Below are 144,179 nucleotides of genomic sequence, written 5' to 3' on the forward strand. Positions count from 1 at the left end.
AGACAATGCAGTGCCACACAGAAGTGCTACTGAAGGCTTAGCTGCAAAATATTATATAGGACTTATACCAGGAAAGCTGAGCAGTCCTTCTGACTTAAACACAGCTGCACTGTTTCCTGGATGGAGTTACAAACTAGGGAACGAGGAGGAATACGATTGTCTGCAGACTTCAGCAGGCAGGATACAGCCTAACACAAGCCTCCAAGGCCGCATTCCACCCAAAACCAACACTTCAAGACGTTCTACACCAAGCCCCTTCAATGCATCCCTTGTTGACCGAAGAACGCCAAATTCCGGAGTAGGAGGGGGTCAGTCCCTTCTGTTTGTTGCTCTAGTTGTGCTAAAAGAGTTCAGGGCCTGGTGTCTAAATCAGAACCAGAACACCTCTGTCCATTGTTATTCCTAGTGACGGCACAACAAATCGCCCAACCGTGCTGCCAAGATTTTGTCCAAATGGAGGTAAACAATTGCTTTACCCGAAGGCTCCTCGGCGAAGATTAATATGTTTGTTGAAGGGTGAATTTGTTTCATGTCGGCCCCGATAATGCTATCCAGAGGGGAGAAGGTAATGTTTCTATTCATCGCCCAGAATAAGAGCGTGGTGATCCAGCAGGGTGAGAAATCAAAGCCAAATGTCTAATTCCACATTTATGAAGAAGAATCGGCAAACGTTTACCTGTAAAAATACCGACAGCTCGTAATCTGGACATCTCAGCAAGATGATAGGTGACACCACAGTTCTGTAGACCCTGGGACACTGTCCCATCTACTCCCATCTACTTCCTGCTTAGAAGGCCTTGAACCAGCATGCAACCAGTGAAGAATGATGGGGGGATATAACAGAAGATAGATAGATAGATAGATAGATAGATAGATAGATAGATAGATAGATAGATAGATAGATAGATAGATAGATAGATAGATACAGTTGAACCTCGGATTACGAGCATAATCAATACCAGGAGTATGCTCTTAATCCAAAGTACTCGCATATCAAAGTGAGTTTTCCCATTGAAGTCAATAGAAACTAAAATAATTAGTTCCGCATTGACTTCAATGGGATGCAATACAGAATGCGGCCAGAGGTGGGGGGGGCGCCAGAGAGCACCGAAAACGTCCGAAAAGGCCAGAGGACACTTCGGCTCGTTTCCTGCGCCCCCGTACCTCAGGCCAAATTAGGTACTGCAGGCCAATGTTCGGCTTTTCTCGGGTCCTGCGCCCCTGTACCTCAGGCCAAATGAGGTACTGCAGGCCTATTTTAGGCTCTGCTCGGCTTCTGCACCCCCGTACCTCAGGCCAAATGAGGTACTGCAGGCCAATGTTCGGCTTTTCTCGGGTCCTGCACCCCCGTACCTCAGGCCAAATGAGGTACTGCAGGCCATGCTCCCCGTTCAGCTTTTCTCGGGTCCTGCGCCCCCCATACCTCAGGCCAAATGAGGTACTACAGGCCAATGTTCGGCTTTTCTCTGCTCCTGCACCCCCGTACCTCAGGCCAAATGAGGTACTGCAGGCCAATGTTCGGCTTTTCTCGGGTCCTATGCCCCCATACCTCAGGCCAAATGAGGTACTGCAGGCAAATGTTCGGCTTTTCTCGGCTCCTATGCCCCCATACCTCAGGCCAAATGAGGTACTGCAGGCCTATTTTCGGCTCCGCTCGGCTTCTGCGCCCCCGTACCTCAGGCCAAATGAGGTACTGCAGGCCAATGTTCGGCTTTTCTCTACTCCTGCGCCCCCATACCTCAGGCCAAATGAGGTACTGCAGGCCTATTTTCGGCTCTGCTCGGCTTCTGCGTCCCCGTACCTCAGGCCAAATGAGGTACTGCAGGCCTATTTAGCTTGAATTCTGCTCGTTTTGCGAGTCAACACTCGCAAACCTAGTCAGAATTGAAAAAAAAAAGTTGCTTGTAAATCAAAACGCTCTCAAACCAAGTTACTCTTAAGAGAAACGCCGAACATTGGCCTGCAGTACCTCATTTGGCCTGAGGTACGGGGGCACAGAAGCCAAGCAGAGCCGAAAATATGCCTGCAGTACCTCATTTGGCCTGAGGTATGGGGGCGCAGAGAAAAGTCAAACATTGGCCTGCAGTACCTAATTTGGCCTGAGGTACAGGGATGCAGGAAACAAGCCTTTTCAGACTTTTTTGCCGCTCTCTGGCGCCCCCCAACCTCTGGCAGCATTCGGTATTGCATCCCATTGAAGTCAATGCGGAACAAATTATTTTAGTTTCCATTGACTTCAATGGGGAAACCTCGCTTTGATATGCGAGTACTTTGGATTACGAGCGTTCTCCTGGAACGGATTATGCTCGTAATCCGAGGTTCAACTGTAGTTTCATGTTTGTTGGCCAACAAGTCGTTGCCGTTTGTATGCAATACAAGTTCCTGGCCAACGCCCTTCGGACAAAAGTCCTACGCTTTGTCTGATGAAAATCTGATTGTGTGTATGAGGCTTAGAAGTAAATCTCAGGATAATATATGCAGACATGAGCAAGCAGCTATAACATTATTCAAACAGGTTTTTTTATTTTTCTGTTTCTCTTTTTTTTGGATACCGTCCCTTTAAGTTGTAGAAAGTCTGGTGATTGGTCTCCCTCAGCAGACGACAGAGAGAATACACATAGATGGAAAGTATTTAGGATGCTACTCGAGAAGCCTTCGATAATAAACATTAACGTCATTCGTGGAAAAAGATTGACAGGAAAATAAAAGGAAATCTCTTTAGGCTTCAAAGCGTACGGATTTACATTTTTGCCCTGCGGTCAGATGTCCTACCCAACAACGTGCAGAATTTCCACTACTTCACCCACGTCACAGGTCTATGGCTCGCCGCAAAGTCATTCTACCGGGAAGGCGGCGCAACCATTAAACGTGAACTACACTTACCCTCTCTTTCCCCCGGAAAAAAAATATATATATTTGCTCATATATTTTATTTAAAGTTTATTCTGATGAGCGAGTAGCTGGGGGAACCAGGGAAGGCAATATGGTTCCCCCCCTACTCCCTCATTAACAAGTCCCTCTGCTTTCCTATTAAAAACTGACCACACTACGCAGGAGAACACAGCGTGGTTAGTTCTCTAGCTATGATGGGAACTCTGTGTGCTCTCCTCCAATGATCAGACTTGTCCTGACACGCCTCCGCTGCACAGCCAATCACTGCGAAGCTCAGTGTGCTGCTGTTTCTCCTCCCCCAGCTCTTATGTAGCTGAGAACAGAGGGAATGTGATTACTTATAAAAAAGGGGGGGGGGGAAAGGTACCGTATTTATCGGGGTAAAGCGCGCACCGGCGTGTAGCGCGCACCCCGAACATAGAAGGGAATTTTAAGGAAAAAAAATAAATACTTACAGTTTGAATGCCTCTCGTCGGTGTCTTGCCCGGCGGCCTTGTCCGGTGCGGCGTCCGTCTGCGGCCTTGGTGGTGTCCTTCCCGCTTCTCCCGCGCTGTCTCTGAGCGCCGCCGCCGACATATACCGAGCGCAGTACACTCGGGTACACTCGGCCAGGCTCGGCCACGCTCGGCTCCTCTCGCATAAAGGCTAGGAGGCGGAACAGGGCGTGACCGCGTGCGGAGCCGAGCGTGGCCGAGCTTAGCCAAGTGTACCCGAGTGTACTGTGCTCGGTATATGTCGGCGGCAGCGCTCAGACAGCGGGGATTGGCGTATAACGCGCACCCCTGATTTTAAGGCGGGAAAAAGTGTGCGTTATACGCCAATAAATACGGTGTTTATAATATAATTTTATATCTCTACAAAAATGTTTTGCCTTTCATTTCTGTTTTAAACTGAATGGGTTGTTTTACAAGGTGATCGTTTACAAATCACTTTAATAAATGAAATCCTCATTAAACCACTTGAGACCCGCGCTGTAGACGAAAGACGTCCACAGCGCGGCTCTCAACTGTGCATTCCCCGCGCGCGCCGCAGGGGGCGCGCAGCGGGGGAAACACTGTGCCCGGCGCATCGCTGAGATGCCGATGCGCGTGCCTGGCGGCTGCGATGTCCGCCAGGTCCCCGCGATCGGCGGTGACAGCAGGGACGTGGAGCTCTGTGTGTAAACACAAAGCTCCACGTCCTGTCAGGGAGAGAGGAGACCGATGCCGTGTCCCTTTTAAATAGGGACGCAACATCGGTCACCTCCCCCAGTCAGTCCCCTCCCCCCCACAGTTAGAACACACCCAGGGAATACATTTAACCCCTTCCTCACCCCCTAGTGTTAACCCCTTCCCTGCCAGTCACATTTATACAGTAATTAGTGCATTTGTATAGCACTGATCGCTGTATAAATGCGAATGGTCCCAAAATTGTGTCAAAAGTGTCCGATACGTCCGCCGCAATATCGCAGGCCTGACAAAAAAAAATCGCAGATCGCCACCATTACTAGTAAAAAAAGAAAAAGAAAAAAAATTGGAGGCGCTATAACTTTTGCGCAAAACCAAGCAATATACGCTTATTGTGATTTTTTTTAACAAAAATATGTAGAAGAAAATGTATCGGCCTAAACCAGGAAAAAGTGTGCAGAGGTGGTGGAGAGGAGAGGGCCAGAGAAGTGGAAAGTTGAATGAGGTCCAACTGGAGCCTGGATTAAGCATGGCTATGTAACAATTTGCATTAAGGATGATTCATGGCTGCAACTTTCCAGTAAGCCTGACGGAGCGCCGTGGCCCCGCGCTGTTTTCACTGTAACATCGCCGCGCTCGCCATGTTTACATGAGAGTCGGCCCACATAACGTGTGTGCGGGCAGGAGCTGTGCGCTGTGGGTTCCGGGTGAAATTTGTCACTGCCCGAATAATGTTAATATTTAGAGGCCTGTTTAAGAAAAAGGAAAACGCTTGGTGCTGGATGTGACACGGGCTTAAAGGGGAAGTCCACATGACACTGATACTTTAGCGTTTGGTAGATCCTGAAGAGGTAAACTACATGAGAGTTTCTCTATCTCTCTCTGACTCTAGTGGTAAGATCTCTGCACTGATTTCACAGGTCTGTAAATCTGCTGTGCCCATTATGAAGGAAATATCACCTTCGTGGGAGGGGCAGAGACTAACTACTGCAGTGAAATCTCACCATTGTGGGAGGGGCAGAGACGCAAACTACTGCGGGAAATCTCACCATAGTGGGAGGGGCAGAGACACAAACTACTTCAGGGAAATATCATCATTGTGGGAGGGGCAGAGACACAAACTACTTCAGGGAAATATCATCATTGTGGGAGGGGCAGAGACACAAACTACTGCAGGAAATCTCAGCAATGTGGGAGGGGCAGAGACACAAACTACTGCAGGAAATCTCACCATAGTCACCATAGTGGGAGGGGCAGAGACACAAACTACTGCAGAGAAATCTCAACATTGTGGGAGGGGCAGAGACACAAACGACTGCAGGAAAGCTAAGGATTGTGGGAGGGGCAGAGACACAAATTACTGCAGGAAATCTCAGCAATGTGGGAGGGGCAGAGACACAAATTACTGCAGGGAAATCTCACTAACGTGGAAGGGGCAGAGACACATTACTGTATAAAAAGCTCACCATTACTACAGCTGGCGGGGTATTGTGATGTTTTCATGTACAGCACCCTGCCACCAGCTATGATCTGCCTGCAGTGCACAGAGATACATCGATGACACCACTTGGTCTAAAATGAGGTATGTAATAAAAACAGAAAAGTTTTATTGTCATTACTTTGTTGGGGGAGAGAGGAACCAGGGATAGCAAAATATAAGCAGATTAAACTTCAGCTTTAACAGACCAAAAGAGGCCAAATGAGAAATGTTCATTGTTGGGGTGTACATGCCCTTTAAGAACACTGGCGCAATGAAAAATGTAAAGACAAACACAAGAATCAAAATACAACAAGCACATATCCCTTCCATCACCTCGCCCCCAGATTGTACACGCTCTATACAATTTCTTTATAGGAGATTTTACGGATTGGGGGGGGGGGGGGGTTAAGATCTATTTTACAGTAAAGTGAGGGTTGTACTGTGTATAAAAAAAAATAATAATTTTCCTTTTCTCCATAATATTTCAGAAATCAGACAAAATAGTTCTTATCCTGTTCCCTGTTCTCTGTGTTTCTGGACAGCCTGTAACCGACCTGTTTACTGAACCGTCTGCATGCGCGCCCCTCTCTGTATTTGCAGGAACAGGGTCATTTTAAACTAAAACTCCATCTTCCAGCCAGCAGCAAGAAAAGCCAAATCAAATAGCTGAGAGCAGAGCTGCTTCCAAACACGTGTGAGTAGAGGGAGCATCCATCTGCTACACGTGAGACCTGTCAAACCTCATCTAAGCGTGTTCCTGCGCTCATTCCAAGGAGGGACACTGCTCTGGGACTAAAGAGGGGGGGCGCTCTCTGTCCCAGTGGCAGCAGCATGAATAATGGAGCAAGTCAGCTGCAGCGGAAAACACCCTTTTTAATTGTGTTCTATTAGTGTTTCTTTGTGTTACATTGTATTACATAAGTTACATTTTATCTTTATAATCACCTGTATTTAATCTTTAGAAGTATCTTTTATATTTGTTTATTTGATATTTAGATAATTAGCCAGATTCAGAGAGAGTTATCAGTAGATACGCCGTCGTAACTCTGAATCTGCGCTGCGTAAATTTAAGCGTATGCTCAAACTGAGATACGCTTAAATGTTGCTAAGATACGACCGGCGTAAGTCTCCTACGCCGTCGTATCTTAACTGCATATTTACGCTGGCCGCTAGGGGCGTGTATGTTGATTTACGCCTAGATTATGTAAATCAGTGAGATACGCCTATTCACGAACGTACGCCCGGCCATTGCAGTAAAGATACGCCGTTTACCTAAGCCGTTTTCAGGCCTAAATATATATTCCACCAAAAAGATGGAGCAGCCAATGTTAAGTATGGACGTCGGGGGAGCTGCGGTGGCTCAACGCGATTGGCACTGCGCTGACAAGCCTATCACCTCTGCAGCTAGGGGTTCGGATCCTGGTCTCGGCTACATGTGAATTGAGTTTGGTGGTCTCAGCCCGGCTCCCGGTGGGTGTGCTATGCGAGGTAAGCCTGCGCTTAGTACGCCCACCCGCCTCCCACAAAAACCACCACACCTACACACGCACTCGAAATTGGGTTAACATGCACGCACTTTGACCACGCGGTCTCTAAAAAGAGAGGCGAAGGACTAACGGGGCTGGTTGAGCGGGCAAATCCTCTCACTCCCTTATAGGGAGTCCCTCTGCCCCGTTGCGCTTCAAAGCGGAGCAGGTAGGGCGGGCTGTGTGGGAGAACCCCCTCACACACCCGCCATTGCCACCCGGGGCATGGAGAAAGGTGGCAGATTGCCTCTGGGGGAGGCCTGCCTACTCCCAACTCCTACAGTCCGGCTCCTCTCTCGAGTACACGCACAAAAATACACTTTAAAAAAAAAAAATTATAAAAAAAAAAAAAAGTATGGACGTCGGACATTTTTTACGTCGTTTGCGTAAGTCGTCCGTGAATGGGGCTGGGCGTAATTTACGTTCACGTCGAAACCAATAAGTCTTTGCGGCGTAATTTGGAGCATGCGCACTGGGATATGTCCACGGACGGCGCATGCGCCGTTCGTAAAAAACGTCAATCACGTCGGGTCACGATTCATTAGCATAAAACACGCCCACCTCTTCACAATTTGAATTAGGCACGCTTAGGCCGGCACATTTACGCTACGCTGCCGTAACTTAGGACGCAAGTGCTTTGTGAATACAGCACTTGCTTCTCTAACTTACGGCGGCGTAGCGTATATGAGATATACGCTACGCCTGCCTAACATTAGGCTCATCTACCTGAATCCAGCTAAATGTATATAATCGCTTTAGTGTCGGTTCACACAGGGGCAACCCGACTTACATCGCGACTTTGCAAGGCGACTTAAGCGCAGCCTCAACGCAACTTGGAGCAACTTACAACTTACAGGTACCCGCTTCCCCTTTCCAAATGTGGCAGCAGAAGGAGGGGGAGACAGACATATAGAATATAGAATGCAATTAGCATCCCTGCTTCAGATAAACTTTCGTAGCCTTACATAAAAATGATTGGCAGCCCCATCAGACTTGGCTTTCATTAATAGAGGATCAGCAAAACACAATTACTACGCACCATCCTAATCTGTGCAAATAAGACTGTCTCCATGTACATATATCCATACAAACTCTATAGAGAAATCAGGATACAGCACCGCATCGATTTACATGTGGACTAGAGTTCCCCTTTAATGTTGTTCTGCACAGACCTCAGCTGTCGCCCTCGGCGTTGGGCTTCCGGTCCGCACTGACGGTTCCGCACTGACACTTCACAGCACAAACACTGGAAACAATTATCTAGTAGCGATCCCTCAACCCGGCTGGAAAATCCGGCACAGTCTGCTGGCTGCACAATGAGGAAAATTCACCTAATATGACATGCAGTATGAAGAACAGTCACTTCCAAATGTTTGATTCTGGATTTTATTTTTGTCAATTTAATTATATAGTAGAAGCTCTTTTTCCTAAAGTTTTCAGGGATTTTTATGAACTACATGCTGACCATAATAAGTAAAGTCTGTCCTCAGTTATGGTGGATGTTGCCTATTTATTGTTGTCTTCATCTAAAACAGATTCTCTCGCCGAGTTAAAAATTTAAAAAAATGTCTCCTGCAAAAGAAAAGGGTTTATAGTTATCACCCATCCTGCTGTTTCTCTCTCTCTCTGTCTCTTTCTTTCCTTCTTTCCACTCACTCTTTCTCTCTCCTCTCCCCCTTCTCTCTCTCTCTCCCTCCCTCCATCTCTCTCCCTGCATCTCTCGCTCTCTCTCCCCCTCCCTCCATCTCTCTCTCCCTCCCTCCATCTCTCGCTCTCTCCCTCCCTCCATCTCTCTCTCCCTCCCTCCATCTCTCGCTCTCTCCCTCCCTCCATCTCTCTCTCCCCCTCCCTCCATCTCTCTCTCCCCCTCCCTCCATCTCTCGCTCTCTCCCTCCCTCCATCTCTCTCTCCCCCTCCCTCCATCTCTCGCTCTCTCTCCCCCTCCCTCCATCTCTCTCTCCCTCCCTCCATCTCTCCCTCCCTCCATCTCTCTCTCCCCCTCCCTCCATCTCTCGCTTTCTCCCTCCCTCCATCTCTCGCTCTCTCCCTCCCTCCATCTCTCTCTCTCCCTCCCTCCATCTCTCTCTCTCCCTCCCTCCATCTCTCTCTCTCTCTCCCTCCCTCCCTCCATCTCTCTCTCTCTCCCTCCCTCCATCTCTCGCTCTCTCTCTCTCCCTCCCTCCATCTCTCTCTCTCTCTCCCTCCATCTCTCTCTCTCTCTCCCTCCATCTCTCTCTCCCTCCCTCCATCTCTCGCTCTCTCCCTCCCTCCATCTCTCTCTCCCCCTCCCTCCATCTCTCGCTCTCTCTCCCCCTCCCTCCATCTCTCTCTCCCTCCCTCCATCTCTCGCTCTCTCCCTCCCTCCATCTCTCTCTCTCTCTCTCTCTCTCTCTCTCCCTCCCTCCCTCCCTCCCTCCATCTCTCTCCTTCCATCTCTCTCTCTCTCCCTCCCTCCATCTCTCTCTCTCTCCTTCCATCTCTCTCTCCCTCCATCTCTTGCTCTCTCTCCCCCTCCCTCCATCTCTCTCTCTCTCTCTCTCTCTCTCTCTCTCTCTCTCCCTCCCTCCCTCCCTCCATCTCTCTCTCTCTCCTTCCACCTCTCTCTCCATTTCTCTCTCTCCATCCCTCTCTCTCCATCTATCCCCCCCCCCCACTCTCTCTCTCCCCCTCCCCATCTCTCTCTGTTCTCTTTCTCTCTATCTTCCTCCTCCTCTCTCCCTCATCTCTCTCTCTCTCTTCTCTCGCTCTTCCTTTCTCTTTCTCTCTCACTCACACTCTTTCTTTAACTCACTCTTATTCTCTCTCTCTCCATCTCTCACAAACACACACTTTCTCTCTCTCTCTCACTTTCTTTCTCTCCACCTTTATCTCTCTCTCTCTCTCTCTCTCTCTCTCACACACACAAAGGTGTGTCAAACTTTGCTCTCTCTCTCTCTCTCTCTCTGGACTCTATGGTTCCATCCGCCTGGCCCCTATGCCACTACAGGACACAGGAAACCCATGGGGAAACCTGAGAACCGGCTCGGCAGCTTTCCCCCCCTACACACGGATGGTTTTCCTGGCAGGAAAACTGCCATGAGAACTTTGGCCGGGAACAAGGCCGCTGGGAATCGCAGCAGGAAAAAAGAGAACATGTTCTAATTTTTCCCACCGGGATTCCCGGGGGGGTTTTCCTGTCGGGAAAACTGCCATGGAGCGTACACACGGACATTTCCCCAGCCAAAAGCTCTCATGGCAGTTTGCCCGTCGGGAAAGCTGGTCGTGTGTATGAGGCATTAGCCATTTCAGTCCAGGAGAGGAGCCGGTACAATTGTGCAAGTCTGAAGGGAAGGCCGGAGGTCGGCTTGTAAAGGTGAGATTTTCCTTAAAGGGTTTGTAAAATAATTTTTTTTTTTTTTTTTATCTTAATAGCTTCCTAATGCAGTGCTGTTTTCATGTCCTCATTGTTCGTTTTTGCTCTCAAGTTGCTGTAATTCTTCTCTGATCTCCACACTTCCTGGTTGTCTGTTTCCTGATAACCACAGTACTGGGAGCTTTCTCTCTGTGGTCACTAATCAAGGAGGTGTGATTACTGTGCGTCTAAAACACCTCAGCACCAATCAGTTTTGTTTTCCAAACCATCACTGCCCTGTATTGGCTCTGTACAGCAGAGGCAGGAAACAACATGCAAAAACAAAACTAGAAACTACAGGTACATAATATGATTGATTTTTATCTAGTTTTAATCGTTTTTAAAAGGAATCAGTTAACTATTAAGGGCCAGATCCACGTACATCGGCGCATGTTTACGTCCGGCGTAGCGTATCTCAGATACACTACGCCGCCGTAACTTACAGCGTATTTCCCGTATCCACAAAGAATTAGCGCCGTAAGTTACGACGGCGTAGTGTAAATGTGTCGGCGTAAGGGCGCGCAATTCAAATCACTAAGTTGTGGGCGTGTTTTATGTTAATACATCTTGACCCGACGTAAATGACGTTTTTTTTTTAACGGCGCATGCGCCGTCCGTGGGGGTATCCCAGTGCGCATGCTCCAAATTAACCCGCAACAATTCAATGCTTTTGACGTGAACGTAATTCTACGCAAAGCCCTATTCGCGACCGTTTCACGCAAACTACGTAAACTACGCAAAATTCAACACTGGCCCGACGTCCATACTTAACATTGAGTACGCCTCATATAGCAGGGGTAACTTTACGCCGAAAAAAGCCTTACGGAAACGACGTAAAAAAATGCGCCGGCCGGACGTACGTTTGTGGATTGGCGTATCTAGCTAATTTGCATACTCAACGCGGAAATCGATGGAAGCACCACCTAGCGTCCAGCGTAAATATGCACCTTAGATCCGACGGCGTACTAAGACGTACGTCAGTCGGATCTAGCCCAGCTTCAGGCGTATCTTGTTTTGTGGATACAAAACAAAGATACGCCGGAGCAACCTAGAAGTTACGCGGCGTATCAATAGATATGCCAGCGTAACTTCTTTGTGGATCTGGGCCTATGTCTCTATACCCTGTAAACAGTCATTTCAGCAAAAACATTTTTTTTATTTACAACTCCTTTAACATTAAGGGGAATTCTTCTCACTTCCTGTTGGGTCTCAAGAACAGGAAGTAAAAAAATCTCCCTAGTAGGACAATAAACTCTCCTACAGGACTGGAATAAAGGTTTTGGTGGCATACTTTATTGTTTTTTCTGCTATAACATGAGCTGTTTCCTCGTTTTATGAGATGCCATAGGAAGATCTCTGAAAACTATCTGACAACATAGGCGCGCTCCCGGCCACGTGACTTGTACTGACATCTCTGGCTGGAAACAGTTTATATTTTCTCTCTGCTGAAGTCAGGGTCAGGACAGCTGGATTACGGAGGATGAACGCAGAATAAAAATGACTTATCGGGGGTCTCCTGGGCGGTAAAGCGATACTTTTGTTTTTCTATCAGCCGCATGGAAAGTTCCCGCAGATCTGTCTCCAGTCGGGGGCGCATTTTTCACCATACCTGTCAGTTTGGGAATCTTTGGAAGGTGCGGACGTGCTGCTGGTGGAAATCAGCCGGCATAATGAGCCTCCGCGCCGCGAGAGCGCAAGATTCACGGCACAAGACATTAAAGCTGGACTGTTACTTGTGAGGTGGGCGCACGGAACACGCCAACGCTTGTGGTTGGAGGGCATCCCGCGGGTTTCGTCTAGTACCAGCCGCTGGGTGACATCATTAATTCTGGCCGGGGAGAATTTATTTATAGCGATGTGTTGGCAGTGAAGGGTGTCAGCCTTGAACTCCAGTTTCCATTCAAAAAAATCTGCACTAACAGCGCCAATCTCATTACATAAATTATCATTTTATATTCATGAATTCCGAAGGGGGGCCATGACATGAGTGCTCAATGCTGGCCAGAGCCAGACTTGCGTTTCCAGAGTCAAAAGCAAAAAAAAAAGAAACGAAAGTGCCCCCAAATCTGAAGTACATCCTACCACCTGGTCCACCCCATACTAAAACCTGACCTCCGGCCTTCTCTTCAGTCTTGCACAGTTGTTCGGGTTGCCATCTGTCCAGGATTGACCCGCACAGTTCGGGTTTTGAATCATGTGTCCGGGTTTCTGTCCACCTGAAACCCGGACACATTATTCAGACCAGGCCAGGGACGGACTGACAACTCAAGGGGCCCCTGGGCAATAGGAGATTATGGGGCCCCCAGGCTATAGGAGATTATGGGACACCCAGGCAATAGATTATGGGGCCACACAGTATACACACACATACAGTATACATACACAGTATACACACAGACACACAGTATACATACACACAGACACACACACACACAGTATACATACACACAGACACACACACACACACACACACACACACAGTATACATACACACAGACACACACACACAGTATACATACACACAGACACACACACACACAGTATACATACACACAGACACACACACATAGTATACATACACACAGACACACACACACAGTATACATACACACAGACACACACACACACACACACACACAGTATACATACACACAGACACACACACACACAGTATACATACACACAGACACACACACACACACACAGTATACATACACACAGACACACACACAGTATACATACACACAGACACACACACACAGTATACATACACACACACACAGTATACAGACACACACAGTATACATACACACAGAATACACATACAGACACTGAAAAGGTACAGGAGAGGCGGGGCAGCTATGATCTTGGGATGTTTTTAAAAACACAGATTTTTACATACTGTCCCTGTTTTTTCGGAAGCTGGCAACCCTGATGGGGCCCCCCAGTGGCATGGGGCCCTCGGGCAGGGCCCAAGTGCCCGAATATTACCTTAATGCATCCTATGCATTAAGGTAAAAAAACATCTGACAGCACGGCTTACCTGACCGTTCGAAAGTCCCGGGCGCGTGCTTGTCATCATGTTCGGTTCCCAGCCTGGCCGTTGATTGGCTGGGCTGGGCGGATTGATAGCAGCGCAGCCAATCACAGCGGATGACGCAGCGCGCCGGGGGGCGGGGCCGAGTGATACAGTCGGCGGCTATGGCCGCTGCTGTATCACGGGAGCGTGCTCGCAAAAGCTTTCCACCATGCGAGCTCGAAGGTAGAAAGCTTTTGCGAGGAGGAGCCGAGACAGCCGCCGAGGGACCCCAGAAGACACGGATCCGGGTCACTCTGTGCAAAACAAGCTGTACAGTGGAGGTAATTATAACATGTTTGTTATTTAAAAAAAAAAAAAATTGTGCCTTTAGTGTCCCTTTAATGTGTGTGTAAAGGCAGGTGTCCCAATACTTTTGGTAATATAATATATATATATATAATTATAATAAGACTCTTTTTCTCCTACCCCGTATCTTGTGCCTCACTCAAAGTCCCCCAAAAAAACTCTCTTATTTCCAATTTAGGGATGGAGGAGGTGCAACCAATCATGCACGTCATTTAAAGTCCCATTACCCTCTTGCTTTCTATAATAAGCCTCAGTCTAGAACCCCCTTATATTTTGGGGAAAAAAACTGCAGATTTATCTTTCAGAGCGGACCTTCATTTCCAAAGCGACTCCATCTTCACCTCTCCACCACCAGAAGTTGCAGTAATGACGCAAATAAATAAAGCGCGGAAAGTCTCGCCAAACTTTAACCAGAAACATCTCAGAGAGTTCCTCCCCAGGACTCTCCTCCAGATATTCCGATCAAGAAAACGTCTATCTGTTCATTTCTGGTGTAAACTGCGTTTACTGAAATGGAAGACGCGTGGCGGAGCTCCGAGGCCGAGCCTGAAAATCGACTCTTCAATATCTGTTTCCATTCGTCTTGCTTCGCTGACATTGATTCATAGCATGTTGTGTTTAATGGATTTCATTTATAAGAAGGAAAACAAGTAAGCCGGACAGGCGGATGATAGGTGATGGGCTCACTCACGGGCTGTTTTGCTGAACGTCACTCGAGGATAAATGAAAACACGTCTTATGTTTAACCACTTCCATACCGGGCATTTTCACCCCCTTCCTGCCCAGGCCAATTTTTAGTTTTCAGCGCTGTCGCACTTTGAATGACAATTGCGCAGTCGTGCGACGTGGCTCCCAAACAAAATTGACGCCCTTTTTTTCCCACAAATAGAGCTTTCTTTTGGTGGTATTTGATCACCTCTGCGGTTTTTATTTTTTGCGCTATAAACAAAAGAAGAGCGACAATTTTGAAAAAAACACAATGGCCCGGATTCACAAAGCACTTACGCCGACGTATCTCGAGATACGCCGTGTAAGTGTAACTATGCGCCGTCGTATCTATGCGCCGTGCCCACAAGCTGAGATACGCCTAAAAATAGGCTTCCTACGACCGACGTAACTTGCCTACGCCGTCGTATCGTGGGCGCATATTTACGCTGGGCGCATTTGCCGCTCCCATTGATTTTTTATGCAAATGAGGGAGATACGCCGATTCGCGAACGTACTTGCGCGCGGCGCATAATATACGCGGTTTGCGTAAGTCGTACGTCCGGCGTAAAGTTATTCCCCATATATGAGGCGCAACCCATGTAAAGGTATGGACCAGGGAACTCAAGCCGTCGTATTTTACGTTGTTTACGTTGGACGTAAATATGGCTGGGCGTAGGTTACGTTCACGTCACAGGCATTGAGCCGGCGTATCTTAGGGCGTAAATTCGACGTTAGGCGCGTCATTTACGTGGGGTCACGATTCATTTCAATACAACACGCCCCCTACCAGCCTACTTTGAATTAGGCGGGCTTACGCCGGCCAATTTACGCTACGCCGCCGCAACTTACGGAGCAAGTGCTTTGTGAATACTGCACTTGCCTGTCTAAGTTGCGGAGGCGTAGCGTAAATAGGATACGCTATGCCCGCACAAAGATACGCCCTCCTACGTGAATCTGGCCCCAGTCCCTTACTTGGAACCCCCAAACATTATATATATTTTTCAGACACTCTAGAGAATAAAATGGTGTTTTTTATTTTTTATTTGGTGCTTTATATTTATATTTATTTTTCATTTTTGTATGTATTACTTTGTTGTTTTGTAGATGTATATGTTAATATATATATTTTTTTATATATATATAATTTTTTGTATATATGGTTTCTATTATGTCTGTTTTTTTCTGTTTGTTTTTGTAGAATTTGCTATGGTCGTACCCTCCGGATATACCCCTGATGAAGGGAATATTCATGTGTCCCGAAACGCGTTCCTGTTCCAACATGACTGCGCACCAGGACACAAAGCAAGGTCCATAAAGACATGGATGAGTGAGCTTGGGGTGGAGGAACTTGACTGGCCTGCCCTCAACCCGATAGAACCCCTTTTGAATAATTTAGCACGGAGACTGTGAGCCAGGCCTTCTCGTCCAACATAAGTGCCTGGCCTCACAAAAGCGCTTCTGGAAGAATGGTCAAACATTCCCATAGACACACTCCTAAACCTTGTTTGACGGCCTTCCCAGAAGAGTTGAAGCTGTTATAGCTGCAAAGGGCGGGGCCAACTCAATATTGAACCCTACGGACTATTAGGGTTTATGTGCGTGTAAAGGCGGGTGTCCCAATACTTTTGGCAATATAATGTATTATATGGTATAATATGCATTGTATAATAAAAAAGAACAATCAAAAATAAAACACCAGTTTAAAAAAAGACAAATAAAAGTGACCCAAAGGCATTCTAGCTTCCCTTAAAATCGCTGGAAAATTAATTTCGAGGAAGAATGTAAATTGCAGTCATTCATCATCTTTTAAATGAATATTTGTGAAGATTCGGAGGCACGCAGCCCATGTTCCATGAGACCTCTGCCATATCGCATCTTTCACAACCTTCCTACTGAGTAATTACGCAGATCGTGTTTTGGCCGCACACGCCGCTATCTTCTTATGCTGTCCAGGATCCCGGGGCCACCAAACGGATCTGCTTTCTATAAACTTCATCATGACATCTGCACCTGAGAGCTGACAACGGGAGCTGACGGGGACTTGGATGAGAACCCGGAAGGTTTCTACATAGCAAAATATGGGACCGTTCTGCAATCCTGACAGACGGACAAATGGTGAAATTCAGCGAGGTCAACACAGGAGAGCTCTGGGCTCCAGGAAACACAAAATGCAACAGAGACATTAAAGGAGGATTCATGATGAACTCCCAACAGTACAAAGATTCATTTTACCTACTCCCCAAGCAAAAGTCATGGCATTTATTATGGGTCAGGTCAACAGAATCCTGTCTATTTATTACCTTGCACCAGTAATGTCATGAGAATGCAGCCTATCCATTCACTAAAGAGCGATGACATCACTGAGAATGTAGCCTATCCATTCACTAGAGAGCGGTCACATCACTGATAATGTAGCCTATCCATTCACTAGAGAGCGGTGACATCACTGAGAATGCATGAAGAAAAAAACCTAATTTGGTGTGCATCAAGCGTAAGGTGATAATACGGATGCACCGGTATTAAATGTGCCACCGCCCCGAAATTGTAGAATTGAACTAAGGACTAGTGAGTTGGGCTTTGAAGGCACACGATACAGAAGTTGTAGAAAACTAGAAAAATTTATTATAAATATAGAAATATCATAGAAACCGTTATAAATAAAAAATCACAAAGTGAAGTTCAATTGACAACTGGTTTACCACACACGGTTCACATACATTGTATAGTTCTAACATAAAAAGCTTAAAATAAAAAGCATAATTATAAAAAACGTTATATCACAAGTGACCGGATGGTTGTCCAGAGGACTAGGAGGATTTGCTCGACATGTTGCGCGCTTATGGAATTAGCGCTTCCTCAGGAGCATAGATATTTCATTAAGGGGTATCCCGCGTTGGTGGTAATCAACGAACGGTCTTTTATTGGCCTATCACTGGTTGTAATTCACAAGGAAATTGTTTCAACCAGATAGGAGAATATAATCATAAAGAAAAGTGTCAATTGAACTTCACTTTGTGATTTTTTATTTATAACGGTTTCTATGATATTTCTATATTTATAATAAATTTTTCTAGTTTTCTACAACTTCTGTATCGTGTGCCTTCAAAGCCCAACTCACTAGTCCTTAGTTCATCACTGAGAATGCAGCCTATCCATTCACTAGAGAGCGGTGACATCACTGAGAATGCAGCCTATCCATTCACTAGAGACCAGTGACATCACTGAGAATGCAGCCTATCCATTCACTAGAGAGTGGTGACATCACTGAGAATGCAGCCTATCCATTCACTAGAGACCGGTGACATCACTGAGAATGCAGCCTATCCATTCACTAGAGACCGGTGACATCACTGAGAATACAGCCTATCCATTCACTAGAGAGCGGTGACATCACTGAGAATGTAGCCTATCCATTCATTAGAGACCGGTGACATCACTGAGAATGTAGCCTATCCATTCATTAGAGACCGGTGACATCACTGAGAATGCAGACTATCCATTCACTAGAGACCGGTGACATCACTGAGAATGCAGCCTATCCATTCACTAGAGACCGGTGACATCACTGAGAATGTAGCCTATCCGTTCACTAAAGAGCGATGACATCACTGAGAATGCAGCCTATCCATTCACTAAAGAGCGATGACATCACTGAGAATGCAGCCTATCCATTCACTAGAGACCAGTGACATCACTGAGAATGCAGCCTATCGCTTCACTAGAGAGCGGTGACATCACTGAGAATACAGCCTATCCATTCATTAGAGACCGGTGACATCACTAAGAATGCAGCCTATCCATTTACTAGAGACCGGTGACATCACTGAGAATGCAGCCTATCCATTCACTAAAGAGCAATGACATCACTGAGAATGCAGCCTATGGCTTCACTAGAGAGCGGTGACATCACTGAGAATACAGCCTATCCATTCATTAGAGACCGGTGACATCACTAAGAATGCAGCCTATCCATTTACTAGAGACCGGTGACATCACTGAGAATGTAGCCTATCCATTCATTAGAGACCGGTGACATCACTAAGAATGCAGCCTATCCATTCACTAGAGACCGGTGACATCACTAAGAATGCAGCCTATCCATTCACTAGAGACCGGTGACATCACTGAGAATCCAGCCTATCCATTCACTAGAGACCAGTGACATCACTGAGAATGCAGCCTATCCATTCACTAGAGACCGGTGACATCACTGAGAATGCAGCCTATCCATTCACTAGAGAGCGGTGACATCACTGAGAATGCAGCCTATTCATTCACTAGAGACCGGTGACATCACTGAGAATGCAGCCTATCCATTCACTAGAGAGCAGTGACATCACTGAGAATGCAACCTATCCATTCACTAGAGACCGGTGAGATCACTGAGAATGCAGCCTATCCATTCACTAGAGAGCAGTGACATCACTGAGAATCCAGCCTATCCATTCACTAGAGAGCAGTGACATCACTAAGAATCCAGCCTATCCATTCACTAGAGACCGGTGACATCACTGAGAATGCAGCCTATCCATTCACTAGAGACCGGTGACATCACTGAGAATCCAGCCTATCCATTCACTAGAGACCAGTGACATTACTGAGAATACAGCCTATCCATTCACTAGAGACCGGTGACATCACTGAGAATGCAGCCTATCCATTCACTAGAGACCGGTGACATCACTGAGAATGTAGCCTATCCGTTCACTAAAGAGCGATGACATCACTGAGAATGCAGCCTATCCATTCACTAAAGAGCGATGACATCACTGAGAATGCAGCCTATCCATTCACTAGAGACCAGTGACATCACTGAGAATGCAGCCTATCGCTTCACTAGAGAGCGGTGACATCACTGAGAATACAGCCTATCCATTCATTAGAGACCGGTGACATCACTAAGAATGCAGCCTATCCATTTGCTAGAGACCGGTGACATCACTGAGAATGCAGCCTATCCATTCACTAAAGAGCAATGACATCACTGAGAATGCAGCCTATGGCTTCACTAGAGAGCGGTGACATCACTGAGAATACAGCCTATCCATTCATTAGAGACCGGTGACATCACTAAGAATGCAGCCTATCCATTTACTAGAGACCGGTGACATCACTGAGAATGTAGCCTATCCATTCATTAGAGACCGGTGACATCACTAAGAATGCAGCCTATCCATTCACTAGAGACCGGTGACATCACTAAGAATGCAGCCTATCCATTCACTAGAGACCGGTGACATCACTGAGAATCCAGCCTATCCATTCACTAGAGACCAGTGACATCACTGAGAATGCAGCCTATCCATTCACTAGAGACCGGTGACATCACTGAGAATGCAGCCTATCCATTCACTAGAGACCGGTGACATCACTGAGAATACAGCCTATCCATTCATTAGAGACCTTTGACATCACTGAGAATGCAGCCTATCCATTCACTAGAGAGCGGTGACATCACTGAGAATGCAGCCTATTCATTCACTAGAGACCGGTGACATCACTGAGAATGCAGCCTATCCATTCACTAGAGAGCAGTGACATCACTGAGAATGCAACCTATCCATTCACTAGAGACCGGTGAGATCACTGAGAATGCAGCCTATCCACTCACTAGAGAGCGGTGACATCACTGAGTATGCAGCCTATCCCTTCACTAGAGACTGGTGACATCACTGAGAATACAGCCTATCCATTCACTAGAGACCAGTGACATCACTGAGAATGTAGCCTAACCATTCACTAGAGACCGGTGACATCACTGAGAATGCCGCCTATCCATTCACTAGAGACCAGTGACATCACTGAGAATGTAGCCTAACCATTCACTAGAGACCGGTGACATCACTGAGAATGCCGCCTATCCATTCACTAGAGACCGGTGACATCACTGAGAATACAGCCTATCCATTCACTGTGTACATTCTTTCTTCTCTCTCGGAAGACATCAAGTATAAGAGTTAAAGAAGAAATACCAGGGCAGCACATCTATACATTTTATCCATCTGACAAATTGCAGCATAGAGTGGGCAAATCCTATTGGTGCAGAAGCGATATTTGGCCAATCCTCTTATGGGAAATATTGGCTCCCCCCCGCCCCCCCCCCCCCCCCCCACCCCCCCCCCGTAGCCAACGTCCTCGCAGGTTCCTCCTGCACATTACACGGCCGGGCACAGAAAAACACGACTCAATGTGAAGAATGAAAGGAAAGGGCGGAACTTTCGCATGCCTGGCCAGCAAAGGGATTAACGTTATTGTCGAAATATCCCTAGAGCGCTCACTCCCCTGTGCAGCTGTGCCTGGTGCGGAGAACAGGATATTGGTGGCATTGTAGGAGGAATGCGATATTTTAAATTATTCAAGAATCCAGCGGCCTGGGATCCTTATCAGGAGTACAGCTCGCTGCTGGATGTAGAAAAATGCGACCAAGTGACGGGCAGAGACAGGAAAAAAAACGTTTTATAGTGAACCTGGTAGACGATAGAAGGATGGCACGGAAGGGTGAACCTTGGTATAAAAAATGTTTATTATACAACCCCAATTCCAAAAAAGTTGGGACGCTTTGCATAATCTGCACAAAAACAGAATGCAATTGGGCTAGATTCAGGTAGAATGGCGTAACTTTGTGCGGGCGTAACGTATCCTATTTACGCCTCCGCAACTTTTACAGGCAAGTGCCGTATTCCCAAAAAAAGTTGCAGCGGCATAGCGTAAATAGGCCGGCGTAAGCCCGCCTAATTCAAATTGTGAAGAGGTGGGCGTGTGTTATGTAAATCAGGCTTGACCCAACGTGATTGATGTTTTTCCCGAACGGCGCATGTGCCGTCCGTGGAATTTCCCAGTGTGTATTGCTCTAAAGTACGACGCAAGGACATCATTGGTTTCGACGTGAACGTAAATGACGTCCAGCACCATTCACGGACGACTTACGCAAACAACGTAACTTTTTTAAATTTCGACGCGGGAACGACAGCCATACTTAACATTGGTACGCCGCACTTACGCCACCACATAGGGGTAACTATACGCCGGGAAAAGCCTAACGTAAACGGCGTAACTGTACTGCGTCGGCCAGGCGTACGTTCGTGAATTCGCGTATCTAGCTGATACACGCCCCTAGCGGCCAGCGTAAATATGCAGTTACGATCCGACGGCGTAAGAGACTTACGCCTGTCGGATCTGATAGATATCTATGCGTAACTGATTCTAAGAATCAGGCGCATAGATACGACCGGCCGGACTCAGAGATACGACGGCGTATCTGGAGATACGCCGTCGTATCTCCACTGAGAATCTGGCCAAATGATCGCAAATCTCATAAATCCATATTTTATTCACAAAAGAAAAGAAAAAACATATCAAATATTTAAAATATTGAAAATTAACACATTTTTCATCAGTGCACATGTCTAAAAAATATCTATACCTGGAATGCTTCCATAACAAAAAAAATCGAAATACTGTAAAAGGTTTGTATTTGATGAATAATGGGCAACAGTGGCGGTGCGTCCATAGTGGGTGCAGGAGCGCCGCCCCCTCTCTCTCCTGCACCGTCACTGAAGTCAACAATACATAGATTCATGCATTGCATGAATCTGTGAATTGTCACTGGCACCGCTGCCGCCCACTATTCAGATGGCCAGCCCCCTGGTGAGCGCCGGCCATCTGAATAACATCAGTTGGTTGGCTTTCCGATTACAGCCTGTTGGCTCTAATCGGCTTCCAAATAGTTAACCAGGGGACGCACAGGGTGTGCGTTCCCTGGTTAACACTGACACACGTCTCAGCCAATCAGGTTCACCGGCTCTGGTTACCTGATTGGTAACCAGATTGGGCTGAAGCGACATCGAGGGTGGGAGAAGACATCGAGGGATCGTGGAGGGAGGATGGCTGACCAGAGAAAGGTAAGTGCTGGGCGGGGGGCAATCTGGTGGCATTTTACGGGAAAAACTGGCGTTTTTTGAGGGGGCAAACTGGTGGCAATTGATGGGCACAGTGGCGACAATTAATGGCATGTCACAGTGGTGACAATTGATGGGCACAGTGGGGACAATTGATAGCATGACACAGTGGCAACAATTGATGTGTAGAGTGGCGACAATTGATGGCACAGTGGCTGCATTTTATAGCAATGCACAGTGGCGACAATTAATGGGCACAGTGGCGACAATTGATGGGCACAGTGGCTGCGTTTGATGGCATGGCACAGTGGCGACAATTGATGGGCACAGTGGCTGCAATTGATGGGCACAGTGGCTGCGTTTGATGGCATGGCACAGTGGCGACAATTGATGGGCACAGTGGCGACAATTGATGGCACAGTGGCAACAATTGATGTCATGGCACAGTGGCGACAATTGATGGGCACAGTGGTTGCGTTTGATGGCATGGCACAGTGAAGACAATTGATGGGCACAGTGGTGACAATTGATGGCACAGTGGCTGCGTTTGATGGCATGGCACAGTGGCGACAATTGATGGCATGGCACAGTGTTGACAATTGATGGCACTGTGGCGACAATTGATGGGCACAGTGGCTGCGTTTGATGGGCACAGTGGCTGTGTTTGATGGGCACAGTAGCTGCGTTTGATGGGCACAGTGAGGCTGCAATTGATGTGGTTTTTTTTTCCGTTTGTTTGCGCCCCCCCAAAAAATTTTGAGCACCAGCCGCCACTGATGGGCAATTTTATCTTTAGATCCATTGTGAGCCATGCAGCATCTTCTAACTGACAATTAATCTTGTGCGGGTATTTTTAGGGCTCACAGCTCTCCTGCCATCATCACACAGCAAATCTCAGCGTCACACACAGTTGTTTCATTGCGTTCCCTCGTCTGCTTTGATGCTGGAAACGCTGACAGGTATTTGGAGAAATTCGATTTTTTAACAGATTCTTTTTATTGAGTATTTTGCAATGCAAGAGAAATGAAAGTTATGCAATTATTTATCCATATTGTCACGCCAGCACTGCTCTCCACATCTGGAGGAATTCCCACCTCTGGGTAAGAAGGCGGAGAAGGATCAGCGCCACTTGCTGCACATCTAAAGGGGTGCTGCTGAGGGTGCAATGTTCACAGATCAAACGTAAGAAAAAACGAATAGCTAGATTAAGGTAGATGTGTGCATCTTTGAGGCGGCGTAGCGTATCGTATTCACGCTACATCGCCGTAAGTCAGAGAGGCAAGTGCTGTATTCACAAAGCACTTGCCTCCTAAGTTACGGCGGCGTAGCGTGAATGGGCCGGCGTAAGCGCGCCTAATTCAAAAAAGGATGAGGGGGGCGTGTTTTATGTAAATTACTTGTGACCCGACGTGATTGACGTTACGAACAGCGCATGCGCCGTCCGTGGACATATCCCAGTGTGCATTGCTCCAAAGTACGCCGCAAGGACGTATTGGTTTCGACGTGAACGTAAATTACGTCCAGCCCCATTCACGGACGATTTACGCAAACAACGTAAAATTTTCAAATTTCGACGCGGGAACGACGGCCATACTTAACATTGACTAGGCCAGCTATTTGTTCGACTAACTTTACGCCGGAAAAAGCCGTACGTAAACGACGTAAAAAAATGCGCCGGGCGCACATACGTTTCTGAATCGGCGTATCTAGTCATTTACTTATTCTACGCCGAACTCAACGGAAGCGCCAGCTAGCGGCCAGCGTAAATATGCACCCTAAGATACGACGGCGTAGGAGACTTACGCCGCTCGTATCTTAGCCTAATTTAAGCGTATCTGTTCTTCCTTCACATGTCATGGAGCCTCCTGGATTGATGCCGCAGTAGTCCCTAAGAGGCAGGGCCGGGGCAAGGGGTGGGCAGGAAGGGTGGCTGCCCTGGGCACTATGGTTTCAGGAGCGGGAAAGAATGGTTCCAGGAGCGGGAAATTTGGGGAGGTGTGCTATGATTGTTGATTTGGGGGGATTTGTGTTGGGAGGGGAAGGTTTACCTGTGCTCAAATCCCAATAACTTGTACATGTTCATCTTTTCTCTGTTGTAGAGGGGGTTTATAATGTTGCATGAGTGATCAATTGTTGCTGAGGGAATCTGTTGTTGCTACTTGCTAGGGTGGGGTATATTGTTGCTGGAATGGGACTCTGTTATTGCAGGAGGGATCTAGTGTGCCTGAGATGGGAGTCTATTGTTGCTGGGTGGATCTGTTATTTCTGGGGGGATCTAGTGTGCCTGGCATGGGGGTCTATTTTTGCTGGGGGATCTATTATTGCTGGGTGGATCTGTTATTTCTGGGGGGATCTAGTGTGCCTGGCATGGGGGTCTATTTTTGCTGGGGGATCTATTATTGCTTGGTAGATCTGTTATTGCTGGAGGAATCTAGGGTGCCTGAGATGGGGGTCTATTGTTGCTGGGATGGGAGTCTATTGTTGCTGGGTGGATCTGTTATTGCTGGGGGGATCTAGTGTGTCTGGGATGGGAGTCTATTGTTGCTTGGTAGATCTGTTATTGCTGGGGGAATCTAGTGTGTCTGAGATGGGAGTCTATTGTTGCTGGATGGATCTGTTATTGCTGGGGGTATCTAGTGCGCCTGTGATGGGATCTTTTGATGGGGGGGGGTCCTTGGAGAAGGGTAGAGGGTGGAGACAAGGGACGATACTTGGAGGTGGGTAGGGGGGTGGAGACAAGGGACGATACTTGGAGGTGGGTAGGGGGTGGAGACAATGGACGATACTTGGAGGTGGCAAGGGGGTGGAAAAAAGGGACGCTACTTGGAGGTGGTAGGGGGTGGAGACAAGGGACAATACTTGGAGGTGGGTAGGGGGTGGAGACAAGGGAAGATACTTGGAGGTGGGTAGGGGGTGGAGAAAAGTGAAGATACTTGAAGGTGGGTATGGGGTGGAGACAAGGGATGATACTTGGAGGTGGGTAGGGGGTGGACACAAGGGACGATACTTGGAGGTGGGCGGAGACAAGGGACGATACTTGGAGGTGGGTGGGTGGTGGAGACAAGGGACGATACTTGGAGGTGGGTAGGGAGTGGAGATAAGGGACGATGCTTGGAGGTAGGTAGGGGGGTGTGAACAATGGGGGATACTTGGAGGTGTGTAGGGGGTGGAGACAAGGGATGATACTTGGAGGTGGGTAGGAGTGGAGACAAGGGACGGTACTTGAAGGTGGGTAGGGGGTGTAGACGAGAAACAACACTTGTAGATGGGTAGGGGGGTGGAGACAAGGGACGGTACTTGGAGGTGGTCAGGGGGTGGAGACAAGGGACAATACTTGGAGGTGGGTAGGGGGTGGAGACAAGGGACGATACTTGAAGGTGGGTAGGGGGTGGAGACAAGGGACGATACTTGGAGGCGGGTAGGAGTTGGAGAAAAGGGAAGATACTTGAAGGTGGGTAGGGGGTGGAGACAAGGGACGATACTTAAGGGGTGAAGACAAGGGACTATACTTGGAGGTGGGTAGGGGGTGGAGACAAAGGAACGACACTTGGAGGTGGTAGGGGGTGGAGACAAGGGACGATACATGGAGGTGGGTAGGTGGTGGAGACAAGGGACGATACTTGGAGGTGGGTAGGGGGTGGAGACAAGGGACTATACTTGGAGGTGGGTAGGGGGTGGAGACAAGGAACAGTACTTGGAGGTGGGGAGGGGGTGGAGACAAGGGACGATACTTAGAGGTGGATAGGGGGTGGAGACAAGGGACGATACTTGGAGGTGGGTAGGGATGGAGACAAGGGACGATACTTGAAGGTGGGTAGGGGGTGGAGACAAGGGACGGTACTTGGAGGTGGGTAGGGATGGAGACAAGGGACGATACTTGGAGGTGGGTAGGGGGTGGAGACAAGGGATGATACTTGGAGGTGGGTAGGGGGGTGGAGACAACGGACGGTACTTGGAGGTGGGTAGGGATGGAGACAAGGGACAATACTTGGAGGTGGGTAGGGGGTGGAGACAAGGGACAGTACTTGGAGGTGGGAAGGGGGTGGAGACAAGGGACAGTACTTGGAGGTGGGTAGGGGGTGGAGACAAGGGACAATACTTGGGGGTGGGTAGGGTGTGGAGACAAAGGACGATACTTGGAGGTGGGTAGGGTGTGGAGACAAGGGACGATACTTGGAGATGAGGAGGGGGTGGAGACAAGGGACGGTACTTGGAGGTGGGTAGGGGGTGGAGACAAGGGACAATACTTGGGGGTGGGTAGGGTGTGGAGACAAAGGACGATACTTGGAGGTGGGTAGGGGGTGGAGACAAGGGATGATACTTGGAGGTGAGGAGGGGGTGGAGACAAGGGACGGTACTTGGAGGTGGGTAGGGGGTGGAGACAAGGGACGATACTTGGAGGTGGGTAGAGGGTGGAGGCAAGGGACAATACTTGGAGGTGGGTAGGGGGTGGAGACAAGGGAAGATACTTGGAGGTGGGTAGGGGGTGGAGACAAGGGACGGTACTTGGAGGTGGGTAGGGGGTGGAGACAAGGGACGATACTTGGAGGTGGGTAGGGGGTGGAGACAAGGGACAATACTTGGAGGTGGGCAGGGGGTGGAGACAAGGGACGGTACTTGGAGGTGGGTAGGGGTGGAGACAAGGGACGGTACTTGGAGGTGGGCAGGGGGTGGAGACAAGGGACGGTACTTGGAGGTGGGTAGGGATGGAGACAAGGGACGGTACTTGGAGGTGGGTAGGGGTGGAGACAAGGGACGATACTTGGAGGTGGGTAGGGGGTGAAGACAAGGGACGATACTTGGAGGTGGGTAGGGGGTGGAGACAAGGGACGGTACTTGGAGGTGGGTAGGGGGTGGAGACAAGGGACGATACTTGGAGGTGGGTAGGGGGTGGAGACAAGGGACAATACTTGGAGGTGGGCAGGGGGTGGAGACAAGGGACGGTACTTGGAGGTGGGTAGGGGTGGAGACAAGGGACGGTACTTGGAGGTGGGCAGGGGGTGGAGACAAGGGACGGTACTTGGAGGTGGGTAGGGATGGAGACAAGGGACGATACTTGGAGGTGGGTAGGGGGTGAAGACAAGGGACGATACTTGGAGGTGGGTAGGGGGTGGAGACAAGGGACGGTACTTGGAGGTGGGTAGGGGTGGAGACAAGGGACGATACTTGGAGGTGGGCAGGGGGTGGAGACAAGGGACAATACTTGGAGGTGTGAAGGGGGTGGAGACAAGGGACGATACTTGGAGGTGGGCAGGGGGTGAAGACAAGGGACGATACTTGGAGGTGGGTAGGGGGTGGAGACAAGGGACGATACTTGGAGGTGGGTAGGGGGTGGAGACAAGGGACGGTACTTGGAGGTGGGTAGGGGTTGGAGACAAGGGACGATACTTGGAGGTGGGTAGGGGGTGGAGACAAGGGACGATACTTGGAGGTGGGTAGGGGGTGGAGACAAGGGACGGTACTTGGAGGTGGGTAGGGGGTGGAGACAAGGGACGATACTTGGAGGTGGGTAGGGGGTGGAGACAAGGGACGGTACTTGGAGGTGGGTAGGGGTGGAGACAAGGGACGATACTTGGAGGTGGGTAGGGGGTGAAGACAAGGGACGATACTTGGAGGTGGGTAGGGGGTGAAGACAAGGGAAGATACTTGGAGGTGGGTAGGGGGTGAAGACAAAGGAAGATACTTGGAGGTGGGTAGGGGGTGAAGACAGATTAGCAAAACTAGATGTTGATACTGGATAATGCCTGAACAAAGATGGCGATGTCCTTCTGGAGAGAAAAGCAAATAAAGGTATTGTCAGGGGGAGCCCTGTGATCTCTGTGAGAGGTAATAAATACCTGGAAGGGTCACACTGACACATTACTGAGCAGAAAATATTATATCTCATGACAGGTCCTCTTTAATTGAGTTCCTGTTACCTCTCCCCCTGCAGAGACTCCATTGTGCTTTTACCTGTCGAGTGTTAATTACACCTAACTGCGGCTCTTTTTTCCTGTGCGTGTGCAGGAGACGCGGTGTCAGTTTTTCCATCGCCTGCGCAGCGCCTTCGCCCGTTTCCCCGCAGCGCGCCCGTCAGAAGAGCCAGTGTGCCGAGGAAGAGCCAGTTAAAGACTTTCTGTGATGTCTTCTGTAGAACAGTGTCCTCCTTGGCCAGAGGTGTTTATATTCTACACATCGCAGAGTCTCCGCTTCTCCTTGGACCGCGTCCAGCGCTGAACAGAAGACATCTGTGGAGGACGGTCTCCACTTCTGGGAAGAAGGACGACACCTGCCCAATTATTCACATTAAAATGAAATCTGTGAGAAGAGCAGAGGCTGACTCTTAAAGGCGCAGTCCATCCAACGTGGAGATTTCACATTTGGACTCACATAGAGGACGCAGCGTACATGTCAAGTGACTCCAGAATTTACGCAGGGATGCAGGGCTTGCAGAATGTGGAAGTAGTAAGGGATGAAGAATAGCAGCACATCCATTGGCTCCCGCTGCTGTCAATCAAATCCAATGACGCGCCCGTCGGGGGGCAGGGCCGAGTCATACAAGAGGCTGCTATGGACACTGGGCTAGATTCAAGTACAATTGCGCATTTTTTACGGAGGCGCAGGACAACGTTTTTGCCCTGCGCCTCCGCAAAATTACTGCGCTGCCCTTGATTCACGGAGCAGTAGCTCCGTAAATTGCATGGGCGCGCCGGCAAAATGCCCAGCGTAAGCGCGTGCAATTTAAATGATCCCGTAGGGGGCAGGAATCATTTAAATTAGGCGCGTTCCCGCGCCGATCGTAGAGCGCATGCTCCGTCGGGAAACTTTCCCGACGTGCATTGCGGCAAATGACGTCGCAAGGACGTAATTTGCTTCAAAGTGAACGTGAATGGCGTCCAGCGCCATTCACGAATCACTTACGCAAACTACGTAAATTTGAAATTTCGCAAAACGCGGGAACGACGGGTATACGTAACATTGGCTGCCCCTGCTAATAGCAGGGGCAGCCTTACGCGAAAGACGCCGTACGGAAACGACGTAAACTGCGTACGCAGGGCTCGCGCAACGTTGTGAATCGGCGTTAGTATGCAATTTGCATACTATACGCTGAGCACAACGGGAACGCCACCTAGCGGCCATCACAAGAATGCAGCCTAAGATATGCGGGCATAAGAGCCTTATGCCGCGCATATCTTAGGCTGCAGTCGGCGTAACGAGGTTCCTGAATCAGGAGCATTAGTTACGCCGGGGCATGTAAGCAATTGCGTCTGTGTAACTATGGTTACACAGGCGCAATTGCTTCTTGAATCCAGCCCACTGATTGTATGACACGGGAGCGCGTCTGCAAGGTAACCCCCTCGGGAGAGAGCTTCCTAGAGGGAGTTAGCTTTTGCGTGGGACCCCAGAAGAGGAGGATCAGGGCCACTCTGTGCAATACAAACTGCACAGTGGAGGTAAGTATGACATGTTTGTTATTTAATTTTTTTTTAAAGTGAACCTTTAGTGTCACTTTAATGAACCTTAATGAAGATTAATGAAGCCAGCAGCGCTGCGGGAGAAGGGGCACACAGGGGGGCCCGGGCAGCAGGTGGAAGATGTGCTAGAACCAATCCACTTGCAGTGCTGCTGGATGGAAGGGAGAGGAGGAGAAGCTGGTAGCGCTGTAGAGGGAGGCAGAAGAGGATCGGTGTCTGCAATAAGACAGTACAGCCGACACCTCCTGCTCAGAAGGGGCGCGGGCCGCCCCTTTCAAACTGATGGGGCCCGGGCCCAGTACAGGAGAGCTGTCTTATCAGCGGCCCTACTTGGTTGTGTTCAGCCCCTGCTCCAGTCTCTCACCTTGTGGTTTGCTACAAAGTTACAGTCTGATCCCTGCTATGACTAAGCATCTATCCATGATGTGAAACATGTTAGCTTTTTTGTCCCCTATGTCCACTTTCTACCATTGATTGCATGAATTTTTGGATATTATACAGCTTTGGATTTTATCCTTTGTTCATTTTGTTTCAATAAATTGCCTATCAGAGTGCGGCAGTCCAGGAACATTTCTTTTTTCCACTGATCCCTGGAGTAGGGGAGACTAAAGAAAATGCTTCCTCTTGCCTGCAGCAGACTGATGACATCACCTCGGCCTAGGCAAAGTCACTAACGGGAGCTCAGGAAAGGATTTTTAGTATTAAAAATTAAGGATACTGTTGCTGCATATTGTGCCTTATCGCCTTATATTATAGCCTTATATTTATTTATACAGGCTTGTAAAGTTACTGACAGGTCCACTTTAACTCTTATGTCTTCTCACAAACTAACTTGGTAAGTTTTTTTTTTTTGTCTCATGACTGACACATTATGGAAAACAACTCTCCAGGTTTTCTGTATCTCTGATACATTGTGATCTTCCTGTAGATAGGAGCTGACCGTTCCCGATCCGCGTGATCCTTCCACTGATTACTCACAGTTAAATGTCCGCACGTGATTGCGGTGGCCGATAACGCCTTCCATGTGTGCGAAGGTCGTCTTCTGCCCAGCTGCCGGTTCCTAGAATCCGGCGCGGTGAGGACTCAATTTGGATCAGGTGACATGTGGTTTTGTTCAAAGGCGTGTTATCGATTTCCGCAAGAAAGCATCTGCGTCCGGAACTGTTTAGTATCAGAGCGAAGATGGGCGCCGCGCCCTTTTTTGAAGGCGGCCGGCCATGTGTGTGAAGATTGTCCGCAGAGAAGGATCTCAATAGGCTTTGGATAATCACACATGTGTACTGGTCAGTGGCGGCTGGTGCTCAACATTTTTGGGGGGCGCAAACAAACTGAAAAAATATCATATCGCAACTGGTTGTAGATCTATGGAAACGTTTAGGTAGATTCAGGTAGAGTTAGGCCGGCGTATTAGTAGATACGCCGACCTTACTCAGAATCTACGCCGACTTATGTTTAAGTGTATTCTCAAACAGAGATACGCTTAAACATATCTAAGATACGACGGCTTGCGCCGTCCTATCTTAGGTTGCAATATTGAGGCTGGCCGCTAGGTGGCGCTTCCATTGCGGTCGGCGTAGAATATGTAAATTAGTAGATACGCCGATTCACCAACGTACGCCCGGCCGACGCAGTACATTTACACCGTTTACGTAAGAGATAGGCCGCCTAAAGTTATTCCATCAAATAGATGGAATAGTAATGTTAAGTATGGCCGCCGTTCCCGCGTCGAAATTCGAAAATTTTATGCCGTTTGCGTAAGTCGTCCGTGAATAGGGATTTACGTTGTTTAAGTCCACGTCGAAATCAATAGGCCCGTGCGGCGGACATAGCACAATGCTTGCTGGGAAATGTAGGCGCCCGGCGCATGCGCAGTTCAATAAAAACGTCAATCACGTCGGGTCAAGCCTCATTACCATACAACACGCCCCCTCAGACGAATTTGAATTAGGCGCCCTTACGCACGCCCGCCTGCTTTAGGCTACGCCGCCGTAACTTAGCAGGCAAGTACTTTGAGAATCAAGGGCCAGATTCATAAAGAACTGCGGCGGCGTAGTGTATCGCTTTTACGTTACACCCCCGCAAGTTTTCAGCGCAAGTGCCTGATTCACCAAGCACTTGCGTGTAAACTTACGGCGGTGTAACGTAAAGCCGTCCGGCGCAAGCCCGCCTAATTCAAATGGGGCGTGTACCATTTAAATTAGGCGCATTCCCGCGCCGAACGCTCTGCGCATTCTCCGTTAGGAAATTTCCCGACGTGCTTGCGCGAAATTACGGCGGCCCGACGTATTGTTTGAACGGCGACGTGCGTTACGTCGTTTTGTATTCCCGGACGTCTTACGCAAAAAACGGCCATACTTTAACATGGCTGTTCTAAAGATATGCCATGAAAAAGCAGGCCTAAGTTTGCGACGGGAAAAAACGACTAGCGACGACGTAAGAGATTGCGACGAACGCGCGTATCTTCATGGATCGCCGTAATCAGCTAATTTGCATACCCGACGCTGGAAAACGACGCAAACTCCACCCAGCGGCCGCCGGAAAATTACACCTAGGATCCGAAGGCGTACGAAGCCGTACGCCTGTCGGATCTTAGCCAAAAGCCGTCGTATCTTTTTTGTGAATTACAATAAAGATACGACGCGGCAAATTTGAAAATACGCCGGAGTATCAGTAGATACTCCGGCGTATTTCCTCTGTGAATCTGGCCCCAAGTACTTGCCTCGCTAACTTACGGCGGCGTAGCCTAAACACGCTAAGCTACGCCGCCGCAAAGTTGCGGCAATGTCTCTGAATCTACCTATATGATATTAGCAATTGTTTTTTCCAGACTATGACATCACCCAGCCCCCCCCCCCCCCCCCTACAAAAGGACATGAAACGAAAACTATAAAAGATAGAACAGAGATTTAAACAGCACAAACGTGGCACTAACCAACGGGACCAGTTTTGTGTCTTTTGGGTGTTGTGGGGGGGGGGGGGGCTGAGTGACCTTTGGTGACCTTTAATAAATCATTAAAAAGGCAAAAATGATAAAAGATAGAACGGAAATGTAAACAGCACAAACCAGCACAAACGCAGCACTAACCAACCAGCCCAATCTAGTGCAATTTGGCTGTTGTAGGGGGGCTGGGTGATGCAGTGGCGTCACTAGGGTTGGTGTCACCCGGTGCGGTAAAACATGGTTTCACCCCCCCTCTGTCTAGGCTGCCCAGCACCAAGCAGGCAGCGCACGGGCACGGGGCGCACCCCAAACCAGCCCCTGTAAATGATAACATAGGGCAGTATAGTGGCAGGTTAGGGTAGTATAGAGTGGTATAGTGGCAGGTTGGTGTAGTGGGGTGGTATAGGACAGGTTAAGGTGGTATAGGGCATGTTGGGGTGATATAGGGTAGTTTGGGGTGGTATAGGGCAAGTTAGGGTTGCATAGGGCAGGTTGGGGTGGTATAGGGCAAGTTAGGGTGGTACAAGGCAGGTCGGGGTGGTATAGTGCAAGTTAGGGTGGCATAGGGCAAGTTGGGATGGCATGGGAAAGGTTGGGGTGGTACAGGGCAAGTTAGGGTGGCACAGGGCAAGTTGGGGTGGCATGTGAAAGTTTGGGGTGGTACAGGGCAGGCTGGGGTGGTACAGGGCAGGCTGGGGTGGTACAGGGCTGTTTGGGGGGTACAGGGCAGGCTGGGGTGGAATAGGGCTGTTTGGGGTGGTTCAGGGCAGGCTGGGGTGGTACAGGGCAGGCTGGGGTGGCACAGAGGAGGCTGGGGTGGTACAGGGCAGGCTGGGGTGGCACAGAGGAGGCTGGGGTGGTACAGGGCAGGCTGGGCATGTCAGCTAAAAAATAAAATAAACGGAATGGTGTCACCCCTCTAGCAGGTGTCACCCGGTGCGGACCGCACCCCCCGCACCCCCTAGCAACGCCTCTGGCGGTGATGTCATAGGAAAAAACAATTGCCAATATCGTAAAAATAAAAGCAGCACAAATGTAAATGTTTACAGCACAAAAAAAAAACAGCACAAACGTAGCACTAAAGAAACACACTTGAGTTTATTTGTGCTGAATTTAGGGGCGCCAGCTTCGCTGAGCTGTAAGAAAGCCTAAAAAATAAAAATAAAGCATCCATTACATCTAAGAATTGGTGAGCTGCAATATAATAAATGTTTGCTTTTGGGTTTATTTTCGCTTTAATTATATTTGTCATTTTCCAAGAGTAGAATAAAGGTCGGGAATAACGCTACAGATGTACTCAGTCAGATGTTTGTGTCTTTTTTTGGACTCTCTCAGAGGATGTGATGGAATGTGATTGCACAACTGTTTAGTAAACAAGCCGTAGCGGGCGGTGATTTATCGGGTGCACAGCCATGTTATATAACGGGTGATTGGGTTAGCGAGTGTGGGAATCGGGACACTCTGGTGCAGAGAAAGGAACCCCCTTCATTAGTCCACATCAGATCCCCCAGATGAGAAAATTAGCAGCCCAGGAAGATTCCAATCGCTACAAATTTCCTTCATCTAAAGCTAACCCGACCAAATTTACCATCAACTCAATTTTAACGACCAAAGCCAAAATCAGCAGGACTTTCACAATGCTCCCGAACTAGCATTGTGGTCTCTGGCCCAGATTCTCGTACGAGTTACGCCGGCGTATCTCCAGATACGCCGTCGTAACTCTGAGTCCGAGCCGTCGTATCTATGCGCCTAATTCTTAGAATCAGTTACGCATAGATTTGTATTAGATCCGACCGGCGTAAGTCTCTTACGCCGTCGTATCTTAACTGCACATTTACGCTGGCCGCTAGGGGCGCTGATTTACGCCTAGAGATATGTAAATCGGCTAGATACACGAATATACGAACGTACGCCCGGCCGACGCAGTACAGATACGCCGTTTACGTTAGGCTTTTCCCGGCGTAAAGTTACCCCTGCTATATGGAGGCGTAGATGTGGCGTACCAATGTTAAGTATGGACGTCGTTCCCGCGTCGATTTTTTAAAATTTTACGTTGTTTGCGTAAGTCGTTCGCGAATAGGGCTGGGCGTCATTTACGTTCACGTCAAAAGCATTGGCTTCTTGCGGGTTAATTTGGAGCATGCGCACTGGGATACTTTCACGGACGGTGCATGCGCCGTTCGTAAAAAGCGTCATTTACGTGGGGTCACAATAAATTTACATAACACACGCCCACATCTTCCACATTTGAATTAGGCGGGCTTACGCCGGCCTATTTACACTACGCCGCCGCAACTTTCGTTTGAGAACACGGCACTTGCCTGTAAAAGTTGCGGAGGCGTAACGTAAATAGGATACGTTACGCCCGCACAAAGATACGCCGCTGTACGTGAATCCGGGCCTCTGAGTTTATTTTCCTGCAAAGTTTCACATTGGATCTGATTGTACTTGTAGCTGCTCTGTAACATAGCACACTTACGGTATCATCTAACCACATGCCTAATGGGCACTTTTACTCCCTTCCTGCCCAGGCCAATTTTCAGCTTTCAGCGCTGTCCCACTTTGAATGACAATTGCGCGGTTATACGATGCTGTACCCAAACTACATTATTATATTTTTTTTTCACACAAATAGAGCTTGCTTTAGTGGTATTTATTCACTGCCTTTTTATTTACTATTCTTTGCTAAATAAACAAATAAAGATTAAAAACTTTTTCATAGTTTGTTATACAATTTTAGAAACAGGTAATTTTTCTTCTTCACTGATGGACGCTGATGAGGCTGCACTGATGGTAGGGTTGCCACATCGTCCCTTTAATCCAGGATATGAATTACACAGGTTCTGAGGCTGATTTAATGCAGAGAAGGCACCAAGTGAGTTTAATTACCACCTTAACCACTTAAGGACCCCTTCACGCTGATATACGTCGGCAGAAGGGCACGGCTGAGCACAAGCACGTACCTGTACGTGTCTCTTTAAGAGCCCAGCCAGGTTGCCGCGAAAGCGCCGCCGACCCGATCACCGCCAGTGTCCCGCGATCAGGAGCTGAAGTACGGGGAGAGGTGAGTGTAAACACACCTTCCCCGTTCTTCATTGTGGCAATGTCAGTGATCGTCTGTTCCCTGTTATAGGGAAAGACGATCAATGACGTCACACGTCCAGCCCCGCCCCCCTACAGTTAGAAACACACATGAGGTCACACTTAACCCCTACAGCGCCCACTAGTGGTTAACTCCTAAACTTCAATTGTCATTTTCACAGTAATCAGTGCATTTTTATACCACTTCTCGCTGTGAAAATGACAATAATCGCAAAAATGTGTCAAAAGTGTCCGATATAATGTCGCAGTCACGAAAAAAATCGCTGATCGCCGCCATTAGTAGTAAAAAAAAAAAATATTAATAGAAATGCCATTAAACTATCCCCTATTTTGTAAACGCTATAAATTTTGCGCAAACCAATCGATAAACGCTTATTGCGATTTTCTTCACCAAAAATAGGTAGAAGAATACGTATGCGCCGTCTCTGATGTGATGGGGGACCTCTAAAATGATGGGGGGGCTTTGACACAAAGAAGGACCTATAACGTCAATTGGGGACACTGACATGAAGGGGGACCTCTGACGTGAAGAGGCACTCTGACATTAGAGGGGAATCTGATGTGATGGGGGGACTTATGATGTGAATAGGAACCCCTGATGTGAAGGGGGCTTCTGATGTAATGAGGAACCTTTGATGATATGGGGGCCTCTGATGTGGAGGGGGTCTGTGATGTGATGGGAGGACCTCTGCTATGAAGGGGGATATTTGATGTGAAGGGGGACCTCTGACGTGGAGGGGGTCTGTGATGTGATGGGAGGGCCTCTGCTATGAAGGGGGATATTTGATGTGAAGGGGGACCTCTGATGTGGAGGGGGTCTGTGATGTGATGGGAGGACCTCTGCTATGAAGGGGGATATTTGATGTGAAGGGGGACCTCTGACGTGGAGGGGGTCTGTGATGTGATGGGAGGGCCTCTGCTATGAAGGGGGATATTTGATGTGAAGGGGGACCTCTGATGTGGAGGGGGTCTGTGATGTGACGGGAGGGCCTCTGCTATGAAGGGGGATATTTGATGTGAAGAGGGACCTCTGATGTGGAGGGGGTCTGTGATGTGATGGCCTCTGCTATGAAGGGGGATATTTGATGTGAAGGGGGACCTCTGATGTGGAGGGAGGCTTCTGATGTGATGACGGCCTCTGATTTGAAGGGTGACGCTCTCACTTGAAGGGCGCCGTTATGTGATGAAGGACCTCTGATCTAATAGGAGGACTCTGACATGAGGGGAAGCTCAGATAAAATGGGAGGACCTCTGATGTGAATGAGGGCTCTGATGTGATGGGTGTAAAACTGATATGATGGGGGAACCTCTGATGTGAAGGTGGGACTTCTGATGTGAAAGGGGACTGATGTAATGGGGGAGAGACTCTGATGAAATGAGGGACCTCTGACATAAAGGGGGGACTGTGATGGGATGGGAGGGCCTCTGATATGAAGGGGGATCTTTGATGTGATGGGAGACCTCTGACATGATTGGGGCCCCTGTAATGAAGGGGGACGTCTGATGCGAAGAGGGGCTCTGATGTGATGGGAGGACCTCTGATATGAAGGAAGACCTCTGATGTGATGGGGGGACCTCTGATATGAAGGAAGACCTCTGATGTGGTGGGAGGACCTCCGATATGAAGGAAGACCTCAAATGTGGTGGGAGGACCTTCGATATGAAGGAAGACCTCTGATGTGATGGGAGGACCTCCGATATGAAGGAAGACCTCTGATGTGATGGGAGGACCTCCGATATGAAGGAAGACCTCTGATGTGATGGGAGGACCTCCGATATGAAGGAAAACCTCTGATGTGATGGGGGGACCTCTGACATGAAGGGAGGACTCCAATGTGATAGGGGGGGCTCTTATCTTAAGGGAGGCTGCTGATGTGAAGTTAATTTCATCCCAGGTTTAGGTCTCCCATTGATAATTATCATTTACATTTTCTGCATTTTAGACTGGAGTGCCTCCATGACAGGTGACATTTGCCTTTAAATTCCACTTTAAGCACAAAAGAGACCCAAATACAAAAGAGACTGAAAGACTTTTATTGACTGTGAGACAGGAAGGGCGCAGACATGTACAGGTGGAGAATATACAACATATAACCAATGTGATTACCAGCATGAGGTAGGATTCCCAATAAAAAAGTAAAACACAAACATTTCAACATTTTACGTCATGGAGCCCAGTGAAAGGTGAGCGGTTATTGAAGACCCCGTATCCTGTGACCCAACCTACAATAAAAGACGAGCCTCCATCTGCTGGAGAACCAGCGTGTCTTCTTGGGTGACAATGCGGCTTCCTGATGGTCGGACGAATTTCAATTTTTTCGGAAATTCGGATGTATCCGAATATCCGAATTAGAATAATACCGAATTTAAACAAATACGAAATAATGAAAAAAAAAATCGAAATTCTAATCGTTTTCGAATACTTTTCGAATTCAAATTTGAAAACTTTTTGAATTTAAAACGTTTTCCAATTTCCAAAGAGAATGAAATAGATTAGAGAATAAAGTAATAAGCCCAGATTCACAAAGGACTTACGACGGCGCAACGCCATGTACGCCGTCGTAAGTCCTGATCTGGGCCGTCGTATCTATGCGCCTGATTCTTAGAATCAGTTACGCATAGATAACCATTAGATCCGACAGGCGTAAGGCTCTTACGCTGTCGGATCTTAAATGCAATTTTTTTTTTTCGCCGCTAGGTGTCGCCTCCGTCGTTTTCCCTGTCGAGTACGCAAATTAGCTAGATACGCGAATTCCCGAACGTACGCGCGGTCGACGCAGTGAAGTTACGACGTTTACGTAAGGTTTGCGCGGCGTAAGGTTGCCCCTGCTATATGAGGGGCAACCAATGTTAAGTATGGCCGTCGTTCCCGCGTCGAAATTTTAAAATTTACGTCGTTTGCGTGAGTTGTGCGTGAGTTGTGCGTGAATGGGGCTGGACGCCATTTACGTTCACATCGAAACCAATGACGTCCTTGCGACGTCATTTAGCGCAATGCACCCTGGGATATTCTTCGGACGGCGCATGCGCATTAGGTTCGGCGCGGGAACGCGCCTAATTTAAATGCTATACGCTCCCTAACTGCCTAATTTGAATTAGGCGGGCTTGCGCCGGGGGATTTACGATACGCAGCCGCAACTTTACAGGCAAGTGCTTTGTGAATCAAGCACTTGCCCGTAAAACTTGCGGCGGCGTAACGTAAATGAGATACGTTACGCCGCCGCAGAGATGCGGCGATCTACGAGAATCTGCCCCATAGAATAGAAAAAAAAATTAAAAAATTCTATCTTATTCCTTTATTTTCTATTTTATTCTCTTTAGAAATTGGAAAACGATTCGAATTGGAAAACTTTTTCGATTTTGGAAAACTTTTCAAATTTGGAAACTATACCAATTCGAAAAACTATTTGAGATTGAGTCAAAAACTTTTCGAATAGATTCAAAAACAAATAAACAAAACGAATTTCCCAAAACATATTAAACAAATTTATGTAAATAACAAATCGAAACTATTATTTTTTTTCTTTCTGCACATGTCTAAAATTAACAAGCGGCACCCGCAGCATCTCGCAGAGATTAGGTTGAGCTAAGGCTGCATTCACACCTAGGCGTAGGCGATTTGCGGCGTTTTTTACCGCGACAAATTGTGGCATTTTTTACCGCGATTTACCGCGACAAAACGCAGCGTTTTTAGCCGCGGTTTTGTATAGGTCATTGTCGGGTATGGAGAACGCCGAAGCCGCCCGATATGCCGCGACAAAAAAGGGTCCGGGACTTGTTTGAGCTTCAGGCGTTCGGCGTTTCGGCGTGGAGATGTGAACCATCTCCATAGAGAATCATGTTATTTCTCCCCTCCAGCGTATTGTAGCGTCGCGCTTCAGGCGTTTTGTCGCCTAGGTGTGAATGCAGCCTTAAGGCATCCATCTCCAACCAAACTGCTAAATACAGAGCCGAACATGTATACAGGAAAATTGTCTATGTGCCAAAAGATCATTAATGCACAGACTCTCCTCACCTTCCCTGCATTACAAAGGGAGAGAGCCAACACTTTTCAGAAACTGCACTTCGGATGGTCTGGTGCCACTGCCCCGCCTCCTTCCCACCATTTGGATTGCTAGTCAACATCAGGTCAAAGCAACAGGTTTTTTTTTTTAATTCCTTCCTCCTCGTCTACAGGACATGCTTGCTTTTCCTTCGCTACCCTGCCAATTTGTTTAGCACCAAAAAGCTAACGGAAACACCCGGCATTTCCATACACTGCACTGATGATGTCCAACAAGCCTGGAACAGACTTCTTTATAGCCATGGGATTCTTTAAAAGGCCAGTCCACCCAATATTTTGGTGAAACACCCATTAGCTCATAATACCTGTAACAAAAAAAATATCAAGTAACAAAACGGTAACAGGATCTCCCCACCTTAGTTGCAGGTTCTGCATTTCTCATAGAGCTACTAATCAGTGAAACATCAGTTTTGGGTGGACTGGCCCTTTAAGAGATTGAAATGCAATGGTAGACATGTATTCAACGCTCTAGGTACCTTTGTGTATATCTTGCAGACTTGCTGCTTTGAAGATTTGTGTGTGTGTGCGTTTTCTTTTAAAGTGTATCTATAGCCAACACTTTTTTTTTGTTTTAGATGGAATGGGAAAGGGTTGAAACATCTATGAGATTTTTTTCTGCTGTGTCCCTACTTGAGAGAATCACCCTCTCAATTACATGGGCCCAGATTCAGTAAGCAATTGTGCCTGCGTAACCATAGTTACGCAGCGCAATTGCTGACTTGCGCCGGGGTAACGAGTTCTCCTGATTCAGAGAACTCGTTACGCCGACTGCAGCCTAAAATCTGCGTGGCATAAGGCTCTTATGCCACGCAGATTTTAGGCTGCATTCTTGCGATGACCGCTAGGGGGCGTTCCCATTGTGGTCAGCGTATAGTATGCAAATTGCATACTTACGCCGATTCACAATGTTGCGCGCCCCCTGCGTACGCAAGTTACGTTGTTTCCGTACGGCGTGTTTAGCGTAAGGCTGCCCCTTCTAATAGCAGGGGCAAGCCAATGCTAAACTATACCCGGCGTTCCCGCGTCGCGACGTTCGAATTTTACGTCGTTTGCGTAAGTGAATCGTGAATGGCGCTGGACGCCATTCACGTTCACTTTGAAGCAAATGACGTCCTTGCGACGTCATTTGCCGCAATGCACGTCGTGGAAAGTTTCCCGACGGAGCATGCGCTCTACGCTCGGCGCGGGAGCGCGCCTAATTTAAATGATTCCCGCCCCCGGCGGGATCATTTACATTGCGCGCGCTTACGCCGGGCAATTTTTTCCGGCACGCGCCCTCGCAATTTACGGAGCTACTGCTCCGTGAATCGAGGGCAGCGCAAAATATTTGCGGGGGCGCAGGGCAAAATCGTTGCCCTGCGCCTCCGCAAATAGAGCGCAATTCTTTTTGAATCCGGGCCATTGATTGCAATTGTCCCAGATGTGGCGGGAAGGCAAATCTCCCCAATGGGACACAGGCAAAAAAAAAAACGCTCTACTCTTTTCCAAAAATAGTTTTGGCTATAGATATACGTTAATCACCGATCAACCAAAAGACTGTGGTAATTATTTACAGGTGTGTGGAAGAAAAAAAAAAGGGACTTTATGTCCTGCTCAGAACTGCTACTATGTACACGCATTACTAGCCAGATTCAGAGAGAGTTACGCCGGCGTATCAGTAGATACGCCGTCGTAACTCTGAATCTGCGCCGTCGTATATTTAAGCGTATTCTGGAAACCAGATATGCTTAAATTAGGCTAAGATACGAGCGGCGTAAGTCTCCTACGACGTCGTATCTTAGGGTGCATATTTACGCTGGCCGCTAGGTGGCGATTCCGTTGTTTTCCGCATCGAATATGCAAATGAGCAAGATACGCCGTTTCACGAACGTACGTACGCCCGTCGCAATTAGTTACGCCGTTTACGTAAGACATACACCGGCGTAAAGATAAAGCTGCTCTCTAGGTGGCGCAGCCCATGCAATGTATGGACGTCGGAACAAGCGTATCTTTTTACGTCGTTTGCGTAAGTCGTACGCGAATAGGGCTGTGCGTAAGTTACGTTCACGTCGTAGGCAGTGTTCGACGTATCTTAGGCATTCTATCCGACGCATGCGCACTGGGATACGTCCACGGACGGCGCATGCGCCGTACGTTCAAAACGTCAATTACGTGGGGTCATGCTTTATTAACATAAAACACGCCCCCTCTTCCCAATTTGAATTAGGCGCGCTTACGCCGGCACATTTACACTACGCCGCTGTAACTTAGGACGCAAGTGCTTTGTGAATACAGCACTTGCCTCTCTAACTTGGGGCGGCGTAGCGTGAATGCGATACGCTACGCCGGCTCAAACATACGCCGCCCTACGCGAATCTAGCTATACATCAGTAACGAGTAATGTCAGGGACCGGATCATGCTTGCCATGAAATAAAAATGGGGCACAAGGGTTAAAATCCTGACCACAATGTTTTTGTAAATAAAGACACCATCCGTTTGCTAATGTTACATAGTCAAGACTATATACAAAAAATGGGGTGAAAATATTAACCCCGATATATATAAAAAAGAAGAAAAAAAAGAAAACCAGCGCTGCTGTTTATAAAAACATCAATCTTAATAATAATAATAATAATAACAATAATAATAATATTAATACAAATAGTACAAAAAAGTACAAAACTTAAAAGGCAAATATATACAGTACTGAGAAGCACCACGAAACAAACCTTTCTATAAAAAAAAAAAACACACAGCACTTCCCCCGAACGCTTTCCAATTCTGAAGGCGAAATCCGTCCGTTGAAGCAATACGATATTGCCAAAACGCATTTAAGACATAGAAAGCCAAGTTTCCCGGCGCTTTTTTTTTTTTTCTTCTGGCCCCCCGTGGACAGTGTCGGTTCTTTGGCATGGTATCAGGAACTGACGTCCGCTGCTTAGCGTCTTGGAATTCGGAGAATTCCACCCTGGCCCGGCTGGTTGCAGGCGCTGCGGTGGCGTGTGCTGGTTTTTCCGGTGTGGAATGCGGCGTTATTTTTTTAATTTTTTTTTCCGGGGTTGGTGTTCGGAGGCGGAGGAGGAGATGGTGGTTTGACCCAATTCTGCAGAGCAGACAGAGGAAGGTGTTTTTGGTCTTCTCAAAGTTCATGTAGACATTCCACGGCTTTCGGGTTACTGTTTCACGGCGAAGATACGGAAAGCTTTGCCGTCTTTCCGATTCCTGATGCTGAAATTCAAAAGAAAGATTTGTTATTATTAGAAGGCGTTGTGCGCTCAGTACCTAAAGCCTCAGTTTAGTCATTTCCATATTAAAGGGAACCTCATACCCTTCTTCTCAAGAGCCCCAAAGCCTAAGGAAATCTAATATGCAAATAGCGACTTCAGATATGCTTGGTCCCGCCCCTCTTGCATATTGCTATTGGGCAGCGGCAAGGCCAGGACAAGAGGTGGGCAGGAGGAGCGGCTGCCCCTGGAGCAATGGTTTATTGCATGGATGGGAAGCATCCTGACCTTAACCCAGTGTTTCTCAATTCCAGTCCTCAGGCCCCCCCAACAGGTCAGGTTTTCAGGATTTCCATTATTTTGCACAGGTGATTTGATCAGTTTCACTGCCTTAGTAATCACCACAGCCTTTTCATCTGAGGGAAATCCTGAAAACCTGACCTGTTGGGGGGGCCTGAGGACTGGAATTGAGAAACACTGCCTTAACCCTAAGGGAAATCTTTGCCCTGGGCACTGGATGACCTTGTCCCGGTGATCTGCCGATATGGTTCCGGCTATCGAGATGGTTCCTGTAAGGACTGCGCAGGCGCAATCCTTGCCGACGGAAATCTCCGAACCTCGGCCGGCATCCAGGGCGACGTGGAATTTAAGGAAAGTGGCCAGCCGGCCTCACGTCCTCGCTTCGCTCGCTCGGCCTCCTGGCTCTTTTTTTAACATCCTCCAATCCACAGGGATGTTAAAGAATGAGCCTGGATGCCAGCCAAGGTTCGGAGATTTCCGTCGGCAAGGATTGCGCCTGCGCAGTCCTTACAGGAATCATCTTGATAGGGGAACCTTAACGACAAGTCACCGGCACTGGGCAGCGTGGCTGTCCATCATAGTATAGCATGGGACGTGGACTTCCATGGTTCATTGTTCAACTCCAGACAGAAATCTCTGTCATATTTGAGTGCCATCAGTGACCCCATTGGGGAGAGTACCCTCACTTCCTGTTAGGACAGGAAGTAATGGGAAATCTCTTCAATGGGGGATCGTAAGATGCAATCGGGAGCTTTTTGTAAGCCGCCAGTCACTGTGGTGGGAGCTAATGCATGCAAATATGCTGCGCCAAGGCCCGGCCGCCAAGAGGCAGCATATTTGCGTGCCGTTGGTGCCTAAGGGTTAAAGTGGCACACCTGTAGGCTGTACTCCTGGATAACTGACATTAAAGGGGTTGTAAAGCTTTGTGTTTTTTCACCTAAGGTGAAAAAAACACTTTGCACTCTCGGGCCCCCCAGCCCCCCCGTTTACTTACTTGAGCCACGAAACTCCATGGGGGGCGATCCCGCGATGGTTTCCCCCAGCTTGAGGCGGCTCTTCATTGGAGATTGATAGCAGCACAGCCATTGGCTCCCTGTCAATCAAATCAATGACGCGCCGTGCCAGGTGGTGCGGGGCCGAGTGATACAGTCGGTGGCCATCATGGGATAGCTACCCCTTGGGATAGCACTTCCCAGAACAGGGGTTAGCTGTTGCGGGGAGGAGCCAAAACAGCCCCCGAGGGACCCCAGAAGACGAGGATGGGGGCCACTCTGTGCAAAATGAACTGCACAGTGGAGGTAAGGATGACATGTTTGTTATTTCAAAAAAATACCTTTACAACCCCTTTAAAATAAAAAAAAACTACTGGGGCTAAAAGTTTCTGTCTATTTATTTTTTTACTTTTTTGTGAATAGGTAGTATGTAGAAGCGGGCTACTGTATAGAATCAGCTTCCAGATTCCGATAAGCCCCCCACCTGAAGACCCCCACAACCACTGCACCAGGGTTATGGGGAAGAGGCCTTTGTCCTCATCAACATGCAGACAAAGTGCTTTGCCAGGGGGGGATCTTCTGTCAAGGTCCCCACCCCATGCTGGGGGCATGTGGCCTAGCATGGCTGTGGAGAGGGAAACATGCTTACACCCCCCCCCTTTTTTTTCTGGTTAGCATGCTTGGATAAAGGTTTGATATGAATTTCAGAGGGGACGCAAAAAAAAGCTAAGTGATAGGAGTCCTTTCTTCTGTAATGTTATTGCTCTAAAGGTCCCCATAGCAACTAACAACCCCCCTCCCCCATTCCCACAAAAGGCATTATCGGAGGCTAATTAGACTCTACCTTTCTGAATGAATGCCGTTTTTATTGGTGCCAAAATAATGGTTCTTCTTGTCCATGGGCATGACATCCACGTACCCGCCACCCTCGTCCTTTATGACTCCGGCATGGACCGCTGTCCTGCAGATGCTGGAGGTCTGGAAAATAAAGAAAAATCAATCAAACTTCATTATAACCATAAGATACTATCAAAAAAACATTTAAACGTCAGTGAGCCCAGAAACCCAACCTCTCCCACGGAACGACGAGCAGTCCTGACCACATACCATAGTAGTCACTCCAACAAGACAGTCTATCTCATAGGTGTGGGCAGCCTATTACATCAGAGTGTCCACCCCGAAGTTCAAACACAGCAACAGAGGCAGTGGCTAGTGGTTTACGCGTTTCGGCCATGATGCTATGCTTCGCAGCCATGGCGGAAATGACAGGGTGCAAACATGGGCGTCCGCTGATTTTTTTTCCAGAGGGGGGCGCTTCGGCAGCAGTGATACACAGTCGCATTTAACCCTTTCTTAAACCGATAACGCAGTCATCTAGCAGTGTGAAATAGCTCTTGAGATGATTCAGCTTCACTCCATGCCCATATAAATATAGCCTAGAGAATGTACAGACCCCTCCTTCAGCACAGACCCCTCCATTCAACACAGATGGACCCCCCTTCAGCACAGATCCCCCATTCTGCACAGACCCCTACATTCAGCACAGATGAACCCCCTTCAGCACAGACCCCCCCATTCCGCACAGACCCCTCCATTCAGCACAGACCCCCCTTCAGCACAGATGGACCCCCCTCCCCCATCCCATTCAGTACCTCAGATCAGCCATCAGCGCGGCACAGGCACAGCAGGTTCCCTCCCCCTGTGTACACATAAACACCGGAGGGGGAGGCGGCATCACTCTGCTCGCTGTGCCTGTGTGACATCCGGGCCAAGACCGCTCAGGCAACCCGCGGCCACTAGACTCTTCAACACCTTATCGATTTTCCAGGGGGGGTCAATTGCCCCCCCTTGCCCTATGGAGCGGATGCCCATGGGTGCAAAGCACATGTGAACAAGTCTATAATTTTTTATTTTCATTTTTTTTTTTAACTGCGCTTTTGGGAGACTTCTAAACAGACCCCTGATGTCTTACGTTTAAGACTGAGAAAGGGACTGAGGACAGGATGGGGGCGCAGATGCTAGAACTGATCCCCTTGCAGCACACCCGGGGGAGGGAGGGAAATGAGGAGAAGCCGGCAGCATTGCAAGGGGAGGAACAAGAGGACCGGTATATATGATAAGGCAGTACAGCCGGTGCCAGGGGGCCTCCCCTTTAAATGAATAGGACATACTGGGGCTATACTGCCTTATCATTGGCCCTGGCGCACAGGGTGATTATGGTGTGCCCAGGCACATCCGGTACACCCACTGCACACGCCTATGGTCTATCTACATAGAGTAAAATGTTCACACCGCAATCTCTCTAACACGGCTGACTCTCCACATGGCAAGTAGCCCATCTGGCCACTGTGTGCAGACTCAGATGCTCAGTCACAATTTTTCTCTTTAGGCCACGCCTTTTCTGACCACGCCCACCAGTCACCAGTATAGGCAGCACCGTTTCTATTAGGATTTCAGCAACATCTCTGCTTGAAGCTGCTGTTTACATGGTGCCCGGGGTCCAAGTAGGATGGAGCTCCCTCTCTCTCAGATTCAGCACATGAGTGGTAGGTATTTCAACTACCCAAGTAAAAATGTAAGGCTCCTTTCACACTGATGCGCTGTAAAGCGCACCACAAACCCAATCAAACAGTTTCCTTTACATCCTATAGAACTCTTCACATCAGTGCGCTGCGGGTGCAGTGCGTTTTGAAAAGTCCTGCAAGCTGCATTTTTGGTGCCCTGTTTCAAAAACCCATCAAAATGCACCTCCCATTGATTTCTATAGGAAACGCATCAAAAACACACCCCCCTGTGCATTTTTTGGGTGGCAGGTGCATGCTGGGAGTCAGGAATGCAGAAAATGCACCAAAAATACAGCGGAAATGCATTAAAAACACGATATGCATTTTTTTGCAAAATGCATACTGCGTTTTTTAGCGCATCAATGTTAAAGAGCCCCTTAAACTTCTTTATGGCCAATGCAACCCAAGGCCCATTTGTACACAGTTTTTTTTTTACCATTTATTTACTCCCTACGTATCTCTTGGCAGGCTTTTCCCAAGCTGGCAGGGCACTTTGTACCCATACAAGGGCAGAGCCAGCAATGCCAGCTGTATTAGGTAGACTGGATGTAAGAATCGTATTTTAAGTCTGATGACTGTGTCTGCGGAACGCCAAGTGCTGGGAAGGAATGCAGAGTGACTTTTTTTTTTCGAGGTTCACAAGCGATGCCTACTGGGGGTCATGGAAAAAAGTGACCTGGGCACATTTCTTTTTTGGATGAGATAGATTCTATTCAATAAATAAAACTTGTTTTTAATCTACGAAAAGTAAATGAAGGGCACAGGTTCTCAGGACCACTGCAAGCCACTTCGTTCCCCATCAGTAATGATTACTATAAAACCTTGTAACTTCAAATTATCATTAATACTTATATTATAATTATCATATTCTTACAGATTAGCGTGAATCAGGAACTGCATTACGGCCACTAGATAGCGCTGATGATCATAGTAAATAAGTATTTTTTTCCTGTGCTCGTCAGCTCCATCTAGAGGCCAAATGTGGTATTTTTCTAATTTACTCTATTATGTTAACAGCTTTTGATCTGGTGAGCCTTCTGATGTCATCAGCAAAGAAAATGGCGGTACGGGTCTTGTTTGGCAAATTTTGTTGGATAACAGCAGGATTGTGCTGAATTAGCTTGGAAGGTGAGTATGCTATTTCAGCCTGACCCAGACAAGCTAGGAGGGGGTTAAAGGGGGTTCTAAACCCTTGTTTTTTCTTTATCAAAAAAAACAAACATGTCCATATTTACCAGCTCTGTGCAATCGTTTTGCACAGAGCAACCCCGATCCTTCTTCTTCTGGGGTGCTCCAGGCCCCTCCTCTTCATTGGGTGCCCCCCAGGGAAAGCCGCTTTCCCTGGGGGCACCCATGCAGGCTCGCGCCCCAGTCCCGCTGCTGCGTCCATTGACACAGACAGCGGGACTTGTTCCTGCCCCCTGGTCCCGTATCACTGGATTTGATTGACAGCAGTGGGAGCCAATGGCTGTTATCAATCTGTCCAATGAGGAGAGAGACAGCAGCTGGAGCGCTTGTGCACATCGCTGGATTGGATCGGGCTCAGGTAAGAAAAAGGGGGGAGGGGCTGCAGCACAGAAGGGTTTTTACCTTAATAAAGAATATAAAGTGATTCTAAATTCAAAGGGCCAGATTCAGATACATTTACGTTGCTCCGCGGCAGCGTAACGTATCTGATTTACGTTATACCGCCGCAAGTTTACAGCGTAAGTGCCTGATTCACAAAGCTCTTACCTGTAAACTTCCGGCGGTGTAACGTAAATCCGCTTGGCGCAAGCCCGCCTAATTTAAATGGGGCGGGCACCATTTAAATTAGGCGCGTTCCCGCGCCGAACGTACTGCGCATGCTCCGTCGGGAAAATTACCCGACGTGCATTGCGCTAAATGACGTCGCACGGACGTCATTGGTTTGACGTTAACGTAAATGGCGTCCAGCGCCATTCACGGACGACTTACGCAAACGACGTGAAATTAAAAATTCCGACGTGGAAACGACGGCCATACTTAACATTGCTTAGACCACCTAGGAGGCAGCCCTAACTTTACGACGCGTATCGCTACGGAAACTACGTAAATTTAGATCGACGGGCATCGCGGACGTTCGTGAGTCATTTGCATATTCTACGCCGACCGCAATGGCCTCGCCACCTAGCGGCCAGCCTAGAATTGCATCCTAAGATCCGACGGTGTAAGTCAATTACACCTGTCGGATCTTAGGGCTATCTATGCGTAACTGATTCTATGAATCAGCTGCATAGTTAGGACGGGCGGATCACAGAGATACGACGGCGTATCAGGAGATACGCCGTCGTATCTCTTTTGTGAATCTGGCCCAAAGTTTTTTTTACCTTAAGGTAAAAAACCTTTTCTGCTGCAGGATCCCCCTGACAGTCCCCCCCTTATTCTTACCTGAGACCGATCCCATCCAGCAATGTGCACAAGCGCAGCGACTCCAGCCGCTGTCTCTCTCATTGGACAGATTGGTAGCATTGGCTCCCGCTGCTGTCAATCAAATGCTGTGATGAGGGAGCGGGGGGCGGGGTCTAGTTGCCCTGTCTATGTCATGATGGTCCACATGGGTGCCCCCATGGATATCATCTTTCCATGGGGGCACTCGACAAAGAGTAGGGGCCTGGAGCGCCAGCGGAGCACCCAAGTAATGGAGGATCGGGGGTGCTCTGTGCACAACCACTGCACAGAGCAGGTAAGTATACCAAGTTTGTTATTTTAATAAAAAATAACTAAAAAAAACGAAGTTTTGATGTTCCTTAAAGATCAAAATGAACCCCAGGTGGGTAAAGTTCCCATTTAACTGGTAAACAAAATGCAAGGTTTAACAGGGTCAGCATCCTATCGAAGATTTCCTAAGAGTTGCTCCATCCTTTAATGGGACTGTCATGTGCTCAGAGCCGAAGCACATGTGCACAATGCAGACCATGTGTGTGATTCAGCGACACGGGGAGGAGGGGGGTGACTGAGAACAGCTGGCAGTATTTATACACTGCTTACAAAACTCTGACATGCATCTTTCTTAGAAGTCACTTGTTTTTTAGCCGCGTTCACATATTGTTTTCTGCTTGACATCAGCCAATCTTGCAGCAATCTTTGACCACCTGCAGCGATAATGCCCGACTTCCACGCCTAACGATTTGTCACATATAGAGAGGAGCATTTCTTCTCGCTGGTCTGTATACCTTGCTCCCTACTCTTCACCAATCTAAATCATTGATAGCTCATCATATTGACATGCTGTAAGCTTATCACGTAATTCAATGAAGCTATCGGTAGCGAAGATGGACACATCAATGAACTGAACAAAGGAGCCAAGTCTAAATTCCTTCTTTTTTTTTTCTTCTAGGACATCGAGAAATGGGGAGGAAGGCAAGAAGATCAAGGAGCAGTTAGAACTATACAGCTAATTCCTTGATCATTCAATCTACCAGTGGCGGCTGGTGCTCAAAATTTTTGGGAGGGCGCAAACAAATGAAAAAAAAAAAAACCATCAATTGCAGCCTCACTGTGCCCATCAATTGCAGCCGCCACTGTGCCCATCAATTGCCGCTACTGTGCCCATCAATTGCCGCACTGTGCCCATCAAACGCAGCCACTGGGCCCATCAAACGCAGCCACTGGGCCATAAAATTGTCGCCGCTGTGCCATAACATTGTCGCCACTGTGCCATGCCATCAAACGCAGCCACTGTGCCATGCCATCAAATGCAGCCACTGTGCCCATTAATTGTCGCCACTGTGCCATGCCAAACGCAGCCACTGTGCCATGCCATTGTTGCCACTGTGCCCATCAATTGCCGCCAGTTAGCCACGAAAATGCCGCCAGATTGCCCCCCCGCCTGGCATTTACCTTTCTCGGTCAGCCATCCTTGGATCTTCCTCCACTATCCCTCCAAGTAATCCCGCCCTCGATGTCACTTCAGCCAATAAGGTTACCGTAACCAGATCCGGTGAACCTGATTGTCTGAGATGAGTGTCAGTGTTAACCAGGGAACGCACACCCTGTGCGCCCCCTGGTTAACTATTTGGAAGCCAATTACAGCCCTCAGGCTGTAATCGGAAAGCCTATTAGAGCCGCTGGCTCTGATAGACACTTCCACAGCCAACCAGCTGCCGTTATTCAGATGGCCGGCGCTCACCAGGGGGCCGGCCATCTGAATACTGGGCATCAGTGACAATACATAGACTCATGCAATGCATGAATCTATGTATTGTTTTTCAGTGGCGGTGCAGGAGCGAGAGGGGGTGGCGCTCCTGCGCCCTCTATGGACGCACCGCCACTGCGAATCTACCATCATCCTATGATTGGATGACCTAAATGTTACCAGATCCTGATGTTTTCGGCTGGATCTGAATAGAGATTTCCTGCAGTAGTTTGTGTCTCTCCCCTCCCACAATCACAATCTTTCACGCAGTAGTTTGTGTCTCTGCCCCTCCCACAATTACAAGCTTTCCTGCAGTAGTTTGTGTCTCTGCCCCTCCCACAATTACAAGCTTTACTGCAGTAGTTTGTGTCTCTGCCCCTCCCACAATTACAAGCTTTCCTGAAGTAGTTTATGTCTCTGCCCCTCCCACAATGGTGGGATTTCCTTCCAGTAGTTTATGTCTATGCCCCTCCCACAATGGTGAGATTTCCTTCCAGTAGTTTGTCTCTGCCCCTCCCACAATGGTGAGATTTCCTGCAGTAGTTTGTGTCTCTCCCCCTCCCACAATTATAAGCTTTCCTGCAGTAGTTTGTGTCTCTGCCCCTCCCACAATGGTGAGATTTCCTGCAGTAATTTGTGTCTCTGCCCCTCCCACAATGGTGAGATTTCCCTCCAGTAATTTATGTCTCTGCCCCTCCCACAATGGTGAGATTTCCTTCCAGTAGTTTGTGTTTCTGCCAAAAAACAAACATGCTCGGAATCAAGTCGACGCATGCTCGGAAGCATTTAACTTAATTATTCCAGCAGCTCCTGCGGGGGTAGTGCTACAGTAATATACTGCAGGTATACAGCCAACATAATAATGGCCTGAAGCAAATCTTCTTTAAGTAATAGCTAACAATTCTTCATTTTTGGCCATGCTCATCCTGGATATAAAATCAGGAAACTGGCTCAGTGTGAAGTTGGCACCAGCCCTTTATAATAACTTTCAACATACACACAGCTACCCCATAAAAGTAAAGAGCAGTAAAACAAATACCACTTACATCTGCATAAATGTTGGAGCCAATGACTGGTGCCCAGTGGGAAGGTTCGTCCTTACAGTGACTTGGGCAGTAAAATCTGGAAGACAATAAGGCAGGTTACTGCAAGTTCCCACTTGTGCCAGAATGGCATGAAAAAAAAAATATTTCCCAATATATATTCTGGCTCCAAAAACGTGAAGATTTATTAATGTTCCTTATGTGCCATTACATCAGGAGTATCGGATGCCAAGCCCTTAATTCTCCGCTGCTCTGTAAGATGATGGCTGAGAACGGTTGAAGGTTAATTCCATCCAAATCTGCTGTAGAGTTGGTGGCTTGGATAGTTTCTCGTATCTTTTAGAGGCTCCAGATTTCAGCTCTAGCAAATGACACAGTCGTAATAAGGGGACCTCAAACTCAACGCTAGATGGATCTAAGCCAACATTTCAGTACAGATGCCAGGGCTCTTGTAATTTCATTTTAGCCGTAGTAGTTTGCATACTGTAAATTTTAGAACCCTAAATTTCTTTTAAACTACTGGGGCTAATATACATGTGATGCTATTGTTTTTGTTGCAGTGATATTGTCAAAGGAAGGATTATGGTGGACTTTGAAGTCACGAATCTCACCGTCTTGATCTTTCCTACAGTTATTGTAAAATTACTGAGCACAGACATAAAACAGTATAGTCATGCTGCTGCCTATAGCAGGTTTGGGGTTAGGGGCAAGAGTTGGGTTGATGCTTATGCTTAGGAGTTGGGTTAAGGTCAGAGCTGAGGTCATGAGTTAAGGGTTTAAGGTCAGGTCTAAAGATGGAGGTTTAGGGTTAGGAGTAAAATTGAAGATTAGGGTTAGCTCTAGGGGGTTCAGTTGAGGTTTGCGGTTAGGGGCAAGAGTTGGGTTAATGCTTATGCTTAGAAGTTGGGTTAAGGTTTGGAGATGAGGTCATGAGTTAAGGGTTTAAGGTCAGGTCTAGGGGTGGAGGTTTAGGGTTAGGAGTAAAATTGAAGATTAGAGTCAGCTCTAGGGGGTTCAGTTGAGGTTTGGGGTTAGGGGCAAGAGTTGGGTTAATGCTTATGCTTAGGAGTTGGGTTAAGGTTTGGAGATGAGGTCATGAGTTAAGGGTTTAGGGTCAGGTCTAGGGATTGAGGTTTAGGGTTAGGAGTAAAATTAAAGTTTATGGTCAGCTCTAGGGGGTTCAGTTAAGGTTTGGGGTTTGAAACAAAATAGATTTTTAGGGTAGGGGATAAAGACTTTGGGCTTGTGTCAATGGCATCCGTTAGACATAAGTTTGAGACACCTCTGATAATTTTAAAATTATTGACAGGTGCATTCGACCTGCAGTTGACCTCTTCTGACTTGCAATGGACCTGCTTTAAATGGGTTTTGCAGTCTTATAAACGTATATGAGAATGCAGAACCCACTTGAAGCAAACAAAAGCCCATTGACACAGGTCCTTATGCCGCGTACACACCATCGTTTTCTGCGATGGAAAAAAACGTCATTTTCAAAAACGTCAATTTAATTGACCGTGTGTGGGCAAAAACGTCGTTTTATGTCTTCTAAAAAACGACAGAAAAAAATTGAAGCATGCTTCAATTTTATGTGTCGTTTTTGGCCGACGTCGTTTTCTGTGTTCTAAACATTGACCGTGTGTACGTAAAAACGTCGATTTAAGCCCGCGCATGCTCAGAAGCAAGTTAGGAGACTGCAGCGCTCATTCATGTAAAACGACTGTTCAGAATGGAATCAGCACATTCGTTAAGGTGTTTTTCAGCTTATAGACAAGAAAACGAAATTTAAAGCACAGTCACTGAAAATCACGAATCGTATCTCACCAAACTTTTACTAACACGCAGCAACACGATATCAGCAAAAGAGGCCGTCTTCCGCATGGAAACGACCCTTTATAGTGACGTCGTGCGTGATTGACGGAACTGCGCTGTGCTAGAGCGTTGTGAAAAAGCGATGGTGTGTATGCTACGTCGTTGTTCAAATTGAAGTTTGAAAAATGACGTTTTTTTAAAGCACATAAAGCGTCGCATTTTTCCATCGCAGAAAACGATGGTGTGTACGCGGCATTAGGATGATACTTAGGATGGGGCTTAGAAGTTGGGTTGATATTTAGGGTTAAGAGTTATACCAGAGCCTAGAGGTGTAGTTAAGAGTTAGGTTGAGGTTTAAGGTTAGAGTTAGGGATTGGGTTGAGGTTTAGAGTTAGGGCTAGGGGCTAGGTTGAAGTTTTGGGTTAGGGCTGGGGTAAGTTGAGGCTTAGGGATAGGAGTTAGGTTGAGCTTTAGGGTCAGAAACAAACTGGTTGAGGTTTAGGGTTAAGAGGTAAGTTGAGTTATAGGGGTTAGGTTGCATTGAAAAAATACTTTATTTGTTTTTTTCCATTTGAGATATATGTGCTTTAATAACAGGTCCTTGAGCCCAGCTGCCACCACCTATCACGGATTTTACACGTATGTTTTGTAACCTAACTTAGTTATTCTTTAGTTCTTCCATAGAATGTTCCACCTACATATTTAACTGGCCAATGTACCATTTAGATAGAAAATCTTTTATGATATCAGACTGAAGAAACAACCATAATATGCCTACCTTGGACAGTGTTTAGCTGGCTTTTCGAAGGGGCAGATCTCAGCCACAGTTGAGTAACAGTCAATTGTCTGTGCTAGGAGGAGTGAAGACAAAACACTATCATTATCAGTCTCCAAGAACTCATTATCTTAAGATTCTTGTCTGCTATCCCAGGTAAAAACAGTCAAATCTACCAATGGTGCCATAAAGTAAGAAAAGGCTTTAAGACAGCTAAAGATAATTGCTCAACTCCCCCATCAACACAGTCAGTGTTGATGGGGGAATCCCTCCCTCCTGTTTTCTTCTGGAGGGGGGAAAGCGGTCCCTGTTGAGTGAGCACACAGTGATTATCAGACATGCTGGTTTTACCCAAGTTGATTTTGCACCATGCATGGTTCGAATCTCGGCCAGCCCCCACTGAACCGGCCGTAGTTCGAATCATCTATGGCCAGCTTTAACCTTTTTTACCCTTATAGTATTTTACATTCCTTGGAGAAACCTTGATAAAACCAATAAATTGGTGGTTAGTGGGAAAAATGCCCCTTACATTGGTGGCTGGAGCGTAATCTTTACAGTAATTAGTGTATTTTTATAGCACTGATCGCTGTAAAAATTACAATGGTCTCAAAATAGTGTCAACATTGTCTGATGTGTCTGCCATAATGTCGCAGTCATGATAAAAATCGCTGATTGCCGCCATTACTAGTAAAGAAAAAATTATTAATAAAAATGCCATAAAACTATTCCCTATTTTGTAGACACTATAACTTTTGTGCAAACCAATCAATATACGCTTATTGTGATTTTTTACCAAAAATATGTAGAAGAATACGTATCAGCCTAAACTGAGGGAAAAATATTTTTTTTTAATATATTTTTGGGGGATATTTATTACAGCAAAAAGTAAAAAATATTGTTTTTTTTTTTTCAAAATTGTCGCTCTATTTTTGTTTATAGCGCAAAAAATAAAAACCACAGAGGTGATCAAATACCACCAAAATAAAGCTCTATTTGTGGGGAAAAAAAGCATGGCAATTTTGTTTGAGAGCCACGTCGCACGACCGTGCAATTGTCAGTTAAAGCGACGCAATGCCGAATCACAAAAAGGGGCCTGGTCTTTGGCCAGCAAAATGGTCCGGGGTTTAAGTGGATAATCTGGCTACAAATGTTACAATTTAGGTTGTATTTTAGAGTTTTAGAGGAGCATTCCTGATTGGATATACTGTATGTTGAATGGGCCATTTAATCTGCTTCTGGCGCTACATAGTTTTAGGTAAAAATAGAGGAGATTGACAGATGGCAACATGTGTGACCAGCCTAATTTAAAACAATGTTGCAGATTTCAATCACTGTGTCTCTTTGTGGTATTTTTGTAAAGTGATCTATTGCTCTTTTTGATTTTTTAGTTATTTCCATCTTGTAAAATTTGACTTTAAGTACACAGTTATCCCAGAACACTTACCAGTAACTTTGGAGACCATGAAGGAATTTGCTGGTTTAAATTTACTGCGGGAGGAAAGCAAAATAAGTAATCAGTGCAGAAGACGAATTGGAGAACAAACATTGAGAATTGTTTACTGCTACCCAAGACCAAACGCTAATGTCTTACCTTAAAGATTCCACACCATTCCTCGTGGACTTAACGAAAAACTGCAGACGGCCCTTCCGTGTAATGTCCACCAGACCGCCATTATTATCAATGACCCCGTAGTGAATTGCTGCCCGGCAGAGGCTGGATATCTGCAGAAACATTGAATTTGTTAACAGTCTTCAATTGGTAAAGTCAAAATTTTGCATAATGCAGCAGAACTAAGACATTGTTACTGTGGTCATCACATAACTGTGGGCCTAACAAAAAATTTGGTATAGAATAAGGAAAGGTTAAAACCTCTGCCAGTTTCTTTGTTGTTTTTTGTTTCCCAAAGAAATCTTGGCAAGACTTGGAATAATAGTAATCACTGATACAGAATTGACAATACTCATTTCAATTCAATTTTGTAAGACACAAGGGCCCTGGTTGAGTTTATTTCTCCAAAATAAGAAGCTGCATAAACAGGGGCAGGTCCAAAGAGTCCAAAAAAAAAAACCTTTAGGCATTCATCAAAGGATTAACTACAGTCAATGGGTTTTGGTGGTCAGGGCCGGCCTTTAGGGTGTGCGAGCTGTGCGGCCGCACAGGGCGCCATGCACAACAGGGGCGCCGTGCGGCCATCACAGCTCGCAGAATGTGACCTGTGTAGGCAGTGCTGTATTCTGGCCTAGGCCGACAACATTTTTTACCATGCGCCGCTAAAGTGTTTGGGTTTGGCTTGAAGAAAAGCTGGCAACCCTAGCCTGTGAGCGCCACAGGATTAGCTTGCACAGGGCGCCTGAACACCTAAGGCCGGCCCTGTTGGTGGTCCAAACAATCCCCCTTCATCAGGGCTTGGAAAATAAATACATACTTAAAAGGAATCAACATACATGTATGCTGCCATATTTATCTTTGGGAAACTTTGTAATCCACACAAAAAAAATACATATTCTCCCTGCAAATTAATGTCTTAATGTGCTAATATGCATTGCATATTTACTGTAGCTACAGGTAAGCCTTATTATAGGCTTACCTGTAAGCAGGGCCGCTGTTAGAAGTCATGGGGCCCCATACAGCCCTCCTGACGGCACCCCAAACCACGCCTATGCCCCACCTACCCCCAACACCCAGTGGTCATCAGGGCAAATAGGCTTAAATCTCCCCATCGGGGGTCACAAACAGTAATAAACACCTGATAGGGGCTATTTTCCCCATTCTATGCAAAACTAGAAAATAAAGTTGGTTTTAGAAACACCTAAAATAAACCTTGCAGTTTGTGTGAACTACTTACGCTGTCATAGAAAAGTGTTCCAAAAACTTTTGCCTTCTTATTTGCACAACCTGGCGGGCAGAGATACCTGCGGGAGGAATACACAGTGGTTTATTCCAAATGGCAAACAGTTTGAAATCTGGTGAATACAAAGTTGTCGCTTGTGATCATATAATAGGTTTTAATTAAAAAAATAAAAAAAAATTTGTGTGTTTGCAAAATTGGCAATTCAGTAATCATAAATGCTTTTGATGTTAGATTCCATATAGACTTCCAGGGTTAGCAAGATCATAAATTAACACAACTTTTTTGCTAAATGATCGTTTCCTTATTTGGATAGCTGATTCCCTTTTAAAGGACAACTTCACCTTTACTGAAGCCGTTCCTTCAGGAAAACCAGGAACTAGCATTTGTTTTAGAAGGAGGTCAACAGCAGCAGTTAGTCTCAATCAGTAGAGTTGTCCTTTAAAGATGGCGGCCCTCCCTTCATTCCAAATCCATTTTCGGAAATCGTTGCGCCGTGTGAAGTTAAGCATGAAGCATTACAAGTACATTGAGTTTATTTTGCTGTCTCTGCACTGAGACCTTCAGAAGCTATAAAACGACTCCTTAAACAATCTTCGCTTTATGCACCCTGTTCCCCCCCCGCTACCCATGACTCAGCCACCGGCCGTCCTTCATGACTGACATTCTCTATTCTGATGCTGCTTGCCCAGGTCTCCATGGTGAAGCCATCACTACACAAAGTTTTTTAACAACGAAAGTGGTGAAAGCTGGCGTAAAAAATTGCATTTTTGTCCTCGCCGATGCTGCGCTCTTAGGAAACCCGCCGAAAACATCCTAATGTTTATGTTTAACACATGTGCCCTCATCTTTAAATATATATACGGTGGAGTAGAACAGCGTTATGTGCATAACGACCAGATGTTTGTTTCTGTCCTCAAATCGGCACTACGAAAATTATTTTATGATTGATCGCAGAGAAGTCTGTGTGGCGTTATACATTTTTACTTCAGCTGGAGAAGAACAAGTTGAGAAGTTGTCCTAACCGCCAGGTTATCACTTCTACTGCAGTCAAAGCTTGACTTTACAAGCACCCCTTGTGCTACTATAATCTAAGGGGCATGAGACAATAATTATGCCATTGTTCAGCCATTTTGAATTGGGTTTACCAATCCGGTAATGATGGTGAAAAGGGTATGAAGCCTTGTAGCTGTTAAGGTAACTTTGTGGGCCCTGATTCATCACGCTGAATATGGGATAAATAAGTGCTAACTAGTGCTTAAGGAATTAATTAAGCGTTCCTTAAACTCTATTGCCGTAAAAAGTAAAAACTGAAAATAAAAAGTCAAGGCCAGAAAATCAAAATTGACGATGAAGTCTTAAAATGCTTACAGTGGTCACTGTTGCTCAGGTGGTATGTTCCCTGTCCAGAGACAGCTCCAGAGCACCAAGCCACTCAATTGTCCAATCCAGACTTTCACAACCACGGTTCTGTGAGACCTAAATCCAGATCTTTCTAGGGGTTCCTTGAATGGTGAATTGACCTCTCGCCTGATTGTTTCCACATAATTCCAGCACTGATGCGAATCGGCAAAGCCAGTGGCCTGGGACCAGTGGAGCTTCTTGTTTTTCAGGTAAGTTGCCATTGACACCAATGATCATGTTAGCTGCCAGTAAAGGGAGGATTCTTCCCACCGCTGTAATGGGCATTCTCACAGACCACCAGCAGGGCTCTTCTCTAATTGACTGCCGATGTGTTGTCTAGCAGGGGTTCCATAATGCCCCATACACACGATCGGAATATCCATCAGAAAAACCTTGGGTGGTTTTTCTGACGGAATTCCGCTCAAGCTTGGCTTGCATACACACGGTCACACAAAAATTCTCTGAACTTTCGACCGCCAAGAATGCGATGACGTACAACACTACCACGAGCCGAGAAAATGAACTTCAATGCTTCCGAGCACGCGTTGAATTGTTTCCGAGCATGGGTCTGAATTTTGTGCGTGGGAATTGCTACAGACGATCTGAATTTTTTCCATCGGAAAAATTGAGAACCAGCTCTCAATCTTTTGTTGGCGGAAATTCCGACAGCAAGAGTCCGATGGAGCATGCACACGGTCGGAATTTCCGTTCAAAAGCTCACATTGGACTTTTGCTGTCGGAAAATTCAATCGTGTGTACGGGGCATAAGACTGGAAAACTACTTAAAGGGCTTCTCACTGGTAAAAAGGATGAGAGAGGCTGGTCTAATCTGACCTATTGCCAGTGATCCGGTGATCTGGGAACACCTAAGAACCTAAGGAACATAAATCAGCTTTTCCTTGTTCTGAATGTATCTTGAAACAAGTTTGCAAATGAGCATCATCTGGGTAAAATGCAGCCTAGTACCTGTTGCAGGTGGATCCTTTGCATTTGTCCCTCATCTTCGTCTCACACTTGATGAATTGAGCTGAGAAAGAAGGAAAAAAAGTTGAAAATTTGAAAATAACTAAGTCAGAAGGCACATGCCACTTCGTAAAGACCAAAACCAGAAGAGGAACTAAGGGAGGAAACATATGCCACTCCATAAAGACCAAAAACAGAAGAAGAACGTAAAGTTTGACATAACTGAACCTGATACAAAACAATACCATTCATGTGGCATTACCAGTGGCTAAAACCAATGGTTGGAATTATATACAATGGGGCCGCGAGCAAGTCTTTAAAAGACCCCATAGCAAACCACTTGAGGGCCTCTTGGCTTGCTGTTACCCTAGGGTTTAGCTTTCTAACTAACATCTAGTGGGGTGGTGTCGATGATCTTTGACTGTGGTTTGTTTTTATTGTTGACTGTATACCTATTTGGAAGATTACCCCTCACCTTCTCTTCTTGTTGTCACGCAGGAAGTGAGAATGAGTCCCCCCCAACTGGGACAGCCAATGGTGTAACTATAAAAGCCCATGTGGCTGTGATGGGGCCTCGGGGTAGAAGAGGATCCCTTTTAGGGAGGCTGTTGAGGCAAATTAGCTTGTGAAGTCTGCAGTCCACAACAGCTGGTATGACCAGTTTGGTGTAGAAGGCTTGAGTGGCCTACATAGAGCCCTGACCTCAACTTTACCAAACACCTTTGGGATCAATTGGAATGCCAAATGTGCACCAGTTTTTCCAATCCAACATTAGTTCCCGACCTCACAAATTCCCAAAGACGGCCTCTAAAATTTTGTGAAAGTCTTTCCTAAAAGAGGACGCAAAGGGGGGGGGGGGTAAACTCCATATTACAGATTATGAAGGGAGGGGGGCAACTCCATATTATTGGCCATGGTTTTGGAATGGGATGGCCAACAAGCTCATATAGCTAGATTCAGAAAGAGTTAAGCCGGTGTATCAGTAGATACGCCGTCGTAACTCTGAATCTGCGCCGTCTTAAATTTAAGTGTATTCTCAAATTGAGATACACTTAAATGTAGCTAAGATACGACTGCCTGCGCCGTCGTATCTTAGCTATCTAGTTCCGCAGGCCACTAGGGGCGTGAACGCTGATTTACACCTAGAATGCGTAAATCAGCGAGATATGCCTATTCACGAACGTGCGCTTGCCCGTTTTCAAGCGTAATGTTAGTCGAACAAAAAGCTGGCCTAGCCAATGTTAAGTATGGACGTTGTTCCCGCGTCGAATTTTGAAAATTTTACGTCGTGTGCGTAAGTCGTCCGTGAATAGGGCTGGATGTAATTTACGTTCACGTCGAAACCAATACGTCCTTGCGGCGTACTTTGGAGCAATGCACACTGGGATATGTCCATGGACGGCGCATGCGCCATTCGTTAAAAATGTCAATCATGTCGGGTCATGGTTTATTTACATAAAACACGCCCACCTCTTCACAATTTGAATTAGGCGCGCTTACGCCGGCCCATTTACGCTACGCCGCCGTAACTTAGGAGGCAAGTGCTTTGTGAATACAGCACTTGCCTCTCTGACTTACGGTGGCGTAGCGTAAATACGATACACTACGCCGGCTCAAAAATACGCCGCCCTACGTGAATCCAGCAGATAGAGGAGGTGTGATGACTTTTGGCCATATAGTGTAGCTCACCTAAAGAGGTTTTTTTGTTGTAAAGAACATCTAGAGCTACATGTTAGGAGATTTGAATTCTTTTTGTCCGAATACACCAAAAACTAGAAGCAGAAATATAAATTTGGGGGAAACGAAACACCAGACAATGGCATTTCTATAAAACTCCCCTTATTAGTATGTCTTACTCATTTGGTTTTCGGTGGCTGGCTGCGTCGTCTTTGGCACGACTTTGGGTTTGTTGATCTTTTCGTGCACCCAGATCAGCGTTTCTTCAGGAACGCGAGGCGATTCGATCTCATTTGTCTCCTCCGTCTCCACAACGGGTTTTTCACCTGGAGGGAACAGAACAGGACACCGCGTTCAAAAGAGCCTGCAGAACGCACGCCGCCCAATACAATCAAACTGATACAAGCAAGACTTCCCCTTGTCTCTCCAAACATTTCAATCAATTAGGAATATAACGAATGTTATTTATTAATATTGCATAAATCCTCAGAAGGGACACAGAGAGGCTTGAAGTACAGAACATGCCGCTTCAGTAAAATGACTTCTTTGGCAGAAGCGATCATTTATGTTCACAGAATAGAAATTAAAAGAATTTTCTTTAAAGACGGACTATTCCATAAAGATGTACAGCGTGTGATCTTATTCTTCACTAAGGCACTGCGAATTCCAAAAAATGTTCTGTTAAACCTTAACTCTAGCCAAAGCTTTTGTTATTTTGGATCGAGTGTGGAAGGAAGAATCTCATTCCTTTATTGTATAACACGATCTCTTCTCAGTACTAACAACCTTATCATTAAAGCTCAATTCCAGGAATTAGAAACAAATCTACCATTACAGTGGGCCCCCCCCCTGCTCTGCAAGGGTTAAATGTCCATTAAGTTGAGGGGTTCTGGAATATCAGTGTTTTCCTTTCATCAGGACCCCCATCAGCACCCCCTTATATCAGGGTCCCCATAAGAGTCCACCCTTACATCAGGGTCACCAACAGAGTCCCCCCTTAAATTAGGGTCCTCCTCAGAGCTCCTCCTTGCATCAGGGCCCTCATCAGCGCCTCCCTTACATCAGGGTCCTAATCACAGTTTCCCCATACATCAGGGTCCCTATAACAGTCGCCCCTTACATTAGGGTCTTTAATCAGAGTCCCCCCTCACATTAGGACCTCCATCAGCACCCCCTAATATCAGGGTCCTCATAAGAGTCCCCTATTACATCAGGGCCCGCCCTGCTCTGCAAGGGTTAAAAGCCCATTAGGTTGAGGGGTTCTGGAATATCAGTGTCTTCCTTTCATCAGGACCCCCATCAGCACCCCCTTATATCAGGGTCCCCATAAGAGTCCACCCTTACATCAGGGTCACCATCATAGTCTCTCCTTACATTAGGGACCTCCTCAGAGTTCCTTCTTGCAAAGGGCCCCCATCAGCACCCCCCCTTACATCAGGGTCCTAATCAGAGTCCCCCCTTACATCAGGGTCCCTATCAAGTCCCCCCCTTACATTAGGGTCTTTATCAGAGTCCCCCTTACTTCAGGGTCCCCATTAGAGTCCCCCCTTGCATCAGGGCCTCCATCAGCACCCCCTTATAGCAGGGTCCCCATAAGAGTCCACCATTACATCAGGGTCACCATCATAGTCTCTCCTTACATTAGGGTCCTCCTCAGAGTTCCTTCTTGCAAAGGGCCCCCATCAGCACCCCCCTTACATCAGGGTCCTAATCAGAGTCCCCCCTTACATCAGGGTCCCTATCACAGTCCCCCCTTACATTAGGGTCTTTATCAGAGTCCCCCTTACTTCAGGGTCCCCATCAGAGTCCCCCCCTTGCATCAGGGCCTCCACCAGCACCCCCTTATAGCAGGGTCCTCATAAGAGTCCCTCCTTACATAAGGGTCCCAATCAGAGTCCCCCCTTACATCAGGGTCCCCCTCAGAGTTCCCCCTTGCATCAGGGCCCCCAACAGCACCCACCTTACATCAGAGTCCTCATCAGAGTCCTTCCTTGCATCAGGGTCCTCAATTTCATCAGGGCCCCCATCAGAGTCCCCTCTTACATCAAGGTCCTCATCAGAGTTCCACCCTTAGATCAGGGTCCCCAAAAGCCCCCTTTATATTAGGGTCTCCATCAGAGTCCCCATTAAGGAGGGAGAAGCAGAGACCATAGGCAGCCTCTGCTGACCTGAATACTCAATGTGCCATCAACACTAGCTGAAGGCTGGATGCTGCCCAGGGCTGTAGCTTGGAGACCCCTGCCCACTAGACATAACAAGAATTTAACCTTTGCAGTGCGGTAGGCTCCACTCCAGTTTTCTTCCAATTCCTGGAGTTGGGAAAGCGTAACTGCAGCCAAAACATTTTTTATTTCTTAGTTTTTGATAGACAGGAGAAGAATAGGAACCAGTGGCGGCTGGTGGTATATTTTTTTGGCGGGGGGCAGCAATCCGTCTGCTGAAGCCACACACCCCCAGTGGTCGATCGGTCCCACACTTACCCCATCTAGGTCGTGGGCTTCCTCTGGCCTCTGCATCTCCTCCTTCCTTGACTTTATAATGGCGCGGCTTCCCCTGCGTCTCCTCCACCTACTCCTCCTTCGCGGCCAATACGATCACTTCTCCTCTTGGCCAATCGGGTCTCAGGACCTGCTTCCTGACCCAGGATTGGCCAGGAGGAGAAACAGGAAGACAATAGCGAATAATAATTTGCTATTGCCACACAACTGGGTGGGCTCGGGCGCAGTGCCCTGTGCCCCAAGCCCACCTTTTTTTTAAGCCAATTAGAGCCTCCAGATCTAATCATGTGCTTCTAAAAAAAAAAAAACTCCCATTGGAATCCATGTGTCCGGTGCCCTGCATATAAATTAGGGGCCCGGCGCATGGATTAGGGATACTGCGCCCAGTATGGAGGGGCCACCGCTAATGGGAACCCTTCAAGTATTTTTTTGCTGTCTGTGTGCCTGTTAGAGTGATTCACCCTATGCGTCCCAGTGACTGTTATCACTGAAAGTGAAAGAAAATCCCAAATTTTGGGTTGTTGCCAGAACAGGAACAAAGAGGAAAACTTCCAATGGGGGCACTAGTTCAGGTACAGGGACAGTCAGGCAAGAAGGGAAAGGACAGGTTGACACTGAGGCCCAGATTCTCAAAGGGCTTACGACGGCGCAACGCCATTTGCGCCGTCGTAAGACCTAATCTGCGCCGTCGTATCTATGCGACTGATTCTTAGAATCAGTTACGCATAGATATCCATTAGATCTGACAGGCTTAAGGCTCTTACACTGTCAGATCTTAAATGCAATTTTTTTTTCCCGCCGCTAGGTGTCGCCTCGTCGTTTTCCCCGTCGTCTATACAAATTAGCTAGTTACGCGAGATTCCCGAACGTACGCGCGGTCAACGCAGTGAATTTACAACGTTTTCGTAAGCGTAAACTTGCCCCTGCTATATGAGGGGTAAGTTTACGAAGGTCCGTCGTATGCCATGTTAAGTATGGTGTCGGGTCAGCGTCGTCTTTTTCCGTCGTTTACCTAACTCGTTCGCGAATAGGACTTTACGTCAATGGCGCTCACGTCGGCATCATTGACGTTTTCTGTTGTGAGCTGAAGCATGCGCACTGGGCTATTTTTACACCCGGCGCATGCGCAGTTCGATCGGCGCGGGGGCGCGCTTAATTTAAATACAAGCCGCCCCCTTTGAATTATGCGGCCTTACGCCGGGCCATTTACACTACGCCGCCGCAAATTACGGAGCAAGTGCTTGGAGAATACGGCACTTGCTCCAGTAATTTGCGGCGGCGTAGTGTAAATGGCTTACGCTACGCCGCCGCGGATTCTACGAGAATCTGGCCCTGAATGCCCTCCAGCTTCTAATGCACATTGTGAGAAGCTCACAGTGTGCGGTGAAATCAAAGTAAGCCATTTCAGTCCAGGAGAGAAGCCGGTACAACTGTGCAAGACTGAAGGGACCGCTGGAGGTCCGCTTTGACCCGCATGGTCGGATTGGATGCACGTGGATACATTTTTTTCAAGTTTGTAAAATTGCAAAATGCACAAAGCCACACCTGCAGAGGACCTATTTAACATAAAAGCTCTGTATATCTGGCATCTCTCCACCAATATTGGGGGAATACTTCTCTAAATTGCGCATTCTTGCTTTATTGCGCCCCATTAAACCGGAAAGGCACATTTTGGCGAGCCCCAACGTATGACGTCTTCCTAATGGGAATCGCATGAGGGCGCTCGACGTGTGATGTACACGTAACCCAGCCATGATGAAAGTCCTCCGGGCAGACCCGGGCTGCAGTTTTTATGACTAAAATAATAAAACGCTTTCACGATTCATCATGGAACGCTCAATAACGCGTTAAATATTTGGTTGCCGGGCAGCCCCGCGTGCCAGGACAAGCGCTTCTGGTCATCGCTGGATTCGCAAAGACGGAATAGCCGCGGCAGATTAACGTTTTTTACAGCTGATTAAACAATTCCGACGGCTTTTTTTTTTCCTTCGCAACGTTTCAGGGAAGACGAGCGTTAAAGGTGACGACGACTCTTCAAAACAGCCCATTGATAATTGTTCCAGGACTCCAGAGGAAGGGGAACGTAGAGATGCCGCAGAGGCCAAAGAAGTGTTTGAACAGAACGGCTTTCCTGAAATCAGTTTAGAATTTCTAACAAAATGGCTGGATGCTTTAAAGAGGTATTAAAGCGGAGGTTCACCCAAAAACACACCTTTGTACCATCCAAACTAGCATACTAGCATCAGCTACAGTATGCCTTTTTTTTTTTTTGTTGTGCTGTACTTACGGTTTAATCCGTAAGTTTCGTTTCAGACACCCGCGGGGAATGGGCGTTCCTATGAAGAGTGGAACATGATTGACGGCCGGCTATGGCGTGGTGTCACACGTTCCGAAAATAGCCGGAATAGGACTCCGCTCTTCACGGCGCTATACGGCGCCTGCGCACAGACTAGGAGCTGACTGCGCAGGCGCCGTATATGTCCGCGTCCTATTTCGGCTTTTTTCGGAAAGGCATGACGCGCCATAGCTGGACGTCAATCATGTACCCGTCTTCATAGGAACGCCCATTTCCCGGCCGGAGTCTGAAACGAAAGTTACGGATTAAACCGTAAGTACACCGCAAAAAAAAAAAGGCATACTGTAGCTGACGCTAGTATGCTAGTTTGTATGGTAGATGAAGACATTTTTTTTTTTAGGGTGAACCCCCACTTTAAATCCAAAACCAAAAATGCAGCTTTCCAATCAATATATTTTGGCTGCATTTGTTTTCTTTTTCCAGACTTTTTCCCCCCTCTGTTTTCCTGGTGATCTGGCGAGCAACACACTTCCTGTATTAGAGTGCTCCCACTCTGGATGAAGGAGCACAGCAGACAGCAGCATTGTCACTCTGGGGGGGGGGAGGGAAGTGTTAGAAGTGCAGACAGATTTAGAGACACTGACAAATTAAAGACAAACTCACGCTTTATAATCAGTTACAGGGATGGGGGCACCCCGACCCTAACCCTAAAAGAAAGGGGTTTAGCATCTGGCCACTGGGTGATCTTATCCCGGTGACTTGTCCTTAAGGTTCCCCTAACGGGAAAGATCCTTCAAGGACTGCGCAGGCGCAAACTTGCCGATGGAAATCTCCGAACCTCGCCCTGCATCCAGGCTCATTCTTTAACGTCCCCGTGGATTGGAGGATGTTAAGAAAAGAGCCAGGAGGCCGAGCGTAGCGAGGACGTGAGGCCGACTGGCCACTTTCCTCGAAATCCACGTCGCCCTGAATGCCGGTGATCTGCCGTGCTGGTTCCAGCTATCGTGGAAGTTCCAGCGTATGCGCAAACTGATGTGCTGAGACGATTCCAGCTATCGGGAAAGTTCCTTCAAGGACTGCGCAGGCGCAAACTTGCTGACGGAAATCCTCGAACCGCGGCCTGTATCCAGGGCGACGTGGATTTCGTGGTAAGTGGCCAGTCGGGCCTCACGTCCTCGCTGCGCTCGGATGGCCTCCTGGCTCTTTTTTTCCTCCAATCCACGGGGATGTTAAAGAATGAGCCTGGATGCCGGGCGAGGTTCGGGTATTTCCGTCGGGAAGTTTGCGCCTGCGCAGTCAGTGAAGGAACTTCCCCATTAGGGGAACATTGAGGACAAGTCACCGGCCGAGGTTCAGAGATTTCCGTCGGCAAGTTTGCGCCTTAAAGGAACTTCCTCGTTAGCCGGAACCATATCGGCAGATCAGATTGCGCCTGCGCAGGAACTTTCACGATAGCTGGAAACCATACCGGCAGATCACCGGCACTGGTCCCAATCCGATAACCGATGCGACAGCCAATCATAGTGATCACCTGATCAAGAACTCCACCTCCACAGAAAGGGCCAGCAGGAAGGGGTTAAAAATCAAATTGGCGAAACTAAATCTCAACTTAAATCTCAAAGAAAAATAGACGGTTTGTTTAGGAACCATTGAGCTCTTTACCTTTGTAGCAGAGGTTGTTCTTGCAGTTGCCACCGTAGCTGGGTGGGCACTCGGAGCAAGGTCGCCCCGTTTTATAAGGCGCTTCGCCAATCCAGTTACCCCTGAAAAAATGAAAGAAAGCAGACAAAAAAAAAAATCGACATTAGATTCATATCACAGGGCGTATCGTGAGCCTCCTCTGCTCTCTCGGGCGAGGGAACCTAAGAGGGGCGACTGTATGAATGCAGCTACTGTGCGCCGTGACGGCAGACTGCGGCCGTGCTCCCAGTAACCTGCTATGAATGGATAGAAAGATGCTTTGAATCTCACAGCGGATGGACTAAGATTAGAACTCAGAAAGTGTTTACATCCTTCGCGAAAACTTCCTGGCGTTCCGCTAATCGATTGCCAATTGTCGCCTTAACCTTTGTGATGATTTGGTGCATTTTATGCACATTACAGTGATGATTGTTTTTAAGGGGACGCTAATTCTGTCCTATAGGAAGACAGAGGGGTTTACTGATGCCACAAGGCGTATTTTCCACCTCCACCGCCGGCGATGAAAGCCCTGTTTGTGTATGCGCCAGCAAGGCTCCCCCCCTCCTCCCCACCAACCTCCGAGTTTTGCACATTCTGGTCCTTACTTTGGGGAATAGTTGCAGACCAGGTAGACGGCATTCTCCCAGATTTCTCCCCACACGTTCATCCTTTTGCAAACGTTGACCGCGCAGCCCACTTTTGTGGTCGTGGCCCAGACGATCTGGAGATGGAAAAGATGGGTGAAAAACAAAAAAAAAGTTAACATGGTCAACTGGAGTCTGTTCAGAGAGGTGCGGCTGGCGGCGGCGGTGCGGCTCTGCCTGGGCGGTCGGGTCACCTGCGGGTCTCACGGTGCACTGCGGTACCTCATTTAAATAGCTGTAGTGGATTTAAAGGGAGCCTACCAGATGAGTTGCTCTGGTTTTAGGCTGCTTTCACACAGCTCCATTGCAAAAATGGAATGGGTTTTGACAGCGTTTCTGGTGCGTTTCGCACCTGTGAAAAAAGACACGTGGCTCAAAGAAACGCACCAAAAACGCAAATACTGGTGCTTAAAGAATGAGCACACCTGGGCACTGCCCAGGGACCCAAGTTGCATGGGGGCCCCATGATCAGGGCCAGGACAAAGAGTGGGCAGGCACTGTGTTGGGGGGTGCACTGGCTATTTGCCCATTCTTATTTAACAGGAGCAACTGCAATGTCACTCCTGTCAGAAGGAGCAGCGGCTGTCTTCTGCTGGAGAGAGGGTTCAGCTTTCTTCTTCCTCCTGCAGGGGGCAGAAGAGAATACTGAGACTGAGAATTCTTCTCGGTCTCAGAGGAAGGAGTAACTGCCTTCTTTGCAGGTGGGAACAGCATTTGTGATCTGGGAGTAGGGGGGGGGGGGGGGCACAACTGATGCAAAGGGGCACAGTGATGGGGGAACCTGATGTATGGAGGCACTGTGATGGGGGAACCTGACGTATGGGGACACTGTGATGGGGGAACCTGATATATATGGACAATGATAGGGACACCTGTTATAAGGGGACACTGTGATAGGAGAACCTGATGTATGGGGACACTGTGATGGGGTAACCTGATGTATATGGACACTGTAATAGGGACACCTGATGTAAGAGGACACTGTGATGGGGGGACCTGATATATATGGGCACTGTGAAAGGGGGACCTGATATTTGGGGACACCTGATGTATGGGGACGCAGTGATGGGGACACCTGATGCAGGCTGGTAGAGGCCCCAGTACAATACTTTTGCTGGCAGAGGAGAAGGAGAATACTGAGACTGAGAATTCTTCTCAGTCTCAGCTGGCAGAAGAAGGAGTAACTGCCTTATTTTCAGGTGGGAACAGCATTTGTGATCTGTGAGTAGGGGGGGAGGGGCGCACAACTGATGCAAAGGGGCACTGTGATGGGGGAACCTGATGTATGGAGACACTTATGGGGGAACCTGATATATATGGACAATGATAGGGACACCTGATATAAGGGGACACTGTGATAGGGGAACCTGATGTATGGGGACACTGTGATGAAGAATCCGATGTAGAGAGATACTGATATGGACACCTGATATAAGGGGACACTGTTATAGGAGAACCTGATGTATGGGGACGCTGTGATGGGGTAACCTGATGTATATAGACACTGTAATAGGGTCACCTGATGTAAGAGGACACTGTGATGGGGACACCTGATGCAGCCTGGTAGAGGCCCCAGTGCAATACTTTGCCCAGGGGCCCATGATGCTATTAAGATTGCACTGCCATTCAGAGTTGCCCTTTAAGAACCCATTCACAGTAAGGGCTCATTCACAAAGGCCTCTTGTTTTGCTTTTTCCTCTCTTTCCCAGTTGGGGATCTGCTGTACAGGGATTGCAAGAGGTTGATACTAAGTCAAATTCAGGTACTTACACTGGATGCATTTAAAATAAATAGTATTTAATGATTTATGTAGAAATATGAATCTGTATTAATTTGTATATTTTTTAGTTCAGTTTAACCCTAATGTCAGCCTCCTAAATGCCAGCTTTATGGGTAACAAAAAGAATCATCATGGAATCCTTGCAGGCTCACACCCAACATTGGAGAACTGTTATGCCTTGTCCAGAGGAGACCACTCACCTGGGTGTAATGGGTGCACATTGGTCCTGAACATCTCTCGGGACAATATGGGTTGCATTCATGTGGGTATGGATAGGTATAGTCCTTCACTTCATCATACCAGGACTGGACGTGAAAAGCCGGAGAGCGATATCTTCAAAGAGAGAGAAGAATCGGAATGTTATTTACCTTTACATGGGCAGTTATACAAATAATCTTCCTGTAGCAATATTTCCTGCCAGCGAGTGGCCATGACTTGTAAGGTTTCTACTTGAAGTTTTGTAGAAAGGCACTGGTTGTTTCCCCACGTTGGCCACCAATTAAAGCTGTATCTCACTATGCAATAAATAGGGGCGGTTTGATTGATTTATGATTGATTGGGACAAGCTGCACCATGGGACAGTTGTGTCACTGTCACACATCCAACTGACCTCTGATGCCTACATGCAACTTTATGAGTGCTAAAAAAAGGTGCTGGATGTGTTTCCCAATGTTGGCCACCTATTGCAGTTGTTTCTCACTATGCAATACATGGGGGTGGTTTAATTGATTGGGACAAGCAGATTGTGCTGCACCATGGGACAGTTGGGTCATGGTCACACATCCAACTGATCTCTAAAATCTATATGCAACTTTGTGAGTGCTGTAAGAAAGGCACTGGATGTGTTTCCCCATATTGGCCGCCAATTTCAGTTGTATCTTATTGTGCAATACATAGGGGTGGACTGATTGACTAATTGATTGATTGATTGATTGATAGATTGGTAGCTCCAGTAATATCTCTTACCTGCCCCAATGTACTGCCAAGTTTTGTCCAATGGACATGAGAAGGTTGGTTGGTCCATGCTCCCACATACACTCCTGAGCCCAGGCTTCTGAAGATCTTTCCAGCTCCTCGTCCCATGTCTGCTCAGACAAAAAAGAAAAAAAAACTTTATTACTCATTATATTCTAGACATTGCCTAGTCTTCATAGGATAACCCTTTCCTGTATATAAATGTGAATCTGCTCATCTCAAAGAGAAACTTCGAACAAAACTTTCATTTTGGAATTTTGGATAGAATGGGAAAACCTCAGAACTTTTTTGAAATTTTACATTATCTCTTTTAGGAAGGTTTCCCCTCACTTCCTGTTAGGAAGTAAAGATAATCTCTCCAATAGGGACATATCAAGAATAAAAAGAAAACGAACAGGTTCTTACCCTCCCCACATGTACCTACTGGAGAGGTTTTCTTTTCACTTCTTGTGCCGGTGACCACAGGCAGAAAGTGAGGGCACTCCCACCAATTGAGGCATAGACAGCAATAAAGCTTACAATGGTTATAACCCTTTACAATACTGCTGTTCCCACTCTACAGCTTCAACTTAACTTCCTGTACTGGGGACCATCATCGGGAAGTAAGGGCACTTAGGGTTTGGATATGTAACATTGGTACCCTGGGGTTGTCCTATTGGCAGAAATATTTAATGGAATTGCAGTGGTGCTTAAAAAGGGTGTCTGCATTCTGGGCTGGCAGCTTCTACACACCAAAGGATTCCTAGTTTTCTTGGTTTTAATGCATATAAATGAATCTGAAATTGAAGTGCCACACCTTGAATGAATAGTCCAGATACAAATGTATTCCAACAAAAGATTAGGTGGAAGATCAGACAAGAAATCCAACACGTTTCAGGGGAAAAAACGTACTCCTTCATCAGGGCTTAAGGATAAGAAACACTGTGATCCCCCAATGGGTCTGGTATGAATTTCAAGGGGACCCAACTCCAAAAAAAAATAAAAGAGTCCCCGCAAAACCCCCCAATTAAAAAAACACCCTTATCCAAACAAGCAGGAAAAGCATAGGGAGAGAAGTGTGCCCCCCCTGAATCATTTCAGGCCACATGCTCTCAACATGGGGGGGGGGTACCTTACCCATGCTAATAAGGACAAGGGCCTCTTCCTCACAACCCTGGCTCTGTGTTTTTGGGGGTCTGTGGGCGGGGGGCTTATCGGAAGCTGAAATCAACTTTTAACAATGTGGGGGCTCCCAGATACTCCCCCCTCCCCCCTACATGTGAATGAGCAAGGGCAGCATTCCAAAACAAACACATTTACCCTAATAATAAAAACACACAGATCAGAAATAAATCACTAGTTGTTAGGAAGGCCGGTGCCAGCTCTCTGACAACCAGCTTCTCTGAGCTGGAACTGTCACATTCAGCAATGGTAGGAACACAACTGCTAAATGTTTTACCTTTCGCTGCAGCCAAAGGCTGCAATAAAAAATAGAGTAAAAAATGTATTAAATATGTTGAAATAAAAAAGAACGCATGCAATAAATAATGCACTTTTTTAGTGAATTGTCCACTCATAAATAACTAATTCATGGAAATATAGCACAACAAGCAAGTGAAAAAAATAAGTCTCAACAATAATTACTTCCATGTTAACCTCTCAGTCATAACACACATTAATATGATTATTTAAACTGACATAATTACATCATTAAGCCAATAACTAAGTAAATGAGGTAAGAGTTACAAAGGATCCCATGAGACCAAATATTACTTTGTGTGTTATGGTGGACATACATGCTTCAATAAGCACTCGTTCACATTGAATGCGGCTTTGAAATTGTGCGACTTTATCTGAAATGTAACAATTTCAAAGCCGTATGTCAGTGCGACTTCAGGTGTGACTTTGAAGACACCTGTGCGGCTTCATGCACAGATGTCTATGCAAGCCGCACCCAAAATCACCAATCGCCGACCATAGGGTGCGACTTTTCATGCGATTTGACCTGTCAAATTATTTTCCAATCGATCTCTCCTGGTAGAACTAATTGAACTAATAGAACTTTTTCCACATTTTGTTATGTTACAGCCTTATTCCAAAATGAATTAAATTCATTACTTTCCTCAAAATTCTACAAACAATACCCCATAATGACAACTTGAAAGAAGTTTCTTTGAAATGTTTTCAAATTCATTAAAAATTAAAAAGGAGAAAAAATCCAATGTATATCAGTATTCACAGCCTTTGCTCAATACTTTGGTGAAGCTCCTTTGGCACCAATTACAGCCTCCAGTCTCTCTGAGTATGATGCTACAAGCTTGGCACACCTATTTCTGGGCAGTTTCTCCCATTCTTCTTTGCAGGACCTCTCAAGCTCCATCGGGTTGGATGGGGAGCGTTGGTGCACAGCCATTTTCAGATCTCTCCAGAGATGTTCAATCGGGTTCAAGTCTGGGCTCTGGCTGGGCCACTCAAGGACATTCACAGAGGTGTCTCGTAGCCACTCCTTTGTTATCTTTTTTATCTATTTGTTATCTTTGTGAACTTAGAGTCGTTGTTCTGTTGGAAGATGAACCTTTGCCCCAGTCTGAGGTCCAGAGTGCTCTGGAGCAGGTTTTCATCAAGGATGTCTCTGTACATTGCTGCATTTTATCTTTCCCTTGATCCTGACTAGTCTCCCAGTTCCTGCCACAAAAAACATCTCCACAGCATGAAGCCGTCGCCACCACCATGCTTCACTGTAGGGATGGTATTGGCCAGGTGATGAGCGGTGCTTGGTTTCCTTCAGACATGACGCTGATGAGTTCAATCTTTGTTTCAGGAGAACAGAGAATTTTGTTTCTTGAGGTTTGAGAGTCTTTCAGGTTGTTATGTGCCTTGTACTGAGAAGTGGCTTCCATCTGGCCACTCTACCATACAGGCCTGATTGGTGGAGTGCTGCAGAAATGGTTGTTCTTCTGGAAGGTTCTCCTCTCCCCAAAGAGAAACTCTGGAGCTCTGTCAGAGTGACCATTGGGTTCCTTGTCAGCTCCCTTTCTACAGCCCTTTCCCCCGATCGCTCAGTTTGGCCGGGCAGCCCGCTCTAGGTAGAGTCCTGGTGATTCCAAACTTCTACCATTTACAGATGATGGAGACCACTGTGCTCATCTGGACCTTCAATACTGCAGACATTTTTCTGTGCCCATCCCCAGATCTGTGCCTCCATACAATCCTGTCTCAGCCCTACCATGGGACCCGATGGTACCATTGTACCAGGCAGCACTTTGCCGCCCGCCCGCCATCCCATTCCACCAACTCCGCTCTCCACTCCACTCCACTGTGGGGCTAATTGCCGCCCGGCCGCTCCTCCTGTTCTGCTCTCCGCTCCACTGTGGGGCTAATTGCATGAATAGAGCCATAACAGGTCCTTTTTATACTCCTATACATGTAAACAACCATAACAGGTCCTCTTTATACTCCTATATACATGTATAGAGCCATGATAGGTCCACTTTAGTTATCATGATATAAAATAATGGATGTGGGGGCATTTTGGTGGGTGTAATATTTTTTTTGGGGGGGGGGGCAACATTTCATTCTTGGTACCAGGCAGCACAATGTCTTGGGCCGGCACTGCTCGGAGGTCTACTGACATTTCCTTGGACTGGCTTGGTTTGTGCTCTGACATGCACTGTTAACTGTGGGACCTTCTATAGACAGGTGTGTGCCTTTCCAAATCCTGTCCAATAAACTGAATTTACCACAGGTGGACTCCAATCAAGTTGTAGAAACATCTCAAGGATGATCAGTGGAAAAAGGAGCACCTGAGCTCAATTCTGAGTGTCAAAGCAAAGGCTGTGATACTTATGTACATGGGATTTTTTTTCATTTTTTATTTTTAATAAATTTGCAAAGATTTCAAACAAACTTTTTTCACGTTGTCATTATGGGGTCTTTTTTTCTATTTAAAAATATGTAAAAAAAACTGACAGAGAAGCAAAATGTGAGACTTTCCATCTCCACCGCTAGCTCAGTTCTCGCTCCCACCCCCCAGCACAGCTCAGAACTGGGTCCAGATGTGGAGTAGATCACATGAAAGCAGCGTGACCCAAGCAGGACTCACTGGCCTCAGCTGACATGTGACTGCACTCGGATACATTTTGGAACCTGCGGAGAATTACCCCCGACTTCTCCCAGACTAACGTTATGGCTTTGAGTTTAATTCTTGTTAACATTAAGCACTTCTGTCATCTGATTTTCATTATATATGCTGAGTAAGCACAAGTGCGCGATTAACGCGACGTCCGCTAAAGATTATTCCACCGGCTGACACAGTGCTGAGAAGCAGACTAAGACATTTAGAAAGATTTAAACAATATATAATATATTCTCAGAACACATCAGATGGTGGAATTAAATCTGATGGGATGAAAAGTAAAAGGTCGATCTACCTGAAAGCAATCTATGGGCGGTATCCGACTAACCAATCACTACACCAGCTCTGCACCCTCTTTAGAGTCTTAATCCTCCTACTGCAAAATCACCTTGAGTGTTCCCACTCTTCCTTCCGAATTATTCATAATATAAATGAAGTGCAAAAGTTCTTACAAGAAGAGTCCCCAAGAGTGACAAGAAACTTCTTCAGCATCAACCAGACACCAAAATACCCATTTTGTACAGACATTGGACAACTTAGTCGGTGACATCACTGCAGCCTATCTATTAACTGGAGAGTGGTGACATCACTGAGTATGTAGCCTATGCACTCACTAGAAACCAGTGACATCACTGAGACTTCAGCCTATCCATTCACTAGAGACCGGTGACATCACTGAGAATGCAGCCTATCCATTCACTAGAGAGCGATGACATCACTGAGAGTGCAGCCTATCTATTCATTAGAGACCGGTGACATCACTGAGAATGCAGCCTTTCCATAAACTAGAGACCGGTGACATCACTGAGAATGCAGCCTATCCATTCACTAGAGAGCGATGACATCACTGAGAGTGCAGCCTATCTATTCATTAGAGACCGGTGACATCACTGAGAATGCAGCCTATCCATTCACTAGAGACCAGTGACATCACTGAGAATGCAGCCTATCCATTCACTAGAGACCGGTGACATCACTGAGAATGCAGCCTATCCATTCACTAGAGACCGGTGATGTCACTGAGAATGCAGCCCATCCATTCACTAGAGACCGATGACATCACTGAGAATGCAGCCTATCCATTTATTAGAGACCGGTGACATCACTGAGAATGCAGCCTATCCATTCACTAGAGATCGTTGACATCACTGAGAATGCAGCCTATCAATTCACTAGAGACCGGTGACATCACTGAGCATGCAACCTATCCATTTACTAGAGATCGTTGACATCACTGAGAATGCAGCCTATCCATTCACTAGAGACCGGTGACATCACTGAGAATGCAGCCTATCCATTCTCTAGAGATCGGTGACATCACTGAGAATGCAGCCTATCCATTCACTAGAGACTGGTGACATCACTGAGCATGCAACCTATCCATTCACTAGAGATCGTTGACATCACTGAGAATGCAGCCTATCCATTCACTAGAGACCGGTGACATCACTGAGAATGCAGCCTATCCATTCTCTAGAGATCGTTGACATCACTGAGAATGCAGCCTATCCATTCACTAGAGACCAGTGACATCACTGAGAATACAGCCTATCCTTTCACTAGAGACCGGTGACATCACAGAGAATGCAGCCTATCCACTCACTAGAGACCGGTGACATCACTGAGAATGCAGCCTATCCACTGACTAGAGACCGGTGACATCACTGAGAATACAGCCTATCCTTTCACTAGAGACCGGTGACATCACAGAGAATGCAGCCTATCCATTCACTAGAGACCAGTGACATCACTGAGAATGCAGCCTATCCAATGACTTGGTGTAGTGATAACTCCAGGAATGGGAAGGCTGCATTTGTCACTGTCAGCCCAGTCCTTATAAATGAAGCATACATCCATAGCTCAGAGGCTCGGCAGGCGCCAGAGTGGATGATCCCTTCCCCTCCCCATCGGGGGGAGACACGTCCCGGCTGGATTAATGTTTCTTCTTTTTCCATCCAGTACACATTACCCCCCCCCCAATCCTATAGATATATTTAAGGCTGGATTTTGGCCTCGATCCACGCACACTGAACTCGGAAAATATACAGGATTCAGCAGCACACCAGAAGCCTTCGCCCTTCTAAGCGATTACATTTTGGCCCAGCATAGCCCATCCACATCTGGCCTGGAGGACGGCTTGTGCCAAACCTCTCAGCTACATATGAAACACTATTCCTGCCATAAAGCTCCACTCCGCTACAATACGGCAGATTATCTCGCCGTCCAGCTCCTGGGTCACATACACACTTGTAGATTCTTCCACTGATAGCTGTGCATTCAGCATTGCTGCTGAACAAGTGCTGAGATTGCAGGATAGGGCACACAGAGGGTCCACGGTGTTCATTATCTCAGCACATCCTGCTTATGGCTGCCCCTATGTGTGCATACTGACAAATAAGATCATTGAAGCATTGGTACAATTATTTATAATAATGTGATCACATTCACAAACATGGCCGAATAGCCTAGCCATTTAATAGAGACCGGTGACATCACTGAGAATGCTGCCTATCCGTTCACTAGAGACCGGTGACATCACTGAGAATGCAGCCTATCCATTTACTAAATACTGATGACATCACTGAGAATGTAGCCTATCCCTTCACTAGAGACCGGTGACATCACTGAGAATGCAGCCTATCCCTTCACTAGAGACCGGTGACATCACTGAGAATGCAGCCTATCCATTTACTAAATACTGATGACATCACTGAGAATGTAGCCTATCCATTCATTAAAGACCGGTGACATCACTGAGAATGCAGCCTATCCATTCACTAGAGACCGGTGACATCACTGAGAATGCAGCCTATCCATTCACTAGAGACCAGTGACATCACTGAGAATGCAGCCTATCCATTCACTAGAGACCAGTGACATCACTGAGAATGCAGCCTATCCATTCACTAGAGACCGGTGACATCACTGAGAATGCAGCCTATCCATTCACTAGAGACCGGTGACATCACTGAGAATGCAGCCTATCCATTCACTAGAGACCAGTGACATCACTGAGAATGCAGCCTATCCACTCACTAGAGACCGGTGACATCACTGAGAATGCTGCCTATCCGTTCATTAGAGACCGATGACATCACTGAGAATGCAGCCTATCCATTCACTAGAGACCGGTGACATCACTGAGAATGCAGCCTATCCATTCACTAGAGACCGGTGACATCACTGAGAATGCAGCCTATCCATTCATTAGAGACCGGTGACATCACTGAGAATGCAGCCTATCCATTCACTAGAGACCGATGACATCACTGAGAATGCAGCCTATCCATTCACTAGAGACCGGTGACATCACTGAGAATGCAGCCTATCCCTTCACTAGAGACTGGTGACATCACTGAGAATGCAGCCTATCCATTTACTAGAGACCGGTGACATCACTGAGAATTCAGCCTATCCGTTTACTAGAGACCGGTGACATCACTGAAAATGCAGTCAATCCATTAACTAGAGACCGGTGACATCACTGAGAATTCAGCCTATCCTGTGCAATGTGGGCAGATCAAGGCTGGTGGGAAGGGCTGTACATAACTTCTTGAAAACATCACCGCCCCCCTGACTCAGTACTTCTCACAGGAGCCCTTGTTCCATCAGATTAGGCGACCTGTCAGAATTGGTAACGCAAGTGATGCTGGACTAGGGTGACCACATTTCCAAACTACCATTCGGGGACACCCTCCCTTCCCAAAAATCAGCTTGTGCTGTAACGAACCACAGCACAGTGATTGGACACAAGAGGCGGGATTTATGATTTCTCCAATCACAGGCAGGGGACGGGGATTGTGCTCCTTCAGGCATTCCCAGCCAGGACAAGTACTGTCAGTGAGTAAAGCAGTGATGTGGCGGCCTTTTTTGGGGGCATCAGACTGTCCCGGGAGGGGGGTGGCTGTGTCAGTTTTATTCCGGGACACTGTATTGTCCTGGAATGAAGATGCCCGGGACAGACCTGCAAAATACGGGACTGTCCCGGGCAATGCGGGACTGTCCCGGGCAATCTGGGACACGTGGTCACCCTATGCTGGACATCCTCCAGCCAGGAAATGAAGCAGCTTGATCTGTTTTGTTGCAGCTTCTGATGCACATTATGAGAAGCTCGCAGTGTGCGGTGAAATCAGAGGAAGGAGCCTCTACAACTGTGCAAGACTGAAGGGAAGGTCGGAGGTCAGATGTAAATTTCCCCAGCGCAGTGAATGAAATGTTTATGTGATAATGAAATCCGTCTCTCTAAATAAAACATCTAAATTAGGAAATCCTCTAAAAAAAAAAAAAAAAAAAAAAAAAAACTCTTCCATTCTCACTTGTACTGAGAAGCTGCAAATGATTTGGGAAGAAGAGGGCCATGTGTTGGCGTTGGCAGAGGGTCGCGCGGGCCCGCCGAGTGCTTTTCACGTACGACGAGTTCAAACGCTTCGCCCACCCCGGCCTCTCCTAGAATGATCCCGCGCGCGGAGTCACGTCAGGTCACCTCGGACCAGGAGACGAGGTCCTCAGGCTGTAATTTTGGTGGCAAACATTCTGGCTGCGTCTGCCAGCTCGGCCCCGTCCTGGTACTTTTCCACACTGCTAGAATGAGCTTCAGTCTCACCCAGCTCATACCTCTGCGGGCAGCGTCGTTACCTGCAATAAACTCCCTCTGCTACCACTCACCCCCCCCCCCCACCTCACCTCGTCTGTGCTCATCTCCCGACCAATCAGACGACAGCAGATTTACATTAGCACTGAAAGATTGATCCCTATACATTACAATGGACACTCGGGATCAGGGGCAATATTTATGAAACAAAGTAACTCTTTTTTGGACATTTGAAAAATTTAGCTTATAAGATTCAGGCTTCGTTCACACCGCTGCGCTGCTGGAATGTGCGCAACATTACATAGGGGGTTGTTTACTAAAGGCGAATCCACTTTGCACTACAAGTACAAAGTGCACTTGAAATTGCACTGAAAGTGCACTTGGAGGTGCAGTCGCTGTAAATCTAAAGGGGTAGATCTAAAATGAGGGGAAGCCCTGCTGATTTTATCATCCAATCATGTACAAGCAAAAATGCTTTTTTTTTATTTTCCTTGCATGTCCCCCTCGGATCTACAGCAACTGCACTTTCAGTGCAATTTCATGTATACTTATCACTTGTATAGGCAGATTCACAAAGACTTACGATGGCGTATCAGTAAATACGCCGTCGTAAGTCCGAATCTGCGCCGTCGTATCTTTAAGCGTATTCTCAAATTGAGATACGCTTCTCTGTTGCTAAGATACGACCGGCGTAAGTCTCCTACGCCGTCGTATCTTAGCTGCATATTTACGCTGGCCGCTAGGGGCGTGTACGTCGATTTACGCCGAGAATATGTAAATGAGCAAGATACGCCTATTCACGAACGTACGTACGCCCGTCGCAGTAAGCTACGCCGTTTACGTAAGGCGTTTTGCAGGCGTAAAGATAAACCACCAAAAAGATGGCGCAGCCAATGTTAAGTATGGACGTCGGAACAGCCTTTGAATTTCACGTCGTTTATGTTGTTTGTGTAAGCCAATTCAGAATGGGGCTGGGCGTAGGTTACGTTCGCGCCGAAAGCACTGACTATTTGAGATGTGATTTTGAACATACGCACTGGCATACGTCCACGGACGGCGCATGTGCCGTTCGTTAGGCGCGTCATTTACGTGAGGTCACAAGGCATTACCATACAACACGCCCACTACAGCCTACTTTGAATTTCGCGCGCTTACGCCGGCCCATTTACGCTACGCCGCCGCAACTTACGGAGCAAGTGCTTTGTGAATACTGCACTTGCCCGTCTAAGTTGTGGAGGCGTAGCATAAATAGGATACGCTACACCCGCACAAAGTTACGCCTTCCTACGTGAATCTGGCCCGTAGTTTGCACTTGTAGTGCAAAGTGGATTTGCATTGCTTTCTGATTGGATTTTAGAATGAATGGATTTTGCTGAATAAAAAAATTCACTGTTAGAAATGTATTTGTTTGAGAAAAAATTTCCATCCTACTCCTTCGAATTTTCTCATCACTACGTTAAAAAATAAAAAGACGATTTGACATCACTAACACTTAGAAAATCAAACGAACGTTCTTCAAATGAAAAATTTCAAACTAAAATCTGCTTGTTATAATTTATATCTGGAGAGCGGTGATGTCACTCCTGTATAATATATCTTATATCTGGAGAGCGGTGATGTCACTCCTGTATAATATATCTTATATCTGGGGAGCGGTGATGTCACTCCTGTATAATATATCTTATATCTGGAGGGCGGTGATGTCACTCCTCTATAATATATCTTATATCTGGAGGGCGGTGATGTCACTCCTGTATAATATATCTGGAGAGCGGTGATGTCACTCCTGTATAATATATCTTATATCTGGAGAGTGGTGATGTCACTCCTGTATAATATATCTTATATCTGGAGGGCGGTGATGTCACTCCTCTATAATATATCTTATATCTGGAGGGCGGTGATGTCACTCCTCTATAATATATCTTATATCTGGAGAGCGGTGATGTCACTCCTGTATAATATATCTTATATCTGGAGAGCGGTGATGTCACTCCTCTATAATATATCTTATATCTGGAGAACGGTGATGTCACTCCTGTATAATATATCTTATATCTGGAGAGTGGTGATGTCACTCCTGTATAATATATCTTATATCTGGAGAGCGGTGATGTCACTCCTGTATAATATATCTTATATCTGAGAGCGGTGATGTCACTCCTGTATAATATATCTTATATCTGGAGAGCGGTGATGTCACTCCTGTATAATATATCTTATATCTGGAGAGCGGTGATGTCACTCCTGTATAATATATCTTATATCTGGAGAGCGGTGATGTCACTCCTGTATAATATATCTTATATCTGGAGAGCGGTGATGTCACTGCAGTCCATGAATAGTGGTGTCACCCTTTTTATCCCATGCAGTCATGCAGCACAGATGAATGTTTTGGCAGGAATGAAAATTCAGTTGTGTGTTTTGCATTTTTCCGGGGGTTGCCCTGCAGGTTAAGTTTATTTTAGCGGTTGGCAGTTTGGCGCGGCAGCGTTTGATCTTCAGAATTGGAAGTGAAATGAGCGCCGCGGTTGATTATATCGATTTGTTCTGCTTCATGCACTTTACGGGAAAGTTGACATTTTTAATCATTCAGTCGCCATGATTTAATTTTTCACATGAGTGGCATGCTGGGCACACGTGGCGTCAGATTTAAAGGTACACTCCGGCCAAATACGAAGAATGCAGCAAATAAGTGACTAAGGGGGAGGCGGCCTATCCGCCAAACCCCCTACATCTTTTTAGATGCTGCTGTCCCTATTTTGTAAATGTTCTGAGCCAGAAAAATGCAAGGCAGAGTGGCCCCCGGTCCTAGCTGGGCCCTCTGCAGTTCCAGGGAGTGAGGTTGCGCATTACAAAGTCATGTGACTAGAAGTAGCAGTTATGTCTAGGAGCGCTGTGAAAAGCCTACTAAATCTGGTTGCAAGTGATTATATAAAAAAATCTGAATTGCACAGCTGCAATAAATCTATATACTCTTAGAAATCTAGGTAGGATGAGGTCAGTGCAGAGCTTGTCAATTCATGAAGCATGGTGGATGCAGTCAGTGAAGGGCTTTTCAATCAGTGTAGAAAGGAGGATAGAATCAGTACTGAGCTTGTCAGACAGTGTAGAAGGCAACTATGAGGACAGTGCTAAGCTTATCCATCAGTATAGCAGAGATCATGAGGTCAGCGCAGAGATCATGGGCTAGATTCAGATAGATTAGCGGATCTTCATTTACGATCCGCCGCCGCAAGTTTTTGAGACAAGTGCTTTATTCAGAAAGCACTTGCCTGTACATTTGCGGCGGCGTATCGTAAATCCCCCGGCGGAATTCAAATCCCTGCGGGTAGGGGGCGTGTAAAATTTAAATCAGGCGCGTCCCGCGCCGAACGAACTCCGTCCGTCAAATTTTCCAGCGTGCATTGCTCTAAATGAAGTCGCTAGGACGTCATTGGTTTCGACGTGAACGAACGACTTATGCAAACGACGTAAAAAATTCAAAATTCGACCCGGGAACGACGTCCATACTTAACATAGGATACGCCGCATATAACAGGGGTAACTATACGCCCGAAAAAGCCGTATGCAAACGACGTAAAAAAAAAAGCGCCGGGCGGTCGTTCGTTTCTGAATCGGCGTAACTCCTCATTTGCATATTCCTCGCGTATACAAACGGAAGTGCCACCTAGCGGCCAGCGTAAGATTGCAGCCTAAGATCCGACGGTGTAAGTCACTTACACCTGTCGGATCTTAGGGATATCTATGCGTAACCTGATTCTATGAATCAGGCGCATAGATACGACGGCCGGACTCAGAGCTATGGAGGCGTATCAGGAGATACGCCGTCGTATCTTCTTTCTGAATCTGGGCCCATGACTCAATATAGCAGGTAGGATCAGGTGAGTGCAGAGCTTGTCAGTCACTGAAGTAGGCAATCTGAGGTAAGTGCTAAGCTTGTCCATCACTAAGTAGGTAATATGATGTCATTGCATAGCTCATAACTCAGTGTTTCAGGGAGGAGCAAATTAGTGCAAAGCTTGTCAGTCAATGAGTAGGGAGTATGAGGTTAGTGCTAGGCTTGTCCATCACAATAGTAGGGAATATCAGGTTAGTACTAGGCTTGTCTATAACAATAGTAGAGAATATGAGGTTAGTGCTAGGCTTGTCCATCACAATAGTAGAGAATATGAGGTTAGTGCTAGGCTTGTCTATAACAATTGTAGAGAATATGAGGTTAGTGCTAGGCTTGTCTATAACAATTGTAGAGAATATGAGGTTAGTGCTAGGCTTGTCCATCACAATAGTAGGGAATATCAGGTTAGTGCTAGGCTTGTCTATAACAATTGTAGAGAATATGAGGTTAGTGCTAAGCTTGTCCATCACAATAGTAGGGAATATGAGGTTAGTACTAGGCTTGTCCATCACTATAGTAGGGAATATGAGGTTAGTACTAGACTTGTCCATCACAATAGTAGGGAATATGAGGTTAGTACTAGGCTTGTCCATCACTATAGTAGGGAATATGAGGTTAGTACTAGACTTGTCCATCACAATAGTAGGGAATATGAGGTTAGTGCTAGGCTTGTCTATAACAATTGTAGAGAATATGAGGTTAGTACTAGGCTTGTCCATCACTATAGTAGGGAACATCAGGTTAGTGCTAGGCTTGTCCATCACAATAGTAGGGAATATGAAGTTAGTGCTAGGCTTGTCCATCACAATAGTAGGGAATATGAGGTTAGTGCTAGGCTTGTCCATTACATGGATCAGATCAGTACAGAGCTTGTCTATCATTGTAGTAGGGAGTGCTAAGCTAGTCCATCAGTATAGCAGTTATATGCAGAGCTCATCACTCAGTGTATCAGGGAGGATCAGATCAGTGCAGATCTTGTCCGTCAGTGTAGTCGGGAGTATGAGGTTAGTGCTAAGCTTGTCCATTGGCATAGTGAGGAATATGAAATTAGTGTAGAGCTCATCACTCAGTGTAGCAGGGAGGATCAAATTAGTGCACAGCTTGCTTGACAATCAATGTAGCAGGGAGTATGAGGATAGTGCTGAGCTTGTCCATCAGTACATAAAATCAGTGTAGAGCTCCTCAATTAGTGCAGCAGGAAGGATCAGATCAGTATAGAGCTTGTCAGTTAGTGTTGTAGGGAGTATGAGGTTAGTGCTAAGCTTGTCCATCAACATAGCAGGGAACGCAAGTTCAGTGCAGAGATCATCAATCGGTGTAGCAGGGGGCATTAGATCAGTGCAGAGATCATCAATCGGTGTAGCAGGGGGCATTAGATCAGTGCAGAGATCATCAATCCGTGTAGCAGGGGGCATTAGATCAGTGCAGAGATCATCAATCCGTGTAGCAGGGGGCATTAGATCAGTGCAGAGATCAATAATCCGTGTAGCAGGGGGCATTAGATCAGTGCAGAGATCATCAGTCCGTGTAGCAGGGGGCATTAGATCAGTGCAGAGATCATCAAACCGTGTAGCAGGGGGCATTAGATCAGTGCAGAGATCAACAATCCGTGTAGCAGGGGGCATTAGATCAGTGCAGAGATCATCAAACCGTGTAGCAGGGGGCATTAGATCAGTGCAGAGATCAACAATCCGTGTAGCAGGGGGCATTAGATCAGTGCAGAGATCATCAATCCGTGTAGCAGGGGGCATTAGATCAGTGCAGAGATCATCAATCCGTGTAGCAGGGGGCATTAGATCAGTGCAGAGATCATCAATCCCTGTAGCAGGGGGCATTAGATCAGTGCAGAGATCATCAATCCGTGTAGCAGGGGGCATTAGATCAGTGCAGAGATCATCAAACCGTGTAGCAGGGGGCATTAGATCAGTGCAGAGATCAACAATCCGTGTAGCAGGGGGCATTAGATCAGTGCAGAGATCATCAATCCGTGTAGCAGGGGGCATTAGATCAGTGCAGAGATCATCAATCCGTGTAGCAGGGGGCATTAGATCAGTGCAGAGATCATCAATCCCTGTAGCAGGGGGCATTAGATCAGTGCAGAGATCATCAATATGTGTAGCAGGGGGCATTAGATCAGTGCAGAGATCATCAATCCGTGTAGCAGGGGGCATTAGATCAGTGCAGAGATCATCAATCCGTGTAGCAGGGGGAATTAGATCAGTGCAGAGATCATCAATCCGTGTAGCAGGGGGCATTAGATTAGTGCAGAAATCATCAATCCGTGTAGCAGGGGGCATTAGATCAGTGCAGAGATCATCAATGCGTGTAGCAGGGGGCATTAGATCAGTGCAGAGATCATCGATCCGTGTAGCAGGGGGCATTAGATCAGTGCAGAGCTTGTCAACCAGTACAGCAAACATGTCAGGGAGAAGAGATTTTTAGGAGGTTTGCTTAATTTAAATCAAACAAATTCAATGCAATGAAAAGCACTATTCATAATGCTGATATTCATCTGGCAGAATGATTAAAGCAACATCAAATAATTCTAGAAAATGAGGATATTAGGGACCGATTCAGATGCCAGTTGAGGTTGGCCAATAAATGGTTTATCCTTTATACTGTATATCCTCGCTGTTCACTAATAGATTAAACCTCTCCACATTTACCCCTGAATGTTCCTAATATTTTATTACACAGCCCAACTTGTTCCTCGTCTTTTGTGGTTCATTAATAGTCAAAGGATCCCGCCCTTCCTAAATTTGTTCTTCCCAACTTTCTGCTTAAAGAAAAGCTTCTGTTTTTCCCGCAAGAAAAGTGCATTGAGCAGAGGACAAATATAAAACGCTGCCGGCTCTAATGGCCGCGAGCAAACAGTATGTCATCTCGGAGCTTTCATATCCCGCGCCAAGCCAAATACTTCGCTCAGCTGTCTTTTCTGGGCCCAGGAGCCCCTCGCTCAGGATTTTGGCCCCGCTCCGGGCTCTGCTGGGACCTCGCTTACCAGAATAGATCCTGTTCAGTGTCACACAGAAGAGCCTTTTTTCAGCAGATTGGGCTAAACGGGAGCTAAACATCTGGGCCCAAGGAGAACCATCTGGATGCTGATCTGTCAAAGTTTTGCTTTCTTTAGAAAAGAAGACTTATGGCTAAGATGCGGAGGAAGAGATCTGTGCAGCTTCAGCTGATTCTGGAACTGCACTTCATTTCACACTTTTCCTGAATATTTAAAGAATATTTTATAGAGGAGCCTTTTAAAGTTGAGTTGGTGTCCCACAGGCAGGGGCGGACTGACCATTAAGTCACTCGGGCACTGCCCGAGGGCCCCATGCCACTAGGGGGCCCCATCAGGGTTGCCAGGCTCAGTAAAACCAGGGACAGTATGTAAAAATCTGTGTTTTTTTTACATCTGTCCCCGATATGTCCGAAACCGACATGCTTTTGATGTGAAAATCCCGAGATTTTAGCTGCCCCGCCTCTGCACTGCCTCCTGGCGTGGTGGCCATCTGTAAGCCCAGGGGCCCCATAATCTTCTATTGCCCAGGGGGCCCCATAATCTTCTATTGCCCAGGGGGCCCCATGAGTTGTCAGTCCGCCCCTGCCCAAAGGTCATCAAATTTGTAGAGTCCAAAATGAGCTTCTTGACTTGTTTGCTGTGGAGAGCCATCAAAAGCTTTCCTTTTAGTCTTGGATGGGATAGGGAAGGGTTAGGATCGCTGTAGTTTTTATAAAATTTCTTCTTTTTTTTTACCTTCACACCTATGGTCCTACTGCTATCTAATACCTCTGGCTTTAATGTGTGGACATTTTTTTTTTTTCATTTTTTTGCTTAACCACATGCTGATCGGCGCATGCAGATATACGTCGGCAGAATGGCACGAGCAGGCACAAGGACGTATATATACGTCCCCTTTAAGAAGCAGCATTGTGGACGCGCAGTGCCGAATCGCAAAAAGTGGTCTGGTCTTCGACCAGCAAAAATGGTCCGGGGCTTAAAGGGGTTCTAAAGGTACATTTTTTTTCCCCTAAATAGCTTCCTTTAGCTTAGTGCAGTCCTCCTTCACTTACCTCATCCTTCCATTTTGCTTTTAAATGTCCTTATTTCTTCTGAGAAATCCTCACTTCCTGTTCTTCTGTCTGTAACTCCACACCGTAATGCAAGGCTTTCTCCCTGGTGTGGAGTGTCGTGCTTGCACCCTCTCTTGGACTACAGCATACCTCCCAACATTTAATAAATCCAATGCGGGACATCTTGTTGAGCGGGGGGGGGGGGGGTCAAGGTAAGGTTGTTGAGCGGGGGGGGGACGGGGATCAAAGTTGTTAGCCGGGGGGGATCAGAGTTGTTGAGCAAGGGGGGGAGCGGGGATCAGCATTGTAGAGCAGGGGGTGTTTCTCCTACCTGTGCAAATACCTCTGTTCCGAATCCCCGCCAGCGCCATCCACCTGCAGCACCCCCTTCCACCTGCACCACCATCATCCGTATTTCCCGCACTGTGATTGGGCGTATAGCGGTCATGTGCGGAGGCGGGACTTCAAGACGTTCGCAGATAGGCCAGCCCCACGACGCACATGACGCCAATACGCCCAATCACAGGCCAGGTACCGAACACCAAACATGGCAGGGGAAATCAAACATGGAGGCACGGAATGTCGCCTCCCGTAATGTCGCGCCTGGGGCCCTGTTTTCCGGGAATCTAGTCTAGTCCACGGGACCCCGGGACACACTTAGAATTCCAGGAGGATCCCGCGGAATCCGGGACGGTTGGGGGGTATGCTACAGGAGAGTCAGGACGCTCTCTACATTGCAGATAGAGAAAGGAAGTGTGTTTTAGTGGGCGTCCTGACTCTCCTAGAGGAGGGCGGGTCTACTGACATCACAACTCCACCCATTAAGCTCCAGATAACAGACCAACCCACAGAATCTGCAGTTTTTCGGGTCTCATAACAGACAGAGGGGAGACATTTGACAGGTAAGGATACATGCAGGAGGCATCTATATCCTTATAGATCAGCACTATTTTAGTAGTTTAGAAAGGATGAGAGTGTGTTTACATCCACTTTAAGTTGGCCTACAGGGCTTCATTGTTACTTTAGCCTATTTAGGAAGCTCCTAACATGGGCTTTGGGCCAGTTCACACCAGACGCAGTTCCGTACAGTTTTGTGTAAATTTTTTCTGCACTAAAAATGCATGCACAGTGTTTTCCATGTATTCCAATGGCTCTAGTTGGCTCTAGCTCACACCATGCAGTCAGTTTCCGGACAGTTTCTGGTGCAGAAACTGACTGCATGGTGTGAACTAGAGCCAACTAGAGCCATTGGAATACATGGAAAACACTGTGGCCCAGATTCACAAAGGAGTTACGACGGCGTATCTCCAGATACGCCGTCGTAACTCTGAGTGTGAGGTGTCGCATCTCCGCGCCTGATTCATAGAATCAGATACGCCTCACAGTTGCCTAGATACAAGTCTCATACGCCGTCGTATCTTAGGGTGCATATTTACGCTGGCCGCTAGGGGCGCTTCCGTATATTTCCGCGTAGAATATGCAAATTAGCTAGATACGCCGATTCACGAACGTACGTGCGCCCGGCGTATCAAGATACATCGTTTACGTAAGGCGTCGGACCGGCGTAAAGTTACCCCTCATAAAGCAGGGGTAAGTCATGTTAGGTATGGACGTCGGAAACGTACGAACGGCATCGTATTTTACGTCGTTTGCGTAAGTCGTCCGTGAATGGGGCTGGGCGTAGGTTACGTTCACGTCGCCTAAGCATTGAGCGGGCGTAATTTACTTTGAAAATTCGACGTGATACTGAGCATGCGCGCGCATGCGCCGTTTGTTCGGCCATGCATCTACATGGGGTCACGCTTAATTTAAATCCAATACGCCCACGACCTGACTACTTTGAATTACGCGCGCTTACGCCGGCCCATTTACGCTACGCCGCCGTAAGCTTTTTGAATACTGCACTTGCCTCTCTAAGTTGCGGCGGCGTAGCGTAAAGAAGATACGCTACGCCTGCACAAAGTTACGCCGCCCTACTTGAAACTGGGCCTGTGCATGCATTTTGTGCATAAAAAAAACACAGAACTGAACTGCGTCTGGTGTGAACTGGCCCTCAGTCAAACGGTTGCCCCTTCAAACATGGACTTGCAGCAAAATCCAAGTTGGAGATAAAGCTAAACAAAATAGTCCTAAATCCCCAACACCAAATAATGGCCTGGTCAATGACCTAAATCAAACTCCAAAAAAGCAAAAAAAAATCACACAAATTTTATGACAAATGTCTTAGGATAACAATGCCACTGGACAGCAAGCTCAACCATACAGCTATAGCTATTCATGTTTTAGAATGTTAATCAGATCTGACAACTCACCATGAACTCCATGTTGGAAGCCGATGGGTGAACCTGCCCTCGTAGCTTGTTGTGCAGTTGTAGGATCTCCTCTTTATCCGACCTGGAGATGGCCCTTTTGCTCCGGGAATGAGGAGTGTCGCTGTTACTGTATTTGCTTAAAAAGTTCTCCAAAAAGGTGTTGTTGGGCAGGAATAGGCCATGGCACTGATCCACAAGGAGAAGAACGCTCAGCGGCAGGAACCACGAGTGCGATAAGCTCATGTTTGGAAAATCGGATGCTGGAGGTGTACTTGGGTGATATATACTCTGTATGGTTCTAAAAACAGAAAGATATTGAAATTAGTATAGGAATTGTGGATCAAGTCGACAGCTCTAGAAAACCAGAAAACAGAACAGGTGAAATATATACTGTATGTAGGACCAACCAGGGCCGTCTTAACAGCATCATGGGCCCCTGGGCAAAGTAATGCTCTGGGGCCCCTACAATGGAGACAGTGCAGGTAAACTGACATCAAGAAGGAAGGAGACAGATAAACGAAGCTTCCCCCTTTGGGTGGAGCTCCGCATTACCTACATTAATCAATCATTCTGTACAGCAAAGAAACACTGGGAAAATACTACATACATAAAGTAACAAAGCTGTCCTGTGCATATAATATATCTGCTAGATTGATGCCTCCCCATCACTATGGCCCCTCTGCACCGCTACCAGCTTGTCTCCCCTGTGTATCAATCACTCTCAGTGCCACCATGGGGCCCCCAATTTTGGGGCAGTGTGAGCTCAAGGACCAGCTGCTTTGGGAAAATGCAGGGGCCCCCCATGCAGCTGGGGCCCCTGGGCATTGCCCAGGTGTGCCCTCTCATTAAGGTGTGCCCTTGCATTCTCCTCCCCTTCATCCATGCTAAGGGTTCCTTGAGCACTGAGCAATGTCTGCATCTCAGATGAGTAACCACTATGAACTTTTTAGTTATCTGTGGAGGAAGGGGCGAGGGGGGGAGCTCTTCCCATAGACCACAAATGTAAGGAGCATGACACTAATGTGAACTTTTGACATAGAAATTATTAGTAGGGGTTCCTTGAGTCTGGAAAGTTATTTCAAGGGTTCCTCAATGTTAAAACGCTTAAAGGGGTTGTAAAGGTTCATGCTTTTGCATCCTATGCATTAAAATTAAAAAACATTCGGCGATTGCAGGCCCCCCAGCCCCCCTGTTTACTTACCTATCGTGCCCCTGGAGGAAGTCTGCTATTGGACGAAACGGCGTAGGGAGGAGCGGCGTGCTGACGTCACCATTTGTGTACCTTCACTGCCATCCGGAAGGACGAGCGGTATGAGATAGCCGGCCGGCTATTATAAAACAAACGCCCATTTTTTTCCTACTGAAATGTGAGTGCAACTGATGTCCTAATAAATTGCCTTTTACATTGCAATACTGCTCTATGTTGGCTTCTTTTTTCCTTTTTGGGCCACTACTTGTGGGGTGACCTATTGGAGAGATACATTGTGATTACTGAGGTGGAGACCAATTTGCTGGATTGTCTGAGAAACACCAGGGCTGATGAGCCAAATGTGCTTATGATCTCTTTTATTAGGGATCCACTTAAGTCGGTAAGCAGATTAGAGATAGGAGGTGGAGGCTTTCTTCTATCCTTCTAAACAGACACAGTTTCCTGGGATATTTTCAGCACATACCTGTGATTTATATTGGAATTGCACGGAGATTGAACACTTTATGAACTTTTTTTGGATTCACCCCCTGTTTACTTACCTGAGACCTCGAAAGTCCCGCGTTCTCAGCTGTTCTCGGCTCTTCATTGGATAGATGGATAACAGCGCAGCCATTGGCTCGCGCTGCTGTCAATCAACTCCAATGACGCAAGGGTCGGAGGGCGGGGTCGAGTACTGCAGTCTGCGGCTTATGGACGCCGGATAAAGGACTCGGGAGTATGCCGCAAGCACTTCCCAGAAGGGGTTAGCTAATGCGGGGAGGAGGCGAGACAGCCGCCGATGGACCCCAGAAGATGGGGATCGGGGCCACTCTGTGCAAAACGAGCTGCACAGTGGAGGTAAGTATAACATGTTTGTTATTTTTTAAAAAAGCAAAGCTTTACAACCACTTTAAGAAAGGCTCTGTTAAGGGCTTGATTGAAAAGTTTAAGACACTTCTTGATGATGTAACTAACAGCCCCAGTTGTGTCTTATTTGTAATTTATTGATAAACCAAAATGAGTCAGATTAAATGGTGGAAGCAGAATTACTTTTCAAAACTACAAAAGCCGTAAAAAGTAACAGTTGACAACGGGAAAGAGAGACACTTGATACGTCGCTCATGGAAAGTGAGGATATATCTGGTGTAAACCTCCTACAACATATCGGAGATGTGCGGACGGCAGCAGGTTTAGCTATCGGTGTCAGGATACAGGAAGTCTGAGGAGGTACGTGGTGTACACCGGTTGATCTGGCCTCTCAGAGGTTTATATAACAGATCAGAGTTGCATGAAGAAGAAATGACTTTCTGTGGATCTCCAAACCGCAGATGACGCACAGCGAGATGTTCCAACCAAAAGCTTTGATACATAGACAAGCGCTGGCCAAATATTTACAGAATTACTCACTGCTGCCCTGAGAGAGGATCGCTCTGCTGCTTGGTACTGGAGATAGAAAACGAGATAGATAGATAGATAGATAGATAGATAGATAGATAGATAGATAGATAGATAGATAGATATTGTAGTGTTGGGGTGATTATACTCATGTGGTAGATGCTTTTTCTCAATGAGTTGCACCAGTCCAAACTGTATTATAGTGCATGGCAGACTTTTATTAAATTAACGGCAAGTACATATAATCATCATACAGGGGTTTCCACCTTCGACATGAATAGGCAACTGAAAATGCTGAGCCCCTGGCTCCCATATCAGCATTGCCCAGCTTTCCTGGTTCACTTGACTTTCTTAGTCTTTAGTCCCAGCATCCTGTTACATGGCCCATTTCTGGCCTCTGGATAGGGGCTCTACTGACACCCTGATAGAAGGTGACCTGACTCCCAAGACCAGACCTCCTGTCTCCTGGCTGATGGCTGGGGCACCTCTGACCCCTGGTTGAGACCTTCTAACCCTCAACTCCTGGCTGGGGCTCCTCTGACCCATGGGTGAGACCTTCTGTCCCTCGACACCTGGCTGGAGCACCTCTGAACGCTGGGTGAGACCTTTTGTCCCCCGAATCCTGGTTGGGGCTCCTCTGACCCCGGGGTGAGACCTTCTGTCCCCCGACTCCTGGCTGGTGCACCTCTGACCGCTGGGTGAGACCTTTTGTCCCCCGACTCCTGGCTGGGGCTCCCGCTCCTCTGACTCCTGGTTGAGACCTTCTGTCCTCCGACTCCTGGTTGTGGCTCCTCTGACTCCTGGGTGAGACTTTCTGTCTTCCGACTCCTGGCTGGGGCTCCTCTGACCACTGGGTGAGACCTTCTGTCCCTCGACACCTGGCTGGAGCACCTCTGAACGCTGGGTGAGACCTTTTGTCCCCCGACTCCTGGCTGGGGCTCCTCTGACCCCTGGGTGAGACCTTCTATCCTCTGACTCCTGGCTGGGACTCCTCTGACCCCTGGGTGAGACCTTCTGTCCCCCGACTCCTGGCTGGTGCACCTCTGGCCGCTGGGTGAGACCTTTTGTCCCCCGACTCCTGGCTGGGGCTCCCGCTCCTCTGACCCCTGGTTGAGACTTTCTGTCTTCCGACTCCTGGCTGGGGCTCCTCTGACCCCTGGTTGAGACCTTCTGTCCTCCGACTCCTGGTTATGGATCCTCTGACTCCTGGGTGAGACCTTCTGTCTTCTGACTCCTGGTTATGGATCCTCTGACTGCTGGGTGAGACTTTCTGTCTTCTGACTCCTGGCTGGGGCTCCTCTGACCGCTGGGTGAGACCTTTTGTCCCCTGACTCCTGGCTGGGGCTCCCTTGACCCCTGGGTGAGACCTTCTATCCTCCGACTCCTGGTTGTGGCTCCTCTGACTTCTGGGTGAGACCTTCTGTCTTCTGACTCCTGGTTGTGGATCCTCTGACTGCTGGGTGAGACTTTCTGTCTTCCGACTCCTGGCTGGGGCTCCTCTGACCACTGAGTGAGACCTTTTGTACCCCGACTCCTGGCTGGGGCTCCTCTGACCCCTGGGTCAGACCTTCTGTCCTCCGACTCCTGGTTGGGGCTCCTCTGACCCCTGGGTGAGACCTTCTGTCTCCAACATGGGAGCCCTGAGCTATCCTCAGGCTTGAGTATACAGTATAACGACCCTGCACACCTGTGTTCTCTCACAGGCTGAAGCCATGCAGTAAAATCTGGACACAGGATTGAAGTTGCAGTCCCACCCAAGACACTTTGGAACCTTTAAGCTCCAGGCCCCAATCCAGGTTTACTGAATCCAGAGAAAGACAAAAACACAGCTTTCTCTGCTCAGAAATGATAGTCTGGAACTTCGCCTTAACCCTTAGAGCGAATCCTGTGTCTTTTTTGCCTACATTTTTACAGTGGCAGGGCCTCACACTATCACAATATTTAGAGAGACAGATGGAGTTATTTCCCCCATAAGATAATATGTGGACAGGAATATCCTTCTTCTATCCAAAACATTACAATCTGAGTGTGTATGTATGGTTACAGAAACATCTTTTGTGGAAAGTCACCACTTTTCTACGTTTTTTTTTTTGTAAAAATCTAAATAGAAAACTGAACTAAAAAAACTGTGCCCTAAAAAAGGCAGTCAGAGGGCACGAGGCTAGTCACCAGTATTGCCCGTTGTCTCCAAACAGCTGATCTCTTCCCCATCGCTGACTTACCATGCCTTGTTCTGCACTTGTCTTTATATGAAAGCCGCCATCTTGGTAAAGGCGAGGCTTTTCTTCCCCATATCAGAGTTGTGAAGGAATGTGATAATCATAAAAAAAATGCCTATTTTCTTATGTGTATACATGTTTCTATGCATCTTTTCTATACTATAAAGTATATATTCTACTTTGTATATATATATGAAAACTGCTTTAATAAAGTCCTTACTCAAGATGGTCTCTAGTAACACCACTCCCATCAGGATGACTGGAGAAGCTAAAGATGGCGTTTGCCCCCTGCTCCCACGCATCAGAAGAATGAGGAAATAGGTGACTGGACAAGTGATGAGCAAGCTTCAGCCAATCAGATGTGCCTTTTAGACTCACATTAACATAATATTGACGTATTGTGCTGTGTGTAAAGTGCTTAGCACTGCCTGTAATAAAGCAGAGATTAAGAAGTACCGTATTTATCGGCGTATACCGCGCACTTTTTTTCCCCTTAAAATAAGGGGGAAATCGTGGGTGCGCGATATACGCCGATACTCGCTTCCCGCACTCCGTTTGAATGCCTGCGCCGACATATACCGAGTGCAGTACACTCGGCTACATTCGGCCAGGCTCGGCTTCGCTCGTGCTCACGCATAAACGTCACAGAGCGTGAGCACGAGCGAAGCCGAGCCTGGCCGAATGTAGCCGAGGGTACTGCACTCGGTATATGTCGGCGCAGGCATTCAAACTGAGCGCGGGAAGCGGCGATTCGACGGGGAGACAGTGCGGGAGAAGCCGGGAGGACACCACCGAAGCCGCAGACGGACGCCGGACCCGACGAGGAGGACACCACCGAAGCCGCAGACGGACCCGACGCGGAGGACACCACCGAAGCCGCAGACGGACCCGACGAGGAGGACACCACCGAAGCCGCAGACGGACCCGACGAGGAGGACACCACCGAAGCCGCAGACGGACACCACCGAAGCCGCAGACGGACCCGACGAGGAGGACACCACCAAAGCCGCAGACGGACCCGACGAGGAGAAAACCACCGAAGCCGCAGACGGACCCGACGAGGAGGACACCACCAAAGCCGCAGACGGACGCCAGACCCAACGAGGCCGCCGAAGTACTAAAATGTTTTTTTTACAGGAATGCGGGTCCACATTAGGGGTGCACGCTATACGCCGGAGCGCGCAATACCCCGATAAATACGGTAACTGAACTGAACAGATGTGCTTCTCACGTGCACGTATCTCCACACAAATTTGGATCAGCAGCAGAGATTCAGAGTGAGCTTGTTTGAGGCTCTGGTCTATTATAGAGTTACCCCCTTGATGACCGATGAACTGATGACTAGTGATAGAGGTGGAAGAATCCACAGATCCACAAAACAGATGAAGCAAAGGTAGGGAGATACATGCACTGCAGGTCCTCAGGTACAGCTTCCTCTCCAGCAAAGAGACCAGTTATCAGCACAGAAGTGACAACATTAAATCTCACCCCAAATCTCCTGAGACTAGCATTCAGAGACAGCAGTGCCTTAGATCTTATCCTGCAGATATACAGCTATGAGGCTACAGAACAGGAGTGCCTAGATACACTCACATATAAGGAAATGCACTGCTACTTTTCAGGAGGAATTTCGGGGCAAATCTCCACTTTCTGAGTTAAGTTCCACTTTAATTATTTGCTCCACCCTTAACTGGTTGTAATAATCCCCCCCCCCCCCCCCAACTCTGACATTGGCTGTGTTTAGTGATCAGATTCTGATTAAGCTGGAATTCATCTGCAAGGAGAAATGTAGGAATTAGAGATCTTTGGATTCCCTATGGAGGGATCACACAGGTGGTCTGCAGGAAGGGAAGATGTCCACTATTAATGAGATTGGATGCCCCTCACACACAGCTGCTGTGTTCCCTCCTCGCTCAGCCAGAGCTTGGCTTGTCAAGGTTATAAATATGTAAACAGTGATTTTCCCATCAGACTCCACCGGAAATGTTCCAAGGGGAAAAGGGGAACATTCCAAAAGTATCAGCGGGCTTAACCCTTTGCGTTGTTTGACTGGCCTGCACAAATAATTATGGAGCGCCCTACCTGCCATGTAGGCACATGTTCTCTCTCCGACAGACAAGGGCAGACTCATTTGCATCACTTTATAGATGATGCAAATGTACATCCCTCAGGCCAGTAAGCGGGCAAAAAAAATAAATGTAATTAAACGTGATTCTTCAATAAATATAATATAATATATTATAATATAATAATAGATGTCTCCCTTGCATTTGTTTTTGCAACACAAGGTCTGTTTATACAGTGTGGTCTGTACTTTAGTATATAGGAGCATCCTCACCCCATCCTATTGTATCCATATATTCCCCAAAAAATTATATATAATTACAAGGGAACGTAGGCATTATGACTTCCTATTTTGACTGCGATTCTGCTACACTTACTGGGAATGCTCTATGCATACAGCAGAGCCTAGATCTCAATGTTCAGCCCTGACCAGATACCTAGAGCACATGATGATTATCATCCCTGATCAACTTCTAAGGCTGTCCATCAGTGGCGGCTGGTGCTCAAAATTTGGGGGGGGGGGGCGCAAACAAACGAAAAAAAAAAAAAAACAATTGCAGCCTCACTGTGCCCATGAAACGCAGCTACTGTGCCCATCAATTGCAACCACTGTGCCCATCAAAGGCAGCCACTGTGCCCTTAAAATGCAGCCACTGTGCCCATCAAATGCAGCCACTGTGTCATCAATTGTCACCACTCTGCCATCAATTGTCGCCACTGTGCCATGCCATCAAATGCAGCCACTGTGCCATCAATTGTCACCACTGTGCCATCAATTGTCACCACTGTGCCCAGCAATTGTCACCACTGTGCCCATCAATTGTTGCCACTGTGCCCATCAATTGTCGCCACTGTGCCATGCCATCAAATGCAGCCACTGTGCCATCAATTGTCACCACTGTGCCATCAATTGTCACCACTGTGCCCAGCAATTGTCACCACTGTGCCCATCAATTGTTGCCACTGTGCCCAGCAATTGTCGCCACTGTGCCATCAATTGTCGCCACTGTGCCCAGCAATTGTCGCCACTGTGCCCTGAAAATTGTCGCCACTGTGCCCAGCAATTGTCGCCACTGTGCCCAGAAAGAAGGTATCCTATATGTTCGGTGGGATTTAGTTTCTGGTGGAAAAGAGACAATGAAAGCAGCTGTTTTAGGGGAATATATTCATTGTCATGCGATGAATCACACCGACTATAACATGCTCCAGATCGCAGCAGAGGCTCTTTACCAGCACTCCAACCGCAGCCCGAAAATGAACTCATCATTCTACCTAGCTCCCAGGATTGTTTCCAGGATTGTTCCTCTACAGTCTACACCCACAAAGTTCACATTATTCCATGGAAAGTTTATTTCCATCCTTTCCAATTCTCCGAGACTGGATACTCTGCACAAAATCGTGTGACCAAAGCCCTTATTTCCATTCTGAAGCACTATGAAAGGCCTGCTGAATCTGCTGCTGCATGACAATTCATATTCATACTACATACTAAGTGGACTGAGAGACTGCAGCATGGCTGCAGTGTTCACTGGATAGCGTTTGCCGTTGCTGCTTTGGTGGAGATACGTTGATGATATATGTGAGAAACATCAACTGATCTATTAGCATCTGATATCAAACTTTTAAGTTATATGTGTCCAAGGAGTCAGCCATAGCTGGCTATTACCAGGGCTTTTTTTTAATCAGAGAATAGGTGCAGGTACTCCCCCCTTCCGAGTCACCCTTGTCTCCGCCCCCTACCTACCTCCAAGCACGTTCCTTGGTTCCACCCCCATACCCACCTCCCAGTCACGCCCCTTTTAAAGAATACAATACCAAGCATCATTTTGTGGTATGGAATTTGTTAATGATAACAAGAAAAGCAACAAAATAGACCCCCTGCACCCGGCAACAATAGACATCCCCCTGTTCTCCAGCAACAATAGATACCTCCAGCAACAATAGATCCCCCAACAACAATAAACCCCCTCAGCAACAATAGACTCCCCACAACAAAAGACCCCCAGAAGCAACAATAGATCAAGATCAATAGACCTGTCAGCAGCCAGCAACGATAGACACCTTCCTTAACAGTAAATGTCTCCCAGCAACAAGTGTTCCCCCAGTAGTTTAAGACTCCCAGCGAGAATGGTTCCCCCACCATTGGTGTCAGTGGGAGGCCTAGTGCCCCATCATTGGTGTCAGTGGATGAATGGTGCCCCATCATTTGTGTCTGTGGCAGGAATAGTGCCCCATCATCAGTGTCTGTGTAAGGAATAGTGCCCCATCATTGGTGTCAGTGAGGGGAGTAGTGCCCCATCATTGGTGTCAGTGAGAGGAATAGTACCCCATTGTTGGTGTCAGTAGGTGGCATGGTGCTCTACAATTGGTGTCAGTAGGGGGAATGGTGCTCTACAATTGGTGTCAGTAGGGGGAATGGTGCTCTACAATTGGTGTCAGTAGGGGGAATGATGCTCTACAATTGGTGTCAGTAGGGGGAATGGTGCTCTACAATTGGTGTCAGTAGGGGGAATGGTGCTCTACAATTGGTGTCAGTAGGGGGAATGGTGCTCTACAATTGGTGTCAGTAGGTGGCATGGTGCTCTACAATTGGTGTCAGTAGGGGGAATGGTGCTCTACAATTGGTGTCAGTAGGGGGAATGGTGCTCTACAATTGGTGTCAGTAGGGGGAATGGTGCTCTACAATTGGTGTCAGTAGGGGGAATGATGCTCTACAATTGGTGTCAGTAGGGGGAATGATGCTCTACAATTGGTGTCAGTAGGGGGAATGATGCTCTACAATTGGTGTCAGTAGGGGGAATGATGCTCTACAATTGGTGTCAGTAGGGGGAATGATGCTCTACAATTGGTGTCAGTAGGGGGAATGATGCTCTACAATTGGTGTCAGTAGGGGGAATGGTGCTCTACAATTGGTGTCAGTAGGGGGAATGATGCTCTACAATTGGTGTCAGTAGGGGGAATGATGCTCTACAATTGGTGTCAGTAGGGGGAATGATGCTCTACAATTGGTCTCAGTAGGGGGAATGGTGCTCTACAATTGGTGTCAGTAGAGGGAATGGTGCTCTACAATTGGTGTCAGTAGGGGGGGTGGTGCTCTACAATTGGTGTCAGTAGGGGGCATGGTGCTCTACAATTGGTCTCAGTAGGGGGAATGGTGCTCTACAATTGGTGTCAGTAGAGGGAATGGTGCTCTACAATTGGTGTCAGTAGGGGAAATGGTGCTCTACAATTGGTGTCAGTAAGGGGAATGATGCTCTACAATTGGTGTCAGTAGGGGGAATGGTGCTCTACAATTGGTGTCAGGAGAGGGAATGGTGCTCTACAATTGGTGTCAGTAAGGGGAAATGGTGCTCTACAATTGGTGTCAGTAAGGGGAATGATGCTCTACAATTGGTGTCAGTAGGGGGCACGGTGCTCTACAATTGGTGTCAGTAAGGGGAATGATGCTCTACAATTGGTGTCAGTAGGGGGAATGATGCTCCACAGTTGGCATCAGTGAAAAGAATAGTGCCCAATCATTGGTGTCAGCGAGAGGAATATAGCCCCATCGCTTGTGTCAGTTGGTGGAATAGTGTCCCAAGGGCCAGATAAAGGCAAGCAAAGGGCCACATCCAGCCCCCGGGCTGCAGTTTGGAGACCACTGATTTAGACATACTTTATATTAAGATCAATGACAGTAGGGATGTTTTCAGGGGGGCCCTTTAAAATTTGTTATGGGGCCCCATGGTTTGTAGTTACACCCCGCGTAAAGCCCAGATAAAACATTTTCTTTTGTGCATAGCATGACACAACCTCCAATAAAATACCTGCCATGTATAACAGAAAACAATATCAAATCTTTATACACATTTCAGAATAATAAGATGAAAGCCCTTAATAAACATCTCTGGAGTTGTCTGTGCTGCGAATGTTAGAGCGTGCCGCTGTGTGATGAACAGTTGTACTGACTCGCCTGGGAATGCGTTTGAGGATCTCTGGATCATGCGTTGTGCACATGGGGGAAACTGCATTGTGAAATCTGCACAATGCCGACAATGAATCTGTACAAAACATTGGACTAAGTCATCAAGGCTGTGAGTGATACAATGTTACAGAATGGTGACATTACATAAGTACATTGTTACATTATATTTCATGGAATGATCACCACTGTACCCCACACAGCGTGGTACATAAGGCATTCGATGACAGTCAAGAACAGTGACATGGCTGGACATCTAATGCCGCGTACACAGGACCGTTTTTCGATGCGAAAAATTCCATTTTTTTAATGGTCGTGAAAAACGGTCGTGTGTGGGCTCCAGAGCATTTTTTTTCTACGAGAAAAATGGGCGTTAAAAATTTAGAACCTGCTCTATTTTTTCTCATCGTTTTTCACGTCGTGAAACACGGTCGCGTGTAGGCTTTACCAAGGGGGGGGGGAAACGCGCATGCTCAGAAGCAAGTTATAAAACGGGGAAATTAGCATAAGCTGCCCAAAGGGTGGCGCCATTCGAATGGAACTTCCCCTACGTGTTGTACGTCACCGCGCTTTGCTCGAGCATTTTTTATCACGATCGTCTGTAGGCAAGGCAGGCTTGAGAGGAATCACGTCGAGAAAAACTTCGTTTTTTTCCATGAATAAGGGTCGTGTGTACGCGGCATTAACCACTTAACAACCATATGACGTCCTCGACTTTGTGCGGTGATATCTGAATGATGGGTGCAGCTACAGGCATCAGTCAGATATCACCGTCTTTAGCCGCCGATTCTGTGCACGATAAGAACGATCAAAGCGGCAGTTCCGCTGCTTGATCGTTCTTATAGGCAGCGGGAGGGGACATCCCCCCCCCATCCAGCCGCCATCCGGTGCTTCTCCGGGCTCTCCCGTGCCATCGGGGGCCCGGAGAGCGAATCGGCGGGCGCTGGCTGGAAAGCATAGAGATGACTGGTGACCAGATGGCGCCCAGAGACGATTCAGTTCGCATGTGTTGCGCTATATAAGTTTCTCACTCACTCACTCACCAGTCATCTCTATGACAGTCGGGGGCCCGGAGAGCGAATCGGCCGGTGCTTGCTGGGGAAGCATAGAGATGACTGGTGACCAGATGGTCACCAGTCATCTCTATGACAGTCGGAGGCCCGGGCGCGACGTTATGATGTCACACCCAGTACCCGGAAGTAAACAAAGCCGCAATCGCGGCTTTCGGCATGAGATCGGTGAATTTTTTTTTCACGATCTCATGCTTGGAAGCCTGGAGGAGAGATGTGAGGTCTTATTGACCCCGCATCTCTCCATAAAGAGGACCTGTCACACTGATTCATATTACAAGGGATGTTTACATTCTGTGTAATAGGAATAAAAGTGATAAAAAAATGTAAATAAAATAAAAAGTGTAAAAATAAAAAAATTAAGTAAAATAAAAATGAAATAAAAATGTATTTATTTTTAAAACGCCCCTGTCCCGGTAGCTCGCGCACAGAAGCGAACACGCATGCAAGTCCCGCCCACATATGCAAACGCAGTTCAAACCCCACATGTGAGGTATCGTCGCGTGCGTTAGAGCGTGTGCAACAATTCTAGCAGTAGACCTCCTCTGGAACTCGAGAAAATAGTAACCTGTAAAAAAAATTAAAGCGTCGCCTATGGAAATTTTTAAGTAGCGAAGTTTGGCGCCATTCCATGAGTGTGCGCAAATTTAAAGCGTGACAAGTTAGGTATCTATTTACTCGGCGTAACATCGTCTTTCACATTATGTTAAAAAATTGGGCTAACTTTACCGTTTTGTTATTGTTTAATTCATTAAACCGTTTTTTTTTCCCAAAAAAAGGCGTTTGAAAAATGATTGAGCAAATACCGTGCAAGAAAAAAAAGTTGCAATGACCGCTATTTTATTCCCTAGGGTGTCTGCTAAAAAAAAAAAATATATAATGTTTGGGTGTTCTGATTAATTTTCTAGCAAAAAAATTGTGATTTTTACATGAAGGAGAGAAGTGCCAAACTAGCCGCGGTGGTCAAGTGGTTAAAGAATATTTAGACCCAAGAATAAAAATATCATTTTTTTTGTCACCCTAGACTAGAGAGACTCGGGAAGTCTTCTACTGTCATGTACTGTCACCAATCCTCCTGTAGGTGGCAGTATAAGCTGACAGTAGCTGCATTTCTGTGTTCCTCAATGGACCTAAATATTTATATAAATCCACCAAATGAGACCCAAATTGTTGCCAACATCCCGGTATAGATTGATAAAGAAAAAGTACCCCCCCCCCCCCATTTAGGTACTTGGGACTTTAAAGGCAACCAATAAGAAACAAAATATGAAAAAAATTGAAATTTTATTAATAAAATTAAAATTAAAAAATATTCTGATGCATACAGCACCATATAAATCAATAAGTAGAGCACATAAAAACAAAATGTAAGGTAAGATCATAAGTGTCTGGTTCTTATTGATATTGAGTCCAACGCGTTTCAGGACAAATAACAAGTCCTTTCGTCAGGGGCATTCAATGCATGATATACTACCATAACACATTCTACAATGATAAGAAATAATAAAAACAACAATTACACATTACAACTATGGGCCAGATTCTTGTAGAATCTGCGGCGGCGTAGCGTAAGCCATTTACACTCCGCCGCCGCAAATTACTGGAGCAAGTGCCGTATTCTCCAAGCACTTGCTCCGTAATTTGCGTCGGCGTAGTGTAATTGGCAAGGCGTAAGGCCGCGTAATTCAAAGGGGGCTGCTTGTATTTAAATTAAGCGCGCCCCTGCGCCGATCGAACTGCGCATGCGCCGGGCGGAAAAAGCCCAGTGCGCATGCTCCAGCTCACGACGGAAAACGTCAATGACGCCGACGTGAGCGTCATTGACGTAAAGTCGTATTCACGAACAACTTACGAAAACGACGTAAACGACGTGTGGCTTGATTTGGCACCTTTCAAAGGGGAGGGGGACCTGTTTTTGTCACATCCGGGAGACCGGGGGCCGCAGCGCCATTCCTCAGAAGTTCGGCCCGCTCCTCCTTTTTCCACTGGGCCAATTAGAAAGCGCGGCGCAGTAAGGGAACCAGCCGTGAAGCCGAAAGGCTTCACTGCCAGTTTCCATTAGTAAAGATGGCGGCGGCAGCACCCGACAGCCGATCCAAAGATCGTGGGGGTGCCGACATCGGGGGGCTCCCTGGACAGGTAGGTGTGCATATAGTAAAAGTCAACAACTATGGTATTTGTAGCTTCTGACATTTCTTTTTTTTTTTTTTCAGGCTGGACCTCCTTTTTAAAGAGAAACTGCAGCAGCTTCAGCTGCCCACAGTTAAAATGGCGGCAGCCAGACTCGGTGGAGGGAGATTTCTGCAGCATATTTGGCAAAGTACAGAATCACAGTATATAGAAAATAATATGCAAAGTAGTTGGAGGGAAGCTTCAGAATGGCAAAGATGTTTTTTTATTACAAATGATGTGAGCAGACTGCAGTTCCTCTAATGTCCACCGGGGAACACAGAGAGTCATCTACTGTCAGCTTATACTGCCACCTAAAGGAGGATTGGTGACAGTACATGACTTGTGTTCCCCAATGGAATCCAAGAAATATATATAAAAGTCATCACATGTAAGGACAGGTGATTGGTATAATATAGATCTATGTGTGTGTGTGTATATCTATATCTATATTTCTTGGAGTCCCTGGTCAGGACTCTCTCTCTCTCTCTCTCTCTATATATATACACACACATATATATATATATTATACCAATCACCTGTCCTTACATGCGATGACTTCATTTTTTTCTGACTTCTTTAATTTTATTTTCACCTGGTGACCTCAATAATAAAAACATACTGTCCTGGGGTGACAACGCTGACCCCCTGTTACAGGGGGTCAGCGTTGTCACCCCAGGACAGTACAAGGGTCAGCGTTGTCACCCCAGGACAGTACAGGGGGTCAGCGTTGTCACCCCAGGACAGTACAAGGGTCAGCGTTGTCACCCCAGGACAGTACAAGGGTCAGCGTTGTCACCCCAGGACAGTACAAGGGTCAGCGTTGTCACCCCAGGACAGTACAGAGGGGTCAGCGTTGTCACCCCAGGACAGTACAGAGGGGTCAGCGTTGTCACCCCAGGACAGTACAGGGGGGGTCAGCGTTGTCACCCCAGGACAGTACAGGGGGTCAGGGTTGTCACCCCAGGACAGTACAGGGGGGTCAGCGTTGTCACCCCAGGACAGTACAGAGGGGTCAGCGTTGTCACCCCAGGACAGTACAGGGGTCAGCGTTGTCACCCTAGGACAGTACAGGGGGGTCAGCGTTGTCACCCCAGGACAGTACAGGGGTCAGCGTTGTCACCCCAGGACAGTACAGGGGGTCAGGGTTGTCACCCCAGGACAGTACAGGGGGGTCAGCGTTGTCACCCCAGGACAGTACAGAGGGGTCAGCGTTGTCACCCCAGGACAGTACAGGGGTCAGCGTTGTCACCCCAGGACAGTACAGAGGGGTCAGCGTTGTCACCCCAGGACAGTACAGGGGTCAGCGTTGTCACCCTAGGACAGTACAGGGGGGTCAGCGTTGTCACCCCCAGGACAGTACAGGGGTCAGCGTTGTCACCCCAGGACAGTACAGGGGGGTCAGCGTTGTCACCCCAGGACAGTACAGGGGTCAGCGTTGTCACCCCAGGACAGTACAGGGGGGTCAGCGTTGTCACCCCAGGACAGTACAAGGGTCAGCGTTGTCACCCCAGGACAGTACAAGGGTCAGCGTTGTCACCCCAGGACAGTACAAGGGTCAGCGTTGTCACCCCAGGACAGTACAGAGGGGTCAGCGTTGTCACCCCAGGACAGTACAAGGGTCAGCGTTGTCACCCCAGGACAGTACAGGGGGGTCAGCGTTGTCACCCCAGGACAGTACAGGGGGTCAGCGTTGTCACCCCAGGACAGTACAGAGGGGTCAGCGTTGTCACCCCAGGACAGTACAAGGGTCAGCGTTGTCACCCCAGGACAGTACAGAGGGGTCAGCGTTGTCACCCCAGGACAGTACAGAGGGGTCAGCGTTGTCACCCCAGGACAGTACAGAGGGGTCAGCGTTGTCACCCCAGGACAGTACAGAGGGGTCAGCGTTGTCACCCCAGGACAGTACAGGGGGGGTCAGCGTTGTCACCCCAGGACAGTACAGGGGGTCAGCGTTGTCACCCCAGGACAGTACAGGGGGGTCAGCGTTGTCACCCCAGGACAGTACAGGGGGTCAGCGTTGTCACCCCAGGACAGTACAGGGGGTCAGCGTTGTCACCCCAGGACAGTACAGGGGGTCAGCGTTGTCACCCCAGGACAGTACAAGGGTCAGCGTTGTCACCCCAGGACAGTACAGAGGGGTCAGCGTTGTCACCCCAGGACAGTACAGGGGGTCAGCGTTGTCACCCCAGGACAGTACAGGGGGTCAGCGTTGTCACCCCAGGACAGTACAGGGGGTCAGCGTTGTCACCCCAGGACAGTACAGGGGGTCAGCGTTGTCACCCCAGGACAGTACAAGGGTCAGCGCTGTCACCCCAGGACAGTACAGGGGGTCAGCGTTGTCACCCCAGGACAGTACAGGGGGTCAGCGTTGTCACCCCAGGACAGTACAGGGGGGTCAGCGTTGTCACCCCAGGACAGTACAGGGGGTCAGCGTTGTCACCCCAGGACAGTACAGGGGGGTCAGCGTTGTCACCCCAGGACAGTACAGGGGGGTCAGCGTTGTCACCCCAGGACAGTACAGGGGGTCAGCGTTGTCACCCCAGGACAGTACAGGGGGTCAGCGTTGTCACCCCAGGACAGTACAGGGGGTCAGCGTTGTCACCCCAGGACAGTACAGGGGGTCAGCGTTGTCACCCCAGGACAGTACAAGGGTCAGCGTTGTCACCCCAGGACAGTACAGGGGGTCAGCGTTGTCACCCCAGGACAGTACAGGGGGGTCAGCGTTGTCACCCCAGGACAGTACAGGGGGTCAGCGTTGTCACCCCAGGACAGTACAGGGGGTCAGCGTTGTCACCCCAGGACAGTACAAGGGTCAGCGTTGTCACCCCAGGACAGTACAGGGGGGCAGCGTTGTCACCCCAGGACAGTACAGGGGGGTCAGCGTTGTCACCCCAGGACAGTACAGGGGGTCAGCGTTGTCACCCCAGGACAGTACAAGGGTCAGCGTTGTCACCCCAGGACAGTACAGGGGGTCAGCGTTGTCACCCCAGGACAGTACAGGGGGGTCAGCGTTGTCACCCCAGGACAGTACAGGGGGGCAGCGTTGTCACCCCAGGACAGTACAGGGGGGTCAGCGTTGTCACCCCAGGACAGTACAGGGGGGTCAGCGTTGGAAGAAGAAGAAGAAGAAGAAGAGAACTCATTTTGTTACTGACGATGCTAAATGGTGATTTAAGTCAGTAAAACTGGATTTTTACAATTTAATATGAGTTATTTTTTTAAGTCAGGAGATGTCTGAATCGAAAGCGGATTGGTAATGTACAATACTATGTGTCAGCAAATTCATGTATATTCTTGTGTATATGAAATGCTGGAAAAATGTCCAAAAATCCTTCTAAAAAATACAGACTGGTGATATGTGTCAGTAAATCCATGAAGAATAATACCCCTGTGTATGTATATGACGGTGTAGGGTGAAAATTGTTTATCAGTAAATCCACGAAGAATAATATCCCTAAGTACAGTAATAAGTTTGTATTATTCTGGAATAGGGGGAAAGTGTCAGCAAATCTACATATGAAATAATAAATAACGAAGTGTTTAAATAAATAACACGAGATGTTGGAAGGAGACAATATATAAAAATGTGGAGTGTGGATAGGTGTCAGTAATTGCATATATCTCAGTATAGGAAATTTCTATATGTCAGTGTAAATTTATAAATCTCAGTTTAAGAGGGAGCTCTATGTCAGTAAATGTATATATCTGAGTATAGGAATGATAGTGCCAGTAAATGTACATAAGGTGCTAGGGGTCAGTAAATGTATATAGTTCAGTATTGGAAGGTGAAATGGGTCAGTAACTGTATAAAGCTCACTATAGGATATAGGAAGGTGCTATGTGTAAATAGATCACAATAAGAGGGTGCTATGTGTCAGTAAATGTGCATATGTCAGGAGGTGCTATGTGTCAGTAAATGTATAAAGGAAGGTGCTATGTGTCAGTAAATGTATAACGGAAGGTACTATGTGTCAGTAAATGTATAAAGGAAGGTGATATGTGTCAGCGAATGTATAAAGGAAGGTGCTGTGTGTCAGTAAATGTATAAAGGAAGGTGCTATGTGTCAGTAAATGTATAAAGGAAGGTGCTATGTGTCAGTAAATGTATAAAGGTAGGTGCTATGTGTCAGAAAATGTATAAAGGAAGGTGCTATGTGTCAGTAAATGTATAAAGGAAGGTGCTATGTGACAGTAAATGTATAAAGCTCAACAATGAAAGGTGTGTCAGTAATTGTGTATATGTCAGTAGATGAAGTTGTTAGGTGTCAGTAAATGTATAAAGCAACATTGGAAAGTGTGTCAGTAATTGTGTATATGTCAGTAGATGAAGTTGTTAGGAGGTGTCAGTAAATGATGAAGTCTCCCACCTCTCTCCGATGGGCTCCCAGCTCCTTGTCCCGTGTGTAGAATCTCCGCTCTGACCGCTTGCCCTCCCTGCTGTCTCCTATTTATACCTCTGGAAGGAAGGGGCACGGAGGAGCAGAGCCTGGAAGATCCTGGCAGCCTTCCCTGTGTGACGAAATGAGAGAAGAGGCTGCGATTCTCCTCCTGAGCAGAGAGACGGAGAGCCATTCCCTCCACACTCCGCTATAGGTCAGGGAGAGAAGCGGGACACCTCCCCTAATGTCTGCTGCTCACCAGAAGACAAACACCGCACTCAGCCAGGACTCTCCTCTTCTCCATACACTCCAAACCTCCCCCCCACCCTACCCAGTAGAGTGTCAGCTCTTGGGACCAGTCTCCCCTTCATGCTGATGGTCAGGGTACAAACACCGCACTCAGCCAGGACTCTCCTCTTCTCCATACACTCCAAACCCCCCCCCCCCTACCCAGTAGAGTGTCAGCTCTTGGGACCAGTCTCCCCTTCATGCTGATGGTCAGGGTACAAACACCGCACTCAGCCAGGACTCTCCTCTTCTCCATACACTCCAAACCCCCCCCCCCTACCCAGTAGAGTGTCAGCTCTTGGGACCAGTCTCCCCTTCATGCTGATGGTCAGGGTACAAACACCGCACTCAGCCAGGACTCTCCTCTTCTCCATACACTCCAACTCTTCTATAGGAAATCTTCTCCAGTGATCTCTGTGTGAGATATTAAATATCTGGAAGGGTCACACTGACACATTCCTGAGCATGTATAATCTTCACATGGAAATATATATATGGTGACAGGTCCACTTTAATCTTTACATAGAATAGATCATTCTCTTCTGTAGGTGGTGACTGTCTGAGAAAGTCCCAGACTCCCCCATCCCCCCCCCCCCCCCCCACACACACACAGGTCTGAACATGCTAAAAGTAGAGCTACACGATTAATTGTTAAGAATCGTTATCGTGATTTTTTTTCCCCCCCTCACGATCTTGAGAATGCATTTTCCCGATTCTTTCTATGCAGATAATTCTCTGCTCAAGCCGACAGCTGTCAAAAAAAAAACGGCAGTCTGCCAAGTATCACAACATTCTTCCGCTGCTGAGGGAACTATAAACATTGTAACGTTTTTTTATTCAGACCAAAGGAATGAACTTCAGTCTGTAAATGAGGGAAGTTTATCCACTTAAAGACTAAGAGCCAGATCCACATAGCGCGGCGCTTTCTTACGTCCGGCGTAGCGTATCTCAGATACACTACGCCGCCGTAACTTACAGCATATTTCCCGTATCCACAAAGAATTTGCACCGCAAGTTACGGCGGCATAGTGTATCTGTGTCAACGTAAGGGCGCGCAATTCAAATGGATGTGATGGGGGCGTGTTTTATGTTAATACGTCTTGACCCGACGTAAATGACATTTTTTTTTTAACGGCGCATGCGCCGTCCGTGGGGGTATCCCAGTGCGCATGCTCCAAATTAACACGCAACAAGCCAATGCTTTCGACGTGAACGTCATTCTACAACTTACGCAAACGACGTAAAATTTTCAAAATTCGACGCGGGGACGATGTCCATACTTAACATTGTGTATGTCTCATATAGCAGGGGTAACTTTACGCCTGAAAAAGCCTTACGGGAACGATGTAAAAAAATGCGCCTGGCGGACGTACGTTTGTGGATTGGCGTATTTAGCTAAATTGCATACTCGACGCGGAAATCGACGAAAGCGCCACCTAGCGGCCAGCGTAAATATGCACCTAAGATCCGACGGCGTACTAAGACGTATGCCAGTCGGATCTAGCCCAGCTTCAGGCGTATCTTGTTTTGTGGATACAAAACAAAGATACGCCGGAGCAAAATAGAAGTTACGCGGCGTATCAATAGATACGCCGTCGTAACTTCTTCGTGGATCTGGCCCTAAACCTTTTTTTTTAACATTTGTTGGTTTCAAGTAAAATCAATATTTTTTGCTAGAAAATTACTTAGAACCCCTAATCATTATATATATATATATATATATATATATATATATATATACTGTATATATTTTTTTTTTAGCAGAGACCCTAGAGAATAAAAAATGTATGGCACACTGTATTTGCACAGTGGTCTTTCAGATGCAATTTCTTGGGAAAAAAATACACTTAACTGAATTAAAATACAACTAAACAGTAAAGTTCACCCATTTTTTTGCATAAGGTAAAAGATGACGTTACACGGAGAGAATCGCGACCTTCTAAGTAGACATTTGTTTCGTTCCGAATTAAAAATTCAGACGAATTTTCGTTATTCGGAAAATCTGATGTATCTGGATTTCCGCATTAGAATAGTACCGAATTTTAAATGAATCCGAAATAACGAAATTCGAATTTGGACAAAAAAAATCGAATTTGAATCGTTTTTTAAATACTTTTCGAGTTCAAATCGTTTTCAAATTCGAATAGTTTTCCAATTTCCAAAGAGAATAAAATAGAATAGAAAATAAAGGAATAGAATAGAATTTTTTAATTCCTAGTTGATTCTTTTTGAACTATTTTTGAACTATTCGAAATTGATTAGAAAACTATTCGAAATGCGTCTGCCGCAGCACAAATGCGTTTCAGGGAGGCACAATTTTGAAAAGGGTCGGGGAGTTCTTTTGAGCATTTCTCATGACGTGCAAGGAACGTGCGGGGGACGGGCGAGCACGGCCGCACCGGCATTGTGTAAAAGGAGCCCAGTGTCGATTCCCGCCGCACGTATTATTGTGAACCAGGCCTGAGGCCCCATTCACACCCGAGCTGGGCATTTTTGCGTGCGCTGCAAGCTTGAGTTTTATTTTTATTTATTTTATTGAGCCAATGGTGAGCTAGTTACTAGGCATGAAAAGTAGCAAACAATTTGCTTTAAAACATTTTTTCAAGCATTCTCATTGCGGTCTATTGGGGCCAAAATGTGCAACTAGACATGTGCAATTTGCTTTGTTACGAATTAGGGCCAGATCCACAGAGAAATAGATGGGCGCAGCGTATCAGAGATACGCTACGCCGCCGTACCTTACCTGGCGGAATTTCGAATCCTGAAAGATTTTGCGCCGTAAGTTACGGCGGCGTAGTGTGTCTCTGGCGGCGGAATTCAAATCGGCGATTAGGGGGCGGGTTTAATTTAAATGAAGCGCGTCCCCGCGTCGAATGAACTGCGCATGCCTCGTCCCGAAATTTCCTGCCGTGCATTGCGCTAAATGACGTCGCTAGGACGTCATTTTTTTTAACTTAGACGTGAATTACGTCCATCTCGATTCACGGACGACTTACGCAAAAAATAAAAAAAATTCAAATTTCGATGCGGGAATGACGGCCATACTTAACATGGCAAGTCTACCTATACGCCGCAAAATACCAGCTTTAACTATACGCCGGAAAAAGCCGACTAGAGACGACGTACGAGAATGCGTCGGCCGCGCGTACGTTCGTGGATCATTGGAAATAGCTAATTTGCATACCCGACGCGGAAAACGGCGGGAACGCCACCCAGCGGACGCCGAAGAATTGCATCTAAGATCCGAAGATGTCGAATCGAACCCAGATGCCGTCGTATCTTGGTTTGAGGATTCAAACTAAAGATACGACGCGGGAAATTTGAAAGTACGCCGGCGTATCAGTAGATACGCCGGCGTACTCTGTCTGTGGATCTGGCCCTTAGTCTTTTAACCAATTTCAACAAATTTTTGAATTCAGAAATGTCCGAATTAACGAAAAACCCGTTTAATAGATTTTTTCCGAACATTCGTAAATTTGAATATTCGAAAATTTTAATTTGAATATTTTAAAATTTGTTAATTCGAATATTATTTTTTTTAAAGATTTATTTATTGTTTTTTTTGTTATTCGAATATTTAAATATTTGAAAATCCTGAACTCCGAAAAAACCCGAAAACTCGAAAATCTAAAATAATAACTAACTAATAATAATTTAACTATTACCAACTATTAAATTATAGGTATTGGAATTTCCATTCATATTAGGATGTTAGTGAACGTAACGAATACAGATTTATCCAAAGTTACAATTATTCCGAAATAATGAATACCGTATTTAAACGAATGGAACATAACAAATTATTAATCATAAATAACAATAATAATAATGAAAAAGTTTTATTATTATTATTATTATTAATTATGAATTTGTTGCGATCCATTTGTTTAGATGTGACGTATTTATCGCGGTATAGCGCGCTCCCGCGTATACCGCGCACCCCTAAAGTTGCCCCCGAAATTCCTGTAAAAAAAAAGTTATATGATTTTATTACTTACAGTTTTGGTGTCTTCCCAGCGTCCATCGTCCGGTCCGGCGTCCGTCTGCGGCCTCGGTGGTGTCCTCCCGGCTTCTCCAGCGCGCGCCTCAAGTCAATCAGCGCTCAGTTCGAACGCCTCCGCCGACATATACCGAGTGCAGTACACTCGGGTACATTCGGCAAGGCTCGGCTTCGCTCGCGCTCAGTGGCGGCTGGTGAAGTTTTAGGATGGGGGGGCGCAATACCCCGCCCTTCCATATTTGGTCCCTCCCACTTCTCATAAGCCACACCCCTTATAGAATCCACCACTCCGTCCCCTGTATTCCACTTGCTTCCACTCAATGTCAGGAGTATACAGCTCAGCGTCACAGCACAGAGTATATAGCCCCAGCATCACAAATCATGGTATATAGCGCAGCCTTACAGATCGGTGCAAACAAACTAAAAATTACACTGTTAGTAATGAAGGACTCGAAATGGGCAGGAGATTACCAGAGACTGCGGACATACTGCACAAGATTACCAGAGACTGCGGACATACTGCACAAGATTACCAGAGACTGCGGACATACTGCAGGAGATTATCAGAAACTGCGGACATACTGCACAGGATAACCAGAGACTGCGGACATACTGCACAGGATTACCAGAGACTGCGGACATACTGCACAAGATTACCAGAGACTGCGGACATACTGCACAGGATTACCAGAGACTGCGGACATACTGCACAAGATTACCAGAGACTGCGGACATACTGCAGAAGATTACCAGAGACTGCGGACATACTGCAGGAGATTACCAGAGACTGCAGACATACTGCAAAAGATTACCAGAGACTGCGGACATACTGCACAAGATTACCAGAGACTGCGGACATACTGCAGAAGATTACCAGAGACTGCGGACATACTGCAGGAGATTACCAGAGACTGCAGACATACTGCAAAAGATTACCAGAGACTGCGGACATACTACACAAGATTACCAGAGACTGTGGACATACTACACAAGATTACCAGAGACTGCGGACATACTGCAGGAGATTACCAGAGACTGCGGACATACTGCACAAGATTACCAGAGACTGCGGACATACTGCACAAGATTACCAGAGACTGCAGGAATTACTTGTCCTGCGACTTGGGACTTAAACGTTGCATGACAAGTCGTACCCCATGATTTCCAATGAGAACCGTTCATATCTGTGCGACTTCAAAGTAGTCCCTGCATTACTTTGGTCCCACATTGATGCAACTTGAGGTCCATAGACCTCCAGAATACACAGGCATTGCTTTAAGTCACATCAAAATTGCAGTAGAATTGTGCAACTTTCAGACTGCATTAGCCTGAAAGTCGCAAGATTCTGCCACAATTTTTTGGTGCGATTTTGCAGCGACTTGAAGCAATGCCTATGTATTCTGGAGGTCTATGGACCTCAAGTCACATCAAGGTGGGACAAAAGTAATGCAGGAACTACTTCAAAGTTGCACAGATATGAACAGTTCTCATTGGAAATCATCGGGTCCAACTCATCCTGCAACTTTCCAGTCCCAAGTCGCAGGACAATTTGCAAGCGGGGGGTGGTGTGGTGTTGACGGACGATATTTTCCCTGCACATTAAGTATAAAAAAAGTTTTTTTTTTAATAACTCGGGGGGGGGGGGGGTGGTCTGGTGGGGTAGTGTTACCGGCCGCTATTTGTGCTGTAATGAATTTTTACATAGAAAAGAAATGTTGTTAATAAATGGGTAAATGAATTATAAAAAAAAGCCGGTTATTGAAAAAAACTTTTTTTATAATTCATTTACACACTTATTAACAACATTTCTTTTCTAAGTAAAAATTCATTACAGCACAAATAGCGGCCGGTAACACTACCCCACCAGACCACCCCCCCCAGTTATTAAAAAAAAAACTTTTTTTATACTTATTGCTAAATTGAATCAAATATAAAAGATAAACTGTTAATAAGCTTAATATATTTAACTAATATTAAATCTAAAAAAAAAAACATTGATTGGGGGGGGGTGTTGCCTGGCATTATTTTTGCTGAATATTAAATATAAAAATATATAAAAAAAAAATGGTAAAAAAAAATTGGATTAAGCGGGGGGGGGGGGGGGGTGCTGGAGGGTGGATGCATATTAAATGTTATATATTTTTTTTAAATAAGCGGGGGGTGGGGGGGGGGCGCCGAATATTGGATAAAAAAAAATGACTTTGAATAAGCGGGGGGGGAGGGGTGCCGGCGGCCGAATATGAAAAAACTTTGTGGAACTCGGTTAGATGCAGGGTGTTGTGGAGTGGCCGCCGATGCTTACAGACAGGCAGGCTTACCTGTTCCTCGGTCGGGCGCACTGAGCTCGAGCTGTTCCGACGTCACTTCCTGTTTTTCCAGTGACGTCGGAACGAGCACAGAGACGGGCGGGTGCACACAGACAGTGTATGCACCCGCCCGGCCATAACAATACACTCCATCGCACCGGAAGCAGGTGGCGCGATGGAGAACGCCACAAAGGCATATTTTTTGTGCCAATGTAGCGCCGCGTCTGCAATCCCGTGATTGCACAGACGTGGCGCTACTCCTACAGCGCTGTGCCCGGCGTCCGGCGCGCGGACACAGTGCACATAAGGCCCTTTTTTGAATTTTTTTTTTCTTAAAGGGACAGATATAAAAATTTTTTTTTTTTTTTTTTTTTTCCTGACTGGGGGATGGGGGGCGGCGCCCGGGCGCCCCTATGGACGGGCCGCCACTGCTCGCGCTCACGCTCTGTGACGTTTATGCGTGAGCACGAGCGAAGCTGAGCCTAGCCGAATGTACCCGAGTGTACTGCACTCGGTATATGTCGGCGCAGGATTTCAAACTGAGCACGGGAAGCGGCTATCGGCGTATATTGCGCACCCACAATTTTCCCCTTATTTTAAGGGGAAAAAAGTGCGCGATATACACCGATAAATACGGTAATTCGTATTCAATATTTCAAAGGAAATTCCAATACCTATATTTAAAAGTAAATTATCATTAGTAAGTTAGTTATTCTTTGGATTTTGCGGATTTTTTTTCTTATTTTCGGATTGTCGAATTTTTGATTTTACGAATTTACAAATTTTTGAATTTCCTATTTTATTAATTTACTAATTTACAAATTTTAGAAATTTACGATTTTATGAATTTGCAATCAATAAAGAATGACCCCCCCCCCAAAAAAAACTGAATTAAACGAAAAAGAAAACAAACAATTTTTCGGCAGTGCACATGTCTCAGCCCCAAAGGAAGCTCATGTACATTTTTGGGGGGAGGAGCTTCCACGGACACTGCGCTTAGGTGTGAATGGGCCCCGTGTAATATAAAGGAAATCCCAGTGATAAGCGTTGAAGCGTTCTTGGTGAAACTTCAAATCGTTCAAATGTGATTGGCAAAGAACATTTACAACAAACACTTGTTATGGGTCATCATTAGAGCTGCGCGATTAATCGTTAAAAAAAATCGCAATCTCGATTCAACCCAAGTCACGATCTTAATCCGACATTTCCATGATTTAGTGCAGAGCAGTTCTCTGCTCACAGCTGCCAAAGTTTATCACAACATTGCTCAGTGCTGATATAAAAAGAAACATTGTATCATTCGGTTCGATTAGATCAAAGGGATGAACTTGATCTAAAAATTAGGCCAGTTTAACCATTTCAATACCGGGCACTTATACACCTTCCTGCCCAGACCAATTTTTAGCTTTCAGCGCTGTCACAATTTGAATGACAATTGCGCGGTGATGCTACACTGTACCCAAACTAAATTTTTATCATTTTGTACCCACAAATAGAGCTTTCTTTTGGTGGTATTTGATCACCTCTGGGATATTTATTTTCTGCAAAAGAAATAAAAAAATTACCGAAAATTTTGAAAAAATCAGTTTTTTGGTTTCTGTTATAAAACATTGTAAATAAGTACGTTTTCTCCTTCACTGATGGTCACTGATGGTACTGCACTTACGGGCACTGATAAGGCGGCACTGATGGGCACCGATGAGGTGGCACTGATGTGGTGGCATTGATGGGCACTAATATGCGGCACGGATGGGCACTGATAGGTGGCACGGATAGGCGGCATGGATGGGCATGGATAGGCGGCACGGATGGGCACAGATAGGCGGCACGGATAGGCGGCACGGATAGGCGGCACGGATGGGCACGGATAGGTGGCACGGATGGGCACTGATAGGTGGCACGGATGGGCACTGTCGTATGCGTTGTACTAATGGATGTCAATCAGTGCCAAACAATGCCTGCCAATCAGTGATGCCCATTGTGTTTTTTATTTTTTTTTACCAAAATTATGTAGAAGAATACGTATCGGCCTTAAACTGAGGAAATAAAAAGGTTTTTTTATATATTTTTTGGGGATATTTATTATAGCAACAAGTAAAAAATGTTGCATTTTTTTTTAAATTGTCGCTCTATTTTTGTTTATAGTGCAAAAAATAAAAAGCGCAGAGGCGATCAAATACCACCAAAAGAAAGCTCTATTTGTGGGAAAAAAAGGACGCCAATTTTGTTTGGGAGCCACGTCGCACGACCGCGCAATTGTCAGTTAAAGCAACGCAGTGGTGAATCGCAAAAACTGGCCCGGTCCTTTACCTGCCTAAAGGTCCGGGTCTTAAGTGGTTAAAGCTTCTGTGAGGTTTTAGTGATTGGAATTATTCTGGCTGCATTATATTATACAAAGCTGGAGGAGAATCTATTGGCGGTTGGGTTTCCCAGACATTTTTTGGCAGTCAGGGTTGCTTCCTGGCACATAAAAGGTTAAAAAGTAGTTTGCTTTTAAATGGGAATGTGTGCGGTTACAGGGAATGCCCAGCAGAGGGCGATCCATCATCTGATGCTTTTTATTGGTGCGCCGACAGATGATAATGATTTGTAAACAAGATCGGTTCTGGAAATGTTTAAATGAATCTTCAGCAATCCAGATATGGAGATGAAAGGAAGTTTGTTATCGCCAAATCTCCGGCTTGTTGTATTTACGAGGCCGCGACCTGAGCGCGTTCATCCGAAGCGTGTAAACAGCGGGTGGGGGGGGGGCGACCCGGACCGACTGTGCGCACAGGAGCGCCTTCGCTTTCACCTGTTTTCCACTCAAGGAAATCTCCACTCTTATTCAACCACTTAACCCCCGGACCATTATGCAGCTAAAGGACCAGGCCCCTTTTTGCGATTCGGCACTGCGTCATTTTAACTGACGATTGCGCGGTCGTGCGACGTGGTTCCCAAACAAAATTGGCGTCCTTTTTTTCCCACAAATAGAGCTTTCTTTTGGTGGTATTTGATCACCTCTGCGGTTTTTATTTTTTGCGCTATAAATAAAAATAGAGCGACATTTTTGAAAAAATGCAACATTTTTGCTATAATAAATATCCCCGAAAAAGATATAAAAAAAACTTTTTTTCCCCCTCAGTTTAGGCCGATACGTACTCTTCTACACATTTTTGGTAAAAAAAAATCGCAATAAGCGTTTATTGATTGGTTTTGTGCAAAAGTTATAGGCCCGGATTCAGAAACAACTTACGACGGCGTATCTCCAGATACGCAGTCGTAAGTCTGAATGTGAGGCGTCGTATCTTGGCGCCTGATTCAAAGAATCAGATACGCCTCACTGTTGCCAAGATACGAGCGGCGTAAGTCTCCTACGCCGTCGTATCTTGGGGTGCATATTAAAGCTGGCCGCTAGGGGCGCTTCCGTATATTTCCGCATCGAATATGCAAATGAGCTAGATACGCCGATTCACGAACGTACTTGCGCCCGGCATATTAAAATACGCTGTTTACGTAAGGCGTACGACCGGCATAACGTTACCCCTCATAAAGCAGGGGTAAGTCATGTTAAGGTATGGACGTCGGAAACGTCGGAACAGCGTTGTATTTTACGTCGTTTGCGTAAGTCGTACGTGAATGGGGATGGGCGTAGGTTACGTTCACGTCGACTAACCATTGAGCCGGCATAATTTACAGAGAAAATTAGACAAGATACTGAGCATGCGCGCGCATGCGCCGTTCGTTAGGCGCGTCATTTACGTGGGGTCGCGATTCATTTCCATACAACACGCCCCCTACCAGCCTACTTTGAATTACGCGGGCTTACGCCGGCCCATTTACGCTACGCCGCCGCAACTTACGGAGCAAGTGCTTTGTGAATACTGCACTTGCCTGTCTAAGATGCGGCGGCGTAGCATAAATAGGATACGCTACGCAGAACTAAAGATACGCCATTGTATCTGAATCTGGCCCCTAGTGTTTACAAAATAGGGGATAGTTTTATGGCATTTTTATTAATATTTCTTCTAGTAATGGCGGTGATCAACGATTTTTTTCATGACTGCGACATTATGGCGGACACATCGGACACTTTTGACACTATTTTGGGACCATTGTCATTTTTACAGCGAGCAGTGCTAAAAAAAAATGCACTAGTTACTGTAAAAATGACACGGGCAGTGAAGGGGTTAACCAGGAGGGGGTGCTGTAGGGGTTAAGTGTGCCCTAAGGGAGTGATTCTTACTGGGGGGGGGCGTGGCTTGGCGTGTGACGTCACTGATCGTCGTTCCCTATGACAGGCACACTAGGAAGCACAGGGAGAGGTTTGTTTACACTCACTTGTCACCGTTCTTCCTCTCTGTGACCCGATCGCCGGACACCGGCGGTGATCGGGTCCGCTGTTCCCGCGGGGACGGTCATGGAGAAGAGGACCGGGTGGCTGCTCGCGACCCACGGCTGGGATTGTAAAGGGGACGTACATGTACGCCGTTGTGCCCAGCCATGCCATTTTGCCAACGTATATCGTCGTATATAGTGCTCCCCTTTACTCTGATACCCCCAACTAAAATCTAGGGGAACCAATTGCCTTCAGAAGTCACCTAATTAGTAAATAGAGTCCACCTGTGTGTAATTTAATCTCAGTATAAATACAGCTGCTCTGTGAAGCCCTCGGAGGTTTGTTAGAGAACCTTAGTGAACAAACGGCATCACAAAGGCCAAGGAACACACCAGACAGGTCAGGGATAAAGCTGTGGAGAAGTATAAAGCAGGGTTTGGTTATAAAAAAAATCTCCCAAGCTTTGAACATCTCACAGAGCTCTGTTCTGTTCTGCCCATCATCCGAAAATGGAAAGAGTATGGCACAACTGCAAAGCTACCAAGACATGGCCGTCCACCTAAACTGACCGGGCCGGGCAAGGAGAGCATTCATCAGAGAAGAGCCAAGAGGCCCAAGGAAACTCTGGAGGAGCTGCAGAGATCCACAGCTCAGGGGGGAGAATCTGTCCACAGGACAACTATTAGTGGTCTCTCCACAAATCTGCCCTTTATGGAAGAGTGACAAGAAGAAAGTCATAAGAAGTTCTGTTTGTGAGAAGCCATGTGGGGGAGGGGACACAGCAAACATGTGGAAGAAGGGACTCTGGTCAGATGAGACCAAAATGTTACTTTTTGGCCTAAAAGCAAAACGCTATGTGTGGTGAAAAACTAACACTGCACATCACCCTGAACGCACCATCCCCACTGTGAAACATGGTGGTGGCAGCCTCATGTTGTGGGGATGATTTTCTTCAGCAAGGACAGGGAAGCTGGTGAGAGTTGATGGGAAAATGTATGGAGACAAATACAGGGCAATCTTAGAAGAAAACCTGTTAGAGCCTGGAAAAGACTTGAGACTGGAGTGGAGGTTCACCTTCCAGCAGGACAACGACCCTAAACATACAGCCAGAGCTACAATGGAATGGTTCAGATGAAAGCCTATTCATGTGTTAGAATGGCCCAGTCACAGTCCAGACCTAAATCACATTGAGAATCTGTGGCAAGACTTGAAAATTGCTGATCACAGACGCTCTCCATCCAATCTGACAGAGCTTGAGATATTTTGCAAAGAAGAAGAATGGGCAGAAATGTCCCTCTCTAGATGGGCAAAGCTGGTAGAGACACCCCCAAAAAGACTTGCAGCTGTAATTGCAGAGAAAGGCGGTTCTACAAAGTACTGACTCCAGGGGGCGCCATACAAATGTACCCCCCACACTTTTCACATATTTATTTGTAAGAAATTTTGAAAACCATTTATCATTTTCCTTCCACCTCACAATTATGTGCCACTTTGTGTTGTTCTATCACATAAAATCCCAATAAAATACATTCACATTTTTGGTTGTAACATGACACAATGTGGAAAATTTCAAGGGGTATGAATACTTTTTAAAGGCGCTTGCGCACAGTGTAGCTCCATTGTACATTGAGCCATGTAAAGTATACATTCAGACGCTCAATGACCAACCAGAAGACGGCAGAATTCAGGGAAAATACGTCAATATTTAATAACGGCGATGTGCGTCTTTTATTAGTCAGGATATCCGGGGCGATGAATATATCTCCGGATGAATCAAGGCACTCAGAGCGCTATTCCTTGGCGTTGTTGTGCGTCAGAAGACGCCGCGGGCCGATGTGTCTAGACTTGCGCGGCGCTCCCACATAGGGAGATGAGTTCTCGTGTTCTGCTCTGTGTCAGCGATCTTCCTGAATTCCTCCGGGAGCTCGGAATGATGGAAAGGATCTTCCTCTGGCAACGATCGGCTTCGTCAGGCTTCGTCCTCCACGGATCAGACTGTACGTTGTAACTTTCACAAGGTGAGAGTCTGCAGCAGGGCTGATCCGGGTCAGATGTTGGTAAGTACAGTAAAACCTTGGTTTGAGAGTAACTTGGTTTGAGAGCGTTTTGCAAGACAAGCACATTTTTTTTTTAAATTTTGTCTTGATATACAAGAGATGTCTTGATATAAGAGTAGCGTCATGTCACAACTGAGTATAAAAGAGAAGAGAGGAGCCTCTTTCACATTGAGGCGTTTTTCATGCGGTACAGCGCTAAAAATAGCGCTGCTATACCGCATGAAAAAATCATGCCCTGCAGAATTTCACACTGAAGCGGTGCGGTAGCAGGACCGCTCCAAAAGTCCTGCTAGCCGCATCTTTGGAGCGGTATAGTAGCGGGGTGTTTACCGCTCCTATACCGCGCCTTCCCATTGAAATGAATGGGAAAGCGCGGTAATACCGCCCGCAATGCGCCTCTGCAGAGGCGCATTGCGGGCGGTATTAACCCTTTTTCGGCCGCTAGCGGGGGTTAATACCACACCGCTAGTGCCCGAATATTGAGGTAAATACGACGGTATAGCGGCGCTACAAAAAGCGCGGCTATACCATCACCGCGGCTCCACTGCCCAATGTGAAAGCAGCCCAAGTATAGCAATAAGGTTACATTTAATGAAGGTACAACATTGCTGCTTCATCAGTGTTTATAAGTGCAGCCTATCAGTGCCCATCAGTATTGCCTCATCAGCGCAGCCTCATCGGTACCCACCAGTGCAGCCTCATGAGTGCAGCCTCATGAGTGCAGCCTATCAGTGCCCATCAGTGCAGCATTATCAGTGTTTATAAGTGCAGCCTATTAGTGCCCATCAGTATTGCCTAATCAGCACACATCAGTGCAGCTTTACCAGTACCCACCAGTGCAGCCTCATCAGTGCCAATCAGTGTTCTTTAGTGCAACCTCTCAATGCTGCCTATCAGTGCCCATCAGTGAAGGAGAAAAATTACTTATTTGCAAAATTTTATAAAAGAAACAAAGAAAAACATATATTTTTTCAAGATTTTCAGACTTTTTTTTGTTTGTTTAGATAAAAATGTAAAACCCCCAGAGGTGATTAAATACCACCAGAAGAAATCTCTATCTATCTCAACAAATGATAAAAATGTCACATGTGTACAGCGTGGCACGACCGCGCAATTGTCCTTCAAAGTGTGACAGCGCTGAAAGTTATAAATTGGCCTGGGCAGGAAGCGGGTGAAGGGCCTGGTATTGAAGTGGTTAACCCCCCCCCCCCCCCCCCCCCCCCGAGGTAATCTATTGAAGGTTGGAATGTTCTCTGCCAGAATGATCGGGAATCCTATGACGGAGGAGCGCCCAACAACGCTGAATGTATCAGCAGAGTGACCTCACCCGAGTCTCAGCTCATGTTCTGACCAATCCTCATATCTCTGGGGATGGCCGTTCACACAGAACAACTCTGAGAATTATAATTCCCAGACCTCCGAAAAGCCAGTCACTCGAGGACTTCTTCCCAGAACCGCATCTTAAAGGTGAACTCCAATCAAAACAATTCAGTGTATGTTATCTGATAGTGGAGGAGGAAGCGGTGCTGGATCAGTAATCTGTAGACATGTGCATTCGTTTTCATCCGAACTTCTGGGATTTTCGGGTTCGTTTTAACAAATGATAACGAGCGTGCAGAATTCGAAATCCGTATTAAAAAAAAACGCTTTATTTTCGTATTGTTGCGCCAACAGTTCGATATAGATAGAAGATTCGACATGACGGCGACAATAGCGATCTGTGTCGAATGTGCCTCACCTAACTTTATTAGTCCGAGATTATTCAACATAGAGAGAAAAGATTCGACATTATAGAGAAAAGATTCGACATAGAGAGAAAAGATTCGACATTATAGAGAAAAGATTCGACATAGAGAGAAAAGATTCGACATTTTAGAGAAAAGATTCGACATTTTAGAGAAAAGATTCGACATTTTAGAGAAAAGATTCGACATTTTAGAGAAAAGATTCGACATTTTAGAGAAAAGATTCGACATAGAGAGAAAAGATTCGACATAGAGAGAAAAGATTCGACATTATAGAGAAAAGATTCAACATAGAGAGAAAAGATTCGACATTTTAGAGAAAAGATTCGACATTTTAGAGAAAAGATTCAACAGAGAGAAAAGATTCGACATTCTAGAGAAAAGATTCGACATAGAGAGAAAAGATTCGACATTATAGAGAAAAGATTCGACATTATAGAGAAAAGATTCGACATTTTAGAGAAAAGATTCGACATTTTAGAGAAAAGATTCGACATTTTAGAGAAAAGATTCGACATAGAGAGAAAAGATTCGACATTTTAGAGAAAAGATTCGACATAGAGAAAAGATTCGACATTTTAGAGAAAAGATTCGACATAGAGAGAAAAGATTCGACATTATAGAGAAAAGATTCGACATTATAGAGAAAAGATTCGACATTTTAGAGAAAAGATTCGACATTTTAGAGACATGAAGATTTGATGAAGCAGCTAAAAACATACGATCGCCGCGGGCGGACATTTATGGTCAAACGCTCCGCCCATAGGCTATAGAAGAATTCTAATGTTGGTTGACTAGTACTAATAATGAATAAATATAATTATTACTAGTCACACAACATTAGAATTCTACTATAGCTTGTGGGCGGAGCATTCGATCGGAAATGTACGATTGCGGCGAAGTACAGTTTAGCTGCGCCGTCGAATCTTCTTAGAACATCCGACAGACACCATAAGCCTTCAACTGACAGATTCGACCTTAATTCAGATTTTCGGACAAATGCCTTTTTTTTTACGAAACAAAATAAATAAAAACGAATTTCGGGAGTAACTAAATAAAAAAAAATTCGGACGAAACCGAAATTCCGAAACGAAATATTTTAGTGTGCACATGTCTAGTAATCTGTATATAAGGTGACAGCGTGTGTCTTGTCAGATAGCGGAGGAGGAAGCAGTGCTGGATCAGTAATCTGTATATAAGGTGACAGCGTGTGTCTTGTCAGATAGCGGAGGAGGAAGCAGTGCTGGATCAGTAATCTGTATATAAGGTGACAGCGTGTGTCTTGTCTGATAGTGGAGGAGGAAGCAGTGCTGGATCAGTAATCTGTATATAAGGTGACAGCGTGTGTCTTGTCAGTGGAGGAGGAAGCAGTGCTGGATCAGTAATCTGTATATAAGGTGACAGCGTGTGTCTTGTCTGATAGTGGAGGAGGAAGCAGTGCTGGATCAGTAATCTGTATATAAGGTGACAGTGTGTGTCTTGTCTGAAGGTGGAGGAGGAAGCAGTGCTGGATCAGTAATCTGTATATAAGGTGACAGTGTGTGTCTTGTCAGATGGTGGAGGAGGAAGCGGTGCTGGATCAGTAATCTGTATATAAGGTGACAGTGTGTGTCTTGTCAGATGGTGGAGGAGGAATCAGTGCTGGATCAGTAATCTGTATATAAGGTGACAGCGTGTGTCTTGTCTGATAGTGGAGGAGGAAGCAGTGCTGGATCAGTAATCTGTATATAAGGTGACAGCGTGTGTCTTGTCGGATAGCGGAGGAGGAAGCAGTGCTGGATCAGTAATCTGTATATAAGGTGACAGTGTGTGTCTTGTCTGAAGGTGGAGGAGGAAGCAGTGCTGGATCAGTAATCTGTATATAAGGTGACAGTGTGTGTCTTGTCTGAAGGTGGAGGAGGAAGCAGTGCTGGATCAGTAATCTGTATATAAGGTGACAGTGTGTGTCTTGTCTGATATCGGAGGAGGAAGCGGTGCTGGATCAGTAATCTGTATATAAGGTGACGGTGTGTGTCTTGTCTGATATCGGAGGAGGAAGCGGTGCTGGATCAGTAATCTGTATATAAGGTGACAGTGTGTGTCTTGTCGGATAGTGGAGGAGGAAGCAGTGCTGGATCAGTAATCTGTATTGTATTGGAAGGAGTGTAAAGTTGCATTTGATGTTTGGAAACACTGGAATAAAATATTATCTGATAAATGACATGTGACCAATCCACGGTCCAGAACCCCCCGGCTCCGCCCCCTGACCTGGAGGCGACCGTTTCCCGGACGGGAACAAAGGGGGGCGAGAACTCGGCTGAGATCGGCAGAAAACGTTTTTGCGGTTGAGATGAAAGGCGGAATGTAATCGCAGTTATTTCAGTTAATGTCCCAACAATGGCGCCGGTCTGTGCCGCGTCCGCCCACCATGAAATAAATCGTCATTCAGACGACAATCCGAGGAGAAGGGCCACATGGAGTCTAATGATAGTCATTACCGGGGAGACGCTCCCGGGGGTTAATTGCTAGCAGGTACGATACCGGCGAGGGGGCGGGGCCTCCAGAAAACAATCCCTCTCTGTACAGAACAATGTGGTGTGAGGGCGCATTCCACACGTGACGGAGGAAAAGGATCGTCTGTTAGAAATGGGAATTCTTCTTATCGGTGTTTAGAAACATTGGCCCAGATTCTCAAAGGGCTTAGGACGGCGCAACGCCATTTGCGCCGTCGTAAGTCCTAATCTGGCCCGGCGTATCTATGCGCCTGATTCTTAGAATCAGTTACGCATAGATATCCATTAGATCCGACAGGCGTAAGGCTCTTACGCTGTCGGATCTTAAATGCAATTTTTTTTCCGCCGCTAGTCGTTTTCCCCGTCGAGTATGCAAATTAGCAAAATACGTGAATTCCCGAACGTACGCGCGGTCGACGCAGTGAAGATACCACGTTTACGTTAGATTTGCGAAGCGTAAAGTTGCCCCTGCTATATGAGGGGCAACCAATGTTAAGTATGGCCGTCGTTCCCGCGTCGAAATTTAAAAATGTACATCGTTTGCGTAAGTCGTCCGTGAATGGGGCTGGACGCCATTTACGTTAACGTCGAAACCAATGACGTCCTTGCGACGTCATTTATCGCAATGCACGTCGGGAAATTTTAGGGACGGCGCATGCGCAGTACGATCGGCGCGGGAACGCGCCTAATTTAAATGATCCACGCCCCCTACCTGGATCATTTGAATTAGGCGGGCTTGCGCCGGAGGATTTACGCTACGCCGCCGCAACTTTACAGGCAAGTGCTTTGTGAATCAAGCACTTGCCTTTAAAACTTGCGGCGGCGTAACGTAAATCAGATACGTTACGCCCGCACAGTTTTACGCCCATATACGAGAATCTGGGTCAGTGTTTCCCCATGTGCCCCCCTCTCAATATATACGTACAATGTAAAAAATCAATCCAGCAAAAAGTGCAAATGCATAAATGCTCGTTACACGAGAGATGCAAATACCGGTACCGCCAGCCGCCTGTATGATGACCAACACTTACGGGTATTGCTCGATGGAGCGCAAATGTCACTTCCTGGTGTAGCGTTGAGACCACGGCCTGACGCGTTTCGTCACTTCCGGACTTCGTCTGAGGGCGTGCATTACATACTCCTGTTCACTGTAACCTCTGTACGCTGTGTGGTACATTACATACTCACTGACAACCCACGCTATGAAAATAATTTTATTGTTAGGGGTCCCCACAACCTGGGAAATTTTATCAAGGGGTCACGGCACTAGGAAGGTTGAGAACCACTGTTGTAGCGGATGGACGCATGATTTTGCAGGGTGTCAGGGATTACCGCCATCTTACACCCCGCAGGTCATGGGAAGTGCACGGGCCTCCGCTGGGAGACGATGGATGCCATTTGGGCTTTTTAAAAGATCTGAACATAAAGGAACAAGCTGCAGAGACGATAATAAATCATATTAAAGAGCGAAGTGTTCCCCTTTGAAGATGAGTGCAGAGGTCTTGGGAAGATGTAGTCGGCTTCTTGGAGGTCAGCAGGATTAGGATGGAAAATAGCCGAGTCCAAGAAACTCGCTTCCACTGAAAACCGCTGAGGACGGTGATGCCGGAGAACACTTCCTGAACACAGAATGACACCTGCAGCGGTAGTGGCGCTTGGTTGGGGGATTTACAGTGAATGAGTGTTAAATATCACCTTGAAAAATTAAATATCAGCAGATTTCATGGAGCTATATGAGCAAACTTTTAAAATGTAGAGAGATATGTAACACGGAGTTCAGGGGTCAGTACTATGTAACACGGAGTTCAGGGGTCAGTAGTATGTAACACGGAGTTCAGGGGTCAGTAGTATGTAACAAGGAGTTCAGAGGTCAGTAGTATGTAACACAGAGTTCAGGGGTCAGTACTATGTAACACGGAGTTCAGGGGTCAGTACTATGTAACACGGAGTTCAGGGGTCAGTACTATGTAACACGGAGTTCAGGGGTCAGTAGTATGTAACACAGAGTTCAGGGGTCAGTAGTATGTAACACAGAGTTCAGGGGTCAGTAGTATGTAACACGGAGTTCAGGGGTCAGTAGTATGTAACACAGAGTTCAGGGGTCAGTACTATGCAACACGGAGTTCAGGGGTCAGTACTATGCAACACGGAGTTCAGGGGTCAGTAGTATGTAACACGGAGTTCAGGGGTCAGTAGTATGTAACACGGAGTTCAGGGGTCAGTAGTATGTAACACGGAGTTCAGGGGTCAGTAGTATGTAACACGGAGTTCAGGGGTCAGTAGTATGTAACACGGAGTTTAGGGGGCAACCCTGCCTAAACATTGGGGTGCTACACAGGGAAGCAAAGTCTGACCCGGCACAGAAAGCGGAGGCGCCTGCTGATGCCAAGTGAACTGTGATAATTGTGAACTTCTGGCGACTTTACAGTTTGAAATACAATTTTTTATCAAGTTTTATAACAATGCAAAACTTTCTTTTACTTTTTATTTGAGCCCCTGTGTTGTTACTCCATTTCCAATATTTCACGCCGCCAGCCCCGCCCTCTTTTCTGCCGCTCCATAGACATCTGCAATTCCTCTCATTAGTTTGCTCTAATCAGCTGCAGCAATGGCCAAGAAAGCCGAAGATTTGCTCCAAAACACTGACAGACTCAGAGATCAGAGGTCCCAGCCAGCGATAAACAGGCGCGTCTGTCGGGCACGAGAATGTTACACAACAACAACCTGGCCACGTTGTGCGGTTATGTTCCTTATTAGCACAGATCAAATCCACTTGGAGCCGCTTCCAACCGTCCGACCGACCGCAGGAAAGTTACAAAATTGCAACATTTGTACCAGAAGACAGTCAGCTCTGCAGCCAAGATCAAAAACTTCCTCCACAATGAAAATAAAAAACAAAGATATAAAAGAAACTGAACAATTGTTCTGGAATTCAAAAGGGACACAATGTACAGGAAATGATTGATAACAAAGAGAGTAGAAATCAGAGGTCCTCTCCTGTATTAGATAAAGCAGGGATATGCAATCAGCGGACCTCCAGCTGTTGCAGAACTACAAGTCCAATGAGGCAAAGCAAGACTCTGACAGCCACAAGCATGACACCCAGAGGCAGAGGCATGATGGGACTTGTAGTTTTGCATCAGCTGGAGGTTCGGTAATTGCATATCCCTGAGATAAAGAGAAATTTTACCGCCTATCCATTCACTAGAGACCGGTGACATCACTGAGAATGCAGCCTATCCATTCACTAGAGACCGGTGACATCACTGAGAATGCAGCCTATCCATTCACTAGAGAGCGGTGACATCACTGAGAATGCAGCCTATCCATTCACTAGAGACCGGTGACATCACTGAGAATGCAGCCTATCCATTCACTAGAGACAGGTGACATCACTGAGAATGCAGCCTATCCATTCACTAGAGACTGGTGACATCACTGAGAATGCAGCCTATCCATTCACTAGAGACTGGTGACATCACTGAGAATGCAGCCTATCCATTCACTAGAGACCAGTGACATCACTGAGAATGCAGCCTATCCATTCACTAGAGACCGGTGACATCACTGAGAATGCAGCCTATCCCTTCACTAGAGACCGGTGACATCACTGAGAATGCAGACTATCCATTCACTAGAGAGCGGTGACATCACTGAGAATGCAGCCTATCTATTCACTAGAGACCGGTGACATCACTGAGAATGCAGCCTATCCATTTACCAGAGACCGGTGACATCACTGTGAATGCAGCCTATCCATTCACTAGAGACCGGTGACATCACTGAGAATGCAGCCTATCCATTCACTAGAGACCGGTGACATCACTGAGAATGCAGCCTATCCCTTCACTAGAGACCGGTGACATCACTGAGAATGCAGACTATCCATTCACTAGAGAGCGGTGACATCACTGAGAATGCAGCCTATCTATTCACTAGAGACCGGTGACATCACTGAGAATGCAGCCTATCCATTTACCAGAGACCGGTGACATCACTGTGAATGCAGCCTATCCATTCACTAGAGACCGGTGACATCACTGAGAATATAGCCTATCCATTCACTAGAGACTGGTGACATCACTGAGAATGCAGCCTATCCATTCACTAGAGACCGGTGACATCACTAAGAATGCAGCCTATCCATTCACTAGAGACCGGTGACATCATCCTTACAGCAAAGAAGGGGTCTCTAACCCCAACCCAGGAGAGGTGCCAGGGTATGCTGGAACTTGTAGTAGCTGAATAGCTGGAGGATGTCTAGGCATTATAACTGGCACACAGTGGGTGGGAAGGTCACTGGCACCAGACTGACGTCAAAAGTTGTAGTCTTAGAAACAGGGTTGAATTTGGGGCGACAAGGAGAACCGCGAGCAATCCGTGCCAAAACCATGACTCCACACTTTGTGAAAGTTACAGTAAGCGGAATTAATTCTTCATTTCCTTAAAGAGTCCCTGGCACCTCTGCGCAGCGCGGTCAGTGCATGTCAGCAAGAAAGAAAAACTTCTACCTATAAAAATACAGCGAGTGGGTCTTCTGGAAGATCCCGATTTATCGCCTGAAGCAGCATCCTGTAATAGTTATTATATAACCCGGAAAACATCGACGTTTGTTTTTCGAAAAAGGGAGGAGTTACAACCTGACACATGTGTATTCCTCTGGATGAGATTCAGAGAGGATTCCTAATATAACATAGAGTATATCTAGAGAGCGGTGATGTCACTCTTGTATATATTATATCTGGGGAGCGGTAATGTCACTCCTGTATAATATATCTTATATCTGGGGAGCGGTGATGTCACTCCTCTATAATATATCTTATATCTGGAGAGCGGTGATGTCACTCCTGTATAATATATCTTATATCTGGAGAGCGGTGATGTCACTCCTCTATAATACATCTTATATCTGGAGAGTGGTGATGTCACTCCTGTATAATGTATCTTATATCTGGAGAGCGGTGATGTCACTCCTGTATAATAGATCTTATATCTGGAGAGTGGTGATGTCACTCCTGTATAATACATCTTATATCTGGAGAGCGGTGATGTCACTCCTGTATAATATACCTTATATCTGGAGAGCGGTGATGTCACTCCTGTATAATATATCTTATATCTGGAGAGCGGTGATGTCACTCCTGTATAATATATCTTATATCTGGAGAGCGGTGATGTCACTCCTCTATAATATACCTTATATCTGGAGAGCGGTGATGTCACTCCTCTATATCTTATATCTGGAGAGCGGTGATGTCACTCCTGTATAATATATCTTATATCTGGAGAGCGGTGATGTCACTCCTCTATATCTTATATCTGCAGAGCGGTGATGTCACTCCTCTATAATATACCTTATATCTGGAGAGCGGTGATGTCACTCCTCTATATCTTATATCTGGAGAGCGGTGATGTCACTCCTCTATAATATATCTCATATCTGGAGAGCGCTGATGTCACTCCTCTATAATATATCTTACATCTGGAGAGCGATGATGTCACTCCGGCCGCCATGGGAGAGACCTGTCAAAGTGGGCCAGTCTGGATGAAGTCCAGGGCCAAGTTTCTGTCCCAGTCCAGCCCTGGAGGTGACACAGTCAGTGTCCTGAGAGACAGACAATAGTGCAAGCCATACACTGCCCTCTACAGGCCATTGCTCTGAACAATTACGTGAGCTAAGTGGTAATGGATGGAAAATCAAAAAACTAAAATATAAAAAAAACATCATGTTTAAAGTCTACCTCCTGTTTTGTTGAGGAAGAAAAAAAAAATTCCTATTAGGTGATCAATATGCATAGAAATGATTTTATAAAAACTTTTTGGAGACTCAAAACTTTGTCTGCCATGAAGAACTAGCTGTAACTTGCACCAGTGTCCATTCTCAATGTGATTTAATAGGAAGGTCATCCCACTCCCCCCCCCCCCCCCATTTTAAATATTAATCTTTATTTGATTTTTATATAAAAAATTACAAATCCACATATGTCAAAAGTCATCCCACCTTCTAAGCGTCTGAGAATTCTCAGTGTCCTAGTGTGAAAAGCTGCAGTGTCTGCACCCCTTTAGAAGTCAATCAGCCCTGTGGACCGATCACGCCAGAAAACCTTGCGTCAGATTTGTAACCATTGCAAATATCTGATCATTTCCTCTGGATACAAAGTAATTGAATTACACTGCCGGATCTTAGGATGCAGTACCGCATCTGCCGCTGGGGGCATTTTGTGTCGAAATGCCGCCTCGGGTATGCAAATTAGCACTTGCAAAGCCCGGCGTAACGTAATTTTGCGCTATGCACGTCGGGAAAATGACATCACGAGCATGCACATTACGGCCGGCGCGGGAGCGCGCCTCATTTAAATGGGAATTGCCCCCATGAAATGAGGAACGCCTTGCGCCGGCGGAATTTAAGTTACACGGCCAGAAATTTCTAGGTAAGTGCTTTGTGGATCGGGCACTTAGGTAGAAATTTTAAGGCAGTGTAACTTAAATTAGAATTTCGCCGTTACGCCGGGTCTTTGTGGATTTGGCCCTCAATACTTATCTGTTCAGCTTGAAACTTCCACTGCGTGCCATTGTCAGCAGAGGAGCCAATTATAATAGTATGGAAGAGCCCTGAGGCCATCATAAAAAAATATAATTACAGAATTATGAGCTTGAAAAGAAAAAAAATATATATATACTTTTTTTTTTACAGAACTTTGAGCTTACATTTTTTATTGTTGCAAAATTCAGCGTGAAAGTCATTATTATAAGTTACACTTTTTTTTTTTTTTACAGAATTATAAGTTTCAAAGTCAGAATTCTGCAATTAAAAATTCAAAATTCTGGGCCAAATCCACATAGAAATGGATAGGCGCAGCGTATCAGAGATACGCTTCTCCGCCGTATCTTACCTGGCTTTAAGTCGAATCCAGGAAGATTTTGCGCCGTAAGTTACGGCGGCGTAGTGCATTTCTGGCGGCGGAATTCAAATCGGCGATTAGGGGGCGTGATTGATTTAAATGAAGCGCGTCCCCGCGCCGATTGAACTGCGCATGCTCCGTTTTGAAATTTCCCGCCGTGCTTTGCGCGAAATGACGTCGCAACAACGTAATTTTTTAAACTTAGACGTGACTTACGTCCATCCCTATTCACGGACGACTTACACAAAAACAAAAAAAAATTTAAATTTCGACGCGGGAACGACGGCCATACTTAACATAGCAAGTCTAACTATACGCCGCAAAATAGCAGCTTTAACTATACGCCGGAAAAAGCCAACTAGAGACGACGTAAGAGAATGCGATGGCCGCGCGTACGTTCGTGGATCGTCGGAAAAAGCCAATTTGCATACCCGACGTGAAAAACGACGCAAACTCCACCCAGCAGGTGCCGAAGTATTGCATCTAAGATCCGAAGGCGTACGAAGCCGTACGCCTGTCAGATCTAACCCAGATGCCGTCGTATCTTGGTTTGAGGATTCAAACTAAAGATACAACGCGGGTAACTTGAAAGTAAGCCGGCGTATCAGTAGATACGCCGGCGTACTCGCTATGTGGATCTGGCCCTCTGAGTTTCAAAGTCAGAATTCTGCAATTAAAATTCAAAATTCTGAGTTTCAAAGTCAGAATTCGGAGATTGAAAATAAGAATTCTGAATTTCTAAATCAGAATTCTGTGTGTATAAATATAGTAGTCTAATAGAAAGTTTGTAGCTTAAAATATTGACAAAAAAAAAAAATTACTGACCATAAAATCCAATTTTTTAAATCCATTGAGGGACACAGAAAAGTATCCATTTTCAAGTAATTACTGCCACCTATTTATTTATAGAATATTTAAAAAAAAATCATTTGACCAGAAGACCGCAAAAACACGCAAATGGCAGGTTTACAATAATTTCTATGGGAATAAAAACGTGCAAATCTGACAATTTGAGCTAAAAAAAAACAAACAAAAAAAAAGAAGATCCTGGGCCAGATTCACAAAAGGGATACGACGGCGTATCTCCTGATACGCCGTCGTATCTCTGTTTCTATCTATGCGACTGATTCATAGAATCAGTTACGCATAGATATCCCTAAGATCCGACAGGTGTAATTGTTTTACACTGTCGGATCTTAGGATGCAATACCGCGGCCGCCGTAATAACGATGTAAAAATACCCATACCTGGAATTGGTCGTTACGAATCGGTCTTGTGCAGCCTGCCCAGTGATGGGACAATGTCTTCAGCCTGGAATGACGTTGCTCCCTCCAATACCAGATTCTATATACCATATTCAGTTTTCCCGAGCTTCCTCATCTGTGGCTGCCCCCCCCCCCCTCTTCTGAAATGTTTTACCACAATCATGCAAGACCCAATTATTTGCCAACACTGACCACAGAGGCCGCAAGCAAAACAGCAGCTGAAATGCCGACAGCCATTCTACAGCGGCACCAAAGTCCCAACTGAAACCCAGGCCTTAGATACGATGGAAATTGTTGCAGGGGATGTCAGAAATATGACTTGTTGCTCTGTGCAGACTTTACAATTTTAGAAAATCGCGGCACCTACAGATTTACCTAAAAAAGTGTTTACTAACCCAACAAAATGATTTTGCAGCAATTTGCTATAATCACCCTAAAGTGTTACTAACCCCAGGACTCTGCATTTACTATATCTGATCTCCCACAGAACATGGAAATGCTATTTTGTTATGCTGCTGGACATCACAGGACGGCCAGTCAGGATAACTGAACCACTTCACAGCCGCCATTCTGCTATAGGGTGGACGGGAAGTGGTTAAAGGTCGCCACAACTTTATCCCTCATCTGTCTGCTGTGTTCCTTGTTTTTTGTGATGCGGTTTGTTCACCAACAAAACTCTGGGGACATCACAGAACAGCTGTATTTATACTGAGATTGAATTACACACAGGTGGGCTCTACCAATTAGGAGACCTCTGACAGAGGCGGCTCTAGGCTTTGTGAGGCCTTAGGCAAAAACTTGACGTGGGGCCCCATTCACACCAATAATGGGGAAAAATAATTCAAGGACAAGAGCCTCTTCCCCACAACCATGGCCAGTTGTTGTGGGGGTCTGCGGGCAGGGGGCTTATCAGAATCTGGAAGCCCCCTTTAACAAGGTTGCCCCCAGATCCTGGTCTTTAATAACTAAGGGGCGGGGCCACCCGGTGATGTCACTGGGTGAACCCACCCCCTTGTGATGTCATTGACGGAGGGCATGCTGGGTCATTGACGTCACAAGGGGTGGTGTCACTGATATCCACTGGTTGTTAGGGACGCTGGCGGCCCCGCTCCCGATTCAGGGCTCTTAACGCTGCCTGAGCACAGCAGCGTTAAGGTCCCCTGACCCTCATAACTGGGGTAATACGGGGGTGAGTTAAGTGGCCACGAGGCCCCTGTGCCTAATTAATGAGCCACCTCTGAAGGCAATTGGTTCCACAAAATTTTAGTTAGGGGTATCAGAGTAAAGGGAGCCAGTGTACAAATCCACGCCATTCTTTTCAGATTTTTTTTTTTTTTTAAAAATGTTGAAAACCATTTATCTGACACCTTTGGGGGCCACATAAGTTTGCTGGACAGTGCCGGCATCCTGTATTCAACACCTACCCTGCATGGAGTTTGGACCTTCTTTCCAGGTAGGTGGAACCTCTTGCCTATCAATGAAGATAGGAAATCCTCAAGAGTTCTAAAAAAATTGTTCAAGTTTGAAAATTCTGTCACATTGATTGACCACTTTGGCCACAAGGTGCTCAACTCCGTTTTTTTTTTCCGTATGTACAAAATTTAGTCTTTTGTAAACCAGCAACATTTTTAGACCGATTTTGCCAGTTTATTCAAGGCCAACTGAATTTTCAGTTTGAACCTAATTTTGTTATGATGTAGGAATATATTTAGCAGATTTATAGTGTAAGTAAACCCACCTATCATTTTCAGCCAAGGAAGCTGCCATCTTGGCCTATATTTAATCTTCAACTGCCATGGTGCTGCACATGTGATCAGTTATGACACCAGCCATTGGATGGTTTGACTGTTTGGTTGAGAGCACAACCAATGGGACAGTTAGCAATCCCGGCATGCCGGAAATTTAACTGCTTTTTGAAACTGTTAAATCGATGGGTTTACTTCCGCTTTAAAGCAGAACAAAACCCTCCTATCCTTTTTAGCCAAGGAAGCTGCCATCTTGGCCTCGGTTTGATCTGCAACTGCCATAGTGCTGCACATGTGATCAGCTATGACAACAGCCATTTCATGGCTTGACAGTTCGGTTGAGAGCACAAGAAAATGTGACAGTTACATTCCCAGAATGCCAGGACTAACTGCTTTTGTCATAACTGATCACATGTGCGACACCATGGTAGTTGCAGAACAGAGGCTAATGCTGGCCATACACTATACGATAATTCGGCTGAAATTCGATCGTTCAGACAGTTTTTCGAACAGTTAATGGGCACAAAATCGATAATCGTTGGGACGTTTTGGAGCCGAAAAAACGAAGGACAAGTTTGGAAATTTCCTGCCGAACGAACGATAAATCGGAAGGTTAATGTGTTTCCCGTCCGAACTTTCTGCACTAGGTATATGTAAAAAAAATAAAAATAAAAAACATTTTCTTTTTAATCTATGTCCACTGAACGATTTATCGGTCATTACATGATGGCATTATCGATTGCGCTCACGACCGAACGTTCGTTTTTCGAAAGTTCGTTCCTTTCACACAGCGTGGGTACAGCTATATTGCTTAATTGGCCACCCCCAGCACCCAGACATGGCAGTTCACCCTTCTACAACAAAGTTTCATGGTGCCCCCATCTTTAGGGTGCAACAAACACATGGGCAAAATCGTAGGTGCGCGATATACGCCGATACCTGCGCTGTGTTTGAACCACTGCGCCGGCAATATACCGAGCGCAGTACACTCGGGTATAGTCAGGCAGGCTCGGCTCCTCTCGCGGTCACATCCTGTGCGTCCGTTACGTGAGAGGAGCCGAGCCTGCCAAGTGTACTGCGCTATTTTTTTTCCCAGGAATTTTCCTTCAAGTTCGGGGGTGCGCGCTATACGCCGGGGCGCGTTATAGCAAGATAAATACGGTATATAGATATATATATATATATATATATATATATATATATATATATATATATATATATATTTTTTGTAGAGACCCTAGAGCAGTGATGGGGAACCTTGGCACCCCAGATGTTTTAGAACTACATTTCCCATGATGCTCAATTACACTGCAGAGTGCATGAGCATCATGGGAAATGTAGTTCCAAAACATCTGGGTTACCAAGGTTCGCCATCACTGCCCGAGAGAATAAAATAGTGGTTGTTGCAATATTTTATATTGCACTGTATTTGCGCAGTGGTCTTTTAAATGCATTTTTTTGGGGGGGAAAAAATTACTTAAAATGAATAAAAAAAAACAGTAAAGTTATACAAAAAAATTAGGGCAAATGTGAAAGATTTTACGCAGCGAAAATCGTGATCTTTATTCTGACCAAAAAAAAAAAAAAACGTAACTCTCATTTTGCCCAGAATTGTGCATCTTTAGGGTATAACAAAACATGGTCACAATCTGCAGCCACCCACCACCGATTCACCCCCCCCCCCCCTACAGTACTGGATCCGGGGGGGGGGTTTCTTCTGACAATTGAAATTCTGCATGGCTCTGCACAATCCCTTCACAAAGATCTGATCTGTGTGTAGAGAGTCCCATTTGCCATCACAGCAATGGAGCACAAGTGTGGTTGCATCGGTGCGCTCGCAGTCCATTGATCCTTCCTCCATACCTGAAGGTCTCTGCCCCAGTACAGACCTGGCGCTGAATGAATAGTCTGCAGGAACCTGTGCATTGCACCCACAATCCTCCGATCATGATTGCAATGCTCTGTAGGGCAGACGTGCACAGAAAAAAAAAGGTCATAGATGCTCTTTTCTTTTTATTGTCGGTGTATTTCCTACATTATTTGTGCAAAAGATGAACGTTGCCTTTACGAAATCTTATGAAACTGGTATAAAAAGCAGGCAACATGCTGCAGCAGAATGAAAACCAGTTACTTCACTTGACCTTTCTCAAGTTCCATTTCTCGCTAAAACGATATTCCAAGCCCAGAGCCTGGCTGGCCACTTGATGGCGGCTCCGCTGTTATTCAATTACCTCTTCATCAAGACCACATCCGTGGCGGCACACGACGCACAACACAAAAAAAAAAGCGCAACAGTCTCCTTTTAAACCAACTTAGTGACTTTATTGATGAGCGATAACCTTGTACTCCTAAATATCACTAAACTGTGTACAATTAGGAACGGAACATTATAGGAGAGCGAAGACAGCGAAATTAAAACGAAGCAGACTGGAAGGAGAAAGCGATCGTCTTGTTTGCTCTTTATTTTTTGTCGTTCACTGATCCGGTGTACACAGATGCCTTGGGTGGAGGGGGGGGGGGTGTTGTTTCTGTGGTGTGGCAGTAAAGTTGCATCACTCATCTATACTAACTTTTTTACTTTCAATGCTTTATTTTTTTTTTGTATTTTTTAGTCCTTTTTTTTTTTTTTTGCTTGCGATCAGTTTTAAAGCCTTCGGCTGCTGGAGATTGCATTCCGATTTAAAAAGACTGCCGCTGTCCAGCAGGGAGGGAGTTAAAACCTATTAATAGTTCCTATGAGGCACCCAGCATCACTGAAAAAAGCTTTAGAATTCAATTTTTTTTCACCTGATCAATGCGAGAAAGTTTCTTTTTTTTTTATTATTTTATACTGTTTACCGATTCGGCATTCTAAAAAGCGGTCTCTGTGAAGGATTCATCGGAAGGGAATTGGGGGATGGGGGGGTGTCTGCTGGAAAGGGGACTTTAGGAATTAACGTGTACAAGAATGAATGCTGGTGCGTTTAGTCTTTGGCGAAGCGTGGAGGGTTGCCCAAAAGGCGACGAGCCACTTCTAGCCTAGACGCTAAAAAATAAAAAAAATAAAGTAAAAAGAAAAAAAAAAATCTATTCTCTTTATTAATAAGTATCAGTAGACCTTCTTCCGTGGAGTCATCCCAGAACTGTAGCAGCAAATGGCTGAACGTTACTCGTCAAGGGGTTTGGGTGGAGGTGTCCAGCCGTAAAAGCTGCTGCTTCAAAAATGTATTGAATGGCCCCCGGTTAAAACTCTTTTTGGGGCCCCGGGAGGGAGGGGCGATTTGCCCGGCTACCTGGTAGCAGGAGACAGATATAGCATGGTGCTTTGTAGACCCCTCCGTAGATTTACTATGGGGTTTATTAGAGGCTCACCGCTAACTTTCATAAATAGCGGCACTCCGGAGGAAAGCAAGATTGGAGTACGATAGATGAACCCCATCAGGTTTTATTGCTCTTGTGTCCACGATGGGAAGATACTCCTCACTTCCTGTCCAAGTGACAACAGTCATGGATGCAAGACAATAAGAGGGAAATATGAACACAAGCCTGCAATAAAGACCTGACAGGCATTCTCTCTCCTCCCCCCACTCTATGCAAAGTTTTGCTGAGCTGTAATGAGGCAAAGGAAGTTTAAATATGCGGCTTCTGCTTGGTGCTGCCCAGCAAGGAGCCCAATGACCAGCTGGCAATCATGCCTGCCCCAATACAACTCTGATGTTTTCCTTATTGTTCTCTATTGGCTGCAGCGATACTAGGCTAACCAAATGAGCCAAACAGCTCGCCATAGATGGATCGGACCTCTGCCAGGTTCAGTAGGGACCTCTGCCAGGTTCAGTAGGGACCAGCCAAGATTCAATCCCTCTATGGGCAGGCTGGTGGTACATATATCAATCCACCCATTGACTTGGGTACAATTAGCCTGTCTGATTTTTTTTTTCTACATGTGTCACGGATGGCGGCTATAGCCGCTAGCTGTAATCGCCGTATTCTGCTGGCTGGGAAGGCTCCCTACTGCCAGAACACAATAGTGCTGAGGAAGCGATTCCCCATCAACACAGACTGTATTTATGGGGGGGAATCAAGCCATTTTTATTCCAAGAAAATTGCATAACCTATGGACTGCTTAGGGCAGTGATCGCAAACCTTGACCCCCAGATGTTTTGGAACTACATTTCCCATGATGCTCATGCACTCTGCAGTGTAGTTGAGCATCATGGGAAATGTAGTTCTCGAACCCTCTGGGTTTGCCAAGGTTCCCATCACTGGCTTAGGGCTTCACTCACTTGTGCAGCCAGGACTCCAACATGCAGGCGCTTAGGGCTGTACACACACCGCGCCGTGGTCGCAGGTAAAATTAATTAGCATGTTGCATTTGGCATTGTTGGCTTGTTACCGCTGCTGTTTGCAACTCATGCAAGTGTATGTAAAGGAGGAAGCAACCCCTTAGGCCCCTTTCACACTTGTGCGACTTGTCCTGAGACTGCAAAGTCGCAGGACAAGCCGTACCTTATGATTTCCATTGAGTACCATTCATATCTGTGTGACTTCAAGTCGCACCAACTTCAAAGTAGTCCCTGTACTACTTTGGTCGGACTTTGATGCACGGTACACAGGCATTACCTGAAAATGCTGCAAAATTGCGTCAAAATCGCGGTAGTGTGAAAAAGGGCCTTAATGGGACTTTAAAGGGCGGCGACACAATAACAAATCTTAATAGAGCGGCGATACTGTCGCACACTATTACGATTTGTAATTGTGTAGCAGCCCTTTAAAGTCCCATTAAGGGGTTGCTTCTTTCTTTACATTTACCCGGGATGTTGGGCCTAACTACCCGATCGACTGCACCTTTACCTTCAATACATGCAAGTGAATGGGGCATCCGCGCAACGAACGCAATTACGTTGAGAAGGTGCAACATTTAATGGGTTAAATAAGCAGGGTGGAGGCGCGGCCTCCACACTGCCTGCCAAACTCCTTTTCTGAAGGGCAGCCAATACTGGCGCACATGTGAATGATCCCTTAATCATAAGTTCATCTAATGCAGGGGTCTCCAAACTGCGGCCCGAGGGCCAGATGTGGCCCTTTGCCAGCCTTTATCTATTCCTTCCAATGACATCCAACAATGGAGCACTATTTCTTCTACTGATACTAATGACGGGATACCTTTCCTCCTACTAATAAGGGCCACTTCTCCTCCGCCTCCTCCTCCGCCTATTGACCACCAACCCTGAGGCCATATTTATTCTCACTGATGCTGGGTCTGGGACATTTTCTGCCCCCACTGGCCACAATCCGGCCCTCCTAGAGTCTGAAAGACATTAAATTGGCCCTTTGAAAAGTTTGGAGACCCCTGATCTAATGTATTGATGTGGCTAAAATCAGTGTATGGGCACAAATCAAGCAGGATCTGTAACCAGCGGACACAACACTCATGTAAGAAGCAGCCGGGAAAAGGGGATTTTTTTACTCCTTGGAGACACCATTTACATCTTCTCTTGCCTCAGTGCAGACATAAAACTTCTAAAAAACCTTTCAATTTTTATTTTTTTAGTTTTGGATAAAGTGAGAAAACGTTAGAATCTCTGTCGATTATATGTTTTTCCAGATTTCCCTTCATTTTCAGTACAATGGGCGCCGGACAGAACAAGGGAGGTCCTCTAGACCAGTGGTCATCAACCCTGTCCTCAGGGCCCACTAACAGGCCAGGTTTGCAAGATAACTGAAATACATCACAGCTGATATCATTTGCTGCTCAGTGATTGCAGTATTCTAGACTGCATCTCCCCAAGGTAATACATAAAACCTGGCCTGTTAGTGGGCCCTGCAGGACAGGGTTGATGACCACTGCTCTAGACAGAACCGAGACTGCAATTATAATGCGTTTTGTAGGTTGTACCGTTTTGTAGGGGAAGGTTAATGTGTCTTTCCAAGGAAATATACCTTCCTGTCCTGGTGGCGGGTCATAGTCCGAACAGGAGGGGAGAGGATATCCCCCACAATATGGGCACATTTAAATAAAAGGTCTTTCTTCCCTCATTAACATGCCAATTTTTTTTTTTAAATAAAACCTTTTCATTTCATACCTTATTTTAGGCCCGGTGATGCCATCACTGGGTCTCTCTGCCTCTTTATATAATGCAATCAGATCATGGCTGGTGGGAGGGGCCTAAAGACATCCCCATCCCAGGCCTCAGTACTCTTCTCAGAAGCCCTCAGTCCTGATATAAGCAGTGGGAGGAGTTATGCAAATATCAAAATGCCTTGATGGGTGGGGGTGTCACCCTGGAGGAGTGGGTGTTCCTAGGCAGGCTGTATTTGCACAGACCCGCCCATGTGAGGCTGAGCCTCCATGATTGAAAGAACTGAAATCCAATAAAAGAAAGGGGTGGGCTCAGGGACAGTCAGGCTGGAGGGAAAAGGCCTAGAACAGTGATGGGGAACCTCGGCACCCCAGATGTTTTGGAACTACATTTCCCATGATGCACATGAACTCTGCAGTGTTGTTGAGCATCATGGGAAATGCAGTTCCAAAACATCTGGGGTGCCAAGGTTCCCCATCACTGGCCTAGAACAGTGATCTCCAAACTGCGGCCCAGGGGCCAGATATGGCCCTTGAGGCACTATTTCACACCAGTTCCCCTACTGGCACCATCAATGGAGCGCTATTCTTCCATTAATACCTTTAAAGAGGCACTAGTTCTCCCATTGAAACCAAAAAAAGGGCAATGATGTTGGGGCATTTTCTACTCCTACTGACCAAAGTCTGAAGGATAGTGCACTGGCCTTTTGCTTAGAAACTCAAAACTAGTAGATGGCAGATACCAGCTTTGAAATGAGATGGGGCTCTGACTTGCTGCAGCTTCAAATGCACATTGTGTGAAGCTCACAGTGTGCAGTGGAATCAGAGTAAGCCATTTCAGTCCAGGAGAGGAGGCGCTACAACTCTGCGAGACTGAAGCTCAGCTTTAAAACCCGACAGAGGTCCCAACCCTTCCTCACGACATCCAAAACTAAAAAATGTATTATTATTTTTTTTTGCTGGAGATTGGACATAATTTGTGTTTTTACAAGTCACATCTGTGCTTAAAACATCATTTTTAAGAAGAATTTTTTTTTTACGCTTTGCCACCTCCCCTCGTTCAGGAAGGATGCAGCAAAGTGAATCGGATTCAAACATTTCTTAAATTCTACTCTAAAAAAAAAAAAAAAAAATGTTTTCAAAGAAAGGGAGAAACAAAAAGTCTTAAAGGAAAAAGCTCGGAAGAAGCGGAGGAGGAAGATCACTCGAAAAAGAGTAGAGAGAGTTAAAAGGAAGTGAAGAGAGAGAGAGAGAGAGAGAGAGAGAGAGAGAGAGAGAGAGAGAAGAGAGGTGATTCGTGTGTCTATGAAGCAGGAGTCTTGCGCACGCCAGCTCACACAGCGCCAAGCGGAGTTCACAGCAGGTCTACGCGGCGGTAATACAGGAGGTAGGCCGTGCGCTCTACAGTCTGTTTCACCACCTGGAACTGGTTTATCACTTTGACAGTCTGGTCATCGATACGCAGCCAGCCGTTGAGACCGATCTGGAAGACGTCTGTAGTGTAGTGGCCGCCGGTGGCACTGTTTCCGTGGTGATACACAACTGGGGGGGGGGGGGGGGGATAAAAAGAGACAAAAATTAGAGAGGGGTCCACCAATTAAAAAAAATTAAAAACAGTCAAGAGGGTGCGGGCACAACAGAAGGGATACACAGGACATTATGAGCTCAACAGGCCAATATTCATATTGAGACCAGCCATGGAGACACTAAATTATTTTGTCAATCGTAATAAAAAAAAAAAAATTGGAATGTAAAATGAAAACCCTAAATAAGGAGGTTCAATTTAAAATGATTATAAAAGGATCGCTTTTTTTTTTTTTTAAACAGGCAATATATGCCTCCACTGTACAGTTCGTCTTGCACAGAGTGGCCCCGATCGTCCATTTCTGGACGATATATATATATTTTCCCCCCCAACACCGTATTTGCGCATCGGTCTTACAAGCGCCCTTTGTTTGG

General features: G+C 46.6%; 2 protein-coding genes across 3 annotated transcripts in view; both read right to left on the reverse strand.

Annotated features, from left to right (window-relative positions):
- Positions 1-42,848: 42,848 nt before the first annotated feature.
- On the reverse strand, positions 42,849-109,202 carry CRISPLD2 (cysteine rich secretory protein LCCL domain containing 2). Its single transcript, XM_040329423.1, has 15 exons — positions 109,033-109,202; positions 90,596-90,893; positions 71,607-71,725; positions 70,841-70,973; positions 68,822-68,937; positions 68,199-68,299; positions 61,922-62,068; positions 60,069-60,129; positions 57,696-57,762; positions 56,441-56,571; positions 56,294-56,337; positions 54,853-54,925; positions 52,269-52,344; positions 45,347-45,480; positions 42,849-43,214 (listed from the first exon to the last, which is right to left on the reverse strand). The coding sequence occupies exons 2-15, from the start codon at positions 90,836-90,838 to the stop codon at positions 43,160-43,162; spliced, it is 1,500 nt and encodes a 499-aa protein (XP_040185357.1). The 5' UTR covers positions 90,839-90,893; positions 109,033-109,202; the 3' UTR covers positions 42,849-43,159.
- A 33,488-nt stretch (positions 109,203-142,690) lies between these two features.
- Positions 142,691-144,179, reverse strand: part of USP10 (ubiquitin specific peptidase 10) — a 66,905-nt gene continuing 65,416 nt past the window's right edge. For both annotated transcript variants that reach the window (XM_040329424.1, XM_040329425.1), the window contains one exon: positions 142,691-143,762. In XM_040329424.1, coding sequence (XP_040185358.1) covers positions 143,575-143,762 — 188 coding nt within the window. In that variant the 3' untranslated portion in view covers positions 142,691-143,574. The remainder of the gene's footprint in view (positions 143,763-144,179) is intronic.

The sequence above is a fragment of the Rana temporaria genome, chromosome 11 (assembly GCF_905171775.1).
Source record: "Rana temporaria chromosome 11, aRanTem1.1, whole genome shotgun sequence".
Lineage (NCBI taxonomy): Eukaryota > Metazoa > Chordata > Amphibia > Anura > Ranidae > Rana > Rana temporaria.

What these genes read in the sequence shown, in the direction of transcription:
- CRISPLD2 (XM_040329423.1), bottom strand. Translation starts at nt 90,838, where the DNA reads ATGAGCTTATCGCACTCGTGGTTCCTGCCGCTGAGCGTTCTTCTCCTT. An exon ending in TGTGCACCCATTACACCCAG is followed by an intron (nt 68,938 to 70,840) that starts GTGAGTGGTCTC and finishes TTCCATCTCCAG; the next exon opens with ATCGTCTGGGCCACGACCAC. An exon ending in AGCCACCGAAAACCAAATGA is followed by an intron (nt 60,130 to 61,921) that starts GTAAGACATACT and finishes CTTCTTTCTCAG; the next exon opens with CTCAATTCATCAAGTGTGAG.